This window comes from Rattus rattus, chromosome 1 (genome assembly GCF_011064425.1).
Source record: "Rattus rattus isolate New Zealand chromosome 1, Rrattus_CSIRO_v1, whole genome shotgun sequence".
NCBI lineage: Eukaryota > Metazoa > Chordata > Mammalia > Rodentia > Muridae > Rattus > Rattus rattus.
This window is the reverse complement of record NC_046154.1, coordinates 21,924,116-22,064,118: the sequence shown is the minus strand read 5'-3', so window position 1 is coordinate 22,064,118 and position 140,003 is coordinate 21,924,116. Positions and strand designations below refer to the sequence as shown.

Sequence of the window (140,003 nt, the reverse complement as noted above, 5' to 3'; positions counted from 1 at the left end):
CCGAACCCAGGGCCTTGCGCTTCCTAGGCAAGCGCTCTACCACTGAGCTAAATCCCCAACACCAACACACACACACACACCCCCCCCCCACCCCCGGCTGTCGTTGTTGAGACAGGGTCTCATTGTTGCCAGGCTGGTCCTGAACGCCTAGGCTCAACTGATCAGCTAAGCTGGGCATACACACACTCCTGAAGTCCTAACAGTGGGGAAACTGAGGCAGGAAGACTGTTGAGTGTTCCAGATCCGGCTGAGTGTGGTGGTGTGGGTCTTTAATCCCAGTACTCTGGAGGCCGAGGCATGTGGATCTGTGAGTTTGAGGCCAGCCTGGTCCTGCATAATGAGGCCATGTCTCAAAACAAACAGATTGGGGGTTGGGGATTTAGCTCAGTAGTAGAGCGCTTGCCTAGCAAGCGAAAGGCCCTGGGTTCCATCCCCAGCTCCAAAAAGAAAAACAGATTCTGCCTCAGCCTCTCCAATGCCTCAGACTGTAAGACAATTTTTTTTTTTTTTAATTCCACCCCTACCAGGCCAAGAGATGATGTATCAGCTCAAGGATAGGGTGACATGTCCCAGGCTGTCCCTTGGCGCTAACGGCAAAGTGGTCCCCCAATTTGTTTTCACTCCAGTCCCTGCCCGTGTGACCTTGGGCACTTCATTTCCCTTCTCTGATCTCCGTGCTCCCTGTGTTTTCCTGCCAGCTCCTCTGATCCTCTGGGGCTCCTGGGCAAGGGGTGTGTTCCACACATAAGGGTTTGGCAAGTAGATTAAATCCCAACCAGGAGCTGCTTCAGGGGGTCCAGATTAGAGCCGCGCTGGCCTCTGGGTGTGCTCACAGACCTTTGCTCTCCCTCGCCCCTGTTGTCCCTTCGACGTTTTTCTCTTGAACTTCACTCACGGGGATACCCTCGCCTGAGTGGCTGCAGCTGCTGCGCCAGCCTGCTGCATCGACTTACTGACTCCTTAGCACGAGCAGACTGGCCCAACTGCGTAAGTGGGTCAAGGTTATCTGACCTCCCAGCTCACCTAGCTAAGGAGAGAGAGAGGTCTAGCTTTGACCCTGCCTGACCCTGAGGCCCGTGCTGAGCCTCTCTTGGTGCCACCTGGCCTTTGCCAGCTCAACCTAGCCACATGCTGACTTCTTCCTGGGCAGTACCCAAAGGTGTTAGGCTGGTGTCCTTAGGTGGGGGACACATTGCTACGTAGGGACCCTGGGGTTGCCAAGAGTGTGCACCTAGTGAGGGAGGATGAGAGAGGAGGAGGCAGCGTGTGAACGTGTGAGGTACTGGGAGCAGGTGGCACAAACGAGACCTTGGCCCACATTCTAGCAGTGAACGGATGGCTCTCGTAGCCTGGCACGGGGCTCCACACCTTGGCTCTGCTTTTTTGTCTGTGTCACTTAACCTCTCTGTATCCGCTTGTCTGTCCAGACAGAGTGCTGGTGCTGACAGACTTCAGGACTGTGAGAGAATGTGACTGGCTGTTCCCCGCCCTCTGTCTTGCAGGCGGCTAGTGAGATTCTGATGGGGGATCGGGAATATAGGCTGAGCTGGAACTAGGCTTAACCAATCCTCTTGTCAACTTGTTCTTGTATGGTGGGAGGGAGCGCAAATGAACCATTTTAATCAAGATGTAGTCCATCGAGCCCACCTGGCCTCGATTGCAACAGCCACACACACACTGGGTACTGCCGGAGGCTTAATTAGAGCTGAGTGCTGGAGCTTGGCTTGGGTTATTTAGCAGGTCTCAGCGGGTGCCTGGTGTGTGGTGGGGTGGGCTTTCTCGGGTGACAGGATGGGGCTAGCCTCCCTTGAGTCTAGGACTTGGTCAGTTGAGAGGTAGGTGAGGAATACTCAGGAGACTCAGAGGGATGAGTAGGGAAGTGTTTGGATTCTGTGTGAGCCTTGGTACAGCAGCCGCGTGGAGGAGAGACATTAGACAGTCAGGCTTCTGGAAGCAGTGAGTGGAATTCTTGTGCCAGTCCGGGGAGACTTCCTGGAGGGGGCAGGAGTCAGGGAGAGGAGCTGACACCTGTCAGGCCAGCTGTGCTGAGCAGCAGTTAGAAGGCTCAGCCCTGCCGAGCGTGACCTCACCACCAAGTGTTTAAGCAGATCTCTCAAGCGGGTGGAGGTATCTCGGGGACAGCCAAGGAAGGAAACGGGCTTAATGGCCCCAGAGGGTGTGTCCAGGAAGATGCTGGGATTGTGTTTGGGGAATAGATTGCATTTCCTGAGCCCCTACTGTGTATCTCCTACTGAGAACAGCCCTCCGGGTTGTGGAGTTCTGCCCATTTAATTGAGCAGGAAACTGAGGCCCTCAGCTACGGTGGCACATGTCCCCAGGTCACGCAGTGAGACTTCAGACTTGCTGGAGATTCCGGCTGGCCCTTTGCCCAGTGTCCCAGTGCCCCAGTGTCTCTGCCCCACCTCTGCCCAGCCCTAACCATCAGAGAGGCTCTTTCCCGGTAATGCAACTAGAAGCCTCCTTGTGGCCCTGTGGTGGTGGTAGTGGTGGGTGGTGTCTGGGCAGAGCAGATGGGCTGTGGTTTGGTTTCCCCAGCAGGTGTTTCCCAAGCTTGGCGGGAACGGGGAGGGGGCAGCAGGGCCTCAGCTGCTTGTCCTTAAGACACTGGGGAAGGACTCATTGTGTCTCGGTAAAGAAAGAATGACAAGCAGCCCATTCAGGGGGCCCTGGATCCTCGAGCTGGAGCCCAAACGGGGAGGGGGAGTGTTTGCGCTGTTTCCCAGTGTGGGCACCTCCCTGGGGTGTGGCACTGAGCCAGGAAGTCCCCTGGGCCTGGGCGGATGCTGGTCCCACCCTGATAAGGGCCAGCTGTGGGGCTGTGATGGGCACCAGGTCTGTTTGAACCAGCTGCTTCTGAAAGGGACAGGACCCAGCCTGATGTGGTTTGGGTCCTGCCCACTTCTTCCTCCTCCGTGTGTGTGTGTGTGTGTGTGTGTGTGTGTGTGTGTGTGTGTGTGTCTATATGTCTGTGTGTTTTGCATATGGTAGGGCCACCAGGGTCTGGCCCACAGAGGTGGAAATTTTATTTGCCCCTCAGAAAATATGGCACTCACTTCAGTGGCCATTGAACTCTGAACTCTCCTCACCAAGTTCAGCCGGCCACGCCGCACCAAGGCAAGCACACAGGAGATGGCTGTTGATGTCCTTCTTGACCTTGCTGCAGTTCATAAAAAAGGCTGAGGAAGGAAGGCCTGATTCTCTAACTCTTCCTCTTCCCCTCTCTCCCTGTCTGTCAAAGGCCAAAAGGAAGCTAGACCTGGAGGGCCTTGGGAGGCCTACGGTCCCTGAATTCCGGACTCCCAAGGGGAAGTGCATCCGAGTGGATGGTTTGCCAAGCCCGAAAAGTAAGAGCTTCCAATGGGCACCTACGGTGGGGTGGCACGAGGCAGGAGTCCCTACCCTATCAGACAAGTTTCCTTTTCCAAGGTTCCCTGTGTATTCTCACACTTGATTCTGTTCGGTAGGTAGGATTATGTCCCAATTACTGATGAGGTATCTTAGGGCTTGGTCAGGCTCAGATAGCTAGGAGTCAGGACAAACACCTCGAATGGCTTCCTGTACTCTAGGCACCTGCCGCCAGAGCTAACCACCATGACTAGTGTTTATTTGGGAGCTTGGTTTTTTTGTTTACAGCCTGTCTGTCTAGAGCAATGGTTCTCAGCCTGTGGGTCGAGACCCCTTGGGTGCCGAATGCCTCTGTCACGGGGCTCACCTAAGACCACCAGAAAACTCAGACATTTACATTATGATTCATAACAGTAGCGAGATTATAGTTATGAAGTACTAGCAAAAATAACTTTATGTTTGTGGGTCACCACCACAGGAGGAACTAGGTTAAAGGCCGGCAGCATTTGGAAGGTTGAGAACCACAGGGCTAGCGTCTTCTTCAAGCTAAGGTGGAGGGGATTCCCACGTCTCAGATTTTTCAGTCAATATTCTGGTTAACCTGGGAGTTTAAGCCAGGACGTCTAGGAAATATATGGATTTACCCAGAGACCTAACGAGGGCATAAGATTGGGTAGATGCATAGATTCCTGTCAGGAATTAGGGGTGCAGGTAAGGGCTCCTTATCTCTTGTGATTGAGGCATAGCTGGATCTGGATAATGAGAAAGTTTACTCTCCAATCAGTTGATTGGAGGTGACCTGGAACCAAGACTGAAGGATCCAAAGCTCACTAGGACAACAGAGCATAACACACTGATCAATTATTAATGTCTGCCACGAACGCAGAACTGGAGTAAGCAGTATGTGTGTCAAATGCTTGGCCTCTGTGGGTTAAGGGATTCTCAAGTCCTCTTCTTGAGGAACCTGAGACTAAAACTTACTTCCGGTGACTGGTTTGGACACCGACTTCTATGAGACTTAAAGTCATTGGATTGCAAAAGTCCCCTTGTGGTTTAATTCACTTCAGCTGAGAAGTGGTGTTGCAACAGCAGCCTTGTTGAGAAAGGGACCTTTTCCACGGACCTGGCCCCCATTTGATGTTACATGATTCCCCTCAGATAATTATCGGGCTACACATGGAAAGAAAAAGGCAAGTGTGGATCTATAAAAACTGCTCTCAAATCCAGGCTTGTCGTTACCTCCCAACCATAACTCCTAATTCCTGGTATAATTGTTGGAGAGGATAATGGTTTAGGAAGAAGCCTGGAGCCTGCCTGGATTTGAATCCTACTTTGTCATCTACTAAGTGAAACGAACAAATGATTTTACCAGTCTGTGCCTCTGTAGAGCCCTTTAGGGTATTCCCTTAAGGAAGTGCCCAGAACAGTGATGCTCCCAACAGTGGGCAGTTGCTGGAGCGGTTTCTGTCTGCTCTGAGCTATGGTGAAAAGGTACTCTGAACTGGGAGTTGCGACCCTTGGCTTCCGATCTCGATAGCGCACCCTAGCGGAGGGACCTGGAGCAAGTCTCCTTCCCGGAGGCTACAGGTTGCTGGTCTTTGCTGGTCTTTGTGGCAGTGGAGAACCCCCTGCCCCGGTGCTCTGCGCGCTAGACAGCTCTCGATGGGATGGGATAAGGTGTTTCTGGATGGATCTGAACTCGTGGAGAGAACCCAGGCTGGCTCCCCCAGAGCAGTGTGTGAATGGGGCCTTTTCCTCCTCAGCCCCTAAGTCTCCTGGGGAGAAGACACGCTATGACACGTCGCTGGGGCTGCTGACCAAGAAGTTCATTTACCTCCTGAGCGAGTCGGAGGATGGAGTCCTGGACCTGAACTGGGCAGCTGAGGTGCTGGATGTGCAGAAGCGGCGCATATATGACATCACCAACGTGCTGGAGGGCATCCAGCTCATCCGCAAGAAGTCCAAAAACAACATCCAGTGGGTGTGAGTGCCTGAGCCCGGACATGGCACCATCCAATGGGTGCATGCTTTGGGGGCGAGGCCGGGAACAGTAGCCAATAGGTGTGAGTTTTAGGGTACCCTCCCCAGCAACAGAAAATTCGCCCATATACGGGGTGGTGGTGGCGGTGGTAGTAGGTAGCAAAAGTGGCATAGCCTGTGTGTTTGAGTGGGGTGGAGCAGGTGTTAAATGCTGGAGTGGTAGCGAGAGCGAGCCAAGGGACGGGGCAGAGCGGAGGAGATCTAGAGGTTGTAAAGGCCAGAGAGGATCCTAGCTCCTTGTGCTAGGGGACCCGGGATTCCCCCTCTTGACTTAGCAAGGCCTTTGGGAATTGGTCAGGTGGATCAGATTCCTCCCCACAGTTCCAGGCTTGATTGAAAGCACCCTGGCATGAACCCTTAAGGAAACTCAGGAACAGAGCCAAGGCTAAAGTCAACAACTTCCCATCTGATGGAGGCTGGGGCCTAGGAACTGGACCCTGAGGTTCAGGCTTCCGATCTCTAACCTACCCCCAAGCTTCAAGTGCTAGTCCATGACGGTTCCCAGGGAGCTGGGCATCCCTCCACTGATTTGCATAACAGGGGAGGGGGCCCCGCTGGTGACTAGCCCTGGCTTGGAGTTACGCCCGCTTCCCTATGCAGTTGTTCAGGGCAGCCCTGAGGTGGGGAACCATGACGTTGGGGGTTGCTCTGTTCCCAGAGGCAGGGGAATATTTGAAGACCCCACCCGACCGGCCAAGGAGCAGCAGCTGGGGCAGGAACTGGAGGAGCTGATGAATGCGGAGCAGACCTTGGACCAGCTCATTCAGAGCTGCACGCTGAGCTTCAAGCACCTGACGGAAGATAATGCCAACAAGAAATATCCTTTCTGCGGGGAGGGGGGAGGGGGAGGGAGCAGGGCTGCGGCTGGCTGCGGAAATATACACTCTGTTGATTTCTTACCTCCCTACCGGGACTAGCTCCCTCTAGGGGACCGTCACATCTGTATCTCCCTCCTGAGCTTAGGGAAGTTGGGGGGGGGTTGTTTTGGGGGTTTTCTTTTGTGAGATCCTGCCGAGGAGATTGATCATATCTATACTCAGTACCCACTGTATATGTAAAGACCTACAATGGGTGTTGTTGGGATCCAGTCTAGAGTACCCTTAATTTAGTTTTTAGTTATGCTTTTGTTTTTTTAATTACATGTATTTATTTGTGTGTGGAGGGGTGCATTGTGCTATGGCACATGTACGGAGGTCAGAGGAGTGGGAGTTGGATCTCTCCTTTTACCACAGAGGTCCCAAAGATCAAATTGGCTTGGAAGCAAGTGTCTTTACTCCGTGCAGTGCCTCACTGGCCCAGAGAGTTTGCTTTAGCCCGAGTCCAACCTCTAACGTCTCCCAGGCAGCTGCCTCTCAGGCAAGCTGTTAGCTCCTGGCCAGTCCTCAGAGAGCATTTTTACTCTTCTTGTAGCCTACCCCTAGTGTCTTAGTCAGGGTTTCTATTCCTGCACAAAATATCATGACCAAGAAGCAAGTTGGGGAGGAACAATTTATTCAGCTTACACTTCCATATCGCTGTTCATCACCAAAGGAAGTCAAGACTGGAACTCAAGCAGGTCAGGAAGCAGGAGCTGGTGCAGAGGCCATGGAGGGATGTTACTCACTGGCTTGCTTCCCCTGGCTTGCTCAGCTTGCTCTCTTATAGAACCCAAGACCACCAGCCCAGGGATGGCATCACCCACAGTGGGTCCTCCCACCCTGGATCACTAATTGAGAAAATGCCTTACAGCTGGATCTCATAGAAGCATTTCTTCAAGGGAGGCTCCTTTTTCAGTGATAACTCCAGCTTGTGTCAAAACCAGAAAACCAGCCAGTACACCTAGAATTCCACTTTTGGTTTCCATATTACTTGGGTTCTGTTACCCCTCCCACCTTCTCTGACCACTGCCCTCCCCCACCCATATAATACACACATAAAAATTAGCAGTTAGGAGCCACACATAAGAGAGAACAGTGTCTCTCTTCCTTTTTTGGAAGAGGGTTGGTTTATTTTATTTTTATTACTTTTTTTTTCTTTTTTTCGGAGCTGGAGACTGAACCCAGGGCCTTGCGCTTGCTAGGCAAGCGCTCTACCACTGAGCTAAACCTCAACTCCTTGTTTTATTTTTTGAGACAAGGTTTCTCTGTGTAGCCCTGGCTGTCCTAGAACTCCCTTTCTAGACCAGGCTGGTCTCAAACTCAGAGATCCACTTGCTTCAGTCTCCCAAGTGCTGAGATTAAAGGCCTGTGCCACCATCACAGCCTGGCCAGTGTTTGTTTTCCTAAGCCTGGGTTACCTTGCTTCATGTAACATTTTCCTGTGTGTTTCCTTTTCGTTTTCCTTTTTGCTGATAGCATTTCGTTGAGTCCATTCCGTCTTCTCAGCATCCATTCATCTGTTGATGGACATCTAAGCCAATCCCAGTTCCTTGTGATTGTAAGCAGCCACACTAACCCTGGCTATGCAGTGTTTGCTTTCCAGGGATGGAAGGCTGCTTTGTGCTATTCAAAGAACTTCACTCTATGGTCATTTGCAGTTTTTCTGAGCGAGGATGTGATACTCAGAGGCTTGGGAGGGAAGAGAAAAGCCCTGTCGGGCTGGGACGTACGTTTTGACTAGGTTGCTTTTCTTAACTCTTCTGCCCCTACACTGGCCTATGTGACCTACCAGGATATCCGTGCTGTGGGCAACTTCAAGGAGCAGACAGTGATTGCGGTCAAGGCCCCGCCACAGACAAGATTGGAAGTGCCGGACAGGGCGGAGGTGAGCAGGGTGGAGAGCAGGGTGGGAAGGCCTGGGTGGCTCTGCAGAGTCTGTCTGGCCCTGCTAGTCCCAAGCTCCACGGGTCCATTCTGGATTCTGGGGCAGAAGTGTCTGAAACTAGAAGTGGAGACTGAGTTCTGGCCTGAGGGCATCTCTGGTTTTCAGGGATTTTCTTTGCAGTTAGGGGTGGAAAGGCTCCTCACTCACTGAAGGTGAGGACGGAAGCCTTCAGTGTCGAGCGAGGGTGGAACCCAGCGCCTCGAGAGTGCCAGCACATTCTCTACGACTGAGCTGCACCTGACCCTTGGCTTTTTTGAGACAGGGCCTCTTTGTGTGGGCCACTCTGGCTTTCAACACACTGTGTAGCCCAGCCTGACCCCAAATTCATGGTCTTCTTGCCTCTGCCTCTTAAATGCTGGTGCTAAAAAAAATCCCACCATTCCTGGCACAAGACCAAATTTAAAAAAAACATTTTTTTAAATTATATTTATCTAGTCACTGTGTGTGTGTGTGAGAGAGAGAGACAGACAGACAGCATGTGCGTGGACATCATAGACAACTAGCAGGGGTCAGTTTTCTTTTCTTTTTTTTTTTTTTTTGGTTCTTTTTTTTTCCGGAGCTGGGGATCGAACCCAGGGCCTTGCGCTTCCTAGGCAAGCACTCTACCACTGAGCTAAATCCCCAACCCCAGGGGTCAGTTTTCTTGTTCACATGTTATATTAGTCTCAACTGCAGGAACCTTTCTGTTGAGGGCTCTCTATCCCAAGACCAAAATTCTTTTTTATTTATTTTTTTATTAATTTTTGGAGACGTATTTAGATTTTTTTTTTTTTTTGGTGGTTCTTTTTTTCGGAGCTGGGGACCGAACCCAGGGCCTTGCGCTTCCTAGGTAAGCGCTCTACCACTGGGCTAAATCCCCAGCCCCTTATTTAGATTTTTTTATGTATATGTTTGGGTGTTTTGCCTGTATGTGTTGTCTGTGTGCTATGTACATGCTGGGATCAGGAGAGGGCGTCAGGTCTCCTCGCAGCTGGAGTTTCAGGCTCCTGTTAATGGCCCTGTGGGCACTCTGGGAGTCGACTCCGGGTCCCCTGGGAGAGCAGTGGGTACCCTTAACCACTGAGCCATCCCTCCAGCCCCAAACCGAAATCTTTCATACTCCTGTAAAGCCCGAGGTGCTCTGGGCCCAGAGGCCTCCCCGGATTCCTCTCCGAAGCCGCCTTCATGGCTCTGTTCCTGACCACGTCAGCCTGTCTGGGGCTTAGCATCCTCGGTGCAGAACCTTTGCATACACTGCTCCTCTCCCTGCCTGCTGGGCTGCTGCCTGTCCTCAGCTTTCGACTTGAGGCCGAGTCCTGAGTCATTTCCTTCCTCATCAGCCCCAGACTAGATCCTCCTTTAAAAAAAAAAAATCACACTAAATCTCAGTTCTCTGGTCCATCTTTGACAACGTTCCTCGCAAATTCACTATGTAACAGAAGATGGCCTTGAAATTCTGGTCCTCTTGCCTCTGCTTCCGGAATACTGGGATTAGAAGGGCGTCCAGCATCCCTTTAGGCCGTGCGGGAGCTGGAGCCCAAGGCCTTACACCTGCTAGGCAAACCTTCCACCAGGGAGCTAGACATCAGCCTGTTGTGGTCTAAGCTTTACAGAAGGGTGTGCTGGGCAACTGCTTATAGGGTGTGGCACATCTAGAAATGATGTGTTTGAAGGAACCACTATTGCAAAGGTAAGCCCCACCCCTCAGCTCAGGACCTGGCGGGTTGGAGAAGACCCAGGCAATGTGCTAAAAGGCAGAGTAAGTGTCCCTGGGGGTGACAGGTAAACCAAGTGTCAGAACTTACAAGGGTTTCTGCCAGGCAAAGTGATGTATAGAGACCTGAACTTGTGTCTGTGTGTGTCCGTGTGTGTGGCACTCAAGTGTGTGTGTACATATGTGTATACACCTCTGTGTGTGTGTGTGTGTATTCACTGTGTCTTAAGTAGAAACACAGTGGAAATCGACAGGGGTGGAGAAATCCAGTCCAGCTACTTTAAACCTGTGGGCGAGGGGAAACTGGAGAGGAGCTCAGGATCTGAAGATCCGAGACAAAGTTTAATTCAAGGATTCAGATCATGCCCGGGGGCCCTGTTAACCCCTGCCCGATTCTCTCTGTGCTATTCTCAAGAGGGTTTCCTCCCTGTGGTAGAAAGTGTGTGTGACAACAGCCCAGTCACCCTGGTAGGAAGGGACCTTCTGTTCTCCTGTCCAGCCAGAGTCCTGTACTTAATGCTGCTTGGGTTAACTTCAGCCGCGTGACACCCTGAGGCAGCCACATCACCCTGACTCTCCTGGCTGCATCACAAGTGGGGCCACTGGAGTTCAAAGGTGATTTCCACAATCTTAATGGCAGGACCTAGGAAGGGAACGCTGATTTCCCCAAGGGAAATCACGGTGTCCTCCCTACAAGGAGACTTGCAGGCCAGACAGTGGAATGGTGATGTCCTTCTAGCAGGGCAGGGCCGTGTCAGGCTTGTGCTGAGCTTGCGAGAATGAGTAGCGTTACCTTTGTCCGTTCAAACCCGCTGACCTGTGAGTCTATGTCTAGCATTGTAAGATGGTTTCTTTTCCTCCTCCAGGAGAACCTGCAGATTTACCTAAAGAGTACCCAAGGCCCCATTGAAGTCTACCTGTGCCCGGAGGAGGGGCAGGAGGCAGACAGTCCTACCAAGGAGGCCCTACCCTCCACCTCTACCCTCAGCCCCGTCCCTGACTGCGCTCAGCCCGGCTGCAGCACCGACTCTGGGCTGGCAGAGACCATAGAGTCTTCAGGTAGGTCTTCCCCCGGAAGGGAGGTGGGCGTGGCTCTACTTCTTCCGGGTCTGCAATTGTCGGCGGTTACCCAGCATGCTCCAGGCAGAGGAGCCCAGTGTCCTCAGGTGTGGTCACTGAGCGTCCTGCTTTGCAAAGTCCCTGTCATCTCTGTCATCGCCTCACCAGGGGAACTGGTGTTGTTCTGGGGTGGCTCAGCCGCTCATTCCCTCAGCTGTGTGCCCTCTGACAGTTTCTGCTTGCATTGCCTTTATCTGAAAGTTGGGCAAGAGTAGTTAATATTTAACTCTCCGATTATTAAAGGGATTAGCGAACTAATGTAAACCGAATGTCCGGCCTGGGCCTGGCAATAACTGTTATTTCTGCCATAACTGCTATGAGGGTGGCTCGCAGCCAAGCACGTGGCAATCCGTAAGCCGCAGTAAGTGGTGGCATGTGTGGGGGGTGGGAATTGAACCCGGGCATTCCGCATCCTAGGTAAGCGGACACCGAGCCACAGCCTCAGCCTGTGGGTTTTTTAAAGATATTTTTAGTTAAGAGTTAATCATAAAGACTTTGTAAATAAAAAAAAATCATGCACCAAAATGAACCCAATCCAAAGTCGCTATGTACATTTTGATGTTCTTCTATACGGTTAGGAGCCAAGGCTGAATGGCTCAGCAGCTAAGAGCACAGGAGGACCCAGGTTCGGTTCCCAACAGCCATATGGTGCCTTAGAGCCGTCCATAATTACAGCTCCTGAGGTGCTTCCCAAAAAACACACACGCACATCATTCACACACACTCACATGCACACACACACATGCACAGATGCACCCCCCCCACGTGATGCGCGCACACATACAGGCAACATATTCATACACATAACATAAATATAATTTCTTTTTTTTTTTTGAGACAGGGTTTCTCTGTGCAGCCCTGGCTGTCCTAGAACTCACTCTGTAGTAGACCAGGCTGGCCTGGGACCTGGAGATCCACTGCCTCTGCCTCCTGGGTGCTGGGCTTAAAGCCCTGCACCACCACTGCAGGGCTAAAATTTGTTTTAGATAGCCGCGGTTCTGGAGCTGTGGAGTTTCACCTTAGATCACACGCTTTTGCTACTGAACATTTTCCATTTAATGCTCTTTTTTTTTTTTTTTTTTTTTCTTTCTTTTTTTTTTCGGAGCTGGGGACCAAACCCAGGGCCTTGCGCTTACATTTAATGCTCTTAAATATGCCCCGCTCCCCGCCCCCAGAGGACTAGAAACACAGTTACCTTCATCTCCTTGGTCATTACCTGAAGATTAGGGTGGCTTTAAACTCTTAGAGATCGTCTCCGTCTTGAGTTTTGAGATTGAAGACTCTTCCTGGTGAAGTTTTTTTGTTTTGTTTTGACATAGGGTCTCATGTAGCTCAGGCTAGCCTCAAACTTTCTGTGTCTGAGGATAAATCCTCATCCTCTTGCCCCTAAGCCCCGAGTGTTAGAACTACAGGTGTGCACTATTACGCTTAGTGTACGTGCTGCCAGGAAGCAAACCCAGGGTTTTGCACACGATCTGGAGGAACCCTACTGACTGGGTCACGACCCTAGCCTGAGTCTTTATTGCGGTTTTACAGATTATTTATTTATTTTGCATTTTTTTTGTATGAGTGGATGTGTGTATATGTGGACCCAAGTTTGCCATGACCCATGTGGATGTCAGAGGACAACTTTCGGGGGTTGGTTCTTTTCCTTCTCTCCTGTGGGTCCTAGGGATTGAACCCAGATCGGCAGACTCAGCAGCAAGCACCTTTACCTGCAAAGCCATCTCGCTGGCCCCAGGTCTCTAACCCAAGTCATCGCCAAGGTCCTCTGTCTTCTCCTACCCTGCGATGGGGTTACTAAAGGTTACCACCATGCCTGGTTAACTGGATTTCCAGAGGAAGGCCCAGAACTTTCTCTGGTGACAGTAGCTGGGTTTTTTTGTTTTTTGTTTTTTTTTTTGTTTCGTTTTGTTTTGTTTTTTTACTATGACTCCATATTGGGCTGTCCCTTCCCGTACCACACCTTGAAGGAGGTCTCATCACTCCTGGTTTAGCATTCGATAACCGAGGTGGAGCGAAAACACAGCCTAGCCAAGGACAGACAGCTGGGAGGCAGCCTGGCGGTGCCTTGACCTTTGCTCTACAGGGGCCTAGTGCTGTGTCCTCAAGCACAGGATAAACCGGGAAGGGCTCCTGGCTGGAGGGCCGCACCTGGCTGGGAGGTGGGTGGTACAGTTAATGACTCAATGGAGCCAGAAGCCACCTCTGCAGCATGGCCTTGCCTTCCACGAGATTCTGCCCCAGGTCACATGAGCGGGTTCTTCCAGACTGTGGAGGCCGGCATTATACATTTGTTTTTCTAAAAAAGAACTTTTTTTTTTTTTAAAAAGTAGAACCCTAGTGGTTCTTTAATTTTTGTTACAATTTTTATTGGGCGGGGGCAGTTGGTACACGTGCTGCTTACATGTAGAACTTTAAGGAACTGGTTTTTCTCTTTCCACCATGTGGGTCCTGGGATTGAACTCAGGTTTGCTGCAAGCGCCTTGTCCCATAGTGTCTGTCTAAAGAAAGGAAAACTAGAATTGGTCTGGTAGTAAAGACCTGGTGTAACAGGACATAGGTTGACCTCCGTCTCAGGCCAGTAAGCTAATAATGGTTTGAACTTCGTTTTCCTTTTTATTTAGTGGTTGTGCTGGGAACTGAACCCAGGATTTTGCACATGCCTGGCAAGCCCTCTATCACTGAGCTACACCACCCTGCCTTTAGTTTTTAGAGATGACTCAAGTGTTCGGAACGTTTATTTATTTATATGTATGAGTGATTGATCTGTCTTTAGACACACCAGAAGAGGGCTTCAGATCCCATTACAGATGGTTATGAGCCACCATGTGGTTGCTGGGATTTGAACTCAGGACCTCTGGAAGAGCAGTCAGTGTTCTTAACCTCTGAGCCATCTCTCCAGCCCCGAACCTGGGTCCCTTAAGGAGAATAGTCAGTACTCTTTTTTTTTTTTTTTTTTTTTAAGATTTATTTATCGATTTTATGTATGTGAGTACACTATAGCTGTCTTCAGACACATCAGAAGATGGCATTGGATTCCATTACAGATGGTTGTGAGCCACCATGTAGTTGCTGGGAATTGAACTCAGGACCTTTGGAAGAGCAGTCAGTGCTCTTAACCTCTGAGCCATCCCTTCAGCCCCCAACATTTGCTGTTTTTGCAGAGGACATGAGTTCAGTTCCTGGCATTCACATGGTGATTATAACTCCAGTTCTGGGGGGTATCTGACACTTCTGACTTATGCTGGGACTGCATACGTATGACACCATATACACATGCAGGCAAAATGCTTGTACGCGGGGTTGGGGATTTAGCTCAGTGGTAAAGCGCTTGCCTAACAAGTGCAAGGCCCTGGGTTCGGTCCCCAGCACCGGAAAAAAAGAAAAAAAAAGAAAAGGTTTAAAAAATGCTTGTACGCACAGACTGTAGTTAGTACACCTTAAAAAAAAGGCTTGGATAGAGGGCGTGGACATAAGCTGCACATGTCCCACAAAATAGGAAATGCTGTCCAGCCCTTTACAGAAGCTAACTGACCTTGATCTTGTTCTATATGATATGATATGTCTCTATAAGAGACAGGAAGTGGCTTCCTTAAGGTCTCACAGCAAGGTAGTGGAAGATCTGGGACAAGAACCCATGCTCTTAACTCTTCCGGGATCTCTCCTGTGTTGTTGTTCAGGGACCAGGGCTTCTGGGTGCCAGCCATCTGTCCCTTTGGGCACCTCCCTCGTCAGTATCTTTTAACCCAGACCTGTGCCTCCCGTGCCCCACCCTCTCCATCAGCCGTCAGCATGAACATGGCCCTCCAGAGTTAGAACTTCCTGCATACGAGCTGTCCTCAGAGACCTTGTGTGGAGACAGTGGCGAAAGCTTCGGGTCAGCTTTCTAATGAAGACCTGAGGCCCAGAGGCTGCAGCTGAGCTCAGGGGTAGAACATTGGCCCGGCCACTGAGGCCCTGGGTTCTGACCCCAGTGGTGGAGACTGGCAGGAAAACCTGGAGGCCCTGGGGTGGGCAAGGGCAGAGCCAGTTTGCTTGCTACCGTCTCACTGAAGGGAGGAAAAGGAAATCGTTCTGAAGGTGTGTACTCACACACTTACACTGAAAGGGGAAGTGTCATGAAGGTGCACACTCACACGCGTACACATACACTCACACAATACACTTCCATGCACACTCACACACACTTCCGTATGCACTCACACATATACATTTCCACACTCACACACTGCCATGCACACTCACACACATACACTTCCACACACACTTATACATACACTTGCACTCACACATACACTTGCATCACACATACACACACATACATACACTTCCGTGCACACTCACACATACACTTACATTCACACACATACATTTTCGTGCACACTCTCACACACACTTTCACTCACACACATACACTTTCACTCACACTCATGCACACACATACACTTCCATGAGCATACACACACACACACACACACACTTAAATGTACACACACTTAAATGTACACTCACTCACACTTCCATCACTCACACTTCCATGCACAGTCACTCAGATATGCTTGAAGTAGGGGTTTTTGGTTGTTTTTAAAGATTGCTTATTTTTATTTTGTGTGTGTGTGTGTGTGTGTGTGTGTGTGTGTGTGTGCGCACATGCACGCGCGTATAACTACACATACACATTCGTGCCTGTGCAGAGGCCTGAGCAGGACATCAGGTGTCCCCCTCTGTCACCCTCTGAGTTGTTGATTTTAGTTGGAGTCACTGGGTCTGAAATTGCTATTATTTGGCTGGCTGGCCTGTGAGCTCTCGGGATCCACCCATGTCTCTTCTAATTCTAGGGTCATAGGCACTCACAGCCACTCCGACTTTTATGTGGGCACTGGAGATTCGAACTCAGGTCCTCCTACTCACAGTGCAGGCAATCTTAACCATTAAGCTATCTTCCCAGCCCTTGTGTTGCTTCAGGATCTTGTTCTGTAGTCTCCAACGTATGATGCTTCTGCCTCTGCCTGCCAAGGGCCAGACGAGAGGTATAAGCCACCATCCTTGGCATGAAAATTTGCTCGAGGCTTTCCTGTGAGAATTTAATAGCTGGAGATCTTGCATTTGGCCTTTAGTCCCCTTTGAGCCAATTTTGAGAAATGGTATAAGGGTCCAACTTCATTCCTCTGCCCATGGACAGCCCACTCTCCAGGGACCATTTGTCGAAAGGGCGCCCCCTTGCGGGTGGGAGGTTTAATGCTCTAAAAAAAGGTTTACTTCATCTTCTGTTGCTTATTTGTGTGTGGGTGTGCATATGAACACGAGTACTCACAGAGGTCGCCCCAGGGGAATGCCTTTTAAAGATAGGCATTATCAGGGTGTCACCTGTGTGACAATGTAAGGAGAGTCAGGGAAGCTGGAAGTGTAGGAACCAGAAAATGGCTTCAGTAGCAGTCCCATAGGGTGGCAGAGTGGACTGGATACAGAAGCCCGGGAGTAGGTTTTTTAGGAGCAGGTCCCAGCGCCCAGTGGAGGGGAGAAGAGAGTGAGGTTTCTGTGACTGATGCCTGGAGAGATGGCATGTCCCCAGACCATTAAGTGGAAGAGATGGAGGAGGGGCCAGCCATCCAGAGAGAATGCCCTGTGTGCTCAAGGCTAGACATGACCCTTGTCTGTTTGTCTCCAAAACCAGTACTGATGTCACAGCTGGTACCGCCACCGCCACCACCGCCGCCAGCACCATCCCTTGTCCCCTTGGAAGCCACTGACAACATGCTGGAGCTGTCCCACCCACTTCTGCAACAGACTGAGGACCAGTTCCTGTCCCCAATCCTGGCGGCCAGCTCCCCTCTGATCAGCTTCTCCCCGCCCTTGGACCAGGAGGAGTACCTGTGGGGCATGGATGAGGGGGAGGGCATCAGTGACCTCTTCGACTCCTATGACCTTGGGGACCTGCTGATTAATTGAAGCGTCCTGCATCTGTCTCTACCTCCTCACAGACAGATTGACAGGCTCTCTGCTCAGATTTGGGGGGTGGGGACACTAGACACCAGGTGTCACCCTCCGTGTGCGAGCGGCTCCATTCCAGCCTTCCTTTGAGTGGAGGCCAGCTAGGGAGATGTGGAGGATGTGGCTGAGGAGTGTATCGGGCTAAGCCCTGCTCTTCCTCTTCTGACCTCCGACCCCCTCATGAAGGACTGCAGTTGCAGGTGGCCACGTTCAGGGAAAGGGTCCACTGCCTCCTTCTGAGGGGCAGTAGGGCCCTGGCTTTTTCAAGAAGCACTTAATGCCTTTGTATTTATTTCAAGTTGAGTTGTATGTGTTTGTCCACCCTGAGTTTTAGCAGGGAGGTTTGTTCTAGTTTTTCCTCAGACAGGCCCACCCATGCCCGTTGCCTAAGGGCACATCTGGGCTTCCAGGGGTCTGGGCCACCTCCTTGCCCCCGCCCCCCGCCCCTATAGTGGTGCCTGGGCCTTGAGGAGACTATCCAGTTTGCTTGAATATTGATTACACTTAGGCTTTGTAATTTTAGAAGGTGCCAGGCCCAGCCCAGGCATTGGCTTGGGCTCTTCCATCTCCACCCTAGAGAAGGTTCCAGTAGCTATCCTGGGGGAGGTAGGCAAGGGAGCCCGCTCCCTGTCGAATCTCTCATCTTCCTTGAGCCTTAGAATGTAAATGTGGGCCTTCAGGAACTAGCTCAGAAGAGCTCCTGGGAAAAGCAGGAGGTAGGTGTCATGGCTCCCTGATGCCCTTCCTCAGAGCTTCTGTCCGGGTCAGAGACCTGGAAGGTGGAGGCAGAGAGAAGTTTGAGAAGAAACAAGAAACATCCCGGGGGTCTACCCATGCTTCCCTGGGAGGATTATTTTGTTTCTTGGTCGTGGTTGTTAGAGGGGGAGATTCCTTAAACACCCACTGTCCCAAGCCCTCACTTCAGTTCCAGAGTCAGTTGACTGGAACTTGGGGACAGGTTTGTACCTTTCCCCACTGGAGTGCTGAGGGGATGACGGGGCAGGGGCGGGGTACTCGTCCCTGAGGTGCCCGCCACCTCTCCTGGAGTGGGGATCTCGGAAGAGCTCTGGGTCTCACTTGTTTTTCCCATAGGCTGACCATCCAGGGTCCCTGTGGTCAGATGGGGATAGGAGTCTGTTTTTCTCCCTTGCCTTTCTGGGGATGGAGAAGGGCTAAACCAAGGCCATGTTGTCTGGAGAGGTGCACCCAGGGGTGAAGGGGTCTGAGAGGCCTTCCACCTACCCTCAGAGAGCCTGGGTTCCTCAGGGGCTCAGTGGGGCAGCACTTTTTGTTATTGTCGTTGTAAGTTTGTAGCATTAAAATTGATGTAAAAGATGAAGTTGACTATGCCAGGTAGCTTCTAGGCAGCCGACTGGCATTTTGAAGTTCGGATGTTGAGCTAACATGAACTGGTGCCCATTTGGGTTAACTTGTCTTATCCTTGGTTCAGCTTCCTGGGCTCACAAAGTTAGTCCTTGTCTGAGGAGTGGTCAGGGATTCACACAACTCCCCTACTTGAAATTTGTATCCCTTTACACCAAGTGTCCACAACCTTTTGACATATGTGACCTTTTCGTCTCTAAAGTTCACCCTCAAGAACTGCATAGATAAGCTACCAAAAAAAGGAATCTCATGGTGTTTTAAGTATGTTTACAATTTTGTGTTGGGCTGTGTTTGTAGGTGTCTGTGGCACATGCTACAGAGATGTCCTTGTTCTCTACCAAACACGGGGGCTTCTCAGGCCACCAGGAAGCCCAGCGTGCCCTAGACACGAGGGGACCCTTGAGTGATGAGGATGCTACCTGGGGTCTGGTTTGATGCAAGTGAAGCGGGAGACAGCGTTGTTGTTCTCTGGTCTTTGCCATTTAACCGTGTGCCAACTCCGAGACCAGAGATGCCTGACCTGTTAGGTTAGGGTTAGGGGGAAGAGGGCTGTACTTCCTGTCTGGAGTGAGGTTCAGAATGCAGCCCAGATTCAAGTTCAGTCACCAAAGGCCCAGCACAGGGATGGATGGAGAGGCCTTCCTAGAAGCTGCCTTTTGATCTCTGAGCTGTCTCTTTTCCACCATGGCCTGGTCAAGGGGCTGGCCCTCGGGGGAGAAGCCCAAGGTTAGCATGGGAAATCAGCTCATGCCTCTTTCTTGCCAATGATACTTGAGACCTCGAAGTTCCTTAGAGTGCTTTAAAAGAATGGGGTGTACCCCCGTTTGGAACACTGTTTTGAGTGGTGTGTCTTTTAGGCCCTGTGGGAACTTTCATGCTAGGGTGGGAAAAATGCCAGTTTCTTTCTGAGGGGAGGAATTTCTTCAGGGAGGTTTCCCAGCCCTGCCAGGGTCCCCAGGGGACCCCAGAGCACTTAGCAGAATTAAACTGTAAATAGGCTTTGGAAATGCACCGTGTGAGATGTCAGGATGAGTGGCACGGCCAGCTAGTGTGGCTGCGAGGAGTGTGGGAGTTTGGGGAGTCTATAAACCATTTCAGGGGGTGCAAGCTTGGTTTTCTCTCCCTGCGTGTTCTCAGCCTCTCTCCTGCACAGATTAGTGTGGTGAAGAGTTTGCTCATGCTTTAGCACATCTGAAACCTTTGGGGTTGATTAGAAGCTTTGTTTTTTGTTTTTTGTTTTTTTTGTTTTTTGTTTTCGTTTTGTTCTCTGTCGTACTCAGAGGCTCCGCCTCACCCAGATCCTCTCTTCTGCCACGAGGCTCTTCAGGGATCGTCGCGGCCACAGGTCTGGCCAGCCTCTGGCTTCTGGGAGATAACGAAGTCTTGTGGGTTTTGATCGTTTTGAGGATGCCTGGGGGTGGGGAGTTCTGGAGTCCCCTGGGTTGGGACTCCATGTGGGTTACCTACCTCTCGGTTTCACCCAAAGTCCTGCCTTGAACACCAGCAAGTTTCATTCTGTTGTGATAATTGGGCATTAAATAACGAACGGCAGCTCCAGAAAGCCTTGTCTTGGTGTGATTTCTCTTCGCGGAACTGGGGAGTCCCACCCCTCACACACGTTAGCTACGTGCCCAGCCATTGAACTGTACCTCAGCCCTTTTGTGCTTCCTGAATGACATTTATTACCGACTGAGGGTCTGGTCCCGTGGCTGGGGGTAGGGAGTCTACTTTTCCAACTGACGTGCCCCGCCCTATTGTCCTCCCTTCCCTGCCTTGCTGTTCCCATGCCTGGAGTTAGCAGTGCCAAGCCCTGCGGTATGACGAGCCTGCCTCCCCCACTCCTCATCAGCGTGTGCTGTTGCCTCCCCCTTAGTCTCCCCGTTTCTAGCCACATCCGCCATGTCTTCTACGTCTCAAAGCGGGGTCCCCAGTCAGAGGCTTCAGCATCCTACACATGGCTGTGGGTGCACAGAGGCCAAAAGGCCAGTTTCCAGCGTCTCCCTCTGTCACTGCTCCTAGAGCTGCCTGTTTTGCAGCCATGTTGACTGGTGGCAAGCTTCAGGAATCCTCTTGTACCTCCCTGCACAAGCACTGGGCTCTAGGTGAGCACTGTCATGCACTTTTTGGTTTTTCTAATGTGAACTCACGGTTGGGGATTTAGCTCAGCGGTTCGGTCCCCAGCTCCGCAAAAAAGAACCAAAAAAAAAAAAAAAAGACTTCTAAACTAATGTGAACTCACGTGCTTGTGCTTGATCATGGAGCACTCTTACCCACCTCACCATCTCTCTAGCCCCGAGAATTTCAAAAAACATCATTGTTGGAAACGGGCAAGACATGTCAGGTGGGGTAGTGTATACCTGAAACCAGCATTTGGGTGGTGGAGGAGACAGGATTTCAAGTTCAGCCACAACTACCTAGGATGCTTGAGGTTAGCCTGAACTACTCAATATATAATATCAATTAAACAAGCAAACCAGAACAGCCATCTTTAATGTGAAAAGGCATCTTATGGGCTGGAGAGTGGCTCACTGGTTGGGAGCACTGCTCTTCCAGAGGTCCTGAGTTCAATTCCCAGCAACCACATGGTGGCTCACAACCATCTGTAGTGGGATCTGATGCCTTCTGGTGTGTCTGAAGACAGCGACAGTGTACTCACATACATATAATAAATAAAATCCTTACAAAAATAATCTTAAGAAAACGAACTCATGGGGGATGGAGAGATGGCTCAGCAGTTAAGAGCACTGGGTGCTCTTCCAGAGGTCCTGAGTTCAATTCCCAGCAACCACATGGTGGCTCACAACCATTTGTCTACAAGGGAGTCTGATGCCCTCTGCTGGTCTGCAGATGTATATGCAGCAGAGCACAAATAAAAAAAAAAAAATTAAAAAAAAAAAAAAAAAAAAAGAACTCATATAACTTTAATCCCATCACTTGAGAAGCAGAGGCAGAGTGAGTTTGAGGCTAGTCTGACCTACACAGAGTTCCAGGCCAGCAAAGCTACACAGTAAGAGCCTGTCTCAAAAGACAAACCAAAAAATAAACGAAAGTACACAAGCTGGGGTGATGATAGACACCTTTAATCCCAGCACTCAGGCAGAGGCAGGTCTCTGAGTTGAGGCTAGCTCGGTGTGTGGAGTGAGTTTCAGGACAGCCTGGGCTACTTAAGGAAACCCTGTCTTGAAAAACCAGAAGAATGCCAGTATATGGGCATGGGTGGGACAGGGCACATCTGAGACAACCCCTGTGTGTGTCTGTCTGTTTGTCTGTCTGCCTGCTTATCTGTCTGTCTGCCTGCCTGTCTATGTCAATGTCCTTGGCCCACGTTACCACCAATGGCCATGGAACGTCCCTATTCTGGGCTTCTGCCTGGGGCCATGTTGATGTCCAAGGGCTGTGCAGAGCTGGCCCTGCCCCTGAACAGCTGCAGCACTCAGCAGAGCATGAACCTTGCCTGGTCAGCGCAGTCGAGCTGGCCCTGAGATGTGATGGAGGGAGAGCTGGCCCCTTCCCTCGCCTGGGCAGCATAGTAGAGCTGGCCCTGGTGACATGGGTGAAGGAGAGCCTTGGAAGCTGCAGTGTGTCGCAGCATGTCACACGGTATACCTTTTTGCCCAAACTTGCAAACGTTCGTTGCAGTGAGTCATTGTCTAGTTTCAGGCCACTGGCTTCTGTGACACTTTCCATACTGGATCCTGGCCACGACTCCACTCAGAAATCCTGTCGTTGCCCTGTGTCATGGAGATTGGTTCTGCAGGACCAACCGCTTCGTGTGCTTCAGAGTTCATAGATGGGGTAGATATTGGGGCGGCCAAAGCCCTGGATCTCAGCTGGAAGCTGAGTTGGTTGGCCAGCAGCTCTCCCAAGCTCACGCCATCGAACCCACACTGCCACAAGGCCAGCTGTGGAGGGGCTGCAAGAGCATTTGTGAGTAGAGCTATTTGGGCAAAGGGTATATACTGTGTGACACACGGTGACGCATTACAGCTTCCAAAGAGAGATTTTGGGGGTGTGGGCTGCGAGGGCAGAGGGCAGATATCGAGGCATGTTGAGATGAGTGGGGTCGGGGTCCATGATATGAAATTCACAAAGAATCAATAAAACGTTTTTTAAAGATCAATATATACATTTAAGAGTGTAATGTCATTAACCATCGGGGAAATGCAAATCAAAGCTATGAGGTATCACAGTCACTCCCAAGTACAAGAGCAACTCCACATAAGAAAGAACAAGTGCTGTAGAGGGGGAAACCAGGCCTCCAATGGTTTATAAAATAGAGCAGCCGGCCACTTTAGGAAGAAGATGGTTCCTCAACAGAGGTAAACACAGTCCAGTAACAGGATAGAGACCCAAGACCATGAGGAAGTGACTACATAAAAATGTACAGTATCTTCAGAGCATGATTAGTCGTAATAATTTAAAGATGGTGAATACGTATGTTGATGTGCCCGCATGGCAGAAAGAAGCCAGGTCCACCCACTTATACCACCGAGCCACCACTGCCTGGCTTCAGATGAGTCTCTGAGGGGTTGTCTACATTGGGTCGGCCTTTGGGCATATCTGTGGGGGGACAGTCTTAAGTGAATCCATGTGGGAAGACCTAACCCACCGTGGGCGGCACTATTCCCTAGGCAGCTGGGTCTGAACAGTGTAAGAGCCGGGAGACCAGCTGAGCACAAGGAAGCAGGAAGCATGCTGCACTCAGGTCTGCCCTTGACTGAGGAGGTGGTACCTTGCCTGCCTTGACTTCCCTGCAATGATGGGCTGTGACCCCAAACTGTAAGCTGAAGTAAGTCCCCTTTCCCCAGTTACATTTTTTTTTAAAAAAAATACTTATTTACTTTATCACTGTCCTCAGACACACCAGAAGAGGGCATCAGATCTCATTACAGAGGGTTGTGAGCCACCATGTGGTTGCTGGGAATTGAACTCAGGACCTCTGGAAGAGCAGTCGGTGCTCTTAACCACTGAGCCATCTCTCCATCTTCCCATCTGTCTCCCTAGGTACTTTTTGTCAAGGGCTTGAATCCCAACATCAGAAATGAAACTAGGACAAAGTCTGTTTTGTTTGGTTTTGGTTTTGGTTTTGGTTGGTTGTCATTGTCCTTATTGTTATCAACATGTCGGGGCTGGAGAGAGTACAAGTGAGTACTACCATGCCGAGCTTCCTTTCCTTTCCTTTCCTTTCCTTTCCTTTCCTTTTCTTTCTTTCTTTTTGTTTTGTTTTTTGTTTGTTTGTTTTTGTTTTCTTTGTTTTTTATTGTTTGTTTGTTTTGAGACAAGGTTTCTTTGTGTATCCCTGGCTGTCCTGGAACTCACTCTGTAGACCAGGCTGGCCTTAAACTCAGAGATCTACCTGCCTTTGTCTCCTGCCTGCTGGGATTAAAGGTATGCATTACTGCCTCTGCCGCCACCTCCGTCACAAGTCACCGCCATCACTGCCACCGGGCACCACTGCCTGGCTCATGCCTAGCTTTCTGAGTATTTTGGAAATCCCTAAACTACATGCCTGAAGTGGATGCGAAAAGTGTACAGCCCATCAAAGAAGGCATACCAAAAATTATAGATTAGTTCTTTTTAAACATAGAGACAAAAATCTAAATAAAAACCAACCAAGTAAATATAGCCTCGTGAAAATAAGAAAGGAGTCACAGCCGAGTAGGATTGAGATAGGGAGGCACGGTTTCTGGAAAACTCCAAGCCTGCCTTTACAGAATGCAAGTGTGAGCGTATGAATCAGGCTGGGGTATAGCTCAGTGACAGGGCCTGTGCAGGCATCGGACCCAGGGTCCCGCTGCCTGGACCTTCCCCTGTGATGAAGGAAAAGAAAAAGAAAGAGAGAACCTGCTTGCCCAGGACCTGCGAAATTAGCCCTTTTGAGCAAGGGTCGTTCATTTCTCAGACATTTATGGATGGACCGTCTATGCCGTGCCAGGGTGGGGTCAGAAGTCTCCTTCCTGGTCCACACTGTACACCTGCTTTCAGCTTTTGCTTCCTCGTTGCCAGGGAGGCCTCAGCCTGGCAGGCCTGGCACCAGTAGAGCCCTAAGTACCTGGAGTCCTGGTTAAAATCAAGGTCAAAGAGCACAGAGGAAAGTGTGACTTGGCTTGGGGTCTTTTTGTTCCGGCTGTCTATACAGATGTTTAGCAATACGGACGGAAGTGTAAGTTACTTAGAACCATAAAGTAAAACCCAGAGGCTGATGGGGTGGTGCACACAAATAATTCCAGTACTTGGAAGGTGGAAAGCGGCTGGGGGTTGGGGTTCAGGAGTTCAAGGCCAGCAGCCATGGTTATATCAGACCCAATATCCAACAAGAAGCGAAAGGGAGGATACTCGGTGGATCTGTTGGCTGGTGTCTGCATCGATCCAGGCAAGGCCTCGCTTCCTTCCAGAAGTATGTGGTTCCATGAACGGGGTCAATAGAAACTACCTATAAGTATGTGGTTCCATGAACGGGGTCAATAGAAACTACCTATAAGTATTCCAGAGGCTGAGGCAGGAGGACGGAGAGTTATAAGTCATCCTGGGCTACATAGTGAGACGTTTCTGGGAAAAAAAAAAAAGGCAAGGAAAGGAAAAAGGACAGAAAATAAAAACAACACGGCCCTCTATTGGTGTTGGCCTGAGTTCTGTCTGGGTGCCAGACATTTGTTCACCCCGGGTGAGCACTACTGCCCTCTGGTGGCCACAAGGAGAGGCGCTGAAGTGGTACAACTAGCAAGTGGCCAGGACAAGGTAAGTAAGCAAACTTGCTGATCTCATCCTTTTTTTTTTTTCTTTTTCTTTTTTTATTTACCTATTTATTTATTTTATGTATGTGAGTACACTGTCGCTGTCTTCAGGCACACCAGATGAGGGCATCAGATCTCATTACAGATGGTTGTGAGCCACCCTGTGGTTGCTGGGAATTGAACTCAGGTCCTCTGGAAGAGCAGCCGGTGCTCTTAACCACTGAGCCATCTCTCCAGCCTGTGTGTCTTTTATCTGTGAACTGAGTGATAAAAGTGGGGTAGAAACTCCTGATTTGAGATGAAATAATATTACAACGGATACGGTTGCTGGGAATCAAACTCCGGTCTTCTGTAAGAATGGTTTGCACTTTAAACCACTGAGCCCTCTCTCCAGTTTTTTGTTTTTTTTCTTTTTTCTTTTTTTTTTTTTTTGGAGCTGGGGACCGAACCCAGGGCGTTGCACTTGCTAGGCAAGCGCTCTACCACTGAGCTAAATCCCCAACCCCCTCTCTCCAGTTTTTTCTTTTTTTTTTTTTTTCATCTTCTTTTTATTTGGAGACAGGGTCTCATGTAGCCCGAGCTGGCTTCAAGCTCTCTCTGTAGCAGAGGACGACCTGGATTTTATCGGCCTTCTTTCCCGGACTCTGCTGGAATCACAGGCATTAGTGACTGTGCCTCCACACATTATTTTTATGAGCTACTGGAATGGAATGGAATCCAGGGCTCGGAGCAAGCAAGACATGAAATCACACCCACGGCTTCTCGATCCTTCCGTCTTCTAAAAGACGAGCCACTGAGGGCCGGAGAGATGGCTCTGTGGTTAAGAGCATTTGGTGTTCTTGCAGAGGACATGGTTAGGTCCTCAGCACCCACATGGTAACTCTAATTTCAGGGGATTATGCCCTCTTATGGTTTCCATAGACACCAGGCACACATGAGGCAAAACTCTCATACGCATAAAATAAAAAAATCTTAAAAAAATAAAAACGGGGTTGGGGATTTGGCTCAGTGGTAGAGCGCTTGCCTAGGAAGCGCAAGGTCCTGGGTTCGGTCCCCAGCCCCGAAAAAAAAGAAAAAAAAAAAAAAGACAGAAAAAAAAAATAAAAACATCATAAACATGGTTGTTTTACAATTTATTTATATTTGTGTGTGTGTGTGTGTGTGTGTGTGTGTTTACATATGTACCAGACCATGTATAATGCATGGGTTCTGGGGATCAAACTCAGATCTCCAAGCTTTCAAAGAAATCACGCTTTTTTTTGTCTTGTTTCTTTGTTTTTGATCTAGGGTCTCACTAAGTAGCCATGGCTGGCCTGGAACTCTCTACCCAGACCAAGCTGACCTCCGATTCACAAGAGTTCGGCCTGCCTTTGTTTCTCAAGTTTGGCAGGAAGCAGTATCTTTTGCCACAGAGCCACCTCACGGACCCTAAGTCCTATTTTTTTTTCTTCTTCTTTCTTTTTTTTCGGAGCTGGGGACCGAACCCAGGGCCTTGTGCTCGCTAGGGAAGTGCTCTACCGCTGAGCTAAATCCCCAACCCCCTAGGTCCTATTTTTAAGATCTATGGTGGTGCCTAGCTGTGCAGAAGTACTCTGATATACATTCCTATATCAGACGTTTTTATGTACTCACCAAATATCTCTTTAGAAGATTCTGACCTAGTCCATGGATTCCCTGACTCTTTGAGAATTTGGCTTTTGAAGTATCTAATCCATTCACACTGTTCTTTGGAAGTTGACGTGTGCAGACGAAAGTTCTGCTTTTGTCCTGTGGGTAGGTGTGCCCACTCCTGCCGGCTCTACCTAGTGGGTACTGGCTGCTGCTTTCCAGTTATGTAAGTTGTGCGCTATTCAACGCTAGGGGGCGCCATGGCACCAAGTATGGTACTCAAGTTTGGGGTTGGCCTCTTAATGTCTCTTTCTGGCAGGAAATATCTAGTTCTCCCTTAAAAAATTTAAGAATTGGGTTGGGGATTTAGCTCAGTGGTAGAGCGCTTGCCTACCAAGCGCAAGGCCCTGGGTTCGGTCCCCAGCTCCGGAAAAAAAAAAAATTTAAGAATTGAGATTCCAAGATTAGGGTCAACATGTGGCTTGAACTGAGGCTATACAGAGATCATGGAGCCCTGGGAAACTGTGTTTGACTCTTGGGCACTTTTCAGTTCCTTGACCAGAAACTCCTGGGACAATTGGGGTCAGGGAATTACCAAGTTGGTAGATGAGAAAAAAAGAGGAAGTAGGGTCCCTGTAAGTCTCAGCAGATAGCGTTAGCATTCTTTGTAAGCTGCGACCCACAGTAACCTGGCAACAGCTGGGTCTGCCTGACTCACTATAAATAGGGCTGCTTGCCCCCTCCGCTCTCTCTTGCGCTTACCCTCTTACCCTCTCTGTCCCTTATCTCCCCATTCCCCTTCTGGCTCTCTCCACATGTTCCTGGCCAGCCTCCCCTCTCCCTCCCCTCCCCTCTCCCTCCCCCCTCCCCTCCCCCCCCCTCCCTCCCTCTCTCTCCCTCCCCCTCCTACCTCATCTCCCCCTCTCATGTCCTAAATAAACTCTATTCTATATTATATCTGTCATATGGCTGGTACTTCAGGGGGATGCCTCAGCATAGTCTGGCAGAGGCACCTCTACAAACACATCCTGGTTCTTTCTTTCTTTTCTATAAAACACAACAGACATTGTGAAGGATAAACAAGAAGACAAAGGGAGCCACATGGGGAGCTCATTTTGAGATGGTTGTATGGACTGGACCTAGGAACAAGACAAAGAGCACGTCGGAGAAACGATTTCACTCACATTATTATTTCTTGTCCTGGGAGCATGGCAACCCCGTCCTCAGGAACTCCCGCTGTGTAGACAGATTGACACGCATACTCTCTTATTAGAAAGTTTAGTTTTTAAGTTATGTACCTGTGCATGGGTATGTGCACCTGTGTGCAGGTGCCTGTGGAGGACAGAGAGGGTGTTGGGTCCCCTGGAGTTGGAGTTACAGGTGGCTCTGGGCTGCGGGGCAGTAGGGACAGGCTTTGGGGCAGGCAGGTGACAGGAGCAGCCAGATGTCAGTCTGGTGCCCTCAGGAATACTGCGTGGGGGCTGGTTCTTTTCTCCTGAGAGATTGAAGACGCAGGCGGGTCACATTAGACCAAGAAGGTGTTGAGAGGGCTGGAGAGATGGCTCAGCCTTTTAGAGCACTGACTGTTCTTCCAGAGGTCCTGAGTTCAATTCCCAGCGACCACATGGTGGCTCACAACCATCTGTAATGGGATCTGGCCTGTCTGAAGACAGCTACAATGTGCTCAATACATAAAATAAATGAATAAATCTTTAAAGAAGAAGAAGAAGGAGGAGGAGGAAGCGGAGGAGGAGTAGGAGGAGGAGGAGGAGGAGCAGCAGCAGCAGCAGCAGCAGCAGCAGCAGCAGCAGCTGGGAGTGGCGTACAAGAGCATAGCATAGGAAGAAAAGAAACAGTGCTCCAGCCAGCTCTCAGGGGTATAGTACATTCGAGATTAGAGTTCTGGGCTAGCACACAGAGAACATCCCAGAACCCTGGTGTGGCCGTCCATGTCTGCAGTCACATTCAGGAGGACCTGGGCCAGGAGTCTGAGGTTACCCATGGCTACCCATTAAGTTTGGGTCTATATTAAACCCTGTCTGAAGATAAGCAGACACAGAAGAAAGGGAGCCTGCTCTCAAGTCTGGTGGCTTGAGTTTGATCCTTGGAACCCAAGTGGGAAGGAGAAAGCCAACTCCTGAAAGTTACCCTCTGCCCTCATGAGTTCAGCATCCTCCATGTGTACACACATGAGTACACACACACACACACACACACACACACACACACACACATTCATGCACACTGCACATTTCTAAAAATGGAGATTTTAAAAGGGGGCTGGACAGATAGATGGCTCAGTGGGCAAAGAACATTTGTTCTTGCAGATGACCCTGGTTCAATTTCCAGCACCTACATGGTGGCTCACCATCATCTGTGACTTTAGTTCCAGGGGATCTGATGCCCTTTTCTGGCCTCCGAGAGCACCCAGTTTTCATTATCACAAAAAACCCAGCAGAATAAAGGTGATTATGGCTGGGGGATGTGGAGTGAAGAGTGGGGGAAGCAGGCGGGCGGGTGACTAGTTTTAAACAGGGTGGTCAGGATAAGCCTTGTGGTAAGGTTTGAAACATTTGAGCTAAACCTTAAAAAACAAACCCCAAAATCAAATAAACAAATACCGAGGGAGGCAGACAGGGAGAAGCAAATTTAGAGGACTCAGCGTGGAGTCTGAAGCAACTGCTGAGGTCGGTTAGCATCTGATCTGGGGACAGGGCGCCAGGTTGGGCAGTGAAAATGTCAAGAAGAAACCCCTGAAAGAGCCTAGTGAAGGGTTGGGGATTTAGCTCAGTGATAGGGCGCTTGCCTAGCAAGCACAAGGTCCTGAGTTCGGTCCTCAGCACCTCAAACAAACAAACAAACAAACAAAAAATTGAGATGGATAAAGAAGATAAGGCTTTCAAGCAGACGCCAAAAAGAAGACCTGGAGTCCAAGGCAATGTCGAGGGCCCCTGGCCCACAGCTGGAATTTTGAAATTGGGCAAAAGCAAAGCGAAACCAAAAACCCACGAAACAACAACAAAACCTGAGCTATCCTGTGTACCTGAGATAAGGGTGAACCTCTCCCATTGCTATTTAAACATATTCTGGGTTATGGCACGATTACTTTTAAAAACCAGAGGGGCAGTTGATTCAGTGGCACATAGCTGACTGATGGCGGAGATCTTATATGGTGGCCTGGTGACACAGGCCTTGCCTTTAATCTCAGCACCCGTGACGACTGCTTTGAAGAACCTAGAGTAAGAAGAAGCAAACAAGTGAACCTGGAACCTGCCTGCGCACGGTGGGCGGAGCACCGAGCTAGGGGCGGGGCTGGATGATGCTGGGCAGGCTGCGGGCTCGTGTACAAGGCTCAGAAACTGGTCTGCCTTGGGGGCGGGGCTAGGAAGGGAAGAGAATCGGGGCGGGGCCTGGGAGTCGAGAGCGGACCCCCTCTCACCCGAGAACTCTCCCCAACTGTGAGTCTTGGAGGCAGGGCAGAGTGGGGCCAACGCGAGGTTGGGGCGTGACTAGGGAATTAGGGGCGTGGCTGGGGTGTGGCCGGAGAGTGAGGGGTGGGAGCGTGGCCAGGGAGTTAGGTGAGGCAATGGGTCTTGGCCAGGGAGTTACTAGCGAGTAGAGGGCGTGGCCAGGAAGGTAGACAAGCGGGCCGGGGGCGTGGCCGAAGAGGAAGGCTGGCGGACGGGGGCGTGGCGGAGAAGTTAGGGGCGTGGCGGGGCAGAGAGTGAAGAGGCCTGGACTGGGAAGCTGCGGGTAGTGAGGCAGGCCCTGCAGCGAGCAGCTATCCCACCGCGGTTAAGTGCAGCGTCCCCCGCGCTCTAGGCAGCCCCGGCGTCTCCGCCTTGCGCCCGCCATGCCCGAACAGCTCAGTGTCGCGGAGTTCCTGGCCGTCACCGCTGAAGACCTCAGTTCCCCAGCCGGGGCAGCTGCCTTCGCCGCCAAGATGCCCCGGTGCCGCGGGGCGGCGCTGGCACGGGAGGAGGTGAGGGGCCGAGGTGGGAGGGGACCTCACGTCAACTTGGGGCCTGGCTTTGACCTTTGCAGGAATGCTTGGAGCCGGGATGGCTCTTCGCTTCGCTCCAGAAACCCGCCCCTCCTAGTTCTGTGGGAACCGAGTTCATCTCAAACATCTGTGTCCTCACAGTGGAGCCGGGTTGAGAGGACCAGATGGACTTTGTAGGGGATCTCGGGGTCACCTCGATACAGATTCCACATGTCGGGGCACATCTCCCAAATACTTTGGGCGACCTGCCCATCAAATGTGTATTTGCACAGCGGTTTACAGTTCTGTGTTTTCGTTTTTAGAACCCCACAAATATGCAATCCCCCAGGTCACTCCCTTTCTGAGAAGCAGGCTCAGTCCTGAGCTTACCTCTCCCAGACTGCGAGAGAGAGAGAGAAGGTCTCCTCCTCCTGGCCGCTGGTTCTGAGACTTGGCTCGCCTTGTGGAATGATTGTGAATGGGAAGGCGCCAGGAGCCGGGGTTCACCTTGGCTGTCGCGGGGCAAGTTTATAGGCTCCTCTCCTCTCCCCTCCCCTCTCTTTGTGTTTCCAGGCAAAGTGTCCCAGGCTCTTTCTTTTGCCCTTGTAGGCTGCCCCACCCCATTCCCAAGCTCCCTGGAGTTCATTCCTCTTCTCTGAACTCGCTGCAGGTTTTCATCCACTAGGAATATTCTAGAGCAGACAGCCTGTAGTCGGGGGCCAGAGGAGGATAATATGAGCCCAGCTCTCTTCTAGAGGATGCCCAGGGTTGAGGTGGCATTTTTGGACCTCAGTGGTCAGTCTGGCCTCTTACCCTTCAAAATAAGTGTGTACCTACTGTGTGGCAGACACAAAGCTACACAGAAATAGTCTGAGCTGAGGTCTTAGGAAATCTCCCTTCCTCTTCTCCCTGACTGGCTGGCTCTCTGTCTGGACTTTTTCCTCCTTGGTAAGGAAGGCAGAGAATTATACAAAGACTGTCAACTTCAAGTGATGCATAGGTTCAGAGCCACCATATCCTCAGAAACCTTCAGCATCTTTGGGGATTTTACCCATCATCCTTTTCTGCAGGTTGGCCATTAGAGTGTTGAATCAGAGCATAGGGGACCGCTCTGGCTGTAAGTGCCCGTGCATCTGACTTTACCCAACTGTGTAAACTCATATTTGCCTCAGGTTAGACCAGACAAAATCCAGCTTTCTTTTCTTTTCTTTTTTCATCTTTTCTTTTCTTTTCCTTCCCTTCAGAACTGTGAGCTTGCAAGCTTTCACTTTTGCAACAGAAAGGCACGAGATCCCCAAGCCCAGCATTTCCCTTCAACATTCCAGTGTCCCAAAATTTAAGAGTCTGACTAATGACTTATGACTTAGGTTTTGCTGGAGTTTTCTGGTTGGTTTTGTGGTCACGTCTCTCTGTTATTGTGCTGGGCTTACATGTAGTTTGATCCTGGGATTTTTTTTTTTTTCTCTCCCTCCAGTACTGGGCACGACTAACCTAACATCGAGCTTGAAGCTGTAGTTGCTTCCTGAACCAAGGCTCCTAGTTCTAACCAGTTTCCTGGAAGTAACTAGGGACCCTGTCCTAGGACCCACAAGCCTTTTTTTTGGTGGACCTATTGGGAAGGACCCTGGACAGGTCATAGGAACCAAGAATGTCCAGGCTGAAGGACCCCAGTAAAAGAGGAATCAGCTAGAATTTCTCTCATTTAAGATGGAGAAACCGGTGCACAGAGAGGGCAAGACACTTGCCTGAGCTCCCACAGCAAGGGAGTGGTGGGGCAGCTGGCTTTTCTCTCTCAGCGCCTCAGCCTCTGGTCCTGCTCTCTTCCTCGCAAACATCACCCCGCCCCCACCCTGTGGCCTCTTCCTAGCACTTCTCCAAACCTCAACGATTTCCTCATTGTGGATCTGTGTGCAACATGAGGGAATATTAAACACTCCTTGCACCACACAGCCCCTTCCTGTCCCGGACCCCTGTGGAGCCATCACCCCATTGACTCACAGGGAAAGCAAGGCAGCACCCACGTGGGACACAGCAGGCTTGGCTGGCCACTGTGCTTTGTGCAGTTCTCTGTGCCCTTTCTGTGCCGGCCACCGAGGGCATAAGGCTCCTGCTCTGAGAATGCCAGGGGTTGTCCTGAGCATCCAGTGAAAGACACAGTCAGTGCTGTCTGAGGCCCAAGGAACAGGCTATGGAGGGAGCCAGGGAGGACCAGTGCAACATGGGAACTTCCTGGAGGAAGTTCTATTTCCAGGTAGGAGACCAGGTGACCCCAATTTAGTGGAGAATACAGTGAGTGAATTCAGGGGCCCGGTTGGAAGAAAGCATGTTGGGAAGCCAGGAGGCCATTTTGACCCGTGCTCTGCAGGAGGCAGTCCTCGTGGCCACGTGCGTAGTTCCAGTACTTATCCTCTGAGCTGACAGTGGGGGAAGGGTCATGGTCAGTGGAATGTTTACCTAAAATCCATATCATGTCTTACGCTGCATAGTTGAAATTCCGATGGCATCAGAATTACCTTTTTTTTTGGTGGTGTGTGTGTGTGTGTGTGTGTGTGTGTGTGTGTGAGATGAATTTCAGGATAGCTTGGGCTAGACCCTGTCTCAAAATACACACACACACACACACACACACACACACACACACACACACACACACACACCATCTCTCTGACTACTGAATGCTGGGATTGCAGGTCTGTACCACCACACGTGTACCCAGAGGTTTTGGTTTTCTTAAAGGATTTCTTTTCTTTCTTTGTTTTATTCTCTTTCATTTCCTTTTCCTTTTCTTTTTTGACACAGGGCCTTGCTATGTAGCTCCGGGCTGGCCTCAAATTCTGCCTCAGCCTCCTGCATGTTAGAATTGGGGATGTGTACCACCACCAATATTCTTTTTTTTTTTTTTAAGATTTATTTATTTATTATATATGAGTACACTGTTGCTGTCTTCAGACACACCAGAAAAGGGCATCAGATCCCATTACAGATGGTTGTGAGCCACCATGTGGTTGCTGGGAATTGAACTCAGGACCTCTGGAAGAGCAGACAGTGCTCTTAACCACTGAGCCATCTCTCCAGCCCAAGTTTTAATGTTCTTAAGGTGGGGATACAGTTCAGCTCAGCATCTTAGGTCCAGTCTCAGGTGCCGTAAAAATAAGAGGAAAATGGCAGTGTACACAATGTTAACATCGTCACAGTTTGCCTCATGATGTGACTCTTTGTTTTACTGAGAAGTATTATGTAGACTGGGCAGGGTGGCTCTTTAATCCCAGGGCTTGGGAGGCAGAGGCAGGCAGATCTCTGTGAGTTTGAAGCCAGCCTGGCCTATCTAAGCGACTTCCAGGACGGTCAGGGTTGCTTAATAATAGAGAGATCCTGTCTCAAAAAACAAAACAAAAATTTGCAGGACCCTGGAGACCGCAGACAATCCTGGCAGTTTCCGAGGGAAGGAAGCTTGTTTTAGAGAAATAGAGACCTCTTGGAACTGGACCCCAAGTGGCCCGGGAGCTGCAGCTTGTGGGGTGTCAGGAGTTTGGGCAGCCTCCTCATCTGCCTGTTTTACTGTCTTATCTGATTAGTGTTTCTGCTGCCCTCTCATTGGACAGGGCTCAGAGTGTAGCTTCAGTCCCCACGGTTATGTGACCTCACTGGTCCGGTGTCTAAAGGTAACCCAGCCAGTCTCTCGTGTCCCATTTCCAAATTCCTGACAGCCCGGCCCAGCTTCTGGACTGATTACAGAAGCCGGATCTCCACCCCCGGTTTTATCAACAGAGGTCACTGGAGGTATAGACTCAGGCATGATAAACATGGCCGTGGTTTTAACCCTGGGGGAGAAGGTCTCTTCTTAGAGAAGGAAGACAGGGTCCTGAATCTCTGCCCCCACCCCCACTGCACCCCCTGTGAGCGTCCACAGAGCTTCTCTCCATTTGGTGTAGTCTGGTCTCAGGAGAGGCTCATGAGGCCCTCTGCCACTGTCGCCCCCTTCAGAACAGTTGCATGTTACCTCAGCTGAGACTATTAGAAAGCTGGGCAGAGAGTTTGAAGACGGAGCGGCAGGCTGAGGGATGCTTAGCATCTTGGAGGGTCCCCCCTGACACAAGTTAGGCATTTGGACTTTTTCCTGGACATTGGGGATCAAAAACCTAACCGTATTGTCCAAGGCCTGGATGAGGCAGCCTTACTAAGGGTCTCATAATGGCACTGCATTCCAAGCAGTAGCTGCCGGGAATACTCATCTCTTAGCAAGAGAGATGCAGTCCCTGCCCTGGGGACCATCTCTTCTGGAGATGTCAGCTCCGGGAACGAGCAAAGTCAACAGCGACTGCCTATGGTAGCAGGTGGCAGGAAATTCATCCCCTTGTCCAGGCCATCCTTAAGGCTGCGCCCTGGGTCATCTCTCTTCCTGCTACTGCCCTTCTCTCCAGCCTGTCTAGCCCATGGCTTCAGTCGCCTCCTGCCTCACAGTGACTCACCCAGCGCAGACTCCCATGTCCAGCGGTTTGCGGTGGTTTTGCTTGGACCACACTCATGGCTCCTTTGGCTGGCCTCCAGGTTCTTTCGTACCAGCTGGGAGGCTCATGCACTCTTCTTCACTGAGGGCCATGAGGTTTACCTGCTGTGTACCCAGTCTGCCCACCTCTCCTTAACTGTCCCCTGGTCCAACCTGTGAGCTCTTCAGCTGGCCTGGCTGCTCTGTGTTTTTACTGTAATTTTGTAAATTACACTGGTCCCACAGATAAAATTTATCTTTATTTCCAGGTAGTGGTGGTACATGTCTTTAATCTCAGCCCTTGAGAGGCAGAGGCAGGTGGATTTCTGTGAGTTCAAGGCCAGCTTGGTGTTCAGAGCAAGTTCTGGGGCAGCTGAGTCTACACAGAGAAAACCCTGTCTCAAAAAACCAATTTTACACACCACACACACACACACACACACACACACACACACACACAAATAAAATATATATGTAGCTATTTCGTTAACATCTGGTTTTTTTTTTTTTTTTTTTTTTTTTTTTTTTTTTTTTTTTCGAGCTGGGGACCGAACCCAGGGGCCTTTGCTTTCCTAGGCAAGCGCTCTACCACTGAGCTAAATCCCCAACCCCTAACATCTGGTTTCTTGATAAAATAGATTCTTCTCTTCCATGAGACTAGACTCTAAGCTTGGTGTTGTATTCCCAGTTTTAATTACTGTTTTCAGTGTGGCTAGCAATTAAATTTAGGATGTCACACATACCAAACATGCCCTCTGCAGTGAGCTATCCTCCCAGCCCCCTGTTGTAGCACTACAGTAGGTACCTAGAAAGGATTGGTTGAGTAACAAATAAATAAATAAATAAAAAACCGTAAAAACCAAAAGGAGAACAGTGGCCTGGGGTCGTTCCAGTTGGAGGGAACAGCTTCAGCAAAGGTCCTCCAGCAGTAAAGAGTCTCAAGCATAAAGAACCTCAAGGCAGTGTTCGTGGCACTGAAAAGAGGTGGAAGACAGAGAAGCCTAGCATGTGGTAAATGGAAAAACTTACCAGCTACGTAGAACAGGCTAGCCTCAAAAATTAGGATCTTACTGTCTCTGCCCTCGAGTGCTAAGATTACATGAGAACTTATCTCAAAAAAGGGAAATAAACTGGGCAAGGTGGCATACACCATCAATCCCAGTTTAGGAAGCAGAGGCAGGAGGAGCTCTGAGTTCAAAGCCAGTCTGGTCTGCAGAGCAATTTCCAGGACAGCCAGGGCTACAAACTGGGTACAGTGGCACGCACTTTTAACCCCAGCACTTGGGAGACAGAGGTGGGCAGATTTCTGAGTTAGAGGCTAGCCTGGTCTACAGAGCAGGTTCCAGGATAGCCAAAGCAAAATTAATTGAATAAGGTGGAGAGTGACCGAGGAAAACACCCAGTGTCACCTTCTGGCCTTCACACGCACACGCAGCCCGGGTCTAATCCGTGGGATGGTAGGTGTGTCCTTAGGTACCTTACTGTAAGTTCAGAAGCACCCACGTGGGCTGTTCTAAACAGAATAGGAATTTACTTCATGGGAAACTCAGTAGTTCCCAGAAGCTCCCAGGGCTGGAGAACTGGACTGAGTGGCAGGCAGATGTCGGCCAGAATGACATCACATGGCCAGGTTGGCAGGATGCTGTCCCATAATGCCGCAGCTTAAGGTGTCACTGTTCCTAGGACACTGTCACTGTGTCGCTTATCAGCACTACAATGGGTTTTCCGTGCTCTGGTCTTCTGGTTCAGCCCCTCAGTGAGAATCCCTTATTAACCGAGCCCAAGTGCGGGGGGCCTAGAAAAGCAAGAACTCCGTCTCTCTGGCTTTTAGGAGACATGACCCGCTAAGCCTTGCGTCTTGATGTCAGATGTCCTTGGCGTGGGTTTAGCAGTGTGTAAGGTTTCTGGGAGTCTATAACCCAGTCCTCCCAAAAGTCCCTGAATCTGTGCCTCTCATCCATCCTGGCTGTGGGGATAGAGAAGATCACTTCTGGGAGAGGAATGCAGGGGCCCCGGCCCCTGTTCCGGGGAACTGAAGTCTGTCTGGAGAGACAGTGGAAGAAGCCAATGGAAGAGACCGGGAAGGTGCTTCCCAGAGAGAGGGATGGATGTGTGAACTGCAGGACCTCCGAGCTGTGAGGATGGAGAAGGGAGGGGTGGCCGGCTGCCCCCGTAGCAAAGTAAGCAGACAGCAATTGATGGCTTTCGTACTGTGGACGCCTGTGGTGAGTGCAGGAATGGGAGGTCTCCTCTGTGCTGGACAGAAGAGATGGGGACACACTATAGTCCATGACTTTGAAGAGAGGCGAATGTGATCCTTCCCCTCCCAGCTGCCTCTGTCCGGGGTGAGGGTCAGTCCCAGCCTGGTCTCAACGTCTGTCCTCCAACACATGCCTCAGCCTCGAGCACTGATTTTTCTTGGCCGGTGTCCAGCTCCTTCTGGTCCGTGGAGTGCAAGGTAGATCTGGGAACAGAAACTGAAACTTGGGAAGGAAGAAACGGCCTCAAAGGCGGTTTGATCGTCTTGTGTGATGTGTCTGAGGGTGGTGAGTGGCTGGGGCATATGGTGTTCTATGTCTTTGAACATGTGTGCTGCTAAAAGGGTGTATGGGCGTGTGGGTGGCCAGAGGTTGACCTCAGACGTCCATGTGTGACTGTTCTTGACCTTTGTGTTTCGACACAGGGTCTCTCATTGCTGCCTGGCCAGTGACCACAGTATCCGTTTGCCTGGCTGAGTTCAGTAGCAGCGGTCGATAACTGAGGTCCGACTGGCCTGGCTTTGAATTCCTCCAGGCTGTGTGACCCCAGACAAAGGGATATCCCTGTTTCTAACCCACAGCGCTGCTTACAGAAGTGCCGTGAGCCTGGCTGATTATGAGTGTCAGAGATCTGAATCCAGGTCCCCATGGTTGGTCAACAAGTTCCTTGCTGACTGGGATATGTCCCCAACTCTTGACAGCAGGGTCTCTCACAGTTCAGGCTGGCCTTGAACTTGCTATGTAGATGAGGATGACTTTGAATTCTTTTTTTTTTTTTTTTTTTTTTTTTTTCGAGCTGGGGACCAAACCCAGGGCCTTGCGCTTGCTAGGGCAAGCGCTCTACTGTTGTGGTTTGCCTTGCCAAGATGTGGTGTGGATAACATGGTTGGTGAACAGAGTTGGTGGACTGGGTGATCAGCATATTGTTGGTTTTATAAATTGCAGAATGGTAATAATGATGCTTAGTTCACCTATGTATAGGAAAAAGTTTTTAACTGGACAAAAAAGGGGAAATGTTGTGGTTTGCCTTGGGGTTTTCTCTGAATTTGTTAAATAAAGGCAAGAGTGAGATTTGGGCAGAGGTAGGAGTTGGGAGGAGAGGGGATTAGATTCAGAGGTTAGGTTGACAGTTGACAGTTGGAGACAGTTGAGCGAGTGGAACCTGAGCAGGAGGGGGTGAGGATTGACAGTTGAGGGAGGAGGGGTTAGAGAAGGAAGCCAGGAGGAAGAAGAGAGGGAGTTGGAGAAACGATGGGGAACTGAGAGGAGTTAGAGGTACCAGGGGGGAGAAGAAGCTGGAGACTTGGTAAATAAAAGGTGCAGGGATGAGTAATTTGGGAACTGGGATTAGGACAGTGTAATGTGGATCTGCCAAATCTAGACGCTGGATTGCTTTAATGCTAAATGAGTGTGTTTTTTTTTTAAGAAAGAGTCTCAATTTAAGTAAGTGTGGCTGGGCTGAGTTTATGCCAAGATATCCAGCAGATATCTGGGGCACTGAGGTGTGGAACCCTAGCAGGGTAAAAACACCAGTTGTATGCTCTTTGTGTAAGAGTCTCAGTATAAGAAAGTGTGTGGCTGGGTTGTGTTTCTGCCAAGATATCCAGAAGATATCTGGGGAAGCGAGGTGTGGAACCCTAGCAGGGAAAAAAACCCTGAGGGAAAACATTCCACCCCCGGTTTTCGTTTATACATTTTTACTTTTACTTTATTTTTATTTATTTACGACAACACTCTACCACTGAGCTAAATCCCCAACCCCTGACTTTGAATTCTTGATCTTCCCACCTTTCAACTTCTGGGTGTTGGGACTGCAAGCATGTTCTGCTCAGTATCTGCCATGTTAGCAGTTGAACCCAGGGCTTACATGCATGCTAGACCAGCACTCTACCCACTGAGCCTCAGCCCCCAGTCACTTAGTCCTCAGGATGATTAATCCCCTTAGAGGGAGGCCTGTGTTTTCCAGGAGAGCGCACAGGGTTCTTTTGGCTCCAGGGCAGGCCCCAGGACTGTCATGCTTTCCAGTCACCAGAAGCACTTTGAAGGACTGAGCTGGCTGATCTGGTGGCAGTCGCTGAAGGTCCCTCTATGCTGGTTCTAGACCTTACCCAAAGAACCTCAGATACCCTGGGCCTTGACCCTGTGGAATCGGAGTCAGAGTCTCCCAGGGGGAAAAGGCCCGAGCGGGAGCCGCTTGTAAATTCTCCAGGTGACTGAGCAGTCAGTGTGAAAACAGATCAGTGAGCTTTGAATGCCCACTAGAGGTTAGTGACCCATTAAACCGTGTTTACAGAACACCGTGTGTACAAAGGTCACAGAGGTGACCAGACAAGGTCCCCATCAGCTAGGAGAAGGACTCTGTCTGCGAAAACTTGAACAACCTGTGATGTCCACAGTATCCATTTGCCTGGCCGAGTTCAGAAGCAAGCGATTGGTGTGTGTGTGTGGTGTGGTGGCCTGGCTTTGAGTTCCCATTGGTTGTGGGACGGCAGACAGAGCTTAACCTTTCAGACTCCATTTCCCCACGTGTAAGTGAGAGAGGATAACTCTTAGGGGTTTGTTTGAGAGGGTTACATGTAATATGTGATATGTCCATTACAGACCTGGCATGTCACAGATAATATGTGTGCATGCATGTGTGCATGTTAGTGCTTGTGTGCCTCTGTGTGTGCGTGTGGGAGAGAGAGAGAGAGAGAGAGAGAGAGAGAGAGAGAGAGAATGAGTGTATGAGTGTATGTGAGTGTATGTGAGTATATGTGTATGTGTGTGCATGTGTATGTGTGTGCATGTGTATGTGAGTGTATGTGTGTGCATGTGTGTGCATGTGTGTGAGTGTGTGTGTATGTGTGTATGACTGTGTACGTGTGTGCGTGTGTGTGCATGTGTGTGTGTGCATGTGTACATGTGTGCATGCATGTACATGTATATGTGTGTGTGTGTGTGCATGTGTATGTGTGTGCATGTGTATGTGTGTGTGTCTATGTGTGCATGTGTGTGTGTATGGTGTGTATATGAATGTGTGGGCATGTGTATGTGTGCATGTGTGTGTGTGTATGGTGTGTATGTGTATGTGTGTGCATGTGTATGTGTGTGCATGTGCGTGTGTGTGCGTGTGTCTGCGTGCGCGGGGTAAAGGGGTCAGAGGCACCAAGACGACCCCTGCAGCGAGAGGACAGTGCTCAGAGCGTACAGTCAAGAATGATCTGAGCAGTTCTGGTGCCAGGTCGGGAAGGGCTGTGCTCCGGAAGTCAGAGAGCGAGGTGCGGAACCTGTCTGTCTATTATCTTTCCTTTAGGATTTTTAAGACAGGGTCTTCATTTGCAGCCCGAGCTTGCCTTGGACTGGCAGGGATCCCCTGCTTCGGCCCTCAGGTGCCGGGATTCTAGGTCTGCAAAGGCAGGTCTGGCTTGGAGCCTGGTTTTGAAGGAGGCAGGATCTTCCCTCTGCTCTGCCCTTCGCTCTCCCATCCACCTGTTTTGGAATCAAACATTTGTTAATACCCTCCCAGAGGCCCCGTGCTGGCTGCATATGACAGTCAACTGTGGTGTAGTCTTATTTTTTTTTTTTCTTTTTTTCGGAGCTGGGGACCAAACCCAGGGCCTTGTGCTTGCTAGGCAAGCGCTCTACCACTGAGCTAAATCCCCAGCCCCGGTGTAGTCTTATTTACTTACTGTGTGTAGTCTTATTTAAAGTGGTGGTCAAAATTTTTTAAACATTTATTTATGTTACATATACACTGTCACTCTCTTCAGACACACCAGAAGAGGGCCTCACAGCCCATTACAGATGGTTGTGAGCCACCATGTGGTTGCTGGGAATTTAACTCAGGACCTCTGGAAGAGCAGCCAGTGCTCTTAACCACTGAGCCATCTCTCCAGCCCAGTAGTGATCAAATTTACATTAGGTCACATTCACCATTTTAAACTTTGTCTTCTCCTTCTGTCAGTCTCCCTTCTCTTCCTTTCCCTCCGTCTTTCTTTCTCTTTCACTCTTTCCTGCTGAGACACGATCTCAGGGGATTGCACCTTCTTTGTACAGGTACCACTGAGCTGCATCTCCACTTTGGTGGTTCACACCTTTGATCCCAGCACTCAGGAGGCAGAGGCAGGAGGATCTCTGAGAGTTTAAGGCCAGCCTTGTCTATAGAGTGAGTTCCAGGATTGCCAGGACCCTGTCTCAAAAAAACAGAAAAAAAAAAAAAAAGAAAGAAAGAAAGTATTTAGGGGCTAGAGAGAGATGCCTTGTGGTTAAGAGACTGTTTTATTCTTCCAGGGGACCTGAATTTGGTTCCCAGCACCTATATCAAGAATCTGTCATCTGCTGACGTCTGCTCTCTCTCTCTCTCTCTCTCTCTCTCACACACACACACAAACAGAGATACACACATACACATAATTTTAAAAACATTCATTCATTCATTGTTTATTATGTATGGTACTGTGGTTGAATGCGTCGTACTTCACTTGCTAGGCAAAGGCTCCCCTTCGACTGTATTCCCACTTTAAAGCATATAAAACACAAACACGGCTTTCGTACGTTCATAGTTATCCTATCACCACCACTATTTAATTCTCAAACACATTGCTCCAGTAAAGAGCCCTGAACTGCGTCGTGGGAACCCCTGCCCCAGCTATCTTGTGTTTCTGAATTTGCCCATTCTGGACATTTTTTGTAGTTGGGCTCCTACAGTAGATAATCTTCTGTCCCCTGCTTCTTAGGGCTAGCATTGCATTTTTAAAGCCCAGCCCCCTTGTCTGGCTTAGCAGACAGAGCAGGCAGTGTGGGAAGTGTTTTCCACAGACTGACTTGTGAGGTTCCCGCATGAGGAGCCTTCCAGGGCATGGAGGGGTGGAGTAGCCTGGCAGGAGGGACTGCCAGGTAGCATACAGGATGTCCTGGCCATATCTGGGCTGCACTTCACCTCCCAAGTTTGGCAATTGTTTGAAATGTAAATACGGCTGAGTGTTGTGTATTTATTTTTGCTAAATCTGGCTTCTCTACCGGCAGGAAGTGGCAAAGCTAGGATTTGCACCGGGGAAGCTGGCCCAGAGCTGATCCTGCTCACTCTCCTTGGTGATACCTGGCTCTTCCTGCTGTCCCCAGAATTTCTGAGTTAGTAGGCCTCAGTGTTCTTCTTTGATTGACTGATTGGTTGGTTGGTTGGTTTGGTTTGTAGCACTCTAGGTGGTTTTCCTGGGCAACCTGGGGATATCGTAAAGGCGTCTACTGGGCCATAGTTGTTTTTAGACTTAAATGTTGAAGAGGTTCAGGGCTCTGAGACAGATGCTGTTATTACCGCACTTGACACCAGGGGAAATGGAGGCTTAGAGAGGTTAAGTCTCTTGCCTCACACCACACAGCTAAGAGCAATACATCATACTATGACAATCGGTGTCCTTAAGTCCTGCCACTTTTTTCCGTTCCCATGGAGCCTTGATAATTCATTAATTCATCCGATCTCTCATTCCTCCAATCATAGGTATTAATATACGTTCCTGGGGTGGGTGATGCAGATACAAAAGTAATGAGGGGGCTAGAAAGATGACTCAAAAGGTAAGAGCTTAGTGTAGAAACACAAGGACCCGAGTTCAAATCCCAGCACACATGTAAAAAACTTTGTTTGGTTATGCTGGCGCCTGCAACCCCAATACTGTGGACTCATTGTCCAGACTTGCTGGCTGCCAGCCTAGCTCAGTGAGAGACCCTGTCTTAAGGGCAGAGACACAGCAGGACATCCAGAGCTTCCCTGGCTCCCAGCTCAGCACACTCACAGGAAGTACTCCCTCCCCTCTGTCTCCAGTGTCACCTCCAAGGTCACATGTGTGACACACAGGGCAGTGAGGGCTCAGATAAAGACCTGTAGGTTGGCACTGGGTAGCAAAAAGACGGGGCAGGACAGTTCTGCAGTGGTGGGAGTTGGGGTGACCGCCGTGCTGAGTCAGGAAAGATGGGTGTTTACTGCAGGAAGGAGGAAGAGTCCCTCCAGGCGCAGAGCAGCTGAGGTGACTGGATATGGCTTGCCATGGTTAGGAAATTGCTAAGAGCTCCATAGCCGGTGCCAGAGGGGCTCCTGACAGAGAGCAGGGGTGGGAGTTGTCCTGGTTACCAGTGGAGGCCAGAGGGCGCCAGGCTCCGATCTCTTACTTTTCTATCCAGCAGGTCAGGCCTCCCTCTGCTGGGTAGAATCCAGGGCTGGCAGCCAGGGGTCTGGCTGGGAATCTTCGGGAATCTTCAGCCATCGGTCCAGCGAAGTTCTTGTTCTCTTAGTTCATCATTGCCGAGAAGTCTCCTGAGGAAAATCCCAGCCAGGAAACTTGGGGTTTGCTGAGGCCTCCATGTCGGGGGAGGGCGTGGTTCCTTTCCCGCATCCCCCTCTTCCTTTCTAGCTTCTAACTACCCGACAAGGGGTAGTGGAGGGACTGAGTTGGCCGGGCTGGCCTGCTGCCCAGACTAGGAACCATCCACTGAGGCCCTACCTGGGGCACGGCAGGCTCAGGCTCCTGCTCTGCAGGAAGGAAAGCAGCCAGAGTCCTGAAATAACAAATGGCTGTGGAGGCAGCAGGAGGCTCCCCTGTCCCCGCCCAGCTTCTTAATTCCAGAAGAGGGGTTCTGAAACAGGAGGCCCAGGGATGGGGGAAACCGGGCAAAGTCACTCTACTTGGCCAGTCCTGGCCCCCACGGGGCTGTTCGAAGGCAGGGGTTTGAACTTTCCTCCAGTACCTTCCAACTGCTCAGCAGAACAGAGAAGCCTGGGGTACAGGGACGCTGGGTGACAACAGCCAGTGGACTTGTGCTCCCGAAGCCGGTCAGGCTGGAACCGCCTTGCAGGGCACCGTGAACTGAGCCCTGAGTCCCAAGCATCCCTGAATGGGCTTAAGATCTCAAGTCTATCGGAGCCAAACTGTACAGATGAGGAAACTGAGGCACAGAAGAAGGAGCTTTATCAGGGTACACAGAGGGGGCAGGCCCGAACCTCAGTACCTCACCCCTCCAGCCTCCCGCCCAGTACACTTGGCCATGCAGCAGTGAACGTGTGTGTTGGAAAGCGGGTCCTTCCGTGGTCCTGTGTTGCCTCCGAAGACATCCCCGTTAGAGGAGCTAAAGAGACGATTGGGAAATCTGGTGTGGGGGGTGCAGCGACACTTGTTTATGACCCCAGACATGAAAGGCTGAGGCAGGAGGATTGCTATGAGTGTGAAGCCAGTCTGGGTTATAGAGTAAGACTCTGTCTCAAATGAGAAAGACAGACGAGGGAAGGAGAGAAGCAGGGGCGGGGGGAAGAGAGGAGAAGGGTAGAGAAAGGGCCCAACACGGTCTTTCCTGAGCGTTCATGAAGCCTTGGGTTCACTCTGGTGGTAAAAGCTGGAGAATCAGAAGTTCAAGGTCATCGTCAGGGTACATAAGATCCTGCCCCTCCCTCCAAAAAAGGAAGGAAGAAGAGCAAGGAAAAGGAAGGATGAAGGGAACTCCTACTGCTTGGGTTTGCTTCTTGGATTCCTGGGGCAGGGGAGGAAGAAAGGGCTTCCTCCAAGGCCTCGAGCCCATTGCTCTGCCGCCGTAGCCTCCCTCCCTCCCCGCTCTGTGACATGGAGAGGCTAATGATTACCTTACAGCAAATGGCTGATGGGAAGAGCAAGGTACCTCAGAGAGCAGCTGTCCCAAACCCAGCACAGCAACCTTAAGTGGGGCAGTAGGTGAGGTGCAGGTCCTGAGCCAGCCTGAGTCTGCGTCCTTCCTGTTGGGTAATCTGCTCCCCAGAACTGGCTGTACTCCTGTCTCTCTGTCCTGCCCCAGGGACAAAGATGGATCTCCCGTCTCCTACCTGGGCATTGGCTGCAGCTGTCCTCAGAAGCCGAACTCTCTGTCCCGAGACCTTGTCAGTCAAATCACTGCCCTTGTTCACACCCTCTAGGACAGTGGTTCTCTACCTTCCTAAATGCTGCAACCCTGTAATACAGCTCCTCGTGTGGTGGTGACCCCCGACCATAAGCTGATTGTTCTACTTCATTACTGTAACTTTACTACTGTTGTATGCATCTGATAGGGGACCCTTATGAAAGTGTCACTTGTTGCGTGCAACCCACAGTGTTGTGTTAGAATGGCGGCTCGTCGGACAGATTATACCAGGCCACTTTCCACGGGAGAGGTTTATTTGAGCGGGGAGGACAAAGTGGGTGATGAAGAAGAAGAAGGAAAAAAAGAGAGAGAAGGTCAGAGTGCCCTGTCTTTTATTTGGACCGTGCAGTAACCGTACGAAAGTGAGGGCCTGCAGGTGAGCGTATGGCAGTTGCCATGGCAATAGATGTTCATGTCCATGTCGCCTATGGGTGACGTCATCACTGGTTTCGGAGGCTCGCTTCTGATGCCAACACACAGATTAAGAGTCACCATTTTGGGGTTGGGGATTTAGCTCAGTGGTAGAGCGCTTGCCTAGCAAGTGCAAGGCCCTGGGTTCAGTCCCCAGCTCCGAAAAAAAGTCACCATTTTAGATTCTCCATGATTTGTGTGGTAAAACCCAGGAGTTGGGTTCAAGCTTGTCCCCTGGAATCTCTCTGCCTGGCTAAGGGTGTGGATTCTCGCCCTTTGCGCACATACCATGACTTCCGGGTGGCTGTAGTTTCCTCATCTATAAAACCTGCATTGGTGGAAGAACTCTGTCGGAGATGCGGGGTGAGCCTGGTCCTGGGAATAGACCCTTAACGTGCAGTGCAGTGACGGGCAAGTGTGTCCACGCACTGCCCTTCGGCGCCCCCTCCCAGCCAGTCTTCAAGGTGTAGCAGAGGCTTACTCTGAGCCTGGCTGCCCACACTTCCTCCCTGGCCTGTGAGTGCAGATGCTGGGGACCCCAGGCTGCTGCTCAGATGCACCTGACAGAGGTGCCGACCCCTCCAACAGTCACCTCTCCTTGCTTTGCTCGGCCTGCGGCTCCGCATTTCTGGATCTTGAAGATGCATCACTTCCTCTGGGTGGGTCCAGGGCTGCTCTGTGTGCTGGCCCTGGTCTTTCCAAGCCTCCTCAGTCCTTAGCACGGTATCTCACTTCTGTATTCACCTAAGCTCTGAGCACCAGGGACAGGGACAATCTGACACCCTCCATCCCCAGCACGCTTTGCCAAGGGCCCAGAGGGACTCATTGTGATTGAGGTGCCCCAGGATCAGTTTTCCAGGGACCCCCTCCATCAACTGTCAATCCTTGGTAGGGGAGCAAAGCGGAGGTTGTCCCTGGCTCTCCCTTACCCTCTCTGTGCCAGCTGCCCGGGCAGGGTCTTGTTAGCTTCTGAGCATCTCTTGGGATCTCGTGGATGAGAAATAAAATGGAGACGATGGATGAAAAGCTAGGCATAGGCAGAGCAGCTCACAAGTACAGAAGCCACGGTTGCAGCTCTGTGCAGTTCCAGCTTCCATGGGAAGGGAGTGGCTTCAGCTGCTCTTCTCATCCTGTGATGGGAGCTGGCAGCCCAGAGGGACTAGGGACTTGCTGGGAGTCACCATGCTTGAGACCAGTCAGGCTGGGGGAGAAGCAGTCTCTTCTCTACCTTGCATTCTCTGACTGACCTGACTGACCGCCACCTCTGTCAGGTGCTGCCTCTCCTTGTCCCCCCTGGGACCCGCCCACCAGGCCTGGGCCCCAGAGCCTCCCAGACTCCATTCTCTCTTACTGAAAGCTGAAAGGGGCCAGCTCGCTGGACAAGTGAAGTCGCTGAGCAAGTTTCAGGTTGCTGGAGCAGCCCTCAGCCCTGCTCATTGTGAGAGCCCCTTTGTCTCCTTTAATTTATTTGCTTTGTAGAAATTTTCGAGCCTACTCTTAGCTTACTCACCCGGTTTCAACAAGCGTCTTATTCTTTTATCCTCCAGCCCCCAATTTTTCCTTTTTAACGAGACATTTAAAACATTGGCAGGAACGTCAAGGCGGCAGACTCCATTCTTGCTATGCGTTGTCGGTTCATACCACCAACCTGCCTCTCTCTCCCTCCCTCCTCCCTCCTCCTCCTCCCTCCCTCCCTCCTCCCTCCCTTTAAGACCCGGTCTCACTAGTAGACCAGGCTGGCCTTGAACTCACAGATCCACCTGCCTCTGTCTTCCAAGTGCTGGGATTAAAGGCATGCACCTCTATACCCAGCTTCCATTAAGATCTAAATCCTCAACACCAATAAAAATCTTTAAAAAAAAGGGGGGGGGGGTTTGGGGATTTAGCTCAGTGGTAGAGCGCTTGCCTAGCAAGCGCAAGGCCCTGGGTTCGGTCCCCAGCTCCAAAAAAAAAAAGAAAAAAGAAAAAAGTCTAAAAAAAAAAGTACCAACTGCTCTTCCAGGGGATCCAGCACACACATGGCAGCTCACAACTGTCCGTAACTCCAATTCCAAAGGATCTGTTGCCTTCTCTGGTCCCCTTGGGCACCACATACAAGTGGTGCACAGACATAGGCACACATAATATAAATTAAGAACTATCAGGGCTCAGATAAAGTTTATATAATGTTGATTGAGATATATCTTAAAGACTCTTAAGATTTCCCTTCCGGGGGCTAAGGACGTAGTTCCAGGATGAAGCTCTGCTTTGGCAGAGACCTTGGGTCTGGTCTCCTGCACTGCAACAAAAGGAAAAAGCTTAAAATGTCCCGTTTTCTCAAGTCTGTGCAGTGGCGACCCTCCCAGCTCTCGGGAGGCAGAGGCAAGAGGATCTCTGAGTCTGAGGCCAACCTGGTCTACACAGAGTTCCAGGACAGTTTGAAAAACTGTCTCAAAAACAAACAAAAACCGTTCTCTAACCACCCCCCCACCCCCAAATCTGGAACTTTCTGTAGTTTCTGTATTATTTTTTTTCTTTTTTTTTTCTTTTTTTTTCTTTTTTTCTTTTTTTCGGAGCTGGGAACCGAACCCAGGGCCTTGCGCTTGCTAGGCAAGCGCTCTACCACTGAGCTAAATCCCCAACCCCATTTCTGTATTATTTGCTGAATGTGTTCAGTGTAATTTGGTTTGGGCATTCAAATAACTAATCTAATGAGCACGTTTCATAGCTAGAACATGTAATTTAACATCAGTGAACATCAGTCAAAGATCAAAGGAGCCAGCGTTCACCACCTCGCAGAATGCAAAGACTCCATGGGTCCTCGCAGCCAGCAATTGTTGCCGCTGCTGGGTTAGAAGGCTGGCAAAGGTTGGAAGGGAGGAACCCAGGCGAGCTTTGAAGGAGACCAGAGATTGGATCGTTGAATGCTGGAGCCACACGCAGTCTTAAAGGGCGACTGAGTGTGTTTGTGAGACTCTTCATTTCTTTCCAGGTCTTTCCTGGGAGAAAGTGAGAAGATTTTATTTTGATAAGCGTAACTGCAGAAATGCAGGTCACAGGTCTCGGACCTCCAGGGTTTAGGTTACAGGGAATGAACCAGGGAGTTAGGATCTAACAATCTGAGTTATGTGAGCTTAGGCAACTTTGTGAGTCTCCATGACTTGTCTTCCAGATGGAAATCAAATACCCAGCCTGTCTCTGCGGCTTCATTCCCAAGCAGAATGCTGACGTGCCTATTTAGTGTAGTTTTACTATTCTTAAGAATACTAAGGAGGTTGGGGATTTAGCTCAGTGGTAGAGCGCTTGCCTAGCAAGCACAAGGCCCTGGGTTCGGTCCCCAGCTCCGAAGAAAAAAGAAAGAAAAAAAAAAAAAAAAGAAAAAAAAAGAAAAGAAAAGAATAGTAAGGGCTGGAGAGATGGCTCAGCGGTTAAGAGCACTGACTGCTCTTCCAGAGGTCCTGAGTTCAATTCCCAGCAACCACATGGTGGCTCACAACCATCTGTAATGGGATCTGATGCCCTCAATATTAAATCTTAAAAAAAAAAAAAAAAAAAGTAAAGCTGGGTGTGGTGGGCCGCGCCTTTAATCCCAGCGCTCAGGAAGCAGAAGCAGGTGGATCTGTGCCTTTAAGGGCAGCCTGGTCAGTGGAGAGTTTGCCATGTAGAGCAGGGAGGTCCTCAAATTCCAAGAGATCCACCTGCCCCTGCTGCCTGCTGGGGTTACAGGTGTGCACCGCTCACGGCTAGTTTGTTTTGTCTTGCTTTCTTCTTATTTTAAGATTTTACACTTATCTATTCCGTGGGTGCACACATACGCAGGTGTGCACACGCGCATGTCCTGGGAATTGTATGGAGGTCAGAGGACAACTTGACAGAAACGTTCTCTCCTTCCACCCTGCAGGCCCCTGGCTTTGAACTCAGCTCACTGGTCTTGGTAGCAAACACATTTACACACTGAGCCATCACCCTGTCTAGGTTCTGGTTCAGATCTTTCCCTTAGTTATGGGAGGCGGCGGTGGGGGTGGGCGTAGGGTTGGGGGTGGGGTGAGATGCCTCTGGACTTTGGTTTTTCAGTCTGAGTGTTACAGGTAATGGGTTCTATGTTCTGTGGCTTGGTCTCTCCAGAGGCGCCCTCATGGTCTGAAGCAAAGAGTAAGTGGTCTGTCCAGCTCCCGATTCAGCTGTAGGCTATAAGCAGGCGTTTACAGGTCGAGGGTTCCTGAGAGCTCTCTCAGCAGAATGACACACCCAGAGCCAGTGGGAAAACTGCTGTGATAGCTACAATGGTCACTGAGATTTAAAAATGGCGTCTGGGCCTGGTATTATCATCCCCCCAATGGAGTGACATTCAATCTACAGCTCCCGGGGCTTTCTGCCGCTTTGCTGGGTTGCCATGGTAACCACAGCTGGCACTGCAGAGGCACAGGGGTGAAGAATGGGTACCATTGATACATCCCAACCCAAGAAGAGGTGCAGGCAGAAGACCTTTCTAGGCAGGGCATCTGGGCATGGCCTGGTGCTGCCATCTGTGGTCTTTTGCACAGGCAGAAAGCACAGGCTGAGAGCCAGAGTGGTGGAGTGTGTGTGTGTGTGTGTGTGTGTGTGTGTGTGTGTGTGTGTGTGTGTGTGTGTGTGTCGGGTGGGTGAGGGGCACAAAGGACAATGCCAGTAGTTGGAACTCAGCCCTTTTCTAGGGTTGGGCAGGCTGGGCTGCCTGAAGGACTCCACTGGTCTTCCAAGTTCAAACATCTCTTTTGTGCTGGGTTTCATGTGTCTTTACCCAGTGCCTGTGTAGGTTTTTGCCTAAAGGCATTGGCTCTTAGTGTTCAGAGGAATCTAGATGGCCACCAGTCCTTAAATTTCATGTATTTATCTGTCTGGTTCAGTGTATTTGCGAGTGCGTGTGTGTGCATCTTTTAGAGTGCACACATCAAGGCACATGTGTAGAAGTCAGAGGTCAGCTTCAGGGAATCAGTTTTCCCCTTCCCCTTGGGGATCCAGGGATCTCTAACTCCGGTCCTCAAGCCCATGCACAAGCACTTTTACCTGCTGAGCCATTTTGCCAGCCTTTGCCTGTCTGTTCTGATCTAGAGTCCAGGGCCTCTGTCTTTGTAGCACTGAAGTCCTTAGGTTAAGTGGTAGAGAGCTCACACCCTTGGGAGGAAACTCTTCCTCATTTGGGAACATCCTGTTTGGGCTGAAGTCTCTGTCTCCCTGACTTCCACCTCTTTGTTCTAGAATCCTCTCCAGGATCGTCCAGACCACTTCTGTTCTCCTTTCTGCAGAACAGGCTCCAGAGTGTAAGGAATTGGGAATCGAGGACTGCTGCCAACTTCAATTTCTTAAGTCAGGTTCCCTCTTTCCTTCCTGGTTCCCTGCCTACTTTCTAGGAGACAGTGAGAGACCTTGTGGAGATGTTGGAGCTGGGGTTGAGGTGGACATGATTTGGGGCCACGAATCAAAACACGAATCAGACTCTGGGTCTGCTCGATGTGGGCAGAATATCGACCCTGGATGTAGCCCATCCTGGGCTAAGTTCTGACTTGGCCCCTGTTTATGACTGAATAATCTAGACATTTTCCTTCCCCTTCAAGTGTAAAATGGTCATGGTGATTCCCTGCTTCCTGTGTGTGTGGCTGGGATCTCAAAGTCTGCGGGGCACAGAGCATGCGCAGTGTGACAGATGCTAGAGCCCCGACCCTCCGCTCCTGATCCGCCGCTGTTGTTAAAGGGTTCCTGGGAACTCCTCTACCTTTCCCCAAACACCTTCCCTTCCCAGGCTGTGCTCAGAAGTTCCCCCTTAATACTTTTTCTATTTTTTTTTTAAATTGATTTTTCAAGACAGGGTTTCTCTATGTAGCCCTCCCTGACCCTGGAACTCCCTCTGTAGACCAGTCTGACCTCAATCAAACTCAGATCTGCCTGTCTCTGCCTCTTGAGTGCCGGGATTAAAGGTGTGCTCCACTATGCCTGGCCCAAGATTTTGTTTTATTTTAATTTATGGATATGTGGATGTGTATGCATCGGCCATCTTGTGTAGACACCCGTGGAAGCCAGAGGAGAGAGAGCGTTAGGTCCCCTGGGGCTGGACTGACAGCTGATCGTGAGCCTTCCAAGGTGGATGGTGACTGAGAGTTGAACTTGGGTCCTGTGTAAGAACACTGTGTGCTCTTTCTTTTTTTTTTTTATTTAAAAGATTTTTATTTGTGCACACACAAATACCAATGTGTATATGGAGGAATGAGGACAGCTTTTTTTTCTTTTTTCTTTTTTCTTTTTTTTTTTTTCCGGAGCTGGGGACCGAACCCAGGGCTTTGCGCTTGCTAGGCAAGTGCTCTACCACTGAGCTAAATCCCCAGCCCCTGTGTGCTCTTTCTTAACTACCGAACCATCTCTCCAGGCCCCAGAAAGGACTATTTAGTGCATGCTGAGGAATGATGGGAGAATATTCAGTCTTTGTTTCCTGTAACAAAGCCATTATGTTTCTGAAAGTGCCCAACACTTTGTATGTACAGTAAAAAGTCCCTGCAGTTCCCAACATGCAGGAGTCTCAAGTGTGCACCAAGGTGTTCTGCCTGCATCTGTGTAAGGTGCTCATGTTGTATGTTCAGAGCCAAGGCCGCGAAGAAGTGGCAACATATAGCATGGGTGAACTCTGCTAGAAATACTTCAGATTTGGGGGCTGGAGAGATGGCTCAGTGGTTAAGAGCACTGACTGTTCTTCCAGAGGTCCTGAGTTCAATTCCCAGCAACCACATGGTGGCTCACAACCATCTGTAATGGGATCAGATGCCCTCTTCTGGTGTGTCTGAAGACAGCTACCGTGTACTCATGTACATTAAATAAATGAATAAATCTTAAAAAGAAAAGAAAAAAATACTATCTCAGATTTGCGATACGCTTGACCTTGAATTAATTTGGGGTCATCACATCTTCAGAAATATTTTACAGTTTCCGAGTCATTTGCCATCCACACATTCAGTTCCATGACCCATCAATTCAGAAGCCTCGGTTGGTTAGCCTGGCGACTCTCCTATGTCACGTGTCTCTGAGTCTCTTGGTTTATATAGCTCTGGTCGGCACTAGGTTGGTGGAAAATCTGTAGTCTTCCTAGAGTGGCTTCATTATTTTGTGACTTCTGTGTGGTCAGGCAAAAGAGGGTGGTCGATCAGTTTACAACTGGCAGAAGGAGCCCAGCAAGTTCTCTGTGTGTGCGTGTGTGTGTGTGTGTGTGTGTGTGTGTGTGTGTGTGTGTGTGTGTTTGGAGGGTCAATTCCTGAGGTCAAGACCTTCCTACCCAGCCCCTCTGAACCTTGAACACTTTGCCTCTAGGTCCTGGAAGGAGACCAGGCTATCTTACAGAGGATCAAGAAGGCTGTTCGTGCTATCCACAGCTCTGGTCTCGGTGAGTGAGCCTGCCTGGGGTCCAGGGCCCGGGGCCTAGCCAGACCTGCAGCTGACTCTGAGAGCCTTTCCTGTCTGTAGGCCATGTGGAGACCGAGGAACACTACCGAGAGGCTGTGGAGGCCTTGGGGAATAGTCACCTGTCCCAGAACAGCCACGAGTTGTCCACTGGCTTCCTAAATCTCGCTGTATTCACCCGAGAGGTGGCCGCCCTCTTCAAGAACCTGGTGAGGCCCCCAAGTCTGCCTTCCACAGTCACAGCAAAGCCAGCCTCTTGATTAGCTTCTAGGATATATTTATCTTTATCCCATGTGCGTGTTTGTCTGCATGCATGTATATGCACCATGGGTGTGTGTATCTGGTGCCCTCAGAGGCCAGAAAAGGGTGTTGGATCCCTGGGAACTGGAATTACACATGGTCTTTATCCACCATGTAAGTGCTGGGAACACTCAAATCCCTTACCCACAGCACCATCTCTCTAGCCAAAACCCAGCATCTTAAGAACTGACCAGGAAGAATCAGTTGTGACCCTTGATCTCTGACCCCTTGACCTGAAATTTCTGTACGGTGACCCATCTTCACCGTTTTGTTTTGAGAGTGGTCCTACTGCCTGCCTCAGCCTTCTGAGCGCTGGGATCACAGTCTGCTGTGTTCCCACTCCGCCCCCTTTCCTAGTGTTGTTTCAAGCCTCACTTCCCTCTGCCCTCCTCTGCTTCACCCAGGAGCAAAGGGGGTCCTGCAGCAAGGCAGGGAGAGCCCCATGCAGGACTGGAGCAGTCCAGGGATGGCACTGCATTCTTTACCCCAGTCCCCCTCCGCCCCTTCATCTCTCCCTCTCCCTGCCTCTTAGAGTCCTGTGGCTCCTCTTTGGCTCCTGGTACTTCCCCAGACCCTGATCTCCACGGGGCGGGGGTCTCTGCTTTTTGTAGGTTCAGAACCTGAACAACATCGTCTCCTTCCCGCTGGACAATCTGATGAAGGGGCATCTAAGGGATGGGCGACACGTGAGTGTCCACGTGGGACAGAGGGGTCTGCGGAGGGGACAGTGGATGCAGGACTGGCTGGGAGGAGAGGCCAAGTGAGGGGCTGTCTCTGCAGGAATATGGCCTTTGGATCAGCTGGAGGGCCTGGAATCTAGGCCATGAGTAGAGTTTGGCTCTGAGTCCTCACCTCTCCCAGCAGGCCAAAGGCAGACATGCTGAGACATGGAAGGTCCACAGGCCAGGATCCTCAGTGTTCTGTTGCTGCTCTGGCAGCTCTGAGTCCATGCAGAGAGGTCCTGTGAAAGGAGGTGGCAGAGTCACCTCCCTGAGCAGTCTGCCCCACAAAGCATGGGGAGGAACTGTCCTCGTCCGAGTGACACCATCCTGGGAACCTCCCAAACCAGACAGATGACTTTTTTTTTTTTCTCAGAAGAAGTTAAGGCTGTCTAGAAGGGTGTGGAGAGTTGAGCTGGCTAAGGCTCAAGCATCCGGCCCAGGCAAGCCAGGCCAGGGGTCAGCTGAGTCTTACTGGTTTGCCGGATGGCCTTAAGGAGACTTCTCAACCATTCTGTGAATTCATAGAATTCCTGGTGGTGTCAAATCAGGCAGAAGAGATTGGTAGGATAAAATCGGGGTAGTGTTTGACCTTCATCTTCCAGCCTTCATCCTCCACAGCCCATGACAAGACTCTCAGCAGAGCCCAGAGGCTGGCTGCACCCCCGGCTAGAACCCACCACACCTGACTGGTTCTTGGCAACTCTGGGGAGAAGTGGGGATGGGCTGAACCTCAGGAAAGAAGTTGGTTCAGCGCGCTAGTGTCAGTTGGAGAACAACATAGCTTAAGAGTAGGGCCCCTCCCAAAAAAGAGTGGGGTCCCCCTGAAGGCAGCAGAGTATCCTATTTATCCCAGGGTCCATGCTTCCCTTTGGGCAACTCATTCTTTTCTCAACTCCAGGATTCCAAGAAGCATCTGGAGAAGGCATGGAAGGACTATGAAACCAAAGTGTAAGTGACCTGGGGAGGGTGACCTTCAGGAGAGCATGTTTGCATTGGAGAAGGAGGGAGACTTTGGGTTGTGTCACTCAGGGTGTCTGGCTCTTTGGAGCCTATAGGCAATCCTGGCTGGGTTCTGGGTACCGTGCTGCAAGACAGAGGACCACAGGGTGCTGCCCCCAGTGACCTGGTCTTGTGACGCCCATGTGGACAAGATATTGCATCCTTAAGATAACTCAGCCCTGAGGTGTATCCAGAGCTTCAAAGGGACAGAGTTGTTAGCTCAGGGGCATGCAGCTGGGCAGCAGATGGGAGCGGCAAACATTGGGTTGGACATAGAAGAGGAGGGGAGAAGTACCTAGGCTTCCCCGTGCTGTCCCAGGGACAGAGGAGTTTGTGGCCCCCAGCGGCCAGCCTTTCCTAAGCAGACTCCTTAGGCTCCTTCAGGTTCCGGTTTCAGACTCTGTATTCTTCCTTTGAAAAAGTGTTTTTTCTTACATTGTGCTAAAGCAGAAATGTAATCTAGAAAATCCGGTGAAGTTAAAAAAAAAGAGAGAGAGAGAGAAAGAGTTTGCTCAGCATGGTGTTACACACCTATAATCTTCGATACGCAGGAGGCTGAGGCAAAAGTTGCTTGGTTCCCTGGAGTTTCAGGCCAGTCTGGACAGTAGTGAGATCCTGTCCCATCACCTACACACGGAAAAAGAAGAAAAAAGTTTAATCATCTTTAGGAGAATATGAGGGTCACTTTGTGGGGAATGTGTTTGTTAAAAAAGGTCGGGGGCATGGGCCTGGAGAGACAGCTCAGTTGTGCTCACTTTGCAAGCATGAGGTCCTAAGTTCAAGTCCCAGAAGCCACTTAAAAAACAAACAAAAAACAACCAAAAAACAGGGCAGAGGTGCCGTGGCGATGCTCTCCTATAATTTCTGCAGTGTGCAATAAGCGGGGTCAGGAAGAACAGCTTCAGGGCCAGCCTCTGCTATATGGCTAGTTTGAAGCCAGCCTGGGATATGTGAGACTCTGTCTCAGAAAACTAAAAAGCAAGGTGAAGTAGGGAGAAACTGCCAAAGTATAGGAGAAAAAAAAATCTTTAATCCCCAGGAAGGAGACAATATTGAAATGAAATGTGTTAACAAGACTGAGACCAGAATAACCATATTGTTGTGTGATCTGCCATTTTTTTAAAAGATTTATTCATTTATTATATATAAGTACACAGTAGCTGTCTTCAGACAGACCAGAAGAGGGCATCAGATCTCATTACTGATGGTTGTGAGCCACCATGTGGTTGCTGGGAATTGAACTCAGGACCTCTGGAAGAGTAGTCGGGTGCTCTTAACCACTGAGCTATCTCTCCAGCTCGTGATCTGCTATTTTTATTAATAAAATATCATGCAGGGGTTGGGGATTTAGCTCAGCGGTAGAACGCTTGCCTAGCAAGTGCAAGGCCCTGGGTTTGGTCCCCAGCTCCGAAAAAAAGAAAAAAAAAGTATCATGCAGAGCTAGGCGTGGTTATGTATACCTATAAAGTCGAACTTGGGAAGGTGAGGCAGGAGGATTGCAAGTTTGAAGTCAGCCTGGTACACAGAGAGACCTTGCTCAAAATGGGCTGGGCCTGGTGGCTCGTGACTAATCCTAGTGAATCTCTCTGAGTTTGAGGCCAGCCTGGTCTACATAGTGAGTTCCAGGTTAGCCAGGGCTGGTCCATAGTGAGACCCTGTCTCAAAAGCAAGTAAACAAAGAGGGGACATAGCTCAGTGTGCAGAGAGAGTGCTTGCCTATTGCACTCAGAGCTCTGGGTCCATTCCCCAGCAGAGTATAACTGGGTATGGCACAAACCTGTCATTGCAGTACCCAGGAAGAGAAGACAGGAGGGTGAGAAGTTCAAGGTTACCCACCCCTACTCATAGAGTTCGAGGCTAGTCAAGGATGCATGAGACCCTGTCTCAGAAAATAAAGAAGCCAACATTGAGAGCCATCTTTCTGCACTAGTGTAATGTCCTCAGACGACAGCAGCAGTGAGCTGGGGCAGGTGTGCCAGCATGCACATTCCGCTCTGTCACGGGGGAAGCATCCTGGGAACTCAGTGTTCGCTTAGTGCATAACGACCTCTGTGGGCCGGGTTCCAAAAGGCAGGTGCTGAAGCTTTTATTGCCCTTCCGTCTCCTAGAGCCACGAACACCAGTCCAGGTCCAGACTGAAAGGTCACACCTCCACCTTATAGCCGAGAGCTCAGAGCCTCATCCTGTCTGGGATGTCGTGTGGCCATCTGCTCATGTTAGAGATCCAAAAATGGGCAGCAGAGAGACAGGCCAGCCTTCTGAATGAGTCGCTGAGGGAATCATGTGGCCCTCTTTTCCCCTTCATCCTGTAGGGCCACGTCTACCAAGCGGACAGAGCAACCTTCCCTTACAGACCTTCCCAAGCAGCTCTGCCTGGGAAGTTTCCTGAGTTTTCTTCTAGAGAACTCTTTGTAAGATTTCGAGGGCGTGGTGGCACCTGCCTTCCATCCCACCACCAGGAGGCAGAGGCAGGTGGATTTGATTCCCAGCAACCACATGGTGGCTCACTACCATCTGTAATGAGATCTGATGCCCTCCTCTGGCGTGTCTGAAGACCGCTGCAGTGTACTTATATAATTCTTAAAAACAAAAAACAAAAAACAAACAAAAACTCCAGAAAAATTCAACAAGTATTCATTTTCCATCTCTGTGCCAGAACTGGGGAAGGCCTGAGAGGTGGAAGCCCAGAGCTCTGCGTGATCTGACACAAGCAGTTCCTCTGACCACGTGTAATATTTATTTATTTATTTTTTGAGCTGGGGACCGAACCCAGGGCCTTGTGTTATTTTTATTTTTTAAACATTTTATTTTATGTGTCCATTGTGTGCATGCAGTATCTGTGGAGACCGTCAGGTTCCCCTGAACTAGAGTTACACATGGTGTGAGCCTCCATGTCGAGGCTAGGAATTGAACCTGGGTCCTCTAGGAAGAGCAGTCAGTGTTCTTAACCACTGAGCCATCTCTCCAGCCCTGGCTTGTGGTCTTGAGCAACTTACTTGTCCTGGGTTTCAGCTCTATCACCCTGACTGTAAATTCTAACAAAGACAGTGTGGCTGTCTCTAGATGGTGGGGACTAAGGTCAGTGCTAGCATCAAAGAGATCTGGGTTCAGATCCCACCTCGGCCACTTAAGAGCTGTGTAACTAGGTCAGGCCTCAGGCTTCTCATCTGTACAGTGGAGTAATGAGTCTTGCCTCGTGAGCTCATCACTTAAGTGTGAGAAGCCCTGTTAACAAAATTAGCGGGTAAGTCAGCTTGAGGATGTGGCTCAGTCGGTAGTGTGATTGCTTGACACACACAGAGCCCTGGGCTTGCTCCCCAGAACTGTGTAAAAACTGTGTAAAACCTGGTGTGATGCACACCTATGATGTCGGCCCTTGGGAGGTGGATGCTGGAAGGTCACAAGGTCAAGATGATCTGATGCATAGTGAGACCAGTCTGGGCTACTTAAGACCCAGACTCCGAGAAAGAGTAAATCAGGAAGAATCAGTTAATGCTTATGAAGAGCTTCCTTGGTGGGGAACTCTTTATACTGTTACCAGGTCCACTCGCCTGGCAGCAGAAGGTCATCTCCAATTCATAGGTGATAGACAGACAGACAGACAGACAGACAGACAGATCCAGCATCAGGGTCCCCACCTTATTGGATCCTCCTGGTTTGTACAACAAGAAGAGACATCCCTTCTAGCTAATAAGAATGAGTCATCCATCTGACTCTTAATACCTATGGCATACAATCTTCTACCTTAAAGACCCAGAAGCTTCATTGGTGGGAACCAGGCCCCGAGTGGTCCTGCCTCCTCCACCTAAGGTATCCTAGGGTCTAGCCCTCGTGCCCAGCCCTAGCTTACCCCAAGCTAATGTCTCCGGCTTCCTTCCAGTCACTGCACAGACATCGCTCTCTAAGCTGCTAGGACAAGGCCAGGTCTCTTGTTTCACTTTCCTGTCTCCGCCTTGATGTGATTTGTGCCTTTTCCCCCATGACCCCCTGGACTCCCCAGACCTCCCCACCTCTCTCGTTGTCAGCCACAGCACATACATGGCACAGGGAAGGGATCTGTCCCCACACACATGGATCCACGGTAAGGATGGTGGGTGGCATAAGTGCTGGTGAAGCATCTTCAAATGTCTCTTTCCTTGTGATCCAGGGCCAAGCTGGAGAAGGAGAGGGATCGAGCCAGGTTCCCAGGAGGAAGCCACGGGGCGATGTCCCAGGACACACAGCGAGAACGACGCGTCTTCCAGCTGCACATGTGTGAGGTGAGGTGCAGAACCCGCAGTGAGGACGTGCTGGGTTGTGTTTCCGGTTTGCCTCTTCCGAACGCTCAGGGCAGCAGTCACGGGCCCTAGGGCTGGCCAGCTGGCCTGTAGGATGTAACCAAGGTTCAGTCATGGGTAAAAGGATTAGCCCTGAGGCAGGGAACAAAACCAGGGTCAGTTCACGTCACACTTTTTTGTCTTGTCCTTTGCCAGTACCTTGTCAAAGCTGGAGAGAGCCAGGTGAAGCAAGGCCCAGACTTCCTGCAGAGCCTCATCAAGTTCTTCCACGCCCAGCACAAGTCAGTCTCTCCTCCGCCTCCACCCTTAATGCTTTGGGGAACAGGACAAAGCACCCCTCTGGGGTTTGGGGCCCTCCAGGTCTCTCTATGTCTGGACCTCATTGCAACAGTGTTTTACACAGACGCCACTTTATAAAGCACTCACCATGGTTCGGGCACTAAAGGTTGGGTATGGCGATCTCACCGATCCCCTAGCACCCCCTGGGCAAATGCAGCGTTTATCCATATTTTACAGATGGGAAAACTGAGGCCCACTTATCAAGCTCTTGAAACTAGTCAGTGAGAGCTGAACCTCACCTCTGCACACCCGCCCTGTTCTCACCCTCAGGCCACAAGCCAGGGGTGCCCTGTGGGACCCATCTCCTTCCCTCCCTGATCCCTTGTTTGGCCTCTGGCTTTTCTTAGCTTCTTCCAAGATGGCTGGAAGGCAGCTCAGAGTCTGTCCCCGTTCATCGACAAGCTGGCAGCCTCAGTCCATGGGGTAAGTCCAGCCTGTCCCTTAGTTGTGGAGTCAACACCCCCACCCCTGCCTTTCTGGGAAGCTGTAAGTGTGCAGAGCTGGCTGGGTCAGGCTCTCCCTGCACCATCTCCTCTGCCCATAGCTTAGGCAGGCTCAGGAGGAGGAACTGCACAAGCTCACCCAGCTCCGAGACTCCCTCCGTGGGATGCTGCATCTGGAGAGCAGAGAGGTCAGCCTCTGACCCATCCACCACACCCTGGCATATGGAGGGAGGCAGGGAGGGAGAAGAGCCCCCGAGCGTCCCCCGAGGAGCAGTGCAGCACGGGGCTCTTCCCTCCCAGACACCCTGAAGTCTCCTTTGCATGTCTGAGGGGCAGGAGCACCCAAACCGGAAGAACTCAGGGGGCGGCTACAGCATCCACCAGCACCAAGGCAACAAGCAGTTTGGGACTGAGAAGGTGGGCTTCCTGTACAAGAAGAGTGATGGGTGAGTGACTCAGAGAGCTTGGGCAACCCGCCCAAAGACACACAGCTAGGAATGAAGGTTGTTCTTACGGTTCTGCGGACCATTTTGTACAGTCTGATAGAATACAATTATCCAAGGATAACGGGGCATGTGACTCTTTGCTAAAGGTCACTAAAGGCTATTCTTCAAGACTTGCAGCAACGAGGCCATGCCTGGCACATGCCTTTAGTGCCAGCATTTGGGAGGCTGAGGCAGGGGCTTGCCATGAGTTTGATGTCAGCAGCAGTTGAGACTTAACCAAACAGTAAATAGACCTTCATCCTGGACTCAATACAGTATACTCAATACGCCTAGACGTGAGAACATTGACTGTGCCTCGCTTCCTGGTGTTAACTTTTTTATTTTAAAAAGGGCCCAGTGACATCGCTTAGAGGGTAAGGGTGCTTGTGACATGCTTGACCATCTGAGCTCAATCCCTGGAGCCCACGTGGTAGAAATAGAGAACTGACTGTCTTAGTAACTTTTCTATTGCTGGGAAGAGACACCATGACCAAGGCAACTTATGGAAGAAAGGGTTTAAAGGAGGTTTACTGTCCCAGAGGGTGAGTCCAGTGACTATCATGGCGGATACCATGGCAGGCAGGCTTTGGTAGCTCAGAGCTCACCCACAAGCACAAAGCAGAAAAAGAGCTACGGGGGAATTGCGCAGGCTTTTGAAACCTCAAAGCTTCTCCCCCAGGGATACATCGATCTCCTCCAAAAGGCCACACCTCCTAATCCTCCCCAAACAGTTCTGCCGCTGGGGACCAAGCGTTCAAACCTAAGCCTGTCCCAGCCTCTCAGGTCGCCCTCCCCCCCCATTCGTGTGCTGCGGCGTGCTCACACACAACGCTTGTGAGGTTGTGAGTTGTGTCTCTTCTATCAGACTAGACGCCCTCAGGGTACCAGCATCATCTTGACCCTTAGAGTGGGGATTCCAAAGCATGAGGCTTTGCCCCATCCTCCTGGGAGCTTCTTGAGGGCAGAGAGTGACGAGGCACAGTAGATGGGAAGGGGAGGGGAGGTGTTGTGTATTCTTGTTCTCGGATGCAGGGGGATTAGATGTCAGCCACTGGACATTGTTTTTCTGTCCTTCTTTAGGATTCGAAGAGTCTGGCAGAAGAGGAAGTGTGGAGTGAAGTATGGCTGCCTGACCATCTCACACAGCATGGTGAGAGCTCTCCCGTGTTCTGAGCAGACAGGTGCCAAGCCCTCCCTCTGGAACAGGCCTCTAATCTTAGATAACGGAGGATTAGGGATCTCTGGTAGGAGGAAGGATGGTATCCAGAGGCTCAACTTAGGATACCATCCCCTCCCTGGGAGGAAAGGGTCTTTCATAATTATTTAATAGATAAGGAAACAGAAGACTCAGAGGCCCAGAAGGGTAACATGGCGTCCTCTCCCCTCAAATCTCCACAGGTCAACAGGCCCCCAGTGAAGCTGGCCTTGCTGACGTGCCAAGTGAGGCCGAACCCTGAGGATAAAAGGTGCTTCGACCTGGTGACCCGTGAGTAGTCCACGGCAGCCCCACATTGCTCCTGAGGGGCCACAGCCCCGGCTCTAAATTCAGTCCCTGTGTAGCCCTACAGACCAGGGGCTTGGTACTTCATAGGGTTTCACCTCTCAGCCCACCGAACATGAAACACACCCACCTCCTGTATACATTAAGTGTGGTGGTTGTGTAGAACACATTCGAATGGTTCTGGCTTATCTGGCTGTTGAAACTGGTTTGTTTGTTTGTTTGTTTGTTTGTTTGTTTATTATTTTTGTGTATGTGAATCTGGGGCTTTAACACCAAGCCTCAGGAAAGTAATTGCTGGCCTCTTTAGGCCAGGAACAGCTAACACTGCCTTGTATGCATACAGCTCTGGGCCCAGTGCTGAGAACCGTATAACACTAGGCGTGCTGATGCACATCTGTGATCCCGGGATGGGAATCAGAAGTGCAAGGCCATCCTCAGCTACCGGTGGACTTTAGGCTAGCCTGGGTTACATGAGACCTTGTCTCAAAAAAATTTTTTTTTAAAGGCTCTTGTCCTCAGGGAACCCTCTTAATGAATTGTTTTTATTTTATGTGTATTGGTTTTTGCCTGCATATGTGGGTGTGTGTGTGTGTGTGTGTGTGTGTGTGTGTGTGTGTGTGTGTGTTGGAACTGGGGTTCCAGAAAACCTTGTGGGTACTGGGATTTGAACTCAGGACCTCTGGAAGAGCAGCCAGTGCTCCTAACCGCTGAGCTATCATTCCAGACAGGGAACCCTCTTGGAAGGAAGGATTGAGAAGGGGATTCAGGGCTCTTGGGGCAGGGGGTGGGAGTGGGGGTTGGATGTCCAGAGGAGGGAGGAGTGCATAGAGCCCCTCAGAGGACTTGAGCTGCTATAGGGAATTAAGGGCTGTTTGAGGAGAGCATTTGTGTTTAGCCTTGAGAGACACAGAGACTGTAGCATTTAAGAGAGGGAGGGTCTGGGGAGGGGGCTAGCAGGGCAAAAGTCATGGAAGTGGAACAGATTCCCCACCCAGTCTTACAAGGGACTTCACACAGGAGCAGCAAGAGGTAAGGCCTGGGACTGCCTCTTAAAGGTCTGGACCCTGTTCCCCGATAGTAGGGACCCTAGAGTGATTGGAATGGAAGCAGGGTGCAGTATGGTTTAGAGCCATAGACACGGCAGCCTGGGAGCTGGTCGGGCTAGGTGAAGGGAGACAGGAAGGAAACAGGGAAACCAGAGTGTGGTAGTTGCTGGAGGTGAGGGCCGTGCTGTGCTTGAGCTGGGGCCCCGTGCAGTGCACTGAGCCTGGATTATGCAGAGAGCCTTATCCCGGTCCTACTTTGGAGATGACGAATGAAGGTGGTGGTGACACTTAGGAGGGCCTGGTCTCTGGGGCACACAGACGTTTGTCTTGGGGAGGGCCTGCAATATCTGTAGGCTTGATGCCCTCTTCTCTCCCCCACAGACAACCGTACGTACCACTTCCATGCAGAGGACGAACTGGAGTGTGAGGCGTGAGTGCCCGTGCTGGGCCATCAGTGGGGTGGGGGAAGGGCAGCGCATGGGGCAGGGAACTTGGTCCACACCCAGTCTCCTGTCGGCAACCCACCCATTCCATCTGCACAGATGGGTGTCTGTGCTACAGAATAGCAAGGACGAAGCACTGAGCAGCGCCTTTCACGGGGAGCCCAGTGGCGGCCAGTGGTCTTGGGGCACCAGACTGGATACGGAGCCCCACGACTTAACCAACATGCTCGTCGCGGAGGTGAAGAGCAGGCCGGGGAATGACCATTGCTGCGACTGTGGGGCTGCAGGTCAGCGGTGGGGAAGCTTTGGTGGGAGGCCTGGAGCAGGGACTCTGAGATGTAGACTCCAACTGCGCTCCTCTGCAGACCCCACGTGGCTCAGCACCAACCTGGGCGTGCTCACCTGCATCCAGTGCTCCGGTGTCCACCGGGAGCTGGGCGTGCGCTACTCCCGCATCCAGTCGCTCACTTTGGACCTCCTGGGCCCCTCGGAGCTGCTGGTGAGAGCGGATTAGGGGTCAGAGAGAGTGTTAGGGGAGTGGGGTGGGGCTTAGGGAACTGTAGGGAGGGACTAAACTTTGAAGGCTGAACGTTGCCAGGAGCTACACCCTAACGTGATTTTATCCGCTGACTCCCACTTCTGCCTCCAGTTGGCTTTGAACATCGGAAACTCCCACTTCAATGAAGTCATGGAAGCCCACCTGCCCTCCCACGGCAGCCCTAAACCTTCTGCTGAGAGTGACATGTAAGGATACTTTCAGAAGGTGGGGTTTGCTAGCCCCCCAGTTTCCAGGGTCTGAGAGGGATCTGGGGTCAGAAGGCTGGGGAGAAGGGAGCTCTCTGACCCAGATGTTTTAGGGCAGCAGACTCACCTGGAGGGTTGTTCCATTACTATGTGGAAAATGTTCTGAGGTCCCGTGATTGTCTATTGTCTGGGTAGGAGCAGCCGCAGGAACTACATTGTAGCCAAGTATGTGGAACACAAGTTTGCAAGGCGTTCTACACCTGAGCCCCAGAAACTACGGACAGCCATTTGCAGCAGGGACCTCCTGTCCGTCCTGGAGGCCTTTGCCAATGGGCAGGACTTCGGACAGCTGCTGCCAGGGCCTGATGGGCAGGTGAGAGCCCCTCCGGGGACCACTGAGGAGCCCTATTTCCTCGTCTATAAAATGGGTTAGCAGTAGCCTTGGAGATGGGGAAGGTCAGGTCTGATCAAGTAGTAGTGAAAGCTAGTGTATTTTGGTGATAAGGTCTTGAGGGAGGGAGGATTTCATCAGCAGGATTCCTGCTACTGATTGGACATTTAAAACTGGGCGTGTACCACTGGAGGGAGGCCTCAGCGGTTAAAAGCACTGGCTGCTCTTCCAGAGGACTGACATTCAATTCCCAGTGTTCACACGGAGGCATACAGACTGTAACTCCAGTTCTGGGGGATCCAATGCCTTCTTCTGCCTTCTGTGGACCCTGTATACATGTGGCACGCAGACATGGACAAAACCATGCATGTGAAGTTGGGAGGAGGGGAATGAAGACAGTCTTTTAAAAACAAAACAGCTGGATGTCACAGGCTGGGGCGGGTGTAGTTCAGTGCCTGAGCATGGTGAGCCTGCCTGGGAGGCCCTACAATGTCTCCTAGCACTGAAGAAGAGTGCCTGGTCTCTGAACTATACAACTGAAATCTTCATGGGCCACCCAGTGGGTAGTGGGGGCTTAGCGCTTGAGTGAGCTCTTGGGTGAAAGTGGGCTAGAAAACAGGAGCCCAGAGAGACCTCAGTGAGGAAGTGGGAGAAAAGGGGAGCCCCAGGCAGATTAAGATTTGGGAACCAGGGGGTTGGGGATTTAGTTCAGTGGTAGAGTGCTTGCCTAGCAAGTGCAAGGCCATGGGTTCGGTCCCGAGCTCCGAAAAAAAGAAAAAAAGAAAAAAAAAAAAAGATTTGGGAACCAGGGCTGGAGAGATGGCTCAGAGGTTAAGAGCACTGACTGCTCTTCCAGAGGTCATGAGTTCAATTCCCAGCAACCACATGGTGGCTCACAACCATCTGTAATGAGATCTGGTGCCCTCTTCTGGCCTGCAGTCACATATGCAGGCAGAATGCTGTACATAAAATAAATAAATAAATCTTAAAAAAAAAAAAAAAAAAAAAAAAAGATTTGGGAACCACTGAAGGAAGCCACGAAGGACAGCCTGGGCCTTCCCTAATGTGAGGGTCTGTCCAGACATCTCATCTCTTGGGGTTTCTAATGACATCACAGTCAGAGATGTTGGGGCAACAAGGGTTCAAGAGGGCAGGTGATGGAGGAAACTTAGGCATGTGTGTGTGTGTGTGTTTGTGTGTGTGTGTCCAGGCACCTGGAGAGCTTGCCTTGCACTTGGCCATCAGAGTCGCCAGCCAGGCTTCCCTACCCATAGTGGACTTCCTCATCCAGAATGGGTGAGATGCTGCCTGCTGCCTTCAGCGGCCTCCCTGATTCCCACTCCCTTCCTGTCTACCCTCTCGCTTTCCCTGCGACTTTGACCACCCCACCCCACCCTTGCCGCCTGCCTGTTTCCCTCCCGGAACCTCCCTGCAACTCCTTCCTCCTAGTGGCCACCTAGATGCCAAGGCTGCGGACGGAAACACGGCCCTGCACTGCGCTGCCCTCCACGGCCAGCTGGACTGTCTCAAGCTGCTACTGAAAGGGAGAGCACCCATGGGAGCAGGTGCGGCTTGAGGCCTCCCCCAGACTCCTCCCTGGCCACCGAGTGTGGGGCGTCGGCCTTCACAGACCACAGCATTGGCAGCGAGCACACCCTTTGCAGGCATACTCTGCCCTGGCTTGCTTCTGCCCTCTCAGGGGTGGGGGTTGTCATTCATTTCTAGAGTCTCAGCTTCCTCACCTATAAAATGGGAGTTTCACAGAGCTAGTGATCCTCCCAAGAGGAGTGGATGGAGCAAAGTAAATCCTCGCTGAATCTGGGTTCTAGTGATGTCATCGTTACCTGCTCGCTATACAGCATGTGTCTGGTCCCATGATAAGGGATCAGTACTATTGATCAGTGAACCTCACAGCCTGGACAGATAGTTTCGAGTGCCACATCCCTTTAATAGATGGAACCATTAAGACCCAGCAGGGACCAAGCAGACCACCTAAGACTACACAGGAAGTCAGAGAACCAGTTTTCATACTCAGACAGTCTGATTCCAAGGCCCGCTAAACTTCAACATCCCCTTGATTCTGACCATGGTCCCTGGATTTTCCCTTCACAGTAAATAATGCTGGAGAGACAGCCCTGGACGTAGCCAGGAACAAACAGCACAAGGACTGTGAGGAGCTGGTGAGTCTGAGTGGCGAGGTTGCCCTCCAGCCCTCCAGCCCTCCCTCAGCCTGGCGGCCCCCTCTGATGGGCAAGCCTTTGTCTTTGGCAGCTGGAGCAGGCACAAGCAGGGACGCTAGCATTCCCTCTCCCTATGGACTACCACTGGGGCCATTCCATGGATCACGGCTTTGACAGTGAGGAAGAGGAGGAAGAAAAGGTAGGCTTAGCCTCTCCCCCTCCTTACTGCACCAGACAAGAGCCGTATGGGGCCTGCCGTGGGAAGAGGAAGGCTGAGCTGTGGAAACCAAGGTGGCCTTGTCCCCACAGCACTGCCCCGTGAAGCCCCCAGGGCAGGCCTGCTGGAGCAGTGGGAGGCTGGACATCAGCAACAGGACCTATGAGGCCGTTGCCAACCCCGGACCAACCTCCTCTCAGAGCCAAAGCGAGGACAGTCCCCCACCCTTGCCCATCAAAAACTCTTCTCGGACCGTACTCCTCGGGCGAGCCGGAGATTCCAGTAGAGGTACAGTTGGCTGCCCAGTGTTGCGATCAAGTCACTTATTGAGAGGCTGCTGTGTGGGGCACTGAGCTGTGTGTGCATGACAGAGCGAAGGGAAGCCCATTGTACCACCAAAGTTCCCCTAGGGCTGCCATCCTCTCCTTGAGGAAATGGAGATGTTGAGTGACTTCAAGCTTCTGTTTTGAGATTACAACCCAGGTTGGTCTTGCTTAGATCCTTTAGTGCTGCGCTTAGACAAAAAACCACGCACTTCTAGAGCGTGCCTGGCAAGCAGTCGGTCATAACACAAGGCTCTGCACACTAAAGACTGCTACCCTGGGTTTGGTTCTCGCAGACTGCTCTCTCCAGCTCTGAGCAGAGCCTGGCTGTGCTCCTGGACTATGTGTTGGTTGGATAGGTGGAGCTTGTTTTGGGGGCCCTGGAGATGGGGGCGTGGCAGATCCTATTGGAGCTGGCAGTGGGTTCGGAGGACTCCCTGAAGGGGATGGGCAGGAAGGCTCAGACTGAAGAGAGGGTGAATAGAAACAGTGGGAGCTACGTTGTGACTACTGGGGGCGACCACGTGACTGCTAAAGGGCAGTGCTGGAGTACAGGGGCTGGGACGTTGGGAAAGCACCATGACGGATCCTAGAACAAAGGCAGCTGTGACAGTGAGCAAAGAGGAAAGCGATTCTACTTTTTCTTTTATTTATGTACTTTTTTCTTCTTTAATGTACTTTTTTCTTCTTTAATGTGAGTGCTCTGTCTGCATATACACCTGCAGGCCAGAAGAGGGCAGCAGATCCCTTTATAGATGGTCACAAACCACCATGTGGTTGCTGAGAATTGAACTCAGGACCTCTGGAAGAGCAACTAGTGCTGTTAACTCCTGAGCCATCTCTCACCGGCCTGCCATTTCTATCTTTGTACTACATGGGGAGTGGGGCAACTAAAAAAAAAAAAAAAATTGTCACTTTGTGGTTCTAGATCGTTCTGACATTCCCAGCCTGAGATCAGAGTCTCCTGAGGCCTCAGAGAACCGGAGCAGCCCAGCATCTTCCTCCTCCAGCCTCACCAGTTCTGTGGAACCTGGGGGGCTGAGCCAAGCCCTGCCTAGCCCTGAAGAAAGCCTCCAGGAACCACCAGGCACCTCCCGCCCCGGCCTGGCGTCTGGAACCACCCCCGCTGAGGTGTATCTCCCCGTCAGGTTCAGGTTGGTAAAGGCTTGGCTGCACCATGTCCCCTGACTCTAAGCACTCGTTGGCTTCCCCACTTGAGCCTGTCTGAAGCTGGGTCAGAGTCTCATTCTAGGAGCCAAGCGGTGGGCTGGACTGAGTGTTGGGTGGCTTACCTTTTCCTCTTCCAAATACCTGCTTTCAAGTCTGGCCAGGAGAGCAGAGGAGAAGGCTGGGGCTTGGGTGCTGAGGTTGGTGGGAGGAGAAAGGGCTTAGTCCTCCCTGCATGGATCCTTAAGGGCTCAGTGAAATCTTCACTTGTCCCCAAGTGTAACCCAGGACCCCTCTGCCTCCTTTCTCTGCAAACCCTTTTTGTCTAGACTTGAGTTTGAGGAGAACTGGACTTGGGAACATCCTCAGAGCCCTCTGGGGAGAGGTCAGTTCCAGACCTCCAGGGCCTGTGCAGACCCAGCCTAGGGGCCTGGTGGACTCTGATTCCCTTCACCATCACCCCCAGCCTTGCTTGTCTACCTGGGCCCCTCTGAGGGGCTGCGGGCAGCAGGGTAACAATTGGCCACCTTTGCCTTCCAGCTCGGAGAGCACTCGATCCTACAGACGGGGAGGCCGGAATCTGGAAGACAGTCCCGCTGCCCGGCTGCCTCTGTGTAGAAGGAACATTCCGGTAGGAGCACCGGTGTATGCTTTGAAGTAGAGCTGGTCAGGAACAGGCAGAGAGGGGAGGGAGAGCTCTTTCTGTGGCAACACTATGGCTGAGGTGGCCACTGTTAAGCTGGGTGCCCTCTTCCTGCTTAGCCCAGGCCTGTGACACTCGGTCCCCTGAGAAGACACCAAAGACACTTTAACCTCTTTCTTTCCCCAGGTTGGCCTCATGGAAGGAGATGGTTCAAAGATCGGGGTTCTCCCGGCAAGCTCCCTGCAACTCTCACATGACTAGCTCCTCGCTGATTCCTCTGCACGGCCCACACTGGACCCCAACATTCAGTGCTGGGACTTGAGACCACAGATCTGGGAGCTCACCTTCCTTTTGGGAACCATGACCCTGCCAAGGACACTGGCCCTTCTGTGTTGGAGCTGATGTCCTGGGCCAGGCAGCTCTGGAGTTAGGTCTGACAGTGTCTGGGTTGGGTTAAGTTACACAATCCTCAGTATCCACCATACAGGATTGTGTTCCCCCTACCAGGGTGGGGTCCACTCACCATCATTCACACCCAGGCACTGTCTTGTAGCCACGTATCAATCTGGTGATTCTCTTTAGTGAAGTCCAACTTCACGTCTAGACCTTTGCTAGGTACTACAGATGCCACAAGAGTGAGACACACGTCCTGCAGGTGTGGGCTCCTCATTGGAAAGCTGGGCCCAAGAACTACCGTGGAACGAGCAGAGCCAGATGCAGAGGGAAGGCTCTGGGCTCAGGGCCGGGACAGACATCAGCTGGTGCCCTGTCTGGTCACTGCAGTTGTTACAACCCAGTTCTAGGTGGTCAAGGCCTGTGGTGGACAGGCTAAACTACTCCGAATGGCTCCCTTAGAGACCAGCCTTACCCTCCCTGGGGTCCCCAGCCTGGAAGTAGATGACGACTCACCTGCCTTCCTTGATTCAACAGAAAGGAAAGGGATGGTCTGGGTTGACTGATCCCATTTCTCCCACTTTTCTCTTGATGAAATCAGAAGGCTGGGGGGAAGTGAGGGACCAGAAAAGGAGAAAGGTGTTGGGAAGATAAGAAAGTCTGCTTTCTAGGGCCAGAAATCCCACCATTGCTCAGTCTCAATTACAAAGCCAGACCACCAGCACCCCAGATAGCTCCGTTTTATACCCACTTGGTGGTGGGTCCTTTGGGGTGGGCCAAGCCAAACGGGAGGCCAGAGGGCACCCAGTGAATGGCCAGCAGCGTGGCTAGGAGTTGAACTGTTCGCCCTGGAGGCTGGTGCGTTCCTTGTCTGAAGCAGCAGGATTATTTCTGAGCCACAGGTGAGCTTCCGTTCATCTCAGACTGTTTTACTTATCTCTAATAAAGGCTTCTTGGGGGAGGGATGAATCCCCTGGGACACTCTTGGGACTTGGGACTCTTTCCCTGGTCCCAGCGATGGCCATGTTGGTAAAGAATGGTGGGTCCCCAGGAGACGTTTGGTAAGGCGAGGCGTTCCTACTGGAGAGGGCATCCCCGAGGTCAGGGTGCCCGTGAGCATCCTCCGTTACAGCGTCTCTTCGTGTTGTTGTAAGGGACCGATGGAGGCTGAGTGCTTTCTACAGTAAATGGCTTTATTTGGCTTAGGGTTCTGGTGATTGGAAAGTCCATACAGTGTGTCATGAACACCCTGTAAAAGGCCCAGGCTGTCTCAGCATCACAGAGAGGAAGAGAGCAAGGGCTTATGTGCAGTGATCTTAATTTGCTTTATAGCAACTCGCTTTTGTCAGAATTCACTCCCTTAAAGCACACATAATTGCCTTCCACTAGGCACCACCCCTTAAAGGCTCAGTCAACCCTCAACATTGCCACACCAGGAACCAAGAAAACACTCAAAACATACGCACATGGCAAGGGTCACTCTCACCACAATGAATTAGCCAATCCAAAATGTTGTCAGGAGCAAGGTTCAGAACGCCTGGTGTGCAGGAAAGCACACTGGACTGGAGCCTGAGGACTGGATGCTTGGCTCTCCCAGGGTCCTGACCACATCCCCTCTGAGTTTGTGAGATGAGCCTGGAAGCATAGCAGGTGGAGAAATGTAACAGGAGGTCAGCCAGCAGCGAAGGACTGGAGGAGAAGGCTGCTGGGAAAGGGCTTGCCACACAAGCTTTAGGACGTGAGTTCAGATCTTCAGGGCTCAAGCAAAAAACTGGGCATGCAGTCTACTCCCACACTCCTGGCTCTGTGGAAGCGGACCCTGGAGGGACCCCGGAAGCTTGCTGACCAGCTCCAGGTTCCGTGAGAGACCCTGTCTCAAAATAAGGAGGCTAGCAATTGAGAAAAACGCCCACCAATCTCTGGCTGCCGAGTACATTCTCACACACATACACAAAAGCATAAAGGCTGCTGAGACAGCGGCACACATCTGTAATTCCAGCACTCTGGGGGCTGAGGCAGGGGCATAGTGAGTTAGGAAATATCTTCATGCTTTCCGTTTGAGAGTAAAGAATGGGGGGTTGGGGATTTAGCTCAGTGGTAGAGCGCTTGCCTAGCATGCGCAAGGCCCTGAGTTTGGTCCCCAGCTCCGAAAAAAAGAAAAAAAAAAAAAAAAAAAAGAATGGGGTTGGAGAGATGGCTCAATGGTTAAAACACTGACTGCTCTTCCAGAGGACCTGAGTTCAATTCCCAGCAACCATGTGGTGGCTCACGACCATCTGTAATGAGATCTGATGTCCTCTTCTGGCTTGTCTGAAGACAGCGACAGTGTAGTCACATACATAAATAAATCTTAAAAAGAGTAAAGAATGAGGTGTTTACCACCAATGGTGGGACCCTCTGGGGGTATCAGTTCCCTGTCTGCCCCCAGAGCTCACAGGGAGATATAACAGCTGTGTGTCCTTGTGTGCCTGTGACCTCTCCCTTGGACAGGTGGGCAGAGGGGATACAATGGGTTCCACAGTACTGGCTACATTCCAGGAGAGTATCAGTGAGGCACCCCACTTCCTGAGATTCAGTCTTCTATTTGCATAAGGTCGGATGGGTTTTCTTAGAGCCCTTCAAGCTTCTTTTGGCCAAGAGGCCTCCCAGGAGCCCCACTGAAGAAAAACCTGGCTTCCGCAACGGTGCGAAGACCCCGCCCTTCCCCTGCTGGCCACATATCCCTACTCTATAGCCACAGACTTTTCAGTTCCTCCTGAGTGCTCCAGGAGAGCTGCCTCCTCCCTTCTGGATGCTAGAAATACCTGGAGCAAAGTAGGTGCTCAGTAAATAGAACAAAAGATTACACAGACCTCTTTCTCCTACCAAACTTCCACTCTGCCTTCTGCAGCAATAAATTTCACTCCTTGGGAGGGGGACGAGCCCCTAGCTGGGCCTTACACTTGCTCTCTCTCCCTCCTTTCCCCACCCCAGCTGCGATGAATACAGTCCTCTTTAATGGTTATTTTACCCGGCCTGCTGCCTCTGAGATCTTTTTTGCTAGTTGATTAGATACAGTTTGTTGAATGAGGGGGGAAAAAAAATCCTTGACCAGCAGGTATCCGCAACAGGCTCCAAACTTGATTCTCCGAGGTTATCTCAGAAAGTTTGGAGATTTCACAGTTCCTCAACCCTCACACACCGTGAGCTCTCTTCTGTCCTCCTCCAGATCAGAGACCCTCCCAGAAAGGCCATTTTCTGTCAGGAGGGGGAACTAGGTCTGCAGAGAATTCTTGGAAGATTTTTCTACCCAAGAGCAGATGTGTGCACAGCCGAGAGTGGGAGGCACAGTTATTCCCTCCACCGAAAAGTTACTCTTTCAAGCCCACCCCCTGCGCACCGCCCTAAGAATCACCCAAAGCTTAGCCTTTCAGAGTGTGCTCCCGACACCCCTTTGAGAGCTAGTGAGAAAAAATGAAGACTGGTGGGCAAACCGCTCTGAGTTTACCTCCCGAGTCAGTGCACACCACAGGCCTTGGGCGCACCAAAGAGCCTACCTAAGTTAGGGCAGAGCCGACTTCAGAATCTGCACCAAAATGTGATGAATTCACCAAGTTTTCCCGGCTTGGGCATAGCCAAAGAAGTAAAATCCTACCTCTGAGAGCGCAGTGATGTTAAAACCCCCAGCTCTGAACTTCCCACAGCTGCGCTGATACCCCCGGAGAACCCTCATGCTCAAATTTCCCTGGAGCATGGGGCACCCCTAGGAGAGTTGGAGGAAAAGAGCCTCTTCCCCCAAATTGGTCCTTTCCTCCAGAGGCGCGACCCGCCAGGCTCAGACAATCTTTACCCGGACAGTCCTTGAAGTCTATATTTAGTGCCCTCCACCCCTCCCCCAGCGCTGGGAGGGGCGCGCCCCGCCCACTCCGGACTCGAGTGTCCCGTGTGTTTGCGGCCCGTGCCGCTCGCGCTTTGGCGCCCGCTGCTGCGCTGAGCCCCTAACCCCACCAAGCGTCGTGGACCAACATGGGCTTGGAAGAAGAGCTGCTGAGGATCGCCAAAAAACTGGAGAAGATGGTGGCCCGGAAGAAGACGGTGAGGCTGCAAAGTTTGCAACGCAGCCCCCGGGCCACGGAGGCGCGACTCGGCCAGCCACGGGCTTGGTGGGCGTGCCGGCCCTGTGCCCAAAGGGAGCGCGCGAACACGGGACACAGGACGGGGAAGGGCGGGCTGCCAGGCAGGGGGAGTCTCCCAGATACTTGCTGGGCACTTAGGGTGGGTGTGTGCGTGGCCAGGAGGGGATCGTACAGGGTTCCCCAGGCGCGCCGCTGCTGCAAGTCAGTGTGGATGGGTTGGGTGCGCTCCTGGGCAGCTTGCGCCGAGCAGAGAAAGCGCAAGGAGAGACATAAACCTGGGGAGGACATTTAGGGGTCCGGGGTCTCGGGGCGTGCGCAAGGCCCGGGGAGCTGCAGGCGCAGCGAGAACTGGAGGGACACATTTTGGGTGACTTCGAAAAAGATCGGAGAACCTCGGGCTGAGAAGGGGGGTGCCGAGCCGCGTTTGCACACCCCAAGGATTGAGCCTACGAGACTCGAGCGAAGGGCCGTAGCTGGGGTGCCAGGAGTTCTGTTTGCAACTTTTTCCTTGGCCGCGGGTTGGGGCCCTGGCGGGCGGAGGTGAACAGGTGCGGGGCGGGGGAAGGAAAAGATGGGGCCTGGGCTGGCCCAGCGGGGGAGGTGCACGAAGGAGGTGGCGGGAGGGGGGGGGGTCCGCAGCTCTGGTCGCGCGAGGGTCCCTGAGCCCTCAGTTCCATTAGCGCCGAGCTAGAGCCAGATGCAAAGTTAATGTTTGATCTATCTAGCGATCTTTGCCTCAGGCTAGTGCCTGGGCGCCTGGGCCAATTCTGGAGGGCGTGGACAGAAAGGGAGAAGACCAGGGACTGGGTGAATGAGGCCCTCCTTGCTGACTTGCCGCGGGGTCCTTTTCTTCTCCTACGCAGTTTCTAGCAAGTTGTTGCACCAGGACCTGCATGGCCAGGGCATTCCAGGAAAGTTGGAAAATGCAGAGTCCCAAAGAGAGGTGTCAGACCCAGGAAGAGGGACTGGCTTTGAGCAGCCAAGGAGTGTCCGGCATCCTGCAATAGTTACCTGGTGACAATGAGAAAGGGTGGTGTTTGGTACAATCTGGACAGCCCGAGGTTTCCTAGTCTGTGAGATGATGGATTGCATGGGAGAAGAGCACGGGGGTGGAGGGTAGGAGGAGGAGAGGCGGGAGGGAGGCGGGAGGGAGGCGGGAGGGAGGGACCCGAATGCTCCCAGCCCCTATTGTGCTGCACTAGGCTTCCCCCATGTCGCAGCAAAACCTAACCTCAAATCCCCAGACAGTCCCCCCGCTAAGAACCCTAAAACTGCATGGTATTTCAGATAGACAGATTGTCTAAGCCTAGCCCCTTGCTCACCCCAGACTTGAGCCAGTAAAGAAAAGAAGCCTGGGCTTTTGGGTGAGAAGGATTAGGGGTAGGAGGAAACTCAGGAGGCTCCAGGGAAGATGCCCAGGTTGAAAAGATTAAGGGAACTGCTATGGCTTCTCTCTCGGTCCTTTTACATTCCTAGGCTAGTTATGCTACTCTCCTTTGGGCCTCAGTTTTTCTCTTCTGTGAAATGGGAAGAGGAAATGGTGCCTCTTGGGGATGGGGATCCCAAGTAGAGCCTGGACTGTTTCTGGGAAAGCTGCATGGCTGGCCACAGGGTCCTTACAGGGCACAGCTGTGTAGAGCCACAGTTGTCACTGGAGTCTGCGCCTGGACTCTAGCAGGGTTTGGGTAGGCACAGAGCTCTGGCCTTCTGCCTGAGAAAGGCGGGCCTGCACTGAGAGTGAAAGTGGGCCCGCCCAGTGGTGGTTAGTCCAAGAAGGCATACTTCCTGCAATAAGACAGATCCTCCACGTAGCAGTGCATGGCTGGGGTTTGTTTATTCAATGACTTAGGGCTGTGTCGGATACTGTGTAGTATACTGGCTACACAGCTTGTAGGAGACAAGCACACAGCGGCTATCTGTACACTAATGACACATCAAAAGAGCCACACACTGCGCCCTAGCGAGCAACTTCTGTTTGACTGCATGTGGGACGTGGCTCCTTACACTAATGGGGCAGGCATGGCACATATACTGTATGTGCTCTGACAGTTTGAGTTAAAGCAAAAAGAAACCCCAAAGTCGACGGAATGGCTTCCCTGGGAAATGCAAGGACAGCGGCTCACTTATACCTTCCGATGTCACACACAGAGACAAAGAGACGCAGAGGGTCTCAGACTGCATCCCCACTACTGCATGCCACCACCAGAGACTGTTAGCCACACAGGGAGAGAGGCCATCTAGCAAGATTGGCACACAATTTTATGAGCCCATCTACAACACAGGTTCCTACGTGTTACATTCCAGTAGGACCCGGTTATTCAGAAGCATACTGCACTGGTGAACTGCAAATGATCTCATGCCGACCATGGAATTTTGCAAACTGTTAAACATAGACATGTTTTACATTTATTTTTATTTTATGTTCATTGGTGTTTTGCCTGTGTGAGGGTGTCAGAAGCCTTGGAACTAGAGTTATAAACAGTTGTGGGTGCTGGGAATTGAACCCGGGTCCTCTGAAAGAGCAGCCAGTGCTCTTTTTTTTTTTTTGAGCTGGGGACCAACCCAGGGCCTTAGTTTGCTAGGCAAGCACTCTACCACTGAGCTAAATCCCAACCCATGCAGACAGTGCTCTTAACCACTGAGCCATCTCTCCAGCCCAAACATAGACATTAAAAAAAACATTAAGGGGTTGGGGATTTAGCTCAGTGGTGAGCGCTACCTGAAGCGCAAGGCCCTGGGTTCGGGTCCCCCAGCTCAAAAAAAGAACCCCCCAAAAAAACCAAAAAAAAAAAAACATTAATATGCTTATAATTTAAAGTAACTCCTTGAGCAGGGTCTCCCCTGCCAGTTCTGTCCCCCACACTATTAGGGATCAGGGATTGGCCCAAAACAAAGAGAAACCTTAAGTTAGCAAGATGGCTCAGCGGGTAAAGATGCTTGGTACCAAGCCTGTTGAACCGAATTCGAATTCAAAACCTGTGGTGAACTGGGTTCATGGTGGAACACACCTTTAATTCCAGCACCTGGGAGGCAGAGGCAGGTGGATCTCTCTCTCTCTCTCTCTCTCTCTCTCTCTCTCTCTCTCTCTCTCTCTCTCTCTCTCTTTCTCTGTCTCTGAGTTCAAGACTAACCTGGTTTACAGAGTGAGTTCCAGGAAAGCCAAGATGAGTGGTGAAGGGAGACACCAGACTCCCATGGGCTGTCGTCCTCCTACCTCCACATGTGGACTTCGACGTGTGCATGTATGCACACATACATATACAACACGTAAAAGAAAACCCAGTTTGGGAACAGCATGTGGGTAGCTTGAGAGTCATCACTGAGGCTGTATTTATTCCACAGAGACTAGCAAATGCTATGAATCAGGGTTCCCTCCTTGAGAACTGGCCATCAGTCTGTGCCAGCATGTGACTCTACTTACCCTGCTGGTATCCAGGAGAGTGTACATACTGGCAGATCTATGGTCTTGAAACACTATGTGAAGCTCCAAGCCCAGTGTTTGTTCCGGACTGGCCCTTTACAAACTCTCTCGGTTTTCTCATCTGTAAAATGGGTTGATAATTCTGTAAAAGTGGAATTATAAACAGGTCCCACTTCCCCAGGGCCTTCTGAGAAGTATCTATTTATAGGAGTACACTGTGGCTATCTTCAGACACACCAGAAGAGGGCATCAGATCCCATTACAGGTGGTTGTGAGCCACCATGTGGTTGCTAGGAATTGAACTCAGGATGTCTGGAAGAGCAGTCAGTGCTCTTAACCACTAAGCCATCTCTCCAACCCTATCTGTTTTTGAGACAGGGTCTTATATACAGTATGTCTGCCTCAAACTATAACTGAGAATGACCTTGAACTCCTGTTCTTCTTGCCTCTACCTCTGAAGAGCTTTGATTCCAGTTGTGAACTACCACCCTGGTTTATATGGTGTTGGGGATGCTGTCTAAACTATGTGCATGATAAGCAAACAATTTTTTTATAGTATAGAATAATTTATTCAGGGCATGGGGAGGGTAGTAGAGGCAGAGAAAGGCAGAGAGAGAGAGAGGAGTAAAGGAGTAGAGGTCGGCCATGAGAGAGAAGGGGTAAGGGAATGACCGGGAAACAGAAGAGCAAGAGAGGAGAAAGAGACAAGAGAGCAAGAATACAATTTTCTGACTGAACCACCTTCCTGTCTCCTTGTGAGAGGTCGGTGCAGATCAAGGCCTTAGAAGCGCCCCCAGCACACGGGGAAAGCCTTTGGTTAACATCGAACATGGTGTCGTATGCCTACAAGTTCACATACAGCCCTGTGTGTGGGCCATTCTGGGAACACAGCAAACCTCAGTGCGGAGGGAGGCTAAGGACTGACGAAGGGCGGCTCATAGGATGTGGTCCAGGGCCTGGCAAGGGGAGGCGGGTAGCTGGAACCAGGCAAGGGGCATACAGGACATAGTTCCTTCCTCAGGGAATTAATCTCAAGATAGCCCGGGGCTGGCTTCTAGACACCAAACTTGGTCTTAGCCACGAAGCTGAGAGGCAGTAGAGCTCTCTGGAATCTGTGTAGCAGGTACCAGGAAGGAGAAGGCTGAAATGGGAGGGAGGTGTGTTTAGGACCTGGCAGGCAAACTTTCAACTCCAAGCTTCCTTCTTTCTCTTCCTTTGTTCTATAAACACGTTTTTTTCTTTTTTATTATTATTCTTTGTGTAGGGAATTTTGCCTGAATGTGTGTTATGTCTGGGTACCATATGCCTGGTTCCTGAGGAGACCAAAAGTGGGTGTCGAATCCCTTGGAAAGGGAGTTACAGATGGCTATGAGCCACCAAGCAGGTGCTGGGAACTGAGTTCTCTCTCAAAGCAGCAAGCGCTCTAACCACTGAGCGACCTCTCCAGCCCCGTGTTTCGCTCATTCTGCATTTACTCAGAGAGCAAACTGACTCTCACCCAGGACTCTAAGGTCTTAGAGAGGAAGGCAGTTCTCGTTACCTCCAGAGGAATGAGAGTATTTGTCCATACAGAGACTCAAAGGTGAGTCCTAGCACTCTAGCAGCAGAGGCAGAAGGATCACAAGTTCAAGGCCAGCCTGAGCTACAGAGACCTTGTTTCCAAACCAATGCAAAAGACTTGAAAGTAGGGGTTGGGGATTTGGCTCAGTGGTAGAGCGCTTGCCTAGGAAGCGCAAGGTCCTGGGTTCGGTCCCCAGCCCCGGAAAAAAAGAAAGGAAAAAAAAAAAAAAAAAAAAAAAAAAGACTTGAAAGTAAATGTGGGTAGGAGCTGTCTTTGAAGTGGTCCCACCTTGAAATGGCCCAAAAGTGCCATCCACTGGATTCTTACTACTTGCTAGGAACCCTTTTAAGTGTTTTATACCGATTGAGAAGTGGAAAGGCACGGCAGAGAACTACTGGAACAAAAAGTGATCTGAGGCAGTCTGGATAGATCTCAGAAGCAGTGATCTGGGAAAACAAAGAAGACACTTATACCACACTTTTTATATAAAATGTTCTAAATGACCAAGCACAGTGGCAAAGGTCTTTAGTCTCTGCATTTGCATGGCTGAGGCAGGAAGATCACAAGTTCAAGGCCAGCTTGAGACCCTGTTAAAAATTGAGAATGCAAAGTCTAGAGCTGGGGTGGGGGGTGGCAGCTCACATCTTTAATCTCAGGCATTTGGGAGGCAGAGCCAGGTGGATCTCTGTGGGTTCAAGGAGAGCCTGGTCTACAGAGCAAATTCCAAAACAGCCAGGGCTACACAGAGAGACACTGTCTCAACAAACAAACAAACAAACAAACACCCACAAAGTCAAGGGTGAGGAGATAAGTCAGTCAGTAATGTGCTTGGAAGATAAGCATGAGGCACAGACTTCAAGTCCCGGGGCCATGTAGAAGGCCAGACATGGTGGCAAATGCTTGTGCAAATTTTTTTTTTTTTCTTTTTTTTTTCGGAGCTGGGGACCGAACCCAGGACCTTGCGCTCGCTAGGCAAGTGCTCTACTGCTGAGCTAAATCCCCAACCCCTGCTTTTTGTGCAAATTCTTTTTTTTTTTTTCTTTTTTTTTCGTGGCAAATGCTTGTAACCATGGCAATCGGGAGTCAGAGATGGGCAGAACCCTAAGGCCCACCATCTAGCCAGCTCAGCCTAATTGTTGAGCACCTGGTCCCAGTCCCGTTGATAGAGACTGTCTCAAGAGACCAAGGTGACTGGCTGGAGGGATGGCTCAGCGGTTAGAGCACGGACTGTTCTTCCAGAGGTCCTGAGTTCAAATCCCAGCAACCACATGGTGGCTCATAACCATCTGTGATGGGATCCGATGCCCTCTTCTGGCCTGGAGGCATACATGCAGGGAGAACATTATATAATAAATCTCTCTCTTATTTTTTTAAGATTTATTTATTTATGTGAGTACACTGTAGCTGTCTTCAGACACACCAGAAGAGGGCCTCAGATCCCATTACAGATGGTTGTGAGCCACCAGGCGGTTGCTGGGATTTGAACTCAGGACCTCTGGAAGAGGAGTCAGTGCTCTCAACCACTGAGCTATCTCTCCAGCCCAATAAATCTCTTTTTAAAAATTCCCAAAAACAAGGTGGATGGTACCTGAGAAAATACAGCCAAGGTTGACCTCTGGTCTCCATCATAAACACATGCATGTCATGCACAAACACTTAACATCAAGGGAAAGCGGAAGTAGATGGATCTCTGTGAGTTTTAGACCAGTCTGGTGTACAAAACAAGTCCAGGACAAACAGCCATGGCTCTGGTGACCTAAGTTTGATCTCTGGGACCCATGTGGTAGGAGAGAACCAGGTCCAGTAAGTACCTCCTCACGTCCACATATACACCTTGGAAGTCTCATGATCTGGAAAATAGTCTTAATATTTTAAAATATTCTTATAACACCAACTCAGGAGGCGGGGTGGGGGATGGGGGTCCGGGTGCATACCTTTAATTTCAGCACTCCATAGGCAGAGGCAGGCAGATTTGAGTTTGAGGCCAGCCTGGTCCACAGAGTGAGTTCCAGGACAGCCAGGGATACACAGAGAAATCTTGTCTCAAAAACAAACAAACAAACAAACAAACAAACAGGTAGAGCTAGAGAGGTGGCTCAGTGGTTAGAGCTGGAGAGGTGGCTCAGTGGTTAGAGCTGAGGGGTAGCTCAGACATTAAGAGTGCATACTGCACTTCAAGGGATCAGAGTTCAGTTTCTCGCACCCACATTGAGCAGCTCGCAAATCTTGGGATCCAGGCATCACCTCACAAACCACACAAACATGGATCTCAGCCAGACAGGGATAGTTTATTGAGCATACGCCCCAGGACTGGTCTACCAGGGCCATGGTCCAAATTTGGGAACTGAACCATGACCCTGCGTTAAGATCCTACAGGGTTTTTAAGCCTCAAATCCACAAACATCTGTGCCAAGTTATTTCACCGATCAGGATGTAGGGATAGAGGTCTCCTTAGGAACCTGTCTTTGTTGTACACTTACCGTTGTTTGTGGCGGGGAACGTGCCTTGTCTAACATTCATTGTCCTCACTCGTCTACCAGGATGGGACTTGTCTAATATTCATGTCCTAACTTGCCAACCAGGATGTCAGTTACCCACGTATATGTCTCTTCCTGCCGAGTAGGATGTCAGTTCCCAGGGAGGTCTTGGGAACTTAAACTTTATTGGACCACAACTCAAAATGGAAGTCTTACTCCAAGTAGTTTCTTACACTGGTGGAGGTGTCTGTCTTATGTTGGGGTCCATCCCAGGGGCAGCTTATAAAGGCAAATACCATCAAAACTTATACATAGGTACGGAAATCACTGTTGGGTGGTTGGTTCCGGTCCAAACTTATTGTGGGTAATAATAAAAAGCAGTTCTGCTGGCTTCTATCATGATTGGTTCCCAAGGGCACAGAATTTAACAGACTATGCAATCAATCTTGGCATTAGGAAGCTTCTTAGCAGAAACATATGAGAAAGTTTCCTTATTAGGGCGGGCTAGCCAGGTAACTGTTACCTAGGCCTTAACATTCCAGTTAGGCCTTAATGGTTCACCTAGGTCCTAACAACAGCCTGTGATTCCAGCTGTAGGGGACATGACATTCTGCATTCACAAGCACATACATAGAGACATATATGTAAACCATACATATAATTTAAAGCATACCTGGCTGGAGAACTGACTCTGTGATTAAGAGCACTGGCTGCTCTTCTAGAAAGACCCCGGTTCAGTTCCCAGAACCCACTTGATGGCTCCCAACCATCTGTAACTTCAGGTCCAGGGGAGTTCAGTGCCCTGTTCTGACCTCCACAGGTTCCAGGCACGCATGGGGTGCACATACATGCATGTAGACAAACCTTGTACACTTAAAACAAATTAAAATGCTTAAATTATCCATATACACACACGTAATTAGCTGTGTACATTTGAAGACTGGACGCCAGTGCCCAGCACCCAGCACCCATCATCTGACTGTACTCTTAGCCAGTGCTAGAGGCTGAGACAAAAGTTCTCCAGAGCAAACTGATTGGCTCAAACTGCCCAGATTCACCAGCTCTGGGATCAATGAAAAGACCTTGCTCAATATATAAGGTGGAGAGTGCTGGAGAAGGACAGATGTCAACCTCTGGCCACCACACACATGTGAACACATACTACACCACGGTGATATATATATGGTGACATTGTGTGTCAGTAATAACTCAATAGCGCTGGAAAGAACCAGGTGCAGTAGCCAAGCACTTGGGACATTGAGGTAGGAGGGTCTGAGAGTTCTGAGCTAGCCTAGGCAACATAGTGAAATCCTCCCACATTGAACAAAACAAGCAAAAAGCCCTTAGTCCTTACCCTTGGGCGATCACAGCAGGAAAGGGACAGATGTGCAGAGAGACAAGAGGAGGCATGGAGGCTTCACGGCCAGCAGTAAGCTCAGACCGGTCAGCAGTAAGCTCAGACCGCCCCATTCTGAGGCAGACGCATGCTGGGCAGGGACGGGCTGGGCACAAACTGAAGCAGGGAGAAAGGCTGGTGTTCAGTGAGGGGAGGTGGTGGGAGGTGCAGCTAGCCAACTGGTCTGGGGCCAGAGCCTTTCCCTTCTCTCTAGTTCTGTGTGCCCACACCTGTTCTTGGACCACACATCTGTCTGTCTGCCCGGGAGCCTACAGCCATCAGAGAGAGGCCCAGGGCAACATCTGTGTCTCAGTGTTTTTCTTGTGACTTCCCGCAGGAAGGGGCCCTGGACCTTCTGAAGAAACTGAACAGTTGCCAGATGTCCATCCAGCTGCTACAGGTGGGAGGAGGGGCTCCAGAGGCAGCTGCTACAGGTGGGAGGAGGGGCTCCAGAGGCAGCTGCTACAGGTGGGAGGAGGGGCTCCAGGGGCAGCTGCTACAGGTGGGAAGAGGGGCGCCAGGGGCTCCAGAGGTGAGAGGAGGGTCTCCATCCAGCTGCTACAGGTGGGAGGAGGGGCTCCAGGGGCAGTTGCTCTGTGGGAGGGAAAGACCCCATGGAGGTTTCTGAGGGGCGGTGAGGTGCTGACATGGAGTTGAGGGTACTGGGAACGTCTCTTGAGGGTAGGTTCTTTCCCAGGCTCAGGGGTCAGGGTCCTTGCATTTAGGGAGAAGATTCTTTCTTTGAGTCTTTATCCAAAGCCCAAGTGGCTTTGACCCAAGTGGCTCATGATCCAGGGAGAGGGAGGAGTCCCCCTGCTTTCAAATCCTTGGATTTCCCACAAACCCCCAAACTTTACCAGAGACTTCCGTCCCAAAGGGACAAGCGCAGATCTAAGAGGTGGCAGCCAGAGGTAGGTCTAAGTCTCGACTTTTTCTCAAAGCATCTAGTAGACCGAGAATGGTACAGGGTCCTAGCGACAGCCATCACTCACCTCATCCCGGCTTTCCATCAATGGTGCCTATCAGTGAAGGCTTGAGTCTCAGGCAGGGGAGTAGTGGTCAGAGTGTAGTTCTAGGATAGACGACCAAGGTAACGTAACGTTGTCTGCTGGGGGGTCAGAGCAAGGACCCTGGAGAGGTCTAGACGGGGAGTGGGGGCGGGGGGAGCGATGGCTGAGCCCGGCTGCTGCCTTCAGTAAGAGTGGCTGGTTCTGGGTCAGCTCCCCTCCTCCTTTCCTCACAGACCACCAGGATCGGAGTCGCCGTCAATGGAGTTCGCAAGCACTGCTCAGACAAGGAGGTGGTGTCCTTGGCCAAAGTCCTCATTAAAAACTGGAAGCGGCTGCTGGGTGAGAGGGGGCAAGAACGAGTGGAGATGGGGCTTCCTCCCCACATATGGGAGAGGCCGTGCCTGGCTGGTTGTGGGTTCTCATCTTATGTCACTGAGTTATTTACTAAACGGCATGTGACCTCAGGATCATGGCGTTCACGGTGCTGTGTGCGCAGATGTAAGATCTATATGTAACATATAACTCTTAGTGTATGTGTCAACACGCTTCTGTTTGGGTGCATGTATGTGAACACTGCCTGACTCTGCATGGATGGGTGTACTGCTAGTTCCATGTGAGGTATACATGTTCTCTCTATATATATCTCTGTGTGCACGCACATGTGTGTGCATATGTCCACATCATGCATCTGCATGCATGCATTTCTGTGTATGTGCATGTGTGCACCCATGTACATGTGTGTGCACATATATGTTTGTGCATGTGTGCACATGCATCCCCATGTGTGCATGCATGTGTGTGATGGGCCTGCATGCAGCCGTCCCCCAGTCCTGGTCCTTTCTCTTCCCCAGACACCAAAGTCACACAGGTCTGTGCTGTGAAGGTGCTGAGTGGGGACACAATGCCACAATTTCATTTTCAGACTCCCCCAGAACCACCAAAGGAGAGAGAGAGGCAAGAGAAAAAGCAAAGAAGAAGGAGAAAGGACTCGGCTCTTCAGGCTGGAAACCAGAAGCAGGTCTTTCCCCACCGAGGAAGAAAGAAGGAGGAGAGCCCAAAACCAGGTGCTTCTTTCTAGGGCTGGAGAGGAGGGGACCCACACTTGTCACAGAGCACTTTAGAGAATGTCTTGAAGACAGCCCTCAAGGTAGATGTCAGCGTCTCCTCTGGTGCTCACCCTGCAGTCTTTTGGCTCAATCTGACCTACTCGCGTGACCCCAGCTTCCCCTAGAACGGTGAAGGGATGGGAAACGTGCCAGCCACGGAGCTCTGGCATGACTCAGCTTTGAGACACTCACAGGAGCCAGGCACAGCAGCGCACACAGCTATAGACACCGCACTCAAGAGGAGGACAGGGAGATCATGGATTTTTGGCCAGCCTGGGCTACATAGCAAGATCGCTGCCTCCAAAACCAGGAGGGGTTCTCCCAGGAGGCTCTGCAGCTGTTCTCTGGTCCCTCAGATATAAAGAAAGATGGTCAAAATGGGAGAGGACCCCTGCTCAGAAGGATCCCCATCTCCCCGGCATTGCACCAGTCCCATAAGCAAAGCCTTGATGTGTAACAGGAGTAGCCACCACCGATGAGAGCCACGTCTTGAAAGCTGTGGCTCTCACTAATCACCTGTAGACTTCTCTCAGCCTTTCCTGTCCAGACACACTTTATGAACCAAGCCATGGCTCGGGCAGGGATGTTGCCTGGTAACGCAGCTCACATCCCACCTTTGTCAGGTCTGCAGGGAGGGTCGGGCCTAGACTTTGTCCATTGGGAAGAGAAGTGATTGATCCGTACTGACTCGGCAAGCCACCAGGAAGCAGAGCATCCTGGGAGTGAGGACTTTCCAGATCCCACAGTTACTATGTGGGGGTGGGGCTGGATCCGTGCCTCTGCAGAGAGGAACAGAACATGGTGGTCTCAACCCCGTGCCCACTCCCTTTGTCCACCCTAGCCAAGTACTCCCCAGGGTATGTGTGTCTTGGATAGGACACAAATGCCACGTTTATCATGGTAAAGATTTCATGGATGTCTAGATGAAGCCATGGTAGAAGGTGAGGCAGGAGGACAGCTTGAGAGAACTTGGAGTTCCGCCCTGAGTGACATAGTGAGCCCCCATTTCAAAAGAGGGATTTTATGTTTGGCCACCTGGTAATCAGGTTTGTAGTAGATACTGTCACACTGCAGACACACACCTTCAGAATCTTTTTAAATGCCTCTGTCAAACTTTAAACGTTTGTGTGTGTGTGTGTGTGTGTGTGTGTGTGTGTGTGTCTGTGTGTGTGTGTGTGTGTGTCTGTGTGTGTGTGTGTGTGTGTGTGTGTCTGTGTGTGTGTCTGTGTTGTGTGCATGTGTGTGTGTGTGTGTGTGTGCACGCCAGGGTGCATACACACGTGAGTATGTGGAGGTTAGGGGACAACTTGTAGGAATCAAGTCTGTCTCCTACCATGTGGGTTCAGGCTTGGCATCTCCCCTCCTCCCCTTTCCTTCTCCCCTCCCCTTTTCTGTCTCCCATCTCCCCTCTCCTCCCTGCCTCCCCTCCCCTCTCTTCCTGTCCCTTGTCACCTCTCTTCACAGTGCTGGGGATGGGTCCTAGGGCCTTACGCATGCTAGGCAAGCCCCCTACACCACTTGCCCAGCCCATTCCCCACGCCACACTGCTTTTTACGTAACTTTCATGGAGGGCTGTTGCATAATGGATGCCACAGGGCAGGAAGTTCTACAGTACTCTAGAAGATGTAAGTTGTGGAACTACAGCTTACGAATAGAAATTTTAGACAGGGGCTGGAGAGATGGCTCAGCGGTTAAGAGCACTGACTGCTCTTCCAGAGGTCCTGAGTTCAATTCCCAACAACCACATGGTGGCTCACAACCATCTGTATGGGATCTGATGCCCTCTTCTGGTGTGTCTGAGGACAGCTACAGTTTATTTATATAGAATAAATAAATCTTAGAAAAAAAAAAAAAAAGAAATTTCAGACAGGACCAGGCAGTAGAGACCAGGAGTAGTTGCTCAGTGCATTTTGGAAATTGAAGATTTTTTTTTTTAACCTCTGACCTCGTCACACTAATAGCATGGTGGCTGTAGGATCGGGTGGATTTTCTTCCTTTGCATCCATTCTTTCCTTCTGGACACTGGCTTCTTATAAGACTTTGGGCAAGGCCCACACCTCATCTTGGTCCTTACTGTTCTCATTTGCCAACTCAACTCAACTCTCCTAGCCTGTGTGCGCTTCCCCCAACCTCCTAAGTAGCCTGCAGGGGAGGCCGAACGCCATCTCAGTGTCTCCAGCTCCAGATTCATGTACCAACATGAGAGGCAGGCCAGAGCCCGCCTTGACAGCAGGGCCTGCTGAGGGTTCTCAGTAGAGTAATTAGGCGTTCAGGGTAGCATCAAGGCGGGATTCCTGCAGACCTCTCTGCTTCCTCCCTTGTATTGTTCTGTCAGGTAGGGGTGGGCGAGAAGGACTAGTGGGTACCTTGGGGCCTCTCTTTCCCTGGCAGCTGCAACCCCAGCAGGCTTCCTCATCCCCTGCCCCGCAAGCCTTGCTCCAGGGTTTCCTCTCCCAGCAAAGCAGTATGGCTGCCGGCCCACAAGGCGGCATCATCTCTGGTTTTGTGTTTTTCAGGAGAGACTCCGTGGACTCCAGGTCATCCACCACCTCCTCTCCAAAAAGGCCTTCGCTGGAAAGGTAACGCAAAGGGCCTTCTTCCTCAGGCGTGGGTGCGGGGCTCTCTGTTGTGCCGGATAAACCTGAGGTAGGAGAAGAAACCTACAGTACCTTACCTTCAAATTCTAGGACCTGCAGGCATGACTGCCGTCCAGTCACTGTCACTCCAACACCGAGTGCCATGCCCAAGGTCAAGTTGAACTCAGTAAGGACAGCCAGGGCTGTACAGAGAAACCCTGTCTTGATAAACAAACAAACCAAAGCCAGATCTGGGAGACAGGGGAATTGCTATAAACTCAAGGCTAGTCTCGGCTGTATAGTAAGGTCAGGGAGCTGGTTATGCCAGTGTTAGGGTCATACCTAGCCAAGAGCCCTTCCTGTACGAAAGGCCTGACAGAGTCAGCAGGAGCAGACGGGGGTGGGGGGATGGGGAGGCGATGCATGGGTGAATCCTATCCCTCACAGATCTCTCCTTTAGAAACTGGAGCCACTGGCTTGGGAACAACTTCACCAGAGTTATCAGGCTTGTCCTGTTGCCTGCATCATCAGATTGTAGGGCTCAGAGCCGAAGAAGAGAACAGTTAGGCGGTGTCGGGATAATCTGTGGCTCACGTCACTTTGACGGAGGTGGAAAAGGATCACATTGAGAAATCTGTTCTGGGGTGGGATTTATGGATGTTTGTATGGGACCTGTGAGGCAATGCAGGGCACCAACAGTGGTCGCCACAGTCCTTGTGGCTGGAGCTGTCAGGGTGGAAGACTGCATGGAGAAGCAATGCTAAGAATTCAGGCTGGGATGAGACTGTTTGCCTCGCAGGCATGGAGTCCTGGAGTTCATTCCCCACCATTGCGTAAACCGGGTGTGCCTGTGATCCTGAGAACTCGCGAGATGCAGGCAGGAGGGTCAGAAATTGAAGGTCATCATCTCGTCGTTAAGTATGTAGAGAGCTCACAGCAGACTGGATGGGGGCGAGCCCACATCTCGACTGAAACAGTTGTGGTCTCCTGAGCTGGCTGTGGTAACCCGAGAGGCAGAGGCAGTTGGATCACCAGTCTGAAGACTAGTGCAGAGTGTGGCTAGCTAGACAGCCTGCCTACCTGAGGGGGTAACGCTACCCAGCCCTAACCAATGGTTGCCTTGTGAAAATGCACACCCAGTGCATCCTTCTGGGCTTGTTGTTCTTTGTGAGGTAGGGTCTCACTACGTATTTAAAGTTAAGGGGGGTATGCACCAGGAGCTCATGGTTAAGGCCCTGGCTGACCCTAAGCTCCTGGGCTCAAGCAGTCTCACTGCCTTAGCTTTCTGAGTAACTGTACAGATGTGTCAGCATGCTTGACTGCCATCCTCCAGGGGGGTTCCAGGTCTTTATTTATTATTTGTATGTGTGAGAATGTATATGTGTAAGCATGTATTTTTGTGTGTGTGTGTCTGTATGTGTGCATGAGTGTGCATGTGTGTACATCATGTATATGACGAGGTCACAGGGCAACTCCATGGAGCTGGTTCTCTCTCTCTATCCTTACATGGATTCTAAGGTTCAAACTTAGGGCACCAGGCTCATGTGATGATCCCTCTGACCCCAGTCTTTCAGTATTTTTTTTTTTTGGTTCTTTTTGGGCTGGGGACCATAACACAGGGCCTGCAGGCCAAAGGCAACTTACAGGAGTAAGTCCCCAACCCCAGTCTTTCAGGGATGGAAAACTATCCTCACATTGATCTGATTGGTTATATGCCTTGGCCAACCCACAATGGGCCAGTTTGATGTGTTTTGTGGTGGTGGGTGTTTATCTTCATTTAAGTGTCCAGGGCATGGAGCTGGGGTGCACCATACATGGGCAGGAAGTCACCCAGAAAGGCACTGCATGCCCGGGACCTGCCAGTTTTACAGGTGTTTTGTTGGTTTTTTTTTTTTCCCGGAGCATGAGGACCGAACCCATACACGGGCCTTGGGGCCAGGGCCAGGCAAGGGCACTACCACTGAGCTAAACCTGGACCCCTACAGGTGTTTTGTAAGCCATGCTGGGAAGGTCACTGAGAAGAGCAGTTAGCGCTCTCAGTCGCTGAGCCTTTCTCTCCCAGTGTTCCAGTGATTAGCGGACATCTATGTATTAATATTTCTTCCTATGACTTTTCCAGTTGTAACTATTGGCCACGTGTGCAGATCTTTCTTTTTAAAAAAAGTCATTCATTTATTTAATGTATGAGTACACAGTAGCTGTCTTCAGGCACAGCAGAAGAGGGCATCAGATCCCATTACAGATGGTTGTGAGCCACCATGTGGTTGCTGGGAATTGAACTCAGGACCTCTGGAAGAGCAGTCAGTGCTCTTAACCACTGAGCCATCTCTCTAGGCCGTAGATTTTTCTTTTTTTTTTTTTCTTTTTTCTCGGAGCTGGGGACCGAACCCAGGGCCTTTCGCTTACTAGGCAAGCGCTCTACCACTGAGCTAAATCCCCAACCCCCAGATTTTTCTAAGACACAACTGGACACACAATGTGACCCACCAGAGTGCAGCCTCTAAGACCAGGCAAAGATCAAAAGGTCTGTCTCAGGACAGAGGTCACTGAATCCATAGCTTGGATTCCTTGGAGTGGCTACACCATGGGATGGGAATACAGGAAGAATGTCCAAGAATGCCTTCTATAGGAAGGAGAGTCTGAGAGGAGTTGGCCTGCTCCCTCAGCAGATGGTGTTATTCTGGGAAAGCAGTGCAAAGGGGTGGCAATGGGAGTGAGCGGTGTTCTGAGAACTATAGCTGGAATGGTCATGTACAAGTAGAGACAGATGGACACAGACACACAGAGCCACAGACACACAGGCACACAGAGACAGAAGACACAGATACAGACAGATATATACACAGAAAAACAGACATACAGACAGACAGATATATACACAGAAAAACAGACAGACAGACAGACAGACAGACAGACAGACAGCGAGAGATACACACATGTGCGTGCGCAAACAAAATGCTTCATGATAAGTTGCATTCAGATCACTTGCCTATAATCCAGAGTTTGGTTTGACAGCAACTGTGAGTTGCAGTAACTGAACTGTCCACGAGGTGGCGCAAAAGAACAGCAAGCAGGGCCCCATGTGCCTCTGCCAGGCACCAGGAAGGATTTCTAAGAGCAGGCACTAGTGCTGAGACCTGAGGCTAAGGCTGACACATTTGGGAGCAGAGGGACGGCGCACATAACATGCACCTAATCCCGAGCCTCGCTAACATGCCCTTTCTGGAGTTTGGCAGTCCCTAACGGTAGGAGTGTGACTGGATGAAACATAACCCAGTCACAAAATCCAGGCCACCAGGCAGCCTGCTCCTAGCCAAGCTGGAAGGCACGGAGCCAGGGTCCAGAGGGGAAAGTGCTCCAATCAGCTGCGGCTTGCGGGTAAGAGGACTCTTTTTCCAGACACAGTGAAATGTGTTGGAAGAACTGGAAAGACAGACAGCCCTTTCCGGTCTGACTCAGCTTCTTTGGACGTTGGATGGATGACCTTAGACGACTCAGTTTCACTCACTGAGACTCGCCGGATTGATCTTGTGGGGTGGAAGTGATTTTGACTTCCCAAGGTCATGGTGAGGATCGGATGGTGAAACGAAAAGCCGGGCATTGCTCTCAACTACACACTGCAAAGGTGGTGTGTGATCATGTGCAGGGATAAGTAGCCCGATACTTTTTACTGGAATCTTCTTAGGTTCTTTTGGTCGTTCCAACAGACCCGTAAGATGGGTGCTACGTTATTCCTATTCTACATGTGAAGTATCAGAGGGTAAAGAAACCACCCAAGGTCAAAGTGGGTATACCAGGCTTTGGGGTTTGCCTCGGAAGCCTAGATTTGTACACGTATGTATTCATTGTGTGTGTGTGTGTGTGTGTGTGTGTGTGTGTGTGTGTGTGTGTGAGAGAGAGATCGGGCACACACACAGAGGTCAGAGGAAACTTTGGGAAACTGCTCTTCTCTTTCCTCTATGTGGGTTCTAAGATTGAAATCACATCACCTCACAACTCTTCTCATCAGCTGAGCCATCAACGCCTGGATTCTTCAGGGACTAGGGGATGAATGAGACCAGCCCTTATTTTGTAGCCCAGGTTGGAACTCATGATCCTCCTGCCTCAGACTCCTGACCACTAGAATCACAGGCATGTGTGGCCACACCCAGCTCACACCCAGCTTTGGAGCTTAGCCCCAAACTCAGTGTAAGCATTCCAAATACGACAGCTGTCATTACTGCCAACTCTAAAACCCTGTGTTGTGGGCTTCCTTGGTGTGAGCCCTGAACCTCATGTGTGCCCGGCCACACACAGCAGGGAACGGGAGAGTGAGCCCGGGTGTAAGCAGAGGGAACTGGAATACTGCTTTTCAGGCCACCCCCCTCCAGGTGAGCTCCGTCTGCACTCCCTTGTTCTTCGGCCTTTTATGATCAATCAGCCTCTATCATGCATTCGGCAGCCATTTAGCAAGCTAAATAAGGGTCCTGTTAGGGGAGTAAATGAGCCACACGGTCTCTGTGTGGACTGTCATTTGAAGAGGGAAGCAGACAATGTTTATAAACATATGAGCGAGTTAATTATAGACTTGGCTAAGTGCTACGCAGTAGGAAAACAGGGCGGAGACCGCCTCCCTGAAGATGTGACCTTTGAGGGGAGGCACGAGGGACAGGTACCAGGAGCTCTGTTTTAAACTCTGGGAAATGCTAGCTCAGTCCTATTCTCAGACAAACTCCTTGGGTGTGGTGGTGCGTGCCTTTTATCCCAGCGCCAGGGAGGCAGAGGCAGGCAGATACATGAGTGCTAGGCCCGCCTGGTCTACAAAGTGAGTTCCAGGATACATAGTTGAGGCTACACAGAGATACCCTGTCTCAAAAAAAAACAAAACAACAACAACAACAACAACAACAACAACAACAAAACAAAAAAAACAAAAAAAACAAAAAAAACAACCTGCAGATTGAGAGAGAGCTCAGCAAACAGGGGTACAGCCTACAGCACTCAGGAGAAGTTGGGTGTGGTGGTGTATGCACATGCATATTAAAATCCCAGTCCCAGAGAGGTCAAAGCAGGAGCATCCCTGGGGATCCTGGGCTGGCCAGCCTAGCCTAACCACGGTGAACAAGGTTCTAGCAAGAGAGAGTATCTCTGACAATGAGCTGGCTGGCTCTGAGGTTGACTGCACGCACGCACGCACGCACGCACGCACGCACACGAATACCAACCACAAAAATCAACCAACCAGCTAGGGATGTAGTTAAGTCATTACCTGAATACACTCAAAGCCTAGGCTTAAACCCCAGCACTTCATAAACCAGGCAGGGATGCACATCTACAGTCTTAGCAGTTGGGAGGCAGAGGCAGGAGGACCAGAGATGTTCAACGCTATCCTTGGCCTGTTGGAGGACAGCTTTGACTGTGAGATCTTTTTTTCCCCATGTAGTCGCTGCAGTACATGGGGTCACTGTAGGTAAGGGATCAGAGGCAGGGAAGGTGCTGACACACAGCCCTGGGCTCTAGTCTTGGTGAATCGTTCCAGGTACAACTCAGTGATGGGATTTTCCAAGTTTGTTTCTTTGTATACACATCGGATGGTAAGGGTATTGACTGCCAGGGACTCCTATGACGATTAAACTAGGAAAATGTTCAAGAAGTGCTTGGCCCAACTCTGGTACTTGGTAGGAGCCAGGCCTCTTAATAGATCGTGAGTACTCAATAGACTGTGAACTCTAGGAGGGAGGGAGATAATCCCACTTGGCTACTTGTTTTTGCTGTAGTTTCTGGAGAGTAAGGATGGACAGATGGACAGACAGGCAGATAATATATAAATGTATGGAGTACCCTATAAATACTGGATGGATGATATAAACTTATATATACAGGGGCAACTAGGCCCAGTACAGAAAAGCTGACGTCTATCCATTGAGTGCTGCCTGTCCTGAACTGAGTAGAGCGCACTGTTTGCTGGGAGCCTGGGTACCGGCTCAGAGGCTTGGGCTTGAGTTCCTGTAGGCTCCACATAGAGGGCCAGAGTCACGCTTGGATATTTTAACTCATTTCTTTCTTCCTTTTTGTTTTTTAGATAGGGTGTTACTCTATAGCCATGGCTGGCCTGTGGCTTACTATGTAGACCAGGCTGTCCTTGAACTCACAGAGAGCCACCTGCCTTTGCCTCCCAAGAGCTGGGATTAAAAGGCAAAAGGCATGTTCCACCACACTGGGCCTCAAGCTTGTCTTCATAATGCATCCATTTCTGTTTTTGTTTTTTTTTTTTTTTTTTTTTCCAGAGCTGGGGACTGAACCCATTGTAAGGGCAGGCGCTCTACCACTGAGCTAAATCCCAACCCCTATGCATCCATTTCTAAGATGCACTTTTATTATATATAAGAATAGTATTGGGGGGGGTGAGGCTGGAGACATGGCTCAGTGGTTAAAGCATTGATGCTCTTCCAGATGGTCCTGAGTTCAATTCCCAGCAACCATGTGGTAGCTCACGGCCATGTGTAATGAGATCCAGTGCCCTCTTCTGGTGTGTGTGAAGGTAGCTACAGTGAACTCATTCATATATATACATATATATATACATATATATGTATATATATAATCATTCTTTTTTTTATTTTTTTTTATTCATTTTTACATATAAGTACACTGTCGCTGTCTTCAGACACACCAGAAGAGGGCATCGGATCCCATTACAGATGGTTGTGAGCCACCATATGGTTGCTGGGAATTGAACTCAGGACCTCTGGAAGAGCAGTCAGTGCTCTTAACCGCTGGGCCATCTCTCCAGCCCGAAAATAAATCATTCTTTAAGGCAAAATAATAGTATCTGCCTCCTGGAATTGTTCTGAGGATTAAATGAGATGATCTTATGATCGAGAATTACAAGTAGCACTTGCCTCAGAGAGTGGCTGTGAGAGCTGGAGGAGAGCACCCGCCCCCATGGAAACATCTAGAATGCTGCTCTCCGTTCGATGATGTCAACATGTCTGTTACCGCTTGCCATCCTCAGATCCAACAGCAGCAGATCTAAAGTGGAAACTCCCAAGACCCCCAGCAGCCCCTCAACTCCCACATTTGCCCCCGCTGCTGTCTGTCTCCTGGCCCCCTGCTATCTCACCGGGGACTCTGTCCGGGACAAGTGTGTGGAGATGCTGTCAGCGGCTCTGAAGGCGGAAGGTGAGGGCTTGGGCTGGGGATGAGGGAGGGGGAGGGAGAGATACCGTCTGTTTAGAGTCTCCAGTCGGGGACAGGAATCCCATTGTCAAGAAGTATCCACGGCAAAGTCAGGCGCAGGGCTAATGTCTGTGTCCCGACCTCTTTTAGATGATTTCAAGGACTATGGAGTCAACTGTGACAAGCTGGCCTCAGAAATAGAAGACCATATCCTCATAGCACGTGGGGCTGGGGGTGGCTAAACTGTCTAGTTGTCAGGTATGGGTGCAGCTCTGGGGACAGCTCCCTGCTCTGCCCTTGAACCAGAGCTGAGTGAAGTCGATGTTGCTCTTGGGTCTTGCCGGGTTGCCTGGGTTCCCCGGGTTCATCTGTTTGCAGGCGAGGAGGCGCCGGAACCTCAGGGAGGCTCTGTCACCCACCAAAGCTTCTGCAGCTAATCCTGCCCTGATCTGCAGGATCAGAGTGCAGCCTGCTTCACACATTACATCTCCTCCTCCCTCCCTCCCTCCTCCCCTCCCTCCCTCCTCCTCCCTCCCTCCCCTCCCTCCCCTTCCCTCCTTCCTTCCTCCCCTCCCTCCCTCCTTCCCTCCATCCGATGCTCCTGAACTGCACTTTCTGATGCCATTAGGCGGGCACCGTGCCAGGCAACCGACACTTCTTTTTTTTTTTTTTTTTTTTTTTTTTTCGGAGCTGGGCACCGAACTCAGGGCCTTGCGCTTGCTAGGCAAGTGCTCTACCACTGAGGCTAAATCCCCAACCCCAACCGACACTTCTTGACTGTCTTTTTTTTTTTTTTTTTTTCGAGCTGGGGACTGAACCCAGGGCCTTGCGCTTGCTAACTTCTTGACTGTCTTAATGCCCCAGCCACCCCTCTGGAGCCTGTTGGGTGTTCTCATGGTCTATTCAGGGAAACTAAAGCTAGGGATGGCAAGGTATCAGAGCTGGATCGAAGGCCTTGGTATATGGTTTTATGTATTAAAAAAGTGCATTTTAAAAAATAGAATCTCACTGTGTAGCCGTGGCTTGCCAGAACCCACTCTCTCTATGTAGACTAGGCTAGTCTCAAACTCACAGAGATCCTCTGCCTCAGGTGCTGGTGTCGAAGGCGCACGTCAACACTCCTGTCCGTTCTGTGTATTTATGCTTCCTGTGAACGCTACCTTCTGTGAACTCAACCTATTTCACCTCCTGATTCTTTTTCACCTTTGGGGGAGTGGGTATTGGTCTTCTGAGACAGGGTTTCTCTGTGTAGCCCTGGCTGTCCTGGAACTCACTCTGTGTAGACCAGGATGGCCTCGGACTCAGAGATCCTTTGCCTACCCCCTCTCCCAGTATTGGGACTAAAGCTGTACACCACCACCCCTCGCCTCCTGATTTTCATCGCCCTGTGGAGACCATGGAGGTGACTTCCTGTAGTGCCATTCTACTACGATAGAAGGCGTGGTTTGTGGGGAAAATAGTTGCTGGGTGGATGTGTTGCACTCTCTCTCTCTCACCCGAGACAGAGGTTTGCACGTCTAAGATGGAGAGTGGAAGGAGGGTGGTGATGGGGAAGCTCCAGGAGAAAGGATTCTCAGTGTCCCATGAGATGTTTGACTGGGTCTGCCTGGGGGGCCAGGCACCAAACATTAGGCAGCCAAGCAGCCTGTTTCCGTCTCCTGGCTGAAGTCCCCCTTAGTCCCCCAGCATATCCGCTGGAAGTCGGTGTTAACTCCTGTTCGCCGATTCGCCAGCCGTAACTCAACACATTTTGCGCTTCCCAGCCTTTCAGTAAATGCATTCTCACCATTTTCTGTCAATTCAGGAACCCAGAGTTTTGGGGTCTCAGGATGTCATCCCCATTTTCTCCAGAACAAACCGGTGGCTTCTGAGCCCAGTCTGAAGCAAAGCGGGTGACCCAGTGCCTAGTCCCCTTCTGTCTGTCTTCCTCATTTGCTTCCTTCCTGGTCTGCGATGAGAGGAACTGAAGCTACAGCGAGCTGCTTAGCTTTTTATCCTAGTGGCGGGGAGGAGAGGATGAACACGGGGTTTGTATGTTCTGTGTCCCTCAAAGGTCTGTGCTCTGTGGAGTGACCCTTACCTGACATGGTGTGGGGTGAGACTTAGGTGTGGCCTCTGACAGGTCCCCAGAGTCCCAGGACTGCTCCTCCTGATCTTCCCCTATGATATATGCAGAATGAATCAGAGAGAAGCCGCTGTCCACAAGCAGCCTCTCAGATTACAGGTTCATGCTACGGAAGTTCTGAAGAGCAGTTTCGAACTCATAGCTTAGGTCCGCACTTCTTTGTGGCTTATTCTTTTTTTTTTTTTAAATTACATATATATAATATTATATCTATAATAATATATATAATATATTTAATGTGTGTGTGTGTGTGTGTGTGTGTACACTGTCGCTGTCTTCAGGCACACCAGAAGAGGGCATCCAATCCCACTATAGATGGTTGCGAGCCACCATGTGGTTGCTGAGAATTGAACTCAGGACCTCTGGGAAGAGCAGTCAGTGCTCTTAACTACCACCACCACCACCACCACCACCACCCCCCTACATATTCTTTTGTTGTTGTTTTGTTTTTTTCAAGACAAGGCTTCTCCATGTAGCCCTGGCTATTTTGGAACTCACTCTCTGAGCTGGCCTTGAACTTGGAGACCCACTGCCTCTGCCTTCCAAGTGCTGGGACTAAAGGCATGCGCCATCACCGTCTGACTATTCTCACACTTGGATTGTACAGATAACATTAAAACAAAAACGGGACGAAAGCCAGGTCTCCACCTCCTTCCCACCGGTTCCCGAAAGCCGGCTGCTCTGCTCTGGGCATTGCCCTGGTCTCTCTTGGCTATGCCTTTTCCCAGCAATGACTTTGACTTTCTGCCTTTACTTGGCTCAGGAGACCAAGAAAACAAGGCTGATCTGCCCAGCCCTGCCCTTTATCCTGAGATGGGTAGGGGAAGGATCTGGGCTGCTGGGCTTGGACAGAAGTAACTATGGTCCATGGCCAGGGTGGCTTCCTGCCTGTGAGTGGACAGAGCATTGTTAGGAGGAGGAGACCTGATTTGCAGCCCTGCCCCTAGTAGGACTCTGTGCTCTCATCCGAGCAGGGACCTGACCCCTTTCTCTAAGCCTTGCTTCCTCGTCTACTTGTGGGAGAAGTAACTGGTCAGCCATTCCCAGAGTGGAGCCCTGGGATGAAGGGCCGTGCCTAAGAAGGAGGGAGACTGCTGAGCGGACTCCTGTGGGGAGGCTAGGGATGTAGCTTGGTTGGTAGAGCGCAGCGCTCAGGAAATGAATGTAAGAGAACCAGAAGTTTAAGGTCATCCTCAGCTACATAGAGAAGTCTTGGCTACCCTAGGCTACAAGAGACCCTGTCTCAAAAGCAACCAGAGGTGGTGGGGAGAACACAGGACTGCTCACTGGATTTGTCATTTAGTTCGTTTTGCTCTTTGGTTTCTTGAGGCAGGCTCTTTGTAACCTTGGCTGGTCTGGAACGCACTCTGTAGACCAGGCTGGCCTCGAACTCCATCTGCCTGCCTCTGCCTCCCCAGTGCTGAGATTGCCAATGGTTTGCTTTTGTACTTCTCGGGGCCTGAAACATGTGGCTCTTGACCCTTTCCTTTGACAGTTGGTCTCCTACTCTGGAGTCCTTTCAAGCTAGAGGTTACCCTCATTTTTCTCTTGTTAGCAGTCCTGAACATGGAAGGAACACTTGATATGTTTCATACCCCATACTAGTTCCTGATGTGTGATGGTACACGTAGGCCTCTAACAATCCCAGTTTATTTTGGTGGTGGTGGCGGTGGTGTGTGTGTATGTGTGTGTGTGTGTGTGTGTGTGTGTGTGTGTGTGTGTGTGTGTGTGTGAAGAAGGGAGAAGGGAACTGAAGCACAGAGGCATGTGACTCACCTGAACTCCAGTGAGAGACTCTGACAGACAGGCATGCCTATCCCAAGTCCCTGATACCTGGCTGCAGTCTGTCCTCTCCCTGGAGGCCCTTCCTGTCTCTGACACTGGGCTGACCCATGTTCAAAGCAGATGCCCACTGAGCAGAGATGTCCCCTGACCCCGATACAGACTCCCCTTCCCCATGCTCCTCCGAGGATGGCACAGTGGCCCTTGACCCAGACACATATCTATCAAGAACTCAAGAGCACAGACATGAAGTACCGGAACCGTGTGCGCAGCCGCATCAGCAATCTGAAGGACCCCAGGAACCCGGGCCTGAGGCGGAACGTGCTCAGCGGGGCCATCTCCCCAGAGCTCATTGCCAAGATGACAGCGGAGGTGAGGAGGATCTGAGGGCAGAGGGGCCGGCCGGGTGGGTGGGCGGGGGCTGACGTAAGGGCAGGGTAGTGTTAGATGGGGCTCTGAGAGCAATGGATGTGACTCTGGGAGAGTCTCTCTGTGAGAGACCCAGTTCCTCTCTCACAAGTGCAGTTATGTAACGGGCCATGAGACCCTCACTGGACAGACAGCCATTTATTTGACCTACTTGTTTCAAACACCACATCTTTTTTTTTTTTCTTTCTTTTTTTTTTTTTTTTTGGTTCTTTTTTTCGGAGCAGGGGATCGAACCCAGGGCCTTGCGCTTCCTAGGCAAGCGCTCTACCACTGAGCTAAATCCTCAACCCCTCAAACACCACATCTTGGGAAGATCTTTGACACATCCTCAGGTGTGGTCTGCTTCCAGGGCTACCAGGGGACTCCCTGTCAGTCCGAAAATAGAGGAATGAATACACCCAGAGAAGGGGAGAGGAAAGGCGTTGAGGTCCTAAAGACTATGGGGTTCAGGGCGTTTTGCTGGTCCAGAGTGGGGTTATTCTGTGCATGATGTATAGAATGAGAATCTGGGATGTGTGTTCGTGGTATGTGGTATGCGGAGTGTATGTGGTGTGTGTGACGAGTGCACAGATGGGACTTTAGTGTGTGGGTGTGACATATAGCTTTGTATGGTGTAGGGGAAGTGTGGAGTGTTCGTGTGTGTGATATGTAGTGTGCATATCACTTCAAGTGTGAGCTGACATGAGTATGTGATTAATCTGAATGTGTGGTTAGTGTGTGGTTAGTGTGTAATGTGTGGTTAGTGTGTGGTTAGTGTGTGGTTAGTGTGTGGTTAGTGTGTGGTTAGTGTGTGGTTAGTGTGTGGTTAGTGTGTGGTTAGTGTGGAGTTAGTGTGTGGTTAGTGTGGAGTTAGTGTGTGGTTAGTGTGTAATGTGCGGTTAGTGTGTGGTTAGTGTGGAGTGTGGAGTTGGTTTAGTGTATGATGTGTGGTTAGTGTGTGGTTAGTGTGTGGTTAGTGTGTGGTTAGTGTGTGGTTAGTGTGTGGTGTGTGGTTAGTGTGTGGTTACTGTGGAGTTAGTGTATGGTTAGTGTATGATGTGTGGTTAGTGTGGAGTTAGTGTGTGGTTAGTGTAGAGTTAGTGTGTGGTTAGTGTGTGGTTAGTGTATGGTTAGTGTGTGATGTGTGGTTAGTGTGTTAGAGTGATTAATGTACGTGTATGCTTAGTGTAGTCTGTAGCATGTGGTTAATATGTGTGTGGACTGCACTAGAGTGTCAGTATATAGTATAAAGTTACTATGTGGTTAATGTGTGTTGCTGTGTTTAGTGTGTGATTTGTGGTGTGTGGTCTGTGGTTAGTGTGTGGTTACTGTGGATATGGAGTGTTTAGTGTGCAGTCTATGGTGATGAGTGTGGTTAGTGTGTGGTGTGGAGTTAGTGTGTGGTTAGTGTGTGGTGTGGAGTTAGTGTGTGGTTAGTGTGTGGTGTGGAGTTAGTGTGTGGTTAGTGTATGATATGGATTTAGTGTGGGGTTAGCGTGTGGTTAGTGTGTGGTGTGGAGTTACTGTGGGGTTAGCATGTGGTTAGTGTACCGTGGGACATGTAATTACTGTGGGTGGTGTATAGTTAATGAATGTGAGTGTCTGAACGGCACATACATGCTGCGTGGAGCAGTACAGAATGCTGTTACAGTCCAGGGACTTGCAATTCTGAGGAAAGAGCTCACTACTCGCCCCAAGCACTCCAGAGAGCGGGATTAGGATAAACAGGGAACCCAGCTCCCAGGAACAAACCACGCATCAAAGCCACCACGCTGTTCACTCACTTTTGCTTATTTGTGGAGGGAGCACAGGGCATGTGTGGAGGTCAGAGGACAACTTATGGGGTCTTACACACACCAGACAGATGCTCTACCAACTTAGAAACGTCCCCAGCAAGGCCCTATCGGCTGTGAATGACAGCATAGCCCAGAGGTAGAAATTGTAACTTATCTTTGCAATGTCTTAGTCAGTCCAGGATGCTGCAGTAAAAACAAACAAACAAACAAACAAACAAACCCAAAAAACTGTACACCCAGCACTTGGGAGGTGGAAACAGGAGAATCAGGAGTTCAAGGTTAGCCTGGGCTGCACAGCAAACGCAAGCACAGTGTGTGATTCAAGAGACTCTGTCTCAAATAAATAAGAAGAGAAAAGTAATGATTAGCCGAAACTAGGCCCCCTTCAAATGAGCCTTGGCTACACCTGATCTACAAACCACTCATAACTTCTTCTGCCTACACACCCTGTGTCTGCCCAGTCTCTTTGGCAGAGGCTTGAAGAGGTTCAGTGAACAGGGGTCAGATAGATAAGGGAAGGGCTGGATGCAGTTGATGCCGTATCTCCAGAAGGGGCATGGACCACTGTGCTCCTGGGACGCTGTCTGAGGTGTCTATCCACGGCGAGTATTCAGACCTCTGAGCCTTGTTACTGCGGGGTCCAGCTGGGTGGCGCAGCCAGCAGGTCATGGTTCCCAGAGCTATGGTTCCCACCAACAGACAGGACTAGAGAACATCTATAGCTGGGGCAGGCGCTGGGTTAAAGTCCAGACTGGGACACGGGTGAGCAGTGGCCAAATCAGCTGCTGGGACAGTTTGATTCAGGCAAAGGCCTGGCGGGCAGCATGAGCACGGTGCTGAAAGAAAGTTTTCCCAGTACTAATTCCGGCTACGAGCACCCGCTGCTGTCCTACGCACACCCAGATGACCTTGACCCAGCTAGAACTCCCAGATTGGACCTTCCAGCTGGGATGGAGAGGAGACTCCTCCAAGACAGGCCTTTTCCCAGATCTGGTGGAACCAGGGGGGAGTCTAACTTCTCCTCCATCTCTATGTTCTTGACCCAGTATGGTACCTCCACACACACACACACACACACACACACACACACACACACACACACACACACACACACACACATGCCAACAGACTCATTTCTCTGCAGGAAATGGCCAGTGACGAGCTGAGGGAGCTGAGGAACGCATGACTCAAGAGGCCATCCGCGAACACCAGATGGCCAAGACAGGCGGTACCACCACTGACCTCTTGCGGTGTAGCAAGTGCAAGAAGAAGAATTGTACCTATAACCAGGTGGGCAGAGGTGGGGTGGGGTGGGGGAGGGGTCACAGCAGGAGGAGGGGAGGTGGGATGGAGGGGGACATAGTAGGGGCAGGAGGGGCCGGTTCACAGCAGATGGACAGGAGGTGGGTGAAGTGGGCGGGGCCACAGCAGGGGGAGGTAGGGTGGAGTGGGGCGGGGCCACAGCAGAGGGAGGGAAAAGACTCCCGGGAGGTATCTGAAAGGAACAGGAAGTACTACTCCCTTCAGGCCACAAGTGGAGGGCAAGCTTGGAAAAGCCACCAGCTTGTTGCTTCTGGGAAGCGTTCAGATTGTGGAATCAGCTTCTGGGTATCCATGGGGCAGAGCCCATGTGTTCTGTCTATCCTGAAGTGAGAGCGAACCCTAAACCCTAGCTGTGCTTGGTCCTCCTTACACACCGCTGGGCACAGACTTCAGGAGAGTCACAGAAGTTGGAAGGAAGCATAGCCATGTGAAACCTCGCTCCTCCTTAAAAACGCTGGGAAATCAGAGCCAAACCTTTCTTTTCATTTACCCTTACTTGGCTATTTTGAGGAAGGTCCTTGAATTTATTTCAAAGCTAAGGCTACCCTGGAATTTCTGATTTTCTTGCCACGGAGGTGGGATTTCATATGTGCACCACCATGATTGGCTTTTGGGTTCCAACCTTTCTGAGGTCAGTGTTGTCCAGTCAGCTTGTTCAGTGATGACTAAGGGGATTCCTGAAGTGACGATATCCAGGAGCCTAGCAGGGTGTGATAGGAATAAGGGACCTTCTCCTAAGCTCCAAGAATGGCCTATGGCTAGTTATGTCGTTGGAATACCAATATCTTGAGTTCTAGCTCATATTTAGTGATTTTAGAACTCTATTTCTCTGTCTGCTCAGCAAACAAGATTCATTAAGAGTAACCAGGCTGGTAGCCCCTGTCTGTGTTAGGGTACAAATCTCGGCTCACGTCCCGGCAAACCACACCAAACCAACATGGTTCCATGTGGAAAGGTTTAATAAGAGAAGAAGAGGAGAAGAGGAGAGGAGTAAAGGCCGGCCATGAGCATGTGGAGGGCAGGGAGGAGGGGAATGGGGAAAGAAGGGACAGAGGGGAGGAGGGGAAGAGGGAAAGATGAAGAGGCAAGAGAGCAAGAGAAGAGAGTAAGAGAAAGGAGGGGCAAGCAGCTCCTTTTATAGTAAGTCAGGCAAACCTGGCTGTTGCCAGGTAACTGTGGGGGTGGAGCTTAGACAGACTGCCAATGGTCACTGCCTCACTGAGAAGCATGAGGATTAGGATTACCCTGGGCTACATAGGGAAACCTGTCTGAAAGCCGGGAAAACGGGATTGAGAGGTGTCTCAGGGGTTAAAGAGAGCTTACTGCTCTAGCAGAGGCCAGACCCCAGCTCCCAGATAGGATGGTCCACAGATGCTGTAACTCCAGCTCCAGGGATTTGATGCCTCCCACTGGACACAGTGGGCACTTGTATACACACACACACACACACACACACACACACACACACACACACACACACACACACACACATCTTTTTAAAACAGAGTTGGGAGTATGGCTCTGGTAGTAGATCAGTAGGAGGCAAGGGGGTGGGATACATAAAACATTGGGTTTGGGGGGATGGAGAGATGGCTCAGTGGTTAGGGGCACTGGCTGATCTTCCAGAGGTCCTGAGTTCAAATCCCAGCAACCACGTGATGTTTCACAACCATCTGTAATGAGATCTGATGCCCTCTTCTGGTGTGTCTGAAGACATGACAGTGTACTCATATACATAAAATAAATAAATCCTTTAAAGGAAAAAAAAAACAAAACCCAGTGGATTTGATGCCCAGCACCAGAGACCAGAAGTGAGGATTCACATTAATCCTAGCACTGGAGAGGCAGAGGGAGTGGGCTAACAAGATGGCTCGTTAGGTAAAGGTGCTTGGTGCCAAACCTGATGACCCAGAAGTGAGGGAGAGAACCAGCTCCTGCACATCGTCTTGTCATCCACACATGCCATGACCTATGCAGCCACGTACATACATGCAGAATCAAATGTAATCAAAATTGTTTAAAGAGAGGAAGAAGGATCAGAAGTTCGAGGTTATTTTTGGATATTCCATCAGTTCAAGGACAACCTGAGATACTTCAGATTCTGTCACTGAGATGCGGAGGGAATATCAGGACCACTTTACCTTTAGCACCCTGTGGCTACAGGAGAGATACAGTTGTCTGTTTTGTTTTCTGGAAAGTTCTCTGGAAGATTCCAGTCCTGGACTTGGAATACATCTGTGCAAGCCCCAGTGCTCGCCCAGGCCCATGATAGGTATTCGCTTGGGATTGCCCTTCAGAAGTGAGCTCTCTCACTAGCAGAGTTGAGTCTCCCCAAGAAAGCCCATTGCTCTCTCTCCTTATCTCTGCTGTGTGGTGACAAGGCTGTGTGCTATGCTGTGCCCTCCTGATGGACAGCTAGAGTCATGCTCCAGCAGAGGGCTCCTCCCCAACAGATCCCAGTAGACATCACCAGGGTTAGCTTTAGAGACTCAGAAGACAGCTGGGAACTCCAGGGCCTTGTGGTGGGAAGCCCATGTTGCTGAACCTGAGTGACTGACGTGCTTGGGGGGTGGGCGTTGGGGATGGGAAAACACAGCGTAACCCACCCCAGTGATCTGTGAGCCTCCTTTCCTCTCTGGGTCTCAGCCTCTTGTAGGATGACTATAGACAAGGTGATTTCCCAGACACCTCCGACTTGGACAGATATGTCAGATACAGTGTGCTCAGGGGCTAAGTCTGGGAAGGCTTCCTGTAAGAGGTAAGGCTTTGAATGAGAGAAGAGAAACCAGTTCAGAGGGTCAACAAGAATGCACCTGCCAAAGTCAGTAGGATTCTGAGTGAGCTGACAGTGACCAGAGGAAAAGAGGTTATTGAAGTCGGGTGAATATCATGGCCAACCTGCTTCTAAAGATGGCGGGAGCCACAGCAGGCCCTGGAGCAGGGGCGGAATGACCTCGTGAATGATTCTTCTCTCCTGTTAGGTGCAGACACGCAGTGCTGATGAGCCCATGACCACCTTTGTCTTATGCAATGAATGTGGGAATCGCTGGAAGGTCTGTATCCTCGTATCTCTCTCCCCACCATCCACAGATGCTGCCCTACATAAGAAGTAGCCCACAGGCAGGAAGAGGGCCCATGCTAGCAGGCAGAAGGCTTACCAGCCTGCAGAGTCAGCCTGTAGACTGTGACAGAGGCAGGTAGTTGCCGAGGAGGGAGAGGAGGGAGTGTTAGGCAGGGCGGCAGCTGGGATGGGTGGCAGCTCAGTGTATAACAGGGTGAACAAGGCTGTGTATCCATTGACTGTGGATAGGCATGGCTCTCTGGGGACCACAGAGGGAGGAATTGCACTGAGAGTTTAGACCAGGCCTCTACTGAATGCTTTCACAGAAGCTATTGCTCTTGACCTGGCCACACAGGGATAACACGGGGAGACTGAGCTCTGTCACAGTAGAGAGGCCTTTTTGTTTTCTTAGGAAGCCCTGGAAAAGCCTTTTACTCCTCCGTGCTGTGAACCTGGCACCAGAACTCACAGCAGGAGCAACAGAATCCCGTCTGGGTCCTGCTTGCTGGGGAGATATAGCTCAGTCCTAGAGCATGTTCTGATATGTATAAAATCCTGGGTTTGATGCCTAGTGAAACACACACACACACACACACACACACACACACACACACACACACACACACTAAATTATAAACATGTAATTTAAGAAGAACATGAAAAAGATACAGGGTGAAATGGGTTTAAACATATTCCCACAGCCCAGCCCAGCCCAGCCCAGCCCAGCCCAGCCCAGCCCAGCCCAGCCCAGCCCAGCCCAGCCCAGCCCAGCCCAGCCCAGCCCAGCCCAGCAATGATGGCTGCTACGGAAAAGGACATCCTGTGTGCTGTGCTCTGCTGGAAAGGCAGGGTCCAAGGGAGGTTACCTCTTGTCTTCTGACAGCATCACTAATGTCCACTGCCATGTGGGAGAGCTAAAGTCCAAGAGGTCTGGGACAATCATGGTATTTTTGTTCTGAGATGAGGTTTCTCAGTGGAGCCCCAACTATCAACTCCTTACACAGACCAGGCTGACGTCAAACTCACAGAGATCCACCTGCCTCTGCCTCCAGTGTTAGGATAAAAGGCGTGCACCACCCCGCCTGGCTGAATCCACCTTCTTGTCCATAAGGCTCAAAGAGACCTCTTACGCCACTGTCTTTGGTTTTACAGTTCTGCTGACTGAACCACCCACCAGGAGAGGAAGACGGAGCAGGAAGCACAGACCCCATGACCTGGAACAAAATAAAAGTTCAAAAGATGGAAAATGCTGAGCCCTGGATGAGGCTAGGGATTAGAGGAGGTGGGGGAGGGGGTTCTTTGTGCCAATTATTAATCAGTCATGCAAAATGATTGGCTTATAGTGGGGGGAATCCTATCTGGGGCATGGTACCCAGAGTCTTTATCGACAGACCTACACAGGTCAGCCTCAGATTGGAGGAGCCTTGTCCTGGCAGTGGCCTGGCAGATTTTTGAGTTCCTTCTCCCCTACTGGAAAATAGCAGATTGGGGCTGGGGGTATATAGCTCAGTGGTAGGTGCAGGTCTCAATCCCTGGCATAGAGCAGAGGGGAAGAGGAGGAAGGAAGGAAGGAAGGAAGGAAGGAAGGAAGGAAGGAAGGAAGGAAGGAAGGAGGGAGGGGGGGAGGGGGGAGAAATATCAAGCCAGGTATGGTGCTGTTTGCTTGTGATTCCAGTGACTTGGGAGGCTAAAGAGGATCGCCTGAGTCTGAGGGTTCAAAGTCAGCTCCGCACTATAACGAGACCTGGTCTCTTTTTTTCTTTATTCGTTTCCATATTTTTTTATTCGTTGTATTATGAAATAGGCTCTCACATAACCCAGGCTACACTGAAACTCTGAGTAGCTGAGGATGTGTCGAATTTCTGATCTTCTTACTTCTGCTCTCCAATACTTGGGATTAGAGGCCTGTGTCACCGTGGCCAGCTGATGTAGTGCTGGGAAAGCCCTCTATGAACCCAGCTACACCCCCAGCTCAAAGCTCTTTCCTTTAAACAAAACAGAAAACGTTGGGACTGGAGAGATGGCTTGGGTGAAGAACACCCATCGCTCTTATAGAAGACCTGGCTTCAGTTGCCAGCACCCACCTAGTGCCTCACAACTATCCAGTTCAGGGAATCCGGGGCCCTCTTTCTGATCTCCAAGAACACCAGGCACACCTCTGGTATGTGTACGCTCACACAGGCAAAACACTGAGAGAAATAAAATAAATCTAGACGGAAAAGAGTCCATGTGTGGCTGTACACACATGGAATCCCAGTGCCGTGGAGGTAGACGTAGGATAGCTCTAAGTTTGAGGCCAGCTTGATCTGCACGGTGAATCTTAGCACTGCACACCCACAGGGTAGCTGTGCGGTTTGGCTTCTGCAGATAGAAATCTCCCAGATGCTGTACCCTGTCCGTCGCTCACTGAAAGGCCTTTGAGGACTCTGGATCATTCTAGGCAGGAATAGATCTAGCATGCAGATAGGATTACAGCGATGCCCATGACTTCTAACGTCCTTGAGGGTCCCGAGCCTTGGCGCCTGCCTAGACTCAGCGTGTTCCTCACAGCTCTCTGTAGACTGAGCTTCCAAGAAGTGTGTGGAACACATTAGCTTTGTTGAACTTCTCCCAGGTCCACATCAGCTTGCACTTTTTGTTTGTTTGTTTGGGGTGGTTGTTTGTTCTTTAAGATGGGGTTTCTTTGGGTAGCCTTGGCTGTCCTAGAACTCACTCTGTAGACCAGGCTAGCCTGGAACTCACAGAGATCCACCTGCCTCTGCCTTCCCAGTGCTGAGATTAAAGGCATGCACCACCATTACGCAGCCAGCTTGCTGTTCATGCTGAGGAAAACTTTAGGCAAAGCTAGAAGCCTCTGGAAACACCCTCGATGCAGCTATGGTGGTTTGGTCACTGATTGTCCCTGGCCTTCTGACAGCTCCAGACTGAGCCTCCTAGACTGTGTCCTAGCACAGACGCAGCACAGAAGGCTGTGACTCCTAGAAATTTGAATGTGTCACCCTGTACCAAACTATAAACATGTCAGCAGTGAGCTCCTGCTTCCTGGGGTGACTGCAGGGGCTCCAGAGTTTCTATCTGTCCTGTTCACCCATGGGATGACTGTGGGGAGCTACTGTCTTCTGGGGACCATCCTCTATTGCCACCTACATGGACCTCCCCCCCAAAAGATGGAGCCTATTAACAGTCTGGATACAGAAATCTGCCCCAGGGTGCTGCTGGCAAGGTTGCTCAGTGAGGAAGGGTACTATCTGTCAAACCTATATGATTTGCTTATAAAAAGATAAAGAGAGGGGGGATTATGTTCTATGGGGGTCTGGGGAAAGGGGATGCCTTAGTGGGCTCATTCTGAGGCATCCCTTCCCCTGAGGGACCAGCCACAGGACGGTATAGTATAGAATAGAGTTTATTCAGGGCATGGGGAGGGGAGTAAAGAGGATGGTAGGGCAGAGAGTAGGGAAGAGTAGAGAAGGAGAGGAGTAGAGTAGAGGCCAGCCATGAGCACGTGGAGAGAAGGGAGGAGAGGAATGGGGAGAGAGGGGACAGAGGGGCAAGAGGGTAAAAGCAAGAGAGTGAAGAGGGGGCAAGCAGCCACTTTTATAGTGAGTTGGGCATACCTGGCTGTTGCCAGGTAGCCATGGGGCTGGAGCTTAGACAGAATGCTAACGCTACAGCCCAAGTTCATCCTCAGGATCCACACAGGACTGTGGACTCTCACAGATTTTCTTCTGATCTCCATATGACTGCCATGGGACAGGCACTTCCCCTAAGCACATACATACACATAATAAAGGGAGGGGGGAGGGAGGGAGGCAGGCAGGCAGATTTGATAAAGCCTTAACCCTGTCAAGTTTGAGAGTCCTGTGGAAAGACTGAAGAGTCCTGGGGAAAGACACAGCTCCTAAAGGCAGAACAGGACAGACGTCCCTGTCTGCCTCCTGTCACAGTTACCACACTGGGAGACCCAGAGCTGGGCTCCACCCTCAGCCCTGCTTTCCAGCAGGTCTCTGCCTGGCAGGACTCCACACCAGATGGTGATGTGTGCCATTTCTGAGGCACAGATGTCCCCCACAGAGGTGCCGAGATGCCACTTAGAAACCTAGGCACTTCTTAAAGTTTACCTTGGGGTTGACCTTGGAGGCCATGTGGAGATCCAGTTTTTGATCCAGTCAGTCTCAGGTAGGGCTGAGAGTTTTTGTTCCAGCAAGTGCCAATGCTTCTGGCCGTTGGCCACAGTCAAGCAGGAAGGGATCTGATGCCAGATTTCTCTCTAGATGGTTTAATTCCCCATCGCTTCTCACCATTTGCTAAGAGCAAATGTACACGATTCATCATCTAAATGTTCAGAGACCAAAGGAACAGTGTGGCAGCACCCACTGCCAATCTAATGGCGTTAGGTTGGTGAGGGTTGCTTTAGTACATATGCTTTTCCTTCTAGACAGGGTTTCTCTGGGTAGCCCTGGCTGTCCTGGAACTCACTGTGTAGACCAGGCAGGCCTCAAACTCAGAGATCCACCTGCCTCTGCCTCCTGAGTGCTGGGATCAAATGTGTGCACCACCACCCGGCTAGAGTGGGTTTTTTTTTTTTTTATTTTACATTTTTTTCTACCTGTACATACTGAACTAGAATGAATTTTTTTTTTTTTTTTCGGAGCTGGGGACCGAACCCAGGGCCTTGCGCTTCCTAGGCAAGCGCTCTACCACTGAGCTAAATCCCCAACCCCTAGAATGAATTTTTAAAAGGTAAGGCTTTCTATATCCTTTATAAAACAAAATTTCCAGACAGAATTAAACATGAGTTTTCAATATTTTAAAGCTAGTTATAGCAGGAGTTAAAGCGGTAGTGTTTTACCTTGAAAATGTCACAGATGGGGCTGGAGAGATGGCACAGTGGTTAAAAGCATTGACTGCGGGTTGGGGATTTAGCTCAGTGGTAGAGCGCTTGCCTAGCAAGCACAAGGCCCTGGGTTTGGTCCTCAGCTCCGGGGAAAAAAAAAAGAAAAAAAAGAAAAAAGAAAGAAAAGCATTGACTGCTCCAGAGCACTTCAGTTCAATTCCCAGCCCCCACACAGCAGCTCATAACTAACTCCAGGGGATCTGACACCCTTACACAGACATAAATGCAGGCAAAATGCCAATATGTATAAGAGCAAAAATTAGACTAAAACAGAAAGAAAATGTCGCAGATAATCGCACATTTATTTATTCATTTGTTCTTACTGAGCGTGTGCAGGGTGCACACCATGCCACAATGTGGGGATGAAGGGCATCCTGTGAGAGCTGGCTCTCGGTTCTCTTTGTGGAAGTCCAGGGGACCAAACTAGGTCCTCAGGCTTGGTGGCAAGCACCTTGTCTACTGAGCCTTTTCCCCAGCCCATGGGTGAGTGTTTTAAAGAGTCATCCTGGAGGGGTTGGGGATTTAGCTCAGTGGTAGAGCGCTAAGGCTTAAAGGCCCTGGGTTCGGTCCTCAGCTCCAAAAAAAAAAAAAAAAAAAAAAAAGAAGAGTCATCCTGGAAAGACTTCCAATGTCAGACCCTAAGTGTCTTATGTGCTGTAAGCACAGGGAATAGCATCTTCGATCTTCATTCATCTGAAACTTTATTGTTGACAAAGGCGATGAATCAGAGTCAACACTGAAGGAACAAGCCGACGCCAGTCCACCTGTGGCATTGCACACGTGTTCCCACAAAGAACACAGAGAGCAAATAGTCCCTACCAGTGTGTCTTCCTGTCCCCACCCGGATCCATTCAATTCATGCCTTCAATGGCACGGCCTGGAAACAGCTTTGCTAGTTCACAGGCCTGCCTGTGCCAGAGTCTCTTGCTCTGCCACCCCCCTATTTGAAGGCGGTCATTTCCCCCCCCATCCATTCAGCAGGGCTTAGAGGTCCTGCAGGGCTGGCTTTGACCTCGCCTCTGCACTTTCTAACACAGCCACACTGGCCTCTCAGATCTTTATGGTCTATTGGGTTAGGTCTTAACTCCATGGCTTTCCTCATCTCAAAGACACAGAGTTCAAGCCTTAGCAAATTAGCACTAACATCAACCATTTGGAGAAGGCAAGATTGTTTCTCCAAAGGAGAAAGAGGACAAGGTTGTATGATATGAAGTAGAAGACATGTTTTGGGAGTTTGGGGAAAAGAGCTCAATAAAAGCCCATTAAATAACCTACAATTAGGGAGGGCGGCAATGGGGAGAGGGGTGGGGAGGGAACACCCATAAGGAAGGGGGAAGGAAGGGGATGTTTGCCCGAAACCGGAAAGGGAATAACACTCAAAATGTACATAAGAAATACTCAAGTTAATAAAAAAAAAACAAAAACAAAACAAAAAAAAAAAAACCTACAATTCGGACTGAAGAGATGGCTCAGTAATGAGGAGCACTGGCTGCTCTCCCAGAGGTCCTGAGTTCAATTCCCAGCAACCACAGGATGGCTCACAACCATCTGTAATGGGATCTGATGCCCTCTTCTGAAGAAATAAATAAATCTTAAAATAAGAAAAGAAAAAAAGGGTTGGAGAGATGGCTCAGAGGTTAAGAGCACTGACTGCTCTTCCAGAGGTCCTGAGTTCAATTCCCAGCAACCACATGGTGGCTCACAACCATCTGTAATGGGATTTGGCGCCCTCTTCTGGTATGTCTGAAGACAGCTACAGTATACTTACATACACAAAATAAATAAATCTTAAAAAAAAAGAAAAAAATTTTAAATATTTATTTTTATGTATGTGAGTACACTGTCACCGTCTTCAGACACCAGAAAAAGCATTGAATCCCATTACAGATGGTTGTGAACCACCCTGTGGTTGCTGGGAATTGAACTCAGGACCTCTGGAAGAGCAGTCAGTGCTCTTAACCAGATTTTTCTTTAAAAAAAAAAAAAAAAAAAAAAAAAAAAGCTACAACTAATTTTAAGGTTAAGGACACCTGGGCTGTGGACAGCTCAGTCGCTAGAATGTTGCCTTACACACATGAGGCTCTCCATTGTCCAATTCTGGACACTGGCAGGGTTTGGGAGTGTGGTAGGCATCTAAGATATGGTATGGGAGTCTTTATTTTTATTTATTGTGTGTCAGAGAGAGAGGGACTGGGACACAGTAACCCTGGTGGGCTTCTAACTCGCTACAAAGTGACCTTGACTTGCTGAATCTCCTACCTCACCTCCCCAATTAGCTCGGATTACACATGTGCAGTAGCATGCGCAGTTCATGTGATCTCAGGATCAGGCCAGGGCCTTTCGTGTCCTAGGGAAGCACTCTATCAACTGAGTGACATCCTCAGCCTCTCAAGTCTTAACATGTATAATAATATTTTTTATGTATATGAGTGTTTGTCTGGATACATGGCAGTGCTTGGTATCCCCACAAGCCTGGAGAGGATGTGGGATCCCCTGGAACCAGAGTTACAGAAGATTGTTAGCCACAATGTGGGTGCTGGGAATTGAACCTGAGTCCTGTTCAAAAGCAGCAAGTGCACTTAACCACTGAGCTATCTCTCCAGTGCCCCACTTCCAGAAGTCTTTCTTAATCATCTCATTGCAGCTACCAGGTCTTATTCATTAGTCCTCCATTCTCTTTAGCTCAGGACAATGTCACTTAGAACCTCTCGGATACATAATGGTCCCTCTGTTGAGCTGCCCTTCTCTCCAGCACTGCCACTATGAATGTGGCTTTTACAATTCCCTTTCTGGGACTGAGGAAAGCCTTTGGACTGGGCTCCCAGTGCAGTGGCCTCCCTATTCCACTTCTGAACACTCGGCCTGAGCAGCATCTGTCAGTCACCCTCATACTTAATCCTGGAGTCATTAGGGGGTGTTACCCAATTCCCAGCTTAGCATCTAGTTCCAATGGGACAAATAACCTGGGTTCAGCTGATGTCCTTAAAAGCCCAGCCAACGGGGTTGGGGATTTAGCTCAGTGGTAGAGCGCTTGCCTAGGAAGCGCAAGGCCCTGGGTTCGGTCCCCAGCTCCGAAAAAAATAAAAAAAAAAAAAAAAAAGCCCAGCCAACACCAGATATGCTTGTTGTACATTTTCAGGGCTATTGTCTACAATTTTTTGGAAAATCCTTTGAGGAAAACCAGCAGAAGCATTATGAGGTCAAGCTCCCCACTCCTCTGTGGCCTGCTCTCCTCCTGCAAAGCCCAACTGCTCTTCTCACCCAGGCCAACCCAGGGCTTTGCTTGTGGGACTTAACTACTAGGCTCACTGATCTGCAGGCAGAGGCAAAGACAGACAGACATGCAAGGGAACATGAGACAGACACTGTCCTTGCCCTGGTCCCTCCCTCTGCCTCTCTTCCCTCAGGTCCTAAGAAATCCAAGCCCGGCTGGAACGGAGTGGTCCTTTCACGCCTCTGTGCCTTTGCACAAACTGTTCAAGACGAAAGCTCTCCCTCCCAGTCTCCACCTCCAAAGTGCCTACAATCTGCAAGACTGGGTGGGTGTCGCCTCCCCTGCAAAGCCTCCCACCTTCCCAGCGAGAAGGGGGTGGTGGGTGGAACATTATGGATGCCGGGCTAGGCACGGCTGTAAGGGCAAGGGAGACCCGGGTCATTTCCTTTAAAAAAGAAAATTTCGAAAGTAGGATTACAGACGCGGAGACATAGTTTTAAATACTTAACACATTAATGCTTCTGATACCAAAGAAAAGCTACAATTAGACTGGTCCTAGATGGATAACCATAAGATTTATTAAATTATGAGGCTGGAGAGATGGTTCAGAGGTTAAAAGTACTTGTTCTTTTCTAGGACTGGAGTTTGGTTTCCAGCGGCCAAGTTGGGTGGCTCACAAGCTCACGAAGGCTTTGGAACCCCAGCCCCACGGGATGTGACTCTTGGTTTTCTCAGGGCACTTACATGCATACACACACACACACACACACACACACACACACACACACGGGAGTTAATGAAATAAATCTTTTAAAAATATTTATAAAAGAGAATCCCGTACAGAGCCCCACAGGAACACTAACACAGTAGCGAAGCCTGAAGCCTCCACACACAGTAGGCGAACATCATTCGCTGAATGACGGGAACAGACAGGACTTTCCAACTCATCCTAGAAAACCCAAAACAGCGTTTCTGAGTAACACTGGACAATAGGGCAGGAAGCGGCTTCCTCCTCCAGGGACCGCCTCCCAACCCTTGGAGTCAAGCTGCGAGCTGGAACCGGAAGCCCCACAGCCGCCGTCTTCCCTTCCCCACTCCCCCAGGTGCCTCCCATCCTGTTCCTACCTTCTCTTCTCTCCCAGATGGGCAAAGAAAAAGCACTTACTTCGGGCAAGCTGACAAACCCAGCACACAGAGCCATCCTGCCTGCAGGCACTGTCCTCAGGAACAAATGGAAAAACAGGAGGGACAAAAGAGGGTTTAAAGCTTGACAGCTGCAGGACAGAAGGCCTTGGAGTCAAAGCCATCTCCTAGTAGAGACTTGAAAGGGAGACCCTTTGGGGAGGGACCTGACTTAAGCCGCTGACTCAGTACCCTCCTTGTTTTTTGTTTTTTGTTTTTAATCCCCCCCCTCCGCTCCCCCCCCCTCCCCCGGAGCTGAGGACTGCTCTACCACTGAGCTAAATTCCCAACCTGACCCTCCTTGTTTCTAGGAGTTTGGTTATTGACCCCTGACTCAGTTTTCTCGGAGTTAGGCCTTCGATTTTGCTTGGGTTGGTAATTCCAAGTAATAAACTCTATATACCAAGTACTTGAACCCACCCACTGGCAGAACTGAGAGTGTGAAGAGAAGGCCATCCCAGAGTGGATTTCCCAGACCTTTAGGCCATTGAATATACCCATAGGCATTTCTGGAAGTTTCTCCTGCAGGCGGCATCATCCAAATACCTATGGTTTTATAGTTTATTTGGTGAAGGTGTGTTTTAAATCCCTCCTCAATGTCCTTAGCCGAGACAATTCCAGCTGTACAGAAAAGGAAATGAGGGGCTGGAGAAATAGCTCCGTGGTTCAAAGTATATACTGCTCTTGCAGAGGACCCAAAGTTGTTCTCCAGTGCTCACATAGGGTGGCTTACAACTGTGGTGTTTTACAAAATGAGGCATAATAATGCAAGAGAGAGCACCCCGGTGAGCCCTGCCAAGGTGTCCCCTTGAACAGTCAGGTCTGATATAAAAGGAAGTTTATTGGAGGAAGAAGTCAGGGAGCAGAGCTGGGACCAGGAAAGGGGTAGAGAAGGGGGACAGAGGATAGAGAGAAGAGAGAGGAAGGAAGGAAGAGAAGAAGAGGCCAGCCAGCACATGTAAATAGAGAGAGGGATGATGGGGGGGAGGCCAAACAGTCCTTATACTGCTTGGTTCCAGGCTTGTACCTGGGGCAGAGACATAGACTGTTGCTAGGAAACTGCTGGGCAGAGCCTAGAGGAATGGCTAACAACCACCTGTAATTCCAGCAGGGATTGGACACCATCTTAAGGCTCCTTCAGGCACCTGCACTCACATGCTCATATCCCTCCCCCTTATAAATAATTAAAAATAAAATAAAAATTTTAAAAGGAAATGGGCCTGGAGAGATTTTTTTTTTTTTTTTCTGAGAGATACACAGCCTATGTCCCAGCCTAGGTCTGTCCTATCTTCCTGTCCATTTCCTTCTGACTGTTGTAAATCCTTCAGGACTGGAACTTACATGGTGGCTGGATACATTTTTCAATAGGTAGAATAGTACCATTTTGTGGCACCTACACATTTGTTAGCTCTACCTTTGGGAGTGCAAGAGAAACACAGATAGAAGAGATACATTATGGTTGGTAGGGGTCCTGCTAGCTCATTTTTAGAGCCCTGAGTAATGTAGCCATAAATAACTGGGCACTGGGGACAGGGCACTAATAAAAGCACGGCCGGGAGTCATATTGGAAAAATAAAAAAATTCCCCAAGTCCTTCAGTGTGTGGATACATCTGCAAAACAAAAGAAAAGCCCCTTTCCCAGCCTAGGCAGAGAAGTCTCCTGTTCAGTCCGAGACAACAGGCTTCTTCTGGGCATCAAGCCAAGGTTCTGGGGATATTTATAACTTGAAGAGGGTGGGAGTCCCTAATAAGCTGCTATATTCTTTTTCCATCACTTCCCTCTCCAAGGCTACAGCAAGCTGGGAGCTTGTCCCCACACAGAATCCTTGTTTTGCTTAGCCCTCGCCTTCCATTGTCTAATTCCTTCATCCCAGCTAAGGAAAGGGAATGCTACAAGTCCTTCCATTTGGAAGACGCTTGCCGAATGCAGCATAGCCAATGCTGATGTTTCTTGGCCAGCTGTTGTGGCCTCGGAGATCTGTTTATGAGATTGTTATTTCCAGGAGCTATATAGAACAGTGTCTGCAGTCTTGAAGCTTCGGGTTCATCTTACAATCAAACTGTCCTTTGCCTGTTAATCTATGGATTCGGATTTCTACTCCTGGCGCTGAGATCGCTGGAATCTGCTGGTGATATCTAGAATCTTTCTGAATGTCAGGCCTCTTTAGATCTCTGAGGCTTTAGGATCTCAGGCTTCTCAAGGATCTTGGAGCCAGCGACCACAGACCAGAAGGTAAGCCTGTTCGTTCTGTCCTGACTCGGGTTTGAAAGAGAGACTACTAGCATCCTTAGGACTGCAGTTCCAGGCCATCACAGGCCTAAGGTTTTCATGGTGTTGGGAGGTCTCCAAGAATCCTTTCAGCAGAGACACCCTCAAGCGTGCCAGGTCCCTGCGTCTCCCACTTCGGGGCCAGCTATTTCCCTACACAGCCTACCTCCTTTCCCCGCTTCTGATTTCAGTGTTCTGGCGTCTTAGATATGTGCATTTGAGCCCGGTCTCTAAAAAAAAAAAAAAAGAGCTCGAGACGCTCCCTACAGGGTTAACATCCGAACACTCTGGGCCGGGCCGCGGACAGCACTCCAGCACCGGACAGAGGACGCGAGGCCTCCTGGGATATGTAGTCTGGGGCGGGTTGTGACTGCCGCAAGGCCTACTGGGAGTTGTAGTTCTAGGACCTAGAAAGCGAGCGCTGCAGGCGGTGCTGGGAGGTGTAGTGAGTACGTGGGCGGGGCCCAAAGTTCCATCGTGGCCAGGGAGTCTCCCGAGGGAGGGAAAGAGAGCGTTTTCCCGCTCTGGCCTTGGCTGTCAAATGAGGGGTGCTCTCAGCTAAGTTCAGCCCGGGCTGCCACACTCGATCTAACCTCGCGGATAATATATGACTCAAAGATGGTCGTAGGGCCATGAAACCGAACAAGGAAGCTTCCTTTGCTGAGTCGTGCCGTGGTCTCCGAGAAAAAAGTGAGGGAAAATCTGACTGATCTTGAAGGATGCGGTCCTGTCTCCTCCCTTTTGTTCTTTTCCCTCCCCTGCTCTTGGCCACTAAGTGGCCTTTGTACGCCAGAGTGAAACTCCAAGTCCCGTCAGGCTGCGAGGCGCGCGCATGCGTGGTGGAGCTGCCCGGCCACGCCGCAGGAGGAGGGCTGATGATTTGGCATCTGATTGGTCATGTCTTTTACGATTTTTTTGCGCTGATTGGCTGAGATTGCTGCCGGAAAGGTCCCAGCCCGGAGATGGAAGATCAGAGGCGTTCTATGGGCTGGGTTGAAAGCCTCCTCCCTCGAATTGGATCGGCCTGACCCCCAACCCAGGGGCACCCAGCCAGTGCCTGTCCTCTCCTACTCCAACATTACACGTACTCGATATTAACCGAGACACGGAGAGTGGGTGACTCTCGGGATTCAGGAAGGAGAGTGACCCGTCCTGGGCCTTCCCCCCATACCCTGCGACCAGAACTCCAGCCCTAGGGAGTGGGCAGGGCCTCTTGCCGCCCCTCACGCCCTGATTTTCGTCCCCTTCAACGTTGTCTGCTAGCTGGTTTTCCTGTTCTCTCTACCAGGAGACGAACGCTTGAGCCCGAGATGGCAGCCACCCTACTCATGTCTGGGTCCCAGGTAAGCCAGGGGCTCTGCTTACCCATCTCACGCGGTGTTTTCCCGTTCTGCATGCAAACCACTATAGGAAATTCTCTGGGATTAGCTCATTTTACCGTTCTGCTCCAGGGGCTTAGTGTTGGCTAATATAGCCATATACATGCACATATCGAACACACTTAAAACACTGTGGAGAATAAAACCGAACAAGATGGGTGGTACCCTCCTTCCAACAATCTGTAGGGAGAAAGGTGCGTCTGGTTAACCTGGATGTGGTATGGTAAGTATTCTATTTGCCTGGGCAAGAAAGTATTGTGGGATGGGAACCAGTGAGTCATGGAGTGGTTAATTCTAGATGCCGTATCCAAGGATGGAGTGAAGAGCAAAAGGGTGGGGAGAAACAGAACAGCAGCTGGCCCTAGAATGAGACCATAAAGATGGGAATTTCACTGGTCTAAGAAAAGCAGAGTGTTGTATGTAAGGGTCCAAAGTGGGCAGGGATATCGTGAGTGGGAAGTTAGTAGATTGCCCCTGCCTTTTGACCACATGTCTTTTTTTTTTTCCTTTCTTGTTTTTCCTTTGGACTCTACAGATGAGACTTAATGCCATTGCCTTCTCGACATTTCTAACCATGTCTCTAATTTCAAGAAGAAAATCTGGTTCTAAACTCCTAGGTACCAAGTAGTGAGGAAGCATTGTGTTGATTTCAGGCCCCTGTGACATTTGAAGATATGGCCATGTTCCTCACTCGGGAAGAATGGAGACCCCTGGATCCTACACAGAGAGACCTTTACAGGGACGTGATGCAGGAGAATTATGGAAATGTCGTCTCACTGGGTGAGTGAGGATTTTTATCTCCTTTCACCTCTTACGGTTTTGAAACTGTCAGAACAGCCTAGGCCTTTCCGTGCAGCCTTGTTTGTTTTTAAGGGAAAACCACACAATTAGTTACCGGCTTTGGGGCTCATTCAGATCTTTAAATGTGGGAAGATGCACGTTTCCTAGTCTAAGAAGAAAAGTAAAGAGGTTTCTGCTGTCTCGGAGACTCCGAGGATTCACATGCCCTGAGTCATTAGCGGCTCTGTGGCCTGTTTGTACAGATGACTGACCAAACAGGTCTGACACCGTGGTGCTCGCCAGGACATAAATGCTCTATAAATGGTGCTTTTTTCTCTAGGGCGCTGGAAGATGAGGGGTTCTGAGGCAGGTTCACAGGAGGGCAGAAACCACCCTTTTGTGTTTGTTTTGGCTCCATAGCTGCAGCTTTGCCTCAGGTACTGTGGGTAGGTTCTTGTCTAGAGATCTTTCAGAGGCAGTCATCCTTTAAGTGTGTCTTGTTGTTTCAGAAGAACCATTGAAAGAGTAGATCATAGGTCCTATTCCGAGGAGAAGCCATGTGGCTAGGGATGCAGCTCAGTAGGTAGAGCTTAGTATACTCGAAGCCCTGGGTTTGATCCCCAGTCCTGCATACAGCCAGACACAGGACTAAGATATTTTAAAATGATTTTATTCTCAGAACATAAGGTGACCCGAAGGGTTTTCTTAGCTTGGACTCTCTCTGATGTCCCAGTTCCCTTGGATTCGTCTTTTTATTCATTTTTAGGTGATACTGAATGAGATTCATTTTGACATTTTCATACATATGCGTCCGTAAACTCTGATCTGATTTGTTCCCCTCCCATACTTCCTCAGCTCTGGCCCTCCAGTTGTTCTTTAAAAACAGCAACAACTCCACTACAAAACCCAAAGTGAACAAAACCAAGAATGGGTAGAACAGACGACTCAAATGTTAGGAGCAGACACTGTTCCTGCTGAGAACCTGAGTTCAGTTCTTAGCACCCATACCAGGTCTCTTACAACCACCTGTATTTCCAGCTGCAGGGGATCAGGTGCCCTCTTCTGGCCCCTGAAGGTATCTGCGATCACATGTACTCATACTCCAACCCAGATGCATACGCGTGACTAAACACAAAGTAAAGATTAAATGGCCTGGGAGCTGGAGAGATGGCTCAGTGGTTAACAGTGCCGACTGCTCTTCCTGAGGTCCTGAGTTCAAATCCCAGCAACCACATGGTGGCTCACAACCATCTGTAATGAGATTCGATGCCCTCTTCTGGTGTGTCTGAAGACAGCTACAGTGTACTTATATACAATAAATAAATCTTTAAAAAAAAAAAAAAAGATTAAATGGCCATCACTATGTTTTGTACCCAGATCTATTTTACATAGAACCGAACCGTATCACCCCACCTGACAAAAAAGAGAATGAGAAAAGAAAGAAAGGAGCGTCTTTAAAAAGACACACTCTGGGCTAGAGAGATGAGCAGTTAAGAGCACCGACTGCTCTTCCAGAGGTCCTGAGTTCAATTCCCAGCAACCACATGGTGGCTCACAACCATCTGTAATGGGATCGGATGCCTTCTTCTGGTGTGTCTGAAGAGAGAGACAGTGTGCTCAATATACATAAATCCCTACAGTCTGTCTCAGGAGCATTTCTTAGGTAGAATTACCAAAAGACATATTATTTCTTCTGCAGATAAATTTGGGAGGGTTAGTAAATGTTTTCAAGGCGGTTCGTTGCTTTAGTTCTTCTTTTAGTGTGTATGTGTGTTCTGTCTGAATGTATGTCTGTCTGTGTACCACATGCATGCCTGGTGCCCACGGAGGCCAGAAGAGGGTGTCAGATCCCCTGGAACTGCAGTTGCAGACAGTTGTGTGCTGCCTGACGTGGATGCTGGGAACTGAACTCAGGTCCTTTGTAAGAGTGAAAGTGCTCTGGACCATTGAGCCGTCATTGTTTTTATCCCAGGGCTCCTTGGATCCTGAATGTATTAGTAAACGTTGGGATTTCTTGTCTGTGTGTGTGTGTGTGTGTGTGTGTGTGTGTGTGTGTGTTGGGGTGTATGCATGTGTGTGCACGTGTATGGGCAGATAACGTCTGCCTGTGTGTAAGCCAGGGCTTCGCTTTCAGTGCCTTCCTCTATCTGTTTCCACCTTTTTTTTTTTTTTGCATATATATTTTTTTTTTCCGGAGCTGGGGACCGAACCCAGGGCCTTGGCGCTTGCTAGGCAAGCGCTCGACCACTGAGCTAAATCCCCAACCCCTTTCCACCTTATTTTTTGAGACATGTTCTCTCATTGAACCCAGACCTAGCACTTTCAGTGAGACTGCTGGCTGGCTAGGAAGCTCCCAGGATCCACTTGACCGTCACCTTAAGTGCTGGGATTAATGGTGTGCGCAGCTTTTACGTGTGTGTGCGTGTGTGTGTGTGTGTGTGTGTGTGTGCGTGCGCGTGTGAGATCCCAAACCAGATTCTAATGTTTGTACAACCAATACTTTCCCCTCTGAGCCATCTTCCCAGCTTCTCTTAGGTTTTCAGTTTGTTTGTGACTAGTTACTAAACCATTTACCCATAGGTTCTTTTTAGTGAGCATACCTAGTACTTACAGTTTTCTGTCAGGTACTAAGAAACTCAGTTAGATGGGGTGATAGCACACGCCTTTAATCCCAGCACTCAGAAGCAGAGGCAGGCTGATCTCTGAGTTCTAGGCCAGCCTGGTCCACAGAGCGAGTTTCAGGTTAGCTAGGGAAACCCTGTCTTAAAAACTAAGAGAGAGGGGGTTGGGGATTTAGCTCAGTGGTAGAGCACTTGCCTAGCAAGCGCAAGGCCCTGGGTTCGGTCCCCAGCTCCGAAAAAAAGAAAAAAGAAAAAAAAAAAAAACAGAGAGGGGCCAGGGGAGAAGAGAAGAAAAAAAGAAAGAAAGAAAGAGAGGGAGGGAGGGAGGGAGAAAGAAAGAAAGAAAGAAAGAAAGAGGAAGAAAGACAGACAGACAGACCCAATTTAGAAAATATGGTATCTGGTAGAAGTTCTCTTTTTTGTTGTTTCTCTGGTTGTTTTCCTTTTTCAAAATACCAAGAATAGACAGTTTCTTAAATAACCACTAAGTGAGGGGTTGGGGATTTAGCTCAGTGGTAGAGCGCTTGCCTAGCAAACACAAGGCCCTGGGTTCGGTCCCCAGCTCCGAAAAAAAGAAAAGGAAAAAAAAAACAAAAAACCACTAAGTGAAGAGCCTGAATTGAGCAGACAGACTTGAGTTTGACTATTTAGATTTTTGTTTTTATCTTTTAATTGCATGTATATGATAGTATGGGTTTGTGTATGTGACTGTAGCGCCCACAGAGGCCAGAAGAGGGCATTGGATCCTTAGAGTTGGAGTTAGAATGGTGTGAGTTGCTTGGTACAGATCCTTTACAAGAGCCCTCTACAAGAGTGGTGTACACTCTTAACTGCCGAGCCACCTCTCCCACCTTGAGGAGGCCACTTTGATTCTCTGAGTCTTGGATCTCTCCGTTACTGAAGCAGACTTTCATGATAAGTGTGAACATTATCATCTACTCATATTAAGAACCATTTGGCTCAATCCACACTCTTTGGATGATGTCCACACTTCCCCCGCTTGCTTTCTCCCCCACTGCTGAGATAAACAAAAAGAATAAAAGAGAGAGCTCAGTACTGGATGGACGGGGTAGAGCTGAGCTTTCGGGCTCTTAAATGGCGTGCATAAAATCCCAGGTTCACTCTCCAGCCCTGAGAATTAGAGGGATAACTAACACCGCCTCGTTCAGCATCTAGAACTCAGCAGGTCTGTCTGTGCACTTACCGTCTCCGCACTATTTACTCCTTACAGATTTTGAGATCAGGAGCGAGAATGAAGCAAACCCAAAACAAGAGTTTAGCGACGATGTGGAATTTGCGACCATGTCGGAAGAGCCTCTGGAGAACGCTGAGAAGAATCCTGGAAGCGAAGAGGCTTTTGAAAGTGGGGACCGATCAGAAAGGCCGTGGGGAGACCTGACAGCCGAGGAGTGGGTAAGCTACCCTCTCCAGCAAGTCACTGACCTGCTTGTCCACAAGGAGGCACACACAGGCATCCGCTACCACATTTGTTCTCAGTGTGGGAAAGCCTTCAGTCAGATCTCAGACCTCAATCGCCACCAGAAAACCCACACGGGAGACAGGCCCTATAAGTGTTACGAGTGCGGGAAGGGCTTCAGCCGCAGCTCCCACCTCATCCAGCACCAGAGGACACACACGGGCGAGCGGCCGTACGACTGTAACGAGTGTGGGAAAAGCTTCGGAAGGAGCTCTCACCTCATTCAGCACCAGACGATCCACACCGGGGAGAAGCCTCACAAGTGCACCGAGTGCGGGAAAAGCTTCTGCCGTCTCTCCCACCTCATCCAGCACCAGAGGACCCACAGCGGGGAGAAACCGTACGAGTGCGAGGAGTGCGGGAAGAGCTTCAGCCGCAGCTCCCACCTCGCCCAGCACCAGAGGACTCACACCGGCGAGAAGCCCTACGAGTGTAACGAGTGTGGGCGGGGCTTCAGCGAGAGGTCTGACCTCATCAAGCACTACCGGGTGCACACGGGGGAGAGGCCCTACAAGTGTGACGAGTGCGGGAAGAATTTCAGTCAGAACTCAGACCTGGTGCGGCACCGCCGGGCCCACACCGGGGAAAAGCCGTACCACTGTAACGAGTGCGGGGAAAACTTCAGCCGCATCTCGCACCTCGTCCAGCACCAGAGGACTCACACGGGCGAGAAGCCGTACGAATGCACGGCCTGTGGGAAGAGCTTCAGCCGCAGCTCTCATCTCATCACGCACCAGAAGATCCACACCGGGGAGAAGCCCTACGAGTGTACCGAGTGTTGGCGAAGCTTTGGGGAGAGGTCAGATCTGATTAAGCACCAGAGAACCCACACGGGCGAAAAGCCCTATGAGTGTGTGCAGTGTGGAAAGGGCTTCACACAGAGCTCCAACCTCATCACGCACCAGAGAGTTCACACCGGAGAGAAGCCTTACGAATGTACCGAGTGCGATAAGAGTTTCAGCCGGAGCTCAGCTCTTATTAAACACAAGAGAGTTCACACCGACTAGGCCCTGTGTGGGAGTGGACTTGTTTGGAGGCCAAGTGATGTTTGATATCAGCGAGCCAACTTGCGATGGCTCTTTTTAAAGTTCCGACTTGTCTTGTTGTGGGCTACAGGCTAAAAGGTGAAAGAAAGCAAGCCTTTTGAAAATTCTGACCCACAGCTTTGGGGATGCTGTCCCCTCCTCCAAAACGGTGTTATTGTTCACTGATTATCATATGAATTGATATTGTATCATATCATCAAAGTCGGCCCCCTCCCCAGTAACTTGAGAGCTAAAGACCAGAGGACAAGATGTTGGTGGTCCCTTGGGCCTGGAAATGGAGTACATCTTTAAAGTATTTTCTCTCTCTCGTATCTTTGGCTCAAAAAGACTGCAGTGGGAGAAATGTGTTCACAGCTGCTTTGACAGAAGGCTGGCGGACTTGCCCTGAGCTGGGACTGTTCAGCTGTAGTAGCTGGGTTCACACACATCCCTTCCAAGGGGCTTTTTTTATTTTATTTTATTTTATTTTTTTTGAGTAGCTCACCTTCATATGTAAGCATCACTTCGTGCACAGGATTCTGCATGCGGAAAGCAGCCGAGTGTCTCCTTGTTTCTCACTTGTGTATAGCTTGCATGTTTTTGAAAGCTGACCGAAGAAACAATGTAATGGGAAAAGGGAGGCACAGGTTTGAGGACCAAGCGCCCAGGGGCAGTGGTGACGTTAGCCAGAGATAGCCATGGAGACTGCCCTTCATCAGGGTTCTGTATTTTCTCCAAAAATCATGTGAGGGATCAGAGTAGGGAAACTGCCCTTAGAAAAAGATAGGGCTGGAAGTCATGACGGAGCAGAAATAGGAAGGGAACCCACTCCCTTCCCCAGGGAAGGGGGGAGCCCGGCACCCTTCCCAGGGAACAGCAGTCAGTGCTGCAGAACCTTTAAGATCACTTGTCCATGTACTGCTATCTCTAGGGCTTGATGGAGCCGCGTCCCAGTCTTCACCTTAGCTTGCATAAGGGCAAACGTATGTATAGTGAAATGTGCATTCTGATAGCAGAAACTGAGTTCGTAAGAATCAGCATGTTCTTGCGTGAAGTAGATCATAAGATAGAACTATAGACATAACTCCGATGTGAGAGGTGTCTTATTTTTCTTGTTACGGAGGGAAAAACAAATCAGCATTAGTGCCCAAGCACAGTGTGCTCCTGTGAAGTTTGGTTTTGTACAGAACTAAGCACTTGTGTGGATGTGTCCATCAGTTGTGAGAGAGTGACTGGACACTCAGGTCCCTTGTCCTTTCTCAGCCTGAATTATCTTCTATGATGAGTGGCCTCATCTGAAGAAACGGATAAACCTGCGGAGGAATGTGATTCCAGTATCCAGATAAAAATAGTTAAAACGAGTTGACCCGCCCTAGTCCAGTACTTCAGTTCTCCTTAGATAGCCCTGTTGTTGGTGCTTATTCAGTCCCGAGGGGACCGAGGGGAGTTGGCACCCAGGAGCTGGGACTTTGCCTGTGAGTGAATGCGTTCCTGCATAAATTTAAAGAGTCCCAGTATTTTCTATGGTGCTTCATTGCAAAATTGCAAACATAATTCTTATTATTATTCTTAATTTTTTTTACTAAAGAAAACCGTTTTTGTTAAATCTTCGGGATTTAGCACTTAAAGCCCAGTACTTTCTCTACAGAGAGTCACTGGCCACAGCTGAATGATACCATATCACTAGTGACAGCCTCCAAAAGCAACTGAATGAGAAACCACTCTGAGGGGCTCCAAGTGGTCACTCCCATTTGAGTACAAACTTGGGGCAGGGCACATGGTTTCTATTCCGTACAAAATCTAGCCTCCTCCGGGTATTCATACTTTAACTGTTATGTAACTGACATGTTCTTGGTAACTAAACTCAGCTATGTCTTCTGTATCAGTGCAGCTGATGACTTGGGTGGAGTTCAGCATTCTCCCATTGCTTCTCTGAGCCACATAAGTGACTGCCTGGGAGTGGCTTGTAGAAGACAGAACCTCTGACCCAACTTCATTCCACACCATGTCCCTCCTCTGTTACACACACACACACACACACACACACACACACACACACACACGCATACCAGGCACACCCACCCAGCCCTAGCCTTCCTTTAAAGGTTATGCTGTGTTTCATTTGCTGCTTTTGCCTTCTAGGAGATGAAAAGGCTCCTGGGAGGTTTCTGATTGCCTTCCCACCTCTTCGTATGTGTACGCTCTAGCTGGGTGGCTAAAAAGGCAGTGGCTGTGCCAGCTCTGTCCACTCGGCTATGGTCAGCTGCTCCCCTCCCTGCGCTGAGCTGCAGAGGTCATACAGCTGCACACTTCACTAGCGCTTAGTGCATGCCTTCTGTTCACAGTCCCTGGCCGTTTCTGCACAAACCAGACAGTCTGTGCCTGTGTTCTACGGTTGTGGAGAGTGGATGGACAGGTAAATCTGTAGACAGATTCCCTTGGTATTGGTCAATTATCCTAGCGTCTTGTTTATAGCTGTATTATCCTAACAATATTCTATAATTAAAGGTATAATTTTTAAACTCAAAACAACTGGGTTATTTTGGTAATCTCAAACTCGTTGATGTTAGAGCCCCTCGTGGGGGGTCATTAAAACCGTGCGTAATCATCTTTACCTCTGTGCTGTGCAGGTTGTACAGGGGTTTGCGTGGGCCTTCCAGTAGGAATTGAGGGCACACTGTCTTGAACTCAGGTACTGCATCTGGTCTGGTCAGTGTAAAAGCCTGGCTAGATTCCTACAAAGTCATGCCAGTGGCAGAAGCAACATGGACGTATAGATTGTTAGCTTTGCAGGAAAAAGGAAAACATTCCAAAGGTAAAAAGGAAGAGTTCGGGGTTGGGGATTTAGCTCAGTGGTAGGCGCTTGCCTAGGAAGCGCAAGGCCCTGGGTTTGGTCCCCAGCTCGAAAAAAGAACCAAAAAAAAAAAAAAAAAAAAAAAAAAGGAAGAGTTCTTGTTTTAAAAATGCAGGTTCTGGAAACATGAGGCAGCGCCAATGCCAGGCACAGTGGTGCACACATTATATTCCAGCCCTCAGGTGGATCTCATCGAAGTCAGCCTGGTCTACATATAGGAAGGCCCTGTCCACAAACAAAACAATAAAACCACTGGCGGCTAGTAAGACGGCTCAGCAGAAGCCTGAAGATCCGAGTTTAAGCTCCTGGTGACCCAAAGCGCCAAGGCCCTGAGTTAGCACCACCCAGCTCGAAGTTAAAAAAAAAAAAGTAACCAAGACCATCTCAGCAATAGAGCTTGAAGGGGTTGGGGTTTAGCCTCAGTGGTAAGCGCTTTGCCTGGGAAGCACCACCCCTGTAAGTTAGCTCCAAAAAAAAACCAAAAAAAAAAAAAAGACCATCTCTTAGAAATGGAAGCTTGTGGGCTGGAGAGATGGCTCAATGGTTGAGAGCACTGACTGCTCTTCCAAAGGTCCTGAGTTCATATCTCAGCAACCACATGGTGGCTCACAGCCATCTGTAATGAGATCTGATGCCCTCTTCTGGTGTGTCTGAAGACAGCTACTGTGTACTCGTATAAATAAAAGAAATAAAATCTTAAAAAGAAAATAGAACTTGTGGTTCTAGACAAGCAGGGGCTGGAGAGGTGGGTTAGCAGCTAAGAGCTCTCCTTTTTTTTTGCAAAAAAGGACTCATTCAAGCTCCCACATACATGATTCAGACCCAAGACATGTTCTCTTTTTTTTTTTTTTTTTTGAGGACCATGGGCCTTGTGCTTGCTAGGCAAAAGTCTACCACTGAGCTAAATCCCAACCCCCCCAAGACTATCTTCTAACCTTTTGGCACCAGGCACAGGAGTAACAAACACACACATGCATATATATATATATATATATATGTGCATACATACATACTACATACATGTATACACATGGATGTCAAAAGTTATTTGAGTAACTTTTGAGTAACTTGCTTTGGTTTTTTTGAGACAGTGTTTCTCCATGGAACAAGCTCTGTAGCCCATGCTGCCCTGAACTCACAGAGATCCGCCTGTTTCTGCCTCCTGAGGGCTGGGATCAAAGGCATACACAACCACCCCCAGCCCCAAAAAATTGTTTTTAAAGTAATCAGAGCACATTTTGACTTAGGCAGTGATGATGGATGTGCAGTGTGGCCATTTACTTTCCAATTACTTATAAGTAATTTTTTTCTTAATAACTTGTACTTTTTTAGTGGCAGGTCAGCCTGACAGAGCTAGCGGGGAGAAACACTTTACGTCTTTATAATTGGGAGACTACAGACATGCGAGGGAAATTATGTATCCTATAGCTTAGACTCAGCAAAGATATTTTAATCTCTGGTAGCAAGATGGCACAAAGGGTGGAGGGGCTTGCCACCAAAACTGGCCACCTGAGTTTGAATCCCTGAACCCATGTGACAGGGTGAGAGCAAATTCCCACATGTCATCCCTCCATCCCCCACATATGTAATAAGCCTTTAAAACTTAAGCTGTTTCTTGCTAGGCATGGTGCCATAGGCCTGTCGTCTAGCATTTTTGGAGAGGACCTCAGAGAGTCATTGAGGCCAGGGGTTCGGGACTAGGCTGGACAACATTGAAAGACTCCAATGGCTTGGTGGTTAAGAGCACTGGCCTCTCTTCTAGAGCACTTGGGTTTGATTTCTAGCAACTCTATGGCACTTCGAAACCATCTATAACTCCAGTCCTATGGGACTGGATGCCCCTCTGGTACTGTTTGCAGTGGACAAAGTATGAGGCAAATACTCATTGTACATAGAAAAAAGTAATCTTTTTTTTCTTTCTTCTGGAGTTGAGGACTGAACCAGGGCCTTGCACTTGCTAGGCAAGTGCTCTACCACTGAGTTAAATCCCCAATCCCAGAAAAGTAATCTAAAAAAAAAAAAAAAAAAAAAAGGCAGTGGTGGCCCACATCTTTAATCTCAGCACTGGAAAGGCAGAGTCAGGCTGATCACTGAATTCCAGGCCAGCCTGGTCTACAAGGTGAGTTCCAGGATAGCCATGGCTACACAGAGATACCCTGCTCAAAACAGAAAACAAAAAGTGTGGGAGCTGCTGGGAATGCATGGGGAGTTCGGACCTCAGTTCTGAAGCACAAGCAAAACCCTCTGCCAGTTCAGTATCCTTGGTGGCTAGAAAGGAGTTCAAGGAAAAGGTTTGTTCTTTTTTTTTTTTTTTTTTTTGGAGCTGGGGACCAACCCAGGGCCTTGTGCTTCCCTAGGCAAGCGCTCTAGGAGTTCAACCCCAAGGAAAAGGTTAATTCACCAGAAGTTTACCAGGGAATCTCCAGGGCTGGAGAGATGGCTCCTAAGAGAAATAAATCCTAAGTTCAATTCCCAGCAACCACATGGCAGCTCCCAACTGTCTGTAACTCCAAGATTTGACACCCTCACACTCAGACTACATGCAGGCAAAACATCAATGCACATGAGATAAAAATAAATATTACAACAGGGAATCTCCCATGTTCGTGTGTGGGATGTTCGATTTCTGGCAAAGCAAACTTGCGCCAGTGTGAACGTTTCCAGGTTGTGAGTTGCTCCAGCTCAGAGCTGTTTCCAGGTTGTTAAGGCTCTAGAGAGGACACTAACGCGCTGATCTAACTGGCTCCCCGGTGTGTCAGACATTGAACCTCAGGCTTCCACACCCTGGAGGAAACTGGCCCTTAGGAGTCTTGTGTTAGAACTCTCTAGGAGCCTTCATTTGCACTTGTACTCGTACGGACACAGACACAGACACACAACACACACATGAACACACATCATTTTAAACGATAATTAAATCGTAGGCCTCTGGGATGCATGTGTACACCTTTGATCTCAGCACTCAGGAGACAGAGACAGGTGAGTGCTTCATGATTTAAGGATGATTTAAGATTTATTTATTATGTATACAGCATCCTGCCTGCATGTATGCCTGTAGGCTAGAAGAGGGCGTCAGATCTCATTACAGATGGTTGTGAGCCACCGTGTGGTTGCTGGGAATTGAACTCAGGACCTCTGGAAGGGCAGCCAGTGCTCTTAACCACTGAGCTATCTCTCCAGCCTAGCTTCAAGATTTAAAACAAACAAACAATGCAATGTGATGCCCTCTTCTGGTGTGTCTGAAGACAGCTACAGAGTGCTTATATATAATCAATAAATCTTTAAAAAAAAATAGGGGGGCTGGGGATTTAGCTGAGTGGTAGAGCGGTTACCCAGGAAGCGGAAGGCCCTGGGTTCGGGCCCCAGCTCCGAAAAAAAAAAGAACCAAAAAAAAAAAAAAAAAAAAAAATAGGGCTGGAGAGATGGCTCAGAGATTAAGAGCACTGACTGCTCTTCCAGAGGTCCTGAATTCAAATCCTAGCAACCACATGGTGGCTCACAACCATCTGTAATGAGATCTGATGCCCTCTTCTGTTGTGTCTGAAGACAGTGACAGTGTGCTCACATAAAATAAATAAATAAATCTTTAAAACAAACAAAAAGACAACAAGAATTAAAAAAGGGGGGGGGCTAGAGAGATGACTCAGCGGTTAAGAGCACTGACTGCTCTTCCAGAGGTCCTGAGTTCAATTCCCAGCAACCACATGGTGGCTCACAGCCATCTGTAATGGGATCCGATGCCCTCTTCTGGTGTGTCTGAAGACAGCTACAGTGTACTCATATACATTAAATAAATAAATAAATCTTTAAAAAAAAAAAAAAGTTCAGTCCCTTTAAAATATTCAGTCTGTTTAAAAATCTGGTACCTCTTTTAAAAGTTCCAAGTCTGTCAACTGTGGGTTCCTGTAAAAATCAAAATTAAGCTTAATACTTTCTTACCTCAAGAAGGAAGAGCTAGAGCTCAGTCACAATCTGAACAAAGCAGCATCAAACTCCAGCAGCGTAAATAACGCAAACTCCAGCAGTGTAAATAACGCAGTGTCCAATGTCTGGGCTTCACTTAGGATCTTCCGTGCTCCTTCAAAGAAAGGTCTTAGGTCACGTCTCTGCCTCTGTTCTCTGCAGCACACACAGCTTGTCTTCTATGCTCTGGCTGGCTCCGTTCCATACCCGCTGCTGCCTCTGGTGGGTCATTTCGTGGTACTGCCATCTCCAAAATGCTAGGTTACCCTTTCACGAATAGCCTCAACTTCTACTCTCGATCTCTTCAATCCTGGGCCTTCAACTACTACTGAGATCACATCTTCTCCGGTGGCCTTTCCTAGCCTTTCACAGTGTCCACCCTCAGCAGCTCTCCATGACTCCTTAACCCCTTCAAAACCAGTTCCACCTGGGGGACTCCTACTTATCGTCAAGTTTGGCTGCCAGCGTACAGTACAACCTTGGCCTTGTCTGGAACACAGCTTCTGTGTGCTTGCTGCCTCTTAGGAAAACTTCCCAGAAGACTTCACCTCAGTGACACAAGTGGCTTCTTTTTTTTTTTTTTTTTTTTTTTTTTACAGTTCTTTTTTTCGCTGCAGGGGATCCCAAAGATGGTTGTGAGCCACCATGTGGTTGCTGGGAATGAACTCAGGGCCTCTGGAAGAGCAGACAGCTCTTAACCTCTGAGCCAAATCTCTCCAGCCCATAGTGGCTTCTTAAGCACCACTAATTTCTAAGCTCCAGCTGACCAGCCCTGAGTATCTCGGCAAAGCAAAGGTTTCGCTTTAGTAGTTCTGGTATCCTGCTAGTCACAGCTGACTCTTCAGCCCCAGCCAACCAGAACATAGACTCTGAATTCAAAATAACAAAGGGCCCCACAGAGTCTTTGTTCTCCTCTGAAACTTTACCAACCAGGCCTCCATGGTCTGCACCTCGCTCAACATTTTTATTTCCAAGGTCCTACAAAACAGCTCACTGTGCTCTCAGAACTCAATGACTTTTCTAGTCCAAAGTTCTTCAATCTTCCAAAAAAGAAAAAGAAAAAAGTCATGTCTATCACAGCAATACCCCATTACTTTTGGTACCCACTTGTCTCAGTCAGGGTTATTATTGCTGTGTTTAAACACCACAAAGCAACTTGGGGAGGAAAGAGTTTATTTTGCTTACATGTCTACATCATAGTCCATTAGTAAAGGAAGTCAGGGCAGGCACTCACATTGAGCAAGAATTTCAAGGTTAACACAGAGGCCCCAGAGGAGTGCTGCTTACTGACTTGCTCAGCCTGCTTTCCTATAGAACTCAGGATCGCCAACCCAGGGGTGGCACGACCCACAAGGTGCTGGGCCCTCCCACATCAATCACCAATTAAGAACATTATTGGGGTTGGGAATTTAGCTCAGTGGTAGAGCGCTTGCCTAGCAAACGCAATGCCCTGGCTTCAGTCCCCAGCTCCAAAACAGAGAAAAAAAAAAGAACATTATTAAATCTATAATTATTTAAACTATAATTATTAAAATTAAAACCTTAAAGGCTTGCCTACATACTGATTTTCAGAAGGCATTTCCTTTTTTTTTAAAGATTTGTTTTGGGCTGGAGAGAGATGGCTCAGTGGTTAAGAGCACTGACTGCTCTTCCAGAGGTCCTGAGTTCAATTCCCAGCAACCACATGGTGGCTCACAACCATCTGTAATGGGATCTGATGCCCTCTTCTGGCGTGCAGCCACATATGCAGGCAGAATGCTGTACATAAAATAAATAAATAAATCTTTAAAAAAAAAAAAAGGCTGAAGAAGACAAAGATTTTAACTTGACTGAGCTTCTATTTCGTGGGGAGTTGAACAAATATATTCATGTCCTGTGAAAAAAATCAAGGCATATTAAAGACATGTCAAGAGGCCAGTCTGCGGACGATGCATGCCTTTAATCCCAGCACTTGGGAAGCAGAGGCTGGTCTCAGGCTATTTCAGGACAGCCAGGGCGACACAAAGAAACCCTGTGTCAGGAATGAACCAACCAACCAAAAAAAAAAAAAAAAACCAAAAAAATAACAACAAAAAAAAATATCAAGTGGTAGAAATGAAGAAACTGAGGGGAACGGCTAGAAACTGACTTTATAGAACATGTCCCTGGAAAGTCCCCTTAAAGAGATGCTGTTTGGGGTGGGAGTGTAATGACTGAACCAGCTCAGTGTCGTAGTTAGGGTCTTACTGCTGTGAACAGACACCATGACCAGTGCAAGGACAACATTTAATCGGGGCTGGCTTACAGGTTCAGAGGTTCAGTCCATTATCATCAAGGCGGGAGCATGGCAGCATCCAGGCAGGCATGGTGCAGGAGGAGCTGAGTTCTACATCTTCACCTGAAGGAAGCCAGGAACAGACTCAGCATCCTAGGAGGAGCTGGGAGGAGGGTCCCCAAGCTCACCCCATAGTGACACACTTTCTCCAACAAGGCCACACCTTCTAATGGTGCCACTCACTGAGCCAAGCAGATGCAAACCATCACATTCCACTCCGAGGGCCAAGCATATGCAAATCATCACAGGCAGTTAAGTCCTGTGATCCGAGTTTCTGGGGCTTATCAGGATGTCCAAGATAAAAGAAAAGCAGTATTTTTCCACCAAGTCTACTTTGAGCTTTGTTTTAGTACTTAAATGTAAACATTTTTATCTGAGCCTACTTTCCTGTCCTAGCCCAAAGTCAAATTCCTGCCTGAGCTTACTTCTGTGTTCTGGCCCAAAGTCGAAGTCTAGAAGCTGCCCCAAAAGCTCTCCACAGTGTAAGCCAGGGCTTACACTTGCCTGGTACTTATACAGCTCTGTTGTAGATCCCGGGGCTTGCAAAGAAAGAAGCCACAGGGGCTGTCTGGGCCAAGAGTTCAGAATGACTAGACGGGTTATCTGGGAGGAGCTGAACACAGGTCACACCATGGGAACAGCCACCAAGTGGCTGATTGACTGAGCTCAAGGACAAAAGGGTTGATGGTGGGGACAAGAGTCATCTTTACAATTGTTTTTGTTTGTTTCCTTGCTTGTTTATTTTGAGACAGGGGTTCACCCTGTAGCTTGAGCTAGCCTTGGAACTCGATGTGTAGCTGGATCTGGAAGTTTTCATGATTCTCCTTCCTGTGAATTCCAAGTGTTGGGCTTACGGCTATGTACTGCACTCACGGGGTTAGAAACTGGTCGAGCGTTAAGAATGAATCCGCAGGTCAAGATCATAGATGTTGCTGTAGATAAAGATAGAGGCTGAGCGTGGTTGCAAATGCTGGTTATCTCAATGCTTGGGAGGCTAAGGCAAGAGGATTGGTAGCCTGGGCTACGTAGTGAGGCCTTGTCACAAACAAACACCTAGCAAATAGTGAGACTAGCACTAAAGTGGGAACGGTGGGGGCTGGAACTGTAGCCAGTTACTTGAATGCTTGTCTAGAGTGCTCACAGTCTGGGTTTGATCCCTGGCACCACAGAAACCCAGTGGGACAATGCACCTGTAACCCCAACAACACAGGAGAGGCTGAGACAGGAGGATCAGGAGTTCAAGGTCATCCTCATCGTTACTCGGTGAGTTTGAGGACTGCTTGGGTTACATGAGATCCTGTCAAAGGAAAACAATAGTGGTAGCGAAAGCACGGAAAGAAATGAGGATGGGATGAGATGACCGAGAAGAATGGAATCCTGGGAGCATAGATAATGATCTGGAGGAGAGGGGAGGACCGGGAAAGAGGAACCAGAACCGGAGAGTCACGGGGCAAAAGGTCTGCCACATTTCAAGATGTACAAAGGTGGGCAAGATGTCTGCCTAGTGAAGCTTGGGATTCGGAAGGCTGTAAATGGGAAAACCTTCTACTGTGGTTATTATTCACGATAATTACAGAGCACATGACCCATCCTGCAGTGGATATTTTTGCTTAAGGGTAATGAAGGCTTAGTTATATACACAGCCTATTTAGTGTTTTGTTGAATTTCCAAACATGTGCTAAAGTTAGACTGAACGCTATAATTACTTCACAGCACCACACTGATCTTGGAAACAAGATTCACAATCCCTTCGGAATCGGGTCTGTGGATCTGTGTATTTAACCCGTGTGTTTGAATATGGGTGGTAAAACTCCTCAGACTCGAGTTAAAGACTTGCACTACCGCCTCCATGGCGTGCATCCCTTCGGCTTGCCTATAAGGAAGCTTGAAAAGAAACGGGGTCGAAGGAGCTGTATGCCAAGGTCTGCTGGAATGTGCGTGGCTCCTGCTGAGACATGGCCTGTTTTGGCCTCTTTAAACCGGGTGAGGAATTTGGTGTTGCTGCCCGAGTGGGAACTCCGAGTCGCCGGGGAATTCCACTCTTGTAGAATGGAAGAACGTTGTGTCCAAGTATTTAACACTTGAAAGCTGGATTTGGTAATCCTGACTAGAACTAAAAGCTGAAGTTGCGTTTTAAAAATTAGGCTGGGAAAGGAGAGCTCTCCTCGATATATATTTTTCCTGCCCCTCCCCCATCTGAACCTAAGAAGAGAATTCATTCAAAAAATAATCATAATGGGAGGCACGCTGAAGGGATGGCTTGGGGTTGAGGTTGTGGACGGCATTTCCAGATGATCTTAGTTCAGTCCTTAGTACTCATCTTGGGTCAATCACAACTGCTGTTAACTTCAGTTCCTGGGGATCTGATAGCTTCTAGTGAACTCAGTGAACACTTACGCTCACATACAAATTAGATGTATTAGCCAGACATGGTGGCACATACCTATAATCCCAGCACTTAGGAGGTAGAGGCAGGTAGATCTCTGTGAGTTCAAGGCCAGCCTGATCTACATAGTGAGTTCCAGGACAGCTTGGGAGACAGAGAAAGATCCTATCTACAAGGAAAAAAAAATAGATTTACTAGTTTTATTTTATGTGAGATTGTTTTGCCTACATATACACCCCACACATTCTTGATGCCCATGGAGGTCAGAAGAGGGTCAGATCCCCCTGGAACTGGAGTTATGGACGGTTGTGTAATTCCATTTGGGTGCTGTCTTAGTTAGTTAGGGTCTTACTGCTGTTAACAGATACATGACAAGGCAACTCTTATAAGGACAGCATTTAATTGGGGCTGGCTTACAGGTTCAAACATTCAGTTCATTATCATCAAGGTGGGAGCATGGCAGTGTCCAGGCAGGCATAGTGCAGGAAGAGCTGAGAGTTCTACATCTTCATCTGAAGACTGCTAGTGGAAGACTGGCTTCCAGGCAGCTAGGAATAGGGTCTTAAAGCCCACAGCCACCGCGACACACTTCCTCCAACAAGGCCACGCCCACCCCACCAAGGTCACACCCACCCCACCAAGGCCACGCCCGCTCTAACAAGGCCACACCCACTCCAATTGGCCACATCTCCTAATAGTGTCACTGCCTGGGCCAAGTATTTCAGACAACCACAGGTGCTGAGAATGGAAGTCACGTCCCCTGTAAGAGCAGTAAGTATTCTTAACTGTAACAGCCATCTTTCCACCTCTGATTTTTCTCGATTAATGTAGGGGCCAGAGGCATGAAATCACTAATTAAGAGCACTTGCTATTTTTCCGTGGGTGAGAGGTTGGTTCCCAACACCCAAGTTGGGTAGTTCAGGACAGCCTGTAACACTTGCTCCCCTTCTCTGTTCTAGCCTCCACTGGCACCCACAAAAAATAACATTGTTGTTTTTTATTTTGTTGTTCTTTTTGAGACAGCATTTATCTGTGTAGCCCTGGCGGTTCTGGAACTTACCGTATAGAGCAGGCTGGTCTCAAACTCAGAGAGATCTGACTGCCTCTGTCTTCTGAATGCTGGGGTTAAAGGCATGCGCCACCCAGATATAAAAATAACATTTAAAAAAATTAGTTAATGTAAAAAGAAATTTGAAGTCACAATATGGACTAGTTGTGGTGTGACCTCATCCAGTAGTGGGGAGGGGGAGGCTTGGGGAGAGCTATCCTGTTACACAAATCTGGTACCCAGAATTGGGAACAGGGAGGCTAATAGAGGGAAGTATAATCTTACTGGTTGGAGGTTATTTCTTCTGGCCATGTAGAATAAAACTTGACCAGAGAATTTAGAGTAACATCAGTGTGTGTCTCAGCTCTGACATGACCTTGCTGTCCTGATGTGTAAAGGAAGAAAGTACTTGACCTACTGTGAGTATCAAATGAGACAACATGCTCAGTGCGTAACACGTGTTAAGGAATGCCCAAGTCTATTTGGTAAAGTCCTGTGAGACATTTTCTTTCATGACCAAAGTTTCTTTTTATTTATTTATCTATTTAAAGATTTATTTATTGTATACAAGTACACCGTAGCAGTCTTCAGACACACAAGAAGATGGTGTCAGATCTCATTACAGATGGTTGTGAGCCACCATGGGATTGCTGGGAATTGAACTCAGGACCTCTGGAAGAGCAGTCGGTGCTCCTAACCACTGAGCCACCTCTCCAGCCCTTCTCTCTCTTTTTATGACCTTTACTTTTGGCTGCACCTATTTTGTGCTACATTTACTCCTGTGCTGTAAGTTTTTTTTTTTTAAGATTTATTTATTTTATGTATGTGAGTACACTGTTGCTCTCTTCAGACACACCAGAAGAGGGCATCAGATCCCATTACAGATGGTTGTGAGCCACCATGTGGTTGCTGGGATTTGAACTCAGGACCTCTGGAAGAGCAGTCAGTGCTCTTAACCACTGAGCCATCTCTCCAGCCCCGTGCTGTAAGTTTTTGTTTCTTCAGTTTCATCTGGGTTATCTTTTCCTTCTGTAGAACCTTCTCTTCTGTCTTGGAACAATTTGCTCCTTTTCAGTGAGGACCATCTCAGTGTGACAGTGGAGTCAAGTAGCGGGTAATCTGGCCATGAGCTCTCTAGGTTCCTCAGCACATCTCAGGTGCTTTATTTACTGGATGTGTAGAGAATTTGCATCCAAACCCTTAAGTTAAGCATTACTTTCTGTGTTTTTACACATGTGCAGCAAAAAAAATTCAACACTCTTTTTTGGCCGTCGACCCTATGTTTGGTGTCGGCCCCACTGTTTGGTATGTATATACCTACAAAGTCCATTAAAATCATTGGAACTGCACACGTGACTTCTTTAAAGTGACACCCTTCAGATATTTGGTGACTTTCCAGATATGCATACCCTTGATGCCCTGGGCAGTTTCATGGGTATTCTTAAAGTGAACACAAAGATTCGAACCTCTTGATTTGCATGATTTTGTAGGGGTTTCTGGGTTCTGGAACCATCTTCCCAGGTCATCTCAGGTGGCCTACAGAAAAAAGTAAAAATATTTTTTTAATTGGAGCTATAAAGACTTGGTTGTTGGGTGGTAGTGGCGCAAGTCTTTGATCCTGACACTTGTAGGCCAGTCTGGTCTGTAGAGGGAGTTCTAGGACAGACTACACAGAGAAACCCTGTTTACAAAATGCTCCATGAAAATGCAAGGACACTTTCCATTTAAAATACCTTTGGCAAAGGATTGGAGAGTTAGCTCGGAGATCAAGGGCACTTGTTGCTCCTGCAGGACCCATATGGTGGCTCACAACCATGTGCAATTCCAGTTCCAGGGGACCTGAGACCTTTTCTTTGCAAGCCCAGGCACACATGCGGTACAGAGAATACTTGGCGGGCAACACCCCCACCCCACCTCCAGCCCCCAACAATGAAAACAAGATAAATACCACACACAGACAAACCCAAACCAAAAAATATATGGGTCAGACATAATAGTACATATCTTTAATGCCAGCAGGGAGATGGAGGCTAGCAGATCTCTCTGAGTCAGAGTCTGGCCTGGTTTACATAGTGAGTTCCGGGACAGCCAGGGTTACATAGACCCTGGCCCAACAAACAAAGTCTTCCTTCAGGTTGTGAATAGTAAATGTGAAAGCTTTGGTATGAATAGTCTACTGCCGTGGAATTTCTCTAAGATAAAAAGCTTATTTAATTTCTTTGAAAAAATTTTTTTATGAATTCACTGTAGCTGTCCTCAGACACACCAGAAGAGGGCATCAGATCTCATTACAGATGGTTGTGAGCCACCATGTGGTTGCTGGGATTTGAACTCAGGACCTCTGGAAGAGCAGTCAGTGCTTTAAACCACTGAGCCATCTCTCCAGTCCTAGATTTATTTTATATTTGGGTGCTTTTGCCTGCATATATGTCTGCATACCACGTGTGCCTAGTGTCTAAGAAAGTCAGAAGAGGGCATTGGATCTTCTGGAACTGGAGTACAAGACATTTGTGAGCTACCATATAGGCTCTGGAATTGAACCTGGGTCTCTCCAAACACCAGAACCCCCGCTGCCCTAAGTTAGAGCCTGGACTCAGAGTCCTTTGTATGGGAGAACCTGCTCTGACACTGAACTGCAGCCTCAGCTCCCAGGATGTCTGTGTTTTACATCCCTTAATATTGGCTTGGTACTGGACACCTAATAGGTGTCAGATGGCCTTGTGATAGAATACCTCTGATGGGATAATTTATGCAGAAGAGGGTTTTATTTAATGTTGTGTTTGCTTACATGTGTGTGTGTGTGTGTGTGTGTGTGTGTGTGTGTGTGTGTGTGTGTGAAGGTAAGTGCAGACCAAGGTCAGAGAAAAGTGGATGTCCTGCTCTTTCACTCCCCTGCCTTATTCTCTTGGGATAGGGTCTCTCATTGAGCCTGGAGCTAACCTTGCAGCAAACTACAGGGATTCTCCTGTTGCAGCCCACATCAGCACTGGAATTTACAGGTGCATGCATGTGGTCACCCCGGGCTTTTTACTCGAGTGGAGATTCAAAGTCAGGATTTTAACCTTGCATTTGTGCCATCTCTCCAGCCCCTAGGACGGGACTTACATTTTACAGTTCTGTAAGTAGGGAAGTGCAACGTTGAGAGCATGTGGGGAGAAGGGCCTTCGTATTGGGACACCCTATGCTGGAAGCGCAAAAGATGCAGAGAAATTCAGAGCTAGACGTCAAACTCGCAGCCTGGAGGCCTATCATTCAGCTTTAATCCTTTGAGGGTGGAGTCCTAATGCCTGAAACACCTCCCACTATCGGCCCCACCTCCCAACACTGCCACATTGGCCGTCAAGTTCGTATTAGGTGCAGATGTCCATTCAAAAACGCATGGGTAGACAAACAATAATTATATTTTGGTTTGAGAAACATGTTTTCCTGATACATTTGGAAGCAGAACCTTTGACCTTCTTCACTGAGGTGGTGTTGGGTTTGGGACAGGAGTGAC

The 140,003-nt window shown here is 49.8% G+C and overlaps 5 protein-coding genes across 10 annotated transcripts in view; 4 read left to right on the top strand and 1 right to left on the bottom strand.

Moving 5' to 3' along the window:
• The window catches only part of E2f2 (E2F transcription factor 2), a 19,856-nt gene extending 2,817 nt beyond the window's left edge, over positions 1-17,039 (top strand). Inside the window, exons 2-8 of the mRNA XM_032896130.1 lie at positions 3,260-3,365; positions 5,130-5,349; positions 6,065-6,223; positions 8,034-8,148; positions 10,768-10,960; positions 12,412-12,419; positions 16,712-17,039. Coding sequence (XP_032752021.1) covers positions 3,260-3,365; positions 5,130-5,349; positions 6,065-6,223; positions 8,034-8,148; positions 10,768-10,960; positions 12,412-12,419; positions 16,712-16,972 — 1,062 coding nt within the window. The 3' untranslated portion in view covers positions 16,973-17,039. The remainder of the gene's footprint in view (positions 1-3,259; positions 3,366-5,129; positions 5,350-6,064; positions 6,224-8,033; positions 8,149-10,767; positions 10,961-12,411; positions 12,420-16,711) is intronic.
• A 13,422-nt stretch (positions 17,040-30,461) lies between these two features.
• Positions 30,462-70,991, top strand: Asap3 (ArfGAP with SH3 domain, ankyrin repeat and PH domain 3). Its single transcript, XM_032896119.1, has 25 exons — positions 30,462-30,721; positions 53,084-53,156; positions 53,237-53,382; positions 54,085-54,159; positions 55,094-55,143; positions 59,342-59,453; positions 59,667-59,752; positions 60,158-60,233; positions 60,355-60,441; positions 60,590-60,699; positions 61,819-61,888; positions 62,137-62,224; positions 63,667-63,715; positions 63,828-64,015; positions 64,094-64,227; positions 64,378-64,472; positions 64,668-64,845; positions 66,074-66,159; positions 66,313-66,428; positions 66,976-67,043; positions 67,135-67,242; positions 67,353-67,548; positions 68,512-68,737; positions 69,291-69,381; positions 69,580-70,991. Exons 1-25 carry the CDS (start codon positions 30,593-30,595, stop codon positions 69,652-69,654), a joined length of 2,712 nt encoding a protein of 903 aa, XP_032752010.1. The 5' UTR covers positions 30,462-30,592; the 3' UTR covers positions 69,655-70,991.
• A 2,686-nt stretch (positions 70,992-73,677) lies between these two features.
• On the top strand, positions 73,678-106,389 carry Tcea3 (transcription elongation factor A3). The gene is given in 12 exon segments (XM_032896111.1): positions 73,678-73,860; positions 83,094-83,156; positions 84,000-84,105; positions 84,689-84,830; positions 87,389-87,451; positions 94,443-94,609; positions 94,757-94,813; positions 98,731-98,885; positions 101,862-101,895; positions 101,898-102,007; positions 105,022-105,093; positions 106,254-106,389. Coding segments are annotated over 12 exon segments (1,047 nt in total). The 5' UTR covers positions 73,678-73,791; the 3' UTR covers positions 106,263-106,389.
• A 7,016-nt stretch (positions 106,390-113,405) lies between these two features.
• On the bottom strand, positions 113,406-114,478 carry LOC116890282. The gene is made up of 3 exons (XM_032890995.1): positions 114,375-114,478; positions 114,051-114,158; positions 113,406-113,654 (listed from the first exon to the last, which is right to left on the bottom strand). The coding sequence occupies exons 1-3, from the start codon at positions 114,408-114,410 to the stop codon at positions 113,406-113,408; spliced, it is 393 nt and encodes a 130-aa protein (XP_032746886.1). The 5' UTR covers positions 114,411-114,478.
• Positions 114,479-116,011: 1,533 nt separating this feature from the next.
• Positions 116,012-126,556, top strand: Znf436 (zinc finger protein 436). Of its 6 annotated transcripts, none has more exons than XM_032896072.1 (4): positions 116,012-116,624; positions 117,949-118,003; positions 118,693-118,819; positions 122,672-126,556. In XM_032896072.1, exons 2-4 carry the CDS (start codon positions 117,971-117,973, stop codon positions 123,922-123,924), a joined length of 1,413 nt encoding a protein of 470 aa, XP_032751963.1. In that variant the 5' UTR covers positions 116,012-116,624; positions 117,949-117,970; the 3' UTR covers positions 123,925-126,556. The 6 variants fall into 6 exon arrangements, with proteins under 6 accessions (XP_032751963.1, XP_032751992.1, XP_032751985.1 ...); XM_032896094.1 differs by having other exon boundaries at positions 116,014-116,624; positions 118,575-118,819; XM_032896080.1 differs by lacking the exon at positions 116,012-116,624 and adding an exon at positions 116,972-117,856.
• Positions 126,557-140,003: the final 13,447 nt, after the last annotated feature.

Coding starts and splice junctions, on each gene's coding strand:
- Asap3 (XM_032896119.1), top strand. CDS start 30,593: ATGCCCGAACAGCTCAGTGTCGCGGAGTTCCTGGCCGTCACCGCTGAA. Junction 60,234..60,354: donor TGGCAGCCTCAGTCCATGGG/GTAAGTCCAGCC, acceptor CTCTGCCCATAG/CTTAGGCAGGCTCAGGAGGA. Junction 67,243..67,352: donor AGGAAGAGGAGGAAGAAAAG/GTAGGCTTAGCC, acceptor TTGTCCCCACAG/CACTGCCCCGTGAAGCCCCC.
- LOC116890282 (XM_032890995.1), bottom strand. CDS start 114,410: ATGGCTCTGTGTGCTGGGTTTGTCAGCTTGCCCGAA. Junction 114,159..114,374: donor GGTTTGTCAGCTTGCCCGAA/GTAAGTGCTTTT, acceptor TGGGTTTTCTAG/GATGAGTTGGAAAGTCCTGT. Junction 113,655..114,050: donor TAGTGTTCCTGTGGGGCTCT/GTACGGGATTCT, acceptor TCTTTTTTAAAG/GAAATGACCCGGGTCTCCCT.
- Znf436 (XM_032896072.1), top strand. CDS start 117,971: ATGGCAGCCACCCTACTCATGTCTGGGTCCCAG. Junction 118,004..118,692: donor TACTCATGTCTGGGTCCCAG/GTAAGCCAGGGG, acceptor TGTTGATTTCAG/GCCCCTGTGACATTTGAAGA. Junction 118,820..122,671: donor TGGAAATGTCGTCTCACTGG/GTGAGTGAGGAT, acceptor TACTCCTTACAG/ATTTTGAGATCAGGAGCGAG.